Source organism: Hylobates moloch, unplaced genomic scaffold (assembly GCF_009828535.3).
Source record: "Hylobates moloch isolate HMO894 unplaced genomic scaffold, HMol_V3 SCAFFOLD_3, whole genome shotgun sequence".
Lineage (NCBI taxonomy): Eukaryota > Metazoa > Chordata > Mammalia > Primates > Hylobatidae > Hylobates > Hylobates moloch.
The window spans coordinates 9,344,005-9,486,570 of NW_026652278.1; the positions used below are offsets into that span (position 1 = coordinate 9,344,005).

General features: G+C 49.3%; 1 protein-coding gene and 1 pseudogene across 6 annotated transcripts; one reads left to right on the forward strand and one right to left on the reverse strand.

Annotated features, from left to right (window-relative positions):
• Window positions 1-25,620: 25,620 nt before the first annotated feature.
• CHST15 (carbohydrate sulfotransferase 15) lies at window positions 25,621-111,113 on the forward strand. Of its 6 annotated transcripts, XM_058435920.1 has the most exons (9): window positions 26,695-26,901; window positions 34,920-35,419; window positions 72,665-73,722; window positions 74,462-74,801; window positions 77,133-77,279; window positions 80,939-81,095; window positions 97,092-97,248; window positions 106,286-106,433; window positions 108,433-111,072. In XM_058435920.1, the coding sequence occupies exons 3-9, from the start codon at window positions 73,177-73,179 to the stop codon at window positions 108,621-108,623; spliced, it is 1,686 nt and encodes a 561-aa protein (XP_058291903.1). In that variant the 5' UTR covers window positions 26,695-26,901; window positions 34,920-35,419; window positions 72,665-73,176; the 3' UTR covers window positions 108,624-111,072. The 6 variants fall into 6 exon arrangements, with proteins under 6 accessions (XP_032031648.1, XP_032031655.1, XP_058291903.1 ...); XM_032175757.2 differs by lacking the exons at window positions 26,695-26,901; window positions 34,920-35,419 and adding an exon at window positions 25,621-25,750 and having other exon boundaries at window positions 108,433-111,113; XM_032175764.2 differs by lacking the exons at window positions 26,695-26,901; window positions 34,920-35,419 and adding an exon at window positions 26,117-26,526 and having other exon boundaries at window positions 108,433-111,113.
• A 14,555-nt stretch (window positions 111,114-125,668) lies between these two features.
• Window positions 125,669-126,557, reverse strand: LOC116480503 (Y-box-binding protein 2-like; annotated as a pseudogene).
• Window positions 126,558-142,566: the final 16,009 nt, after the last annotated feature.

Sequence of the window (142,566 nt, forward strand, 5' to 3'; positions counted from 1 at the left end):
TCCCTGGCCTGCCTCCCCTTCCCTCCTCCTCCCCACCTCCCATCCCTATCCTGCCTCCCCTTCCTTCCTCCTCCCCACCTCCCATCCCTGGCCTGCCTCCCCGTCCCTTCAGGCACAGCTGGTGGGTGCGGTGTGATGAGCCGGGGCTCTCCGTGTCTGGAATGAGCTTAAATGTGAATGTTTCCCTAGAAAATTGCTTATTTCACAATGTGACAAAGGAAGAGCTATCTTTCTCCAATGTATGGAGCCCTGGTCTTAATAATACCCTCCAGTGAGAAAGGGAGATGGCTCTGAGCCATCCTTCAGAGCACTGGCATACGCGGGCTGACTCACCTGCAGTTGGGAAATTAAAATGGCACAGGTGGGCAGAAGCTCCGCTTGGGCCACAGCTCTGTTACCAGGGAAATCAGGAGGTCGCCTCCCCCTCAGACCCTGCGTGCTGCTCCCAGAGCCTGGCCCAGGCAGTGCAGGGAGCTGGGGTCCTGCTCAGGCTCTGAGATCAACTCACGGTGTGACCTGGACAAATTTCTCTCCCCTCTTGGCCTCGGTTTCCCCACCAGTTCAGTGAAGCAGTTGCACAAGCTTTAAGAACATGACTAAGCCCAGCTCCAGCCCCAGAGATTCTGACTCCATTTGATTGGTGTGGGACCTGGTGATTCATGCTTTCTTTTTTTTATCCTGGGACGGAGTCTCACTCTGTCACCAGGCTGGAGTGCAGTGGTGCGATCTTGGTTCACTGAAACCTCCGGCTCCCAGGTTCAAGGGATTCTCCTGCCTCAGCCTCCCAAGTAGCTGGGATTACAGGCATGTGCCACCACACCCAGCTAATTTTTGTATTTTTAGTAGATTTGGGGTTTCACCACGTTGGCCAGGATGGTCTCGATCTCCTGACCTCATGATCTGCCCACCGCAGCCTCTCATAGTGCTGGGATTACAGGCGTCAGCCACTGTGCCCGGCCAATTAGCACTTTTAAAAATATCCCCCAGCAGATTCTATCATGCAGCCAGGGTGGAGGGCCACGGGGCCAGATGGCCGCTCTCGTGCTCCCCCAGTTCTCCTGTGGTGGGTGGGGTCTTTTTCCTGGAAGGAGACACGAGTCCATTTGAAAATCAGAACTGCTTCACCTTCCTCTGCATCTTTATTTTGTTGATCAACTCAGAGAGTTTGCAGGTAACATCATTGCATGGTTGGCTAATGCTATTGCTTCATTCTGGAGTGTGGGATGAACGGCCAGCGTGGTTAGAGTTGTGCTGTCCGACACGGTAGCTACCAGCCACATGCACCTACTCAAATTTAAATGGATAGAAATTAAATTAAAAAGCCAGTTCCTCAAGTGCTCAATACCCACAGGTGGCTAGTGACAGCTGACCTGGGCACACAGATGTACAAGTTCCCATCATTGCAGAAAGTTCTACAGCACCGTGATGATCTAGAGGTTATAGTCCAGCCTTTTCACTTTACAGGTGGGGAAACTGAGGCCTGAAGCGGCTAAGTGGCTTCCTCTCCGTCTCAAAGCTGAGTGAGGCTGGGAATCCTGGGATCTTGACATTCCGCGCCAGAATCCTTCACTCTGGGGGAGCTGGGGAAAGAGTTTGGACATGCGAGACTCAAGCCTTCCTGATCTACACCTTGTTTTTCTTCCTATCTGCCTCACCCACTAACATGTACACTCAGTGTCTGTTCCTCCCTGCCAGGGCCTGGCCCAAAGCTCAGATGTCTACTGATGGAATAAGGAAGAGCAGGAAGGTGGATGGAACCCTGCAGGGGTGTGCATGGTGTGAACAGGATGGGAAAGAGACCAAGGCAGAGAGGGAGGGTGGCCCTTCGTGACAAGCGCCGTCCAGAGGCTAAAATCACGACCAAAAGTGTGCAGGGGCCTTGAGGGCATTTCATGGCATCAGGGCTGAGGGCAAGGACCAAGGCAAAGGACCGAGTTTGGGTGAGGCCAGGTTTGCACAGCCCCTGGCTCCATGTTTGGCTGTGTTCCTATCCTTCTGGAGACTTCTGTGCTAGGGTGTGTCCCAAAGGGCTTCCACTTCCTTGCCCTGGATCCCCGTCAGCTGAGGCCGGCAGAGCACTGGCCTATGAAGGGAGCTGGTTACCTGAAGAGCTGCCTTCCCTGGCAGCTCCCTTTCCTGCCACACCGGGTGCAGAAGAAAGTGGATGTTCCTCCAAGGTCCCTCGGCTCTCAACCCCAGAACCTGGAGCTTCAAAGCCTCTTGACAAAAGCGTGTTGATTTGATCAAGCATGGCTCAGAGCCAAGTCTGTTATCTCAAGAGAGGCCTCAGCTGGGCTGCTCTTAGCCCACGGCACCTGGAAACAGCCTCCCGCTGCGGCCTCCTCCTCCTGCAGGCCAGGCCCAGGCTGTCCCCTGGAGCCCCCGCAGCCATGTCTTCACACTGAAATGAAATCTCAAATGGAAGGTGTTTTTAGAATAACATTGAGTGATTTTTTAAAAGTACAATTTCATTTCCTTTTCTTTTTTCATATTCTCAGTGGAACATATAACTATTAGTATTTTGGGGTTTTTCTTAGTATTCAGGGGGCTGAGCCATGGCAATCAGAACAGTCACTTTAAAAATTCCACCCCAATGCTCTACAGTGGTGTGCTAATGGTGATCAAATTATAAGTGTTAGCAGGCTTCCTACTGGAAGGAGGAAAAGAAGGGAGCAGCTTTGCGAGTTTGTGTTCTGGTTTGCGAGTTGGGAGCAAAGAAATAACAGTGGCAGGAAGGTGCCCTCGCCCCTGCAACACAGTTGAGATGTTACAAGCCAGCAACACAAAGATGTGTGCTGGCATCCTTCACATCCCCAGTGCTAGGTGGGAAGGGGGTTCTGACCAGCACTTGAGAAGCAAGGCTGCTCCGTCCTTAGGGAAACCACACAGTGTGCGCAGTGGATGGGCTGAGGTCGGATGGCTGGCTTCCCTGGTTAAGTTGCCGAGTTCAGCTGAAAGCTGGAGTCATTTGGTGTCAGGCCACATCCATATAGACTCTAGTGGGGATGGCATTAGGTTTAAGAGGCCAAAGAAGAGACCCAGAGCCAGTGAATGAGACATGGGGATTTATTGGGGGCTACATACAGAGGAGAGAGTCCAGGACCAGTGGGCTGGACAGGAGAACTACAACCACTTGCAAAAAGCATGCACTTCTGTAGCATTTTCACTTAGCACCCTCCCCCTAACCACCTCCACCTGGCAACCTTCATGCAACCCAAAACAAAGGGCCTCAATCCCCACGGGACAGGCCAGAGACTCAGATGTTCCTCATAGGTGAGGAATGAGCCTCTGGGTTGGGCATTCCCGATTCCTTAGCCCAAACTCTGAACTGCATTCAGGTGCATCTTCCATACAGGGTCATTCTCAGGGGATGCACAAATTATTGCTGTCAGGTGCATTTACCATACGCTGGGGAGGTCTCTCAGCCAATAAAGGTGAAGCTAGGATTTGAACCCGGATTTGGGACTCTAAGTCATGCAGGGTTTTGCCTCAATGCACTGCAAAAAAAACATCCTTTGGGAAGGCTTCCTCCTCTTTGTGCCTCAGTTTTTCTACCAGTAAATGGGTTTATTGGATAGACTAGACGAATAGTTTGTAAACGAGGTAGGATCACTGCCTCGAAGCAGGGTGGGGGTTCCATGTGTGGAAGGGGTACTGGGGAGTGGTTAAGAGCCTGGCACTGGAGTCAGACTGCCTGGGCACATGTCCAGATCTGAGGCCCCCTCTGTGGCTGGGAGCAAATTACTTAACCTCCCCAGCCATGTCCATGTGACTGGAGAATGGTACTAATTCTCCCTTATTATCTTGTTAGAATTAAAAAGGACAATCTATGCACAGGGCTTAGAACAGGGCCTGCCGTGTGTAAACATGTGAGTAGTCCCTGCAGCACTATTTGTCAGAAGCTCCAGGAAGGTGAGTGATTTGAAAAGTACCCCAAAGTGTTTTCTTCTAAAGGGACCATAGGAGCCTAGAGGGGGTTGCCATCCATCCACCCCTCCACCTATCCATGATCTCCTCACCTGATTGTGCTTAGGGGAATGTTGGCCTCATAGAAAAGCCCAGTAAATACTTGAGTGAAGATTTGCCCAAACCAGAGCCACAGCTGGTATTTGAACAACCACCCCCTGCCTTGGTTTCTTCCAATCCAACAATCCATTGACCCATCAGGAGATTCTGTCCCGTGGTCCTGCCATCTTCTCACTGTCCCCCACTCCATCCTCACCCGGCTTGAATTCCCTGGGCTGTCATTATGACCACTGCCTCACATCCTCCTCCACACCCCAGCCCCTTTTGCTTTTTTGTGCTTTCTGGGTAAACCACACCCCTCTTAAATCTACCTTTCTGCCACCTACCCTGGCCTGCACTCTGGAAGCCAAATGTGGCTGGAGGAAGACACAGCCACAGTGCCTGGTCTGCCTTGGGATGCTGGACCAGGACCACACACAGCTGGCCATATGTCCACTCTCCTGTCCCTGCAAACCCCAGCACCTCTGCCCCATCTCCGCTCAACACTGAAGGCCTTGTACCTACTTTAAGGAGAAAATTTAAGCAACCCAAGAATGTCCGTAAGCGCCCCACCCACCTGCCTGTTGGCCCTCATGATCTTCTCTCCTCTTACTGTGGACAAACCATCTCTGTGTCCAGCTAAGGTCAATCCCTGGTGCCAGATCCCATCTTCTCTTTCCTGCTCTAAAGGACACTGTTCTAGAAAATTCCCCGTCCTCCTCCTGCAAGGAGGTTTCTTTCTTCATGGGTTCATTCCCATCAAAACCCAAACATGCCATACTTTCTCCTTGTAAATGTAAACCCCTCCCATGACCCCATCTGCCTGCCAACTCCAACCCACTCAGTTCCTTCCCTTCACAGCTAAACTCTTGGAGAACCTGGTCTCTACTCACCATCTCCAATTTCTGTCCTCTTATCCTTTTATTTCTCCTTCCCTGATGTACGTTTTCTCTTTACATTTTTTTGCCACTGAAGTGCTACACATTTTACTTATTCGTCTCGTCACCTGCCTCCCTACTAGAAGCCAATCTCTCTAAGGGCAAGGATTCAGTCTGGTTTACTCCTGACTGTAACCTTTGTACCCAGAACAGTGCTGATGTACTAGGGCTAAATATATATATATATATATGGAGAGAGAGAGAGAGAGAGAGAGAGAGAGATGGAGTTTTGCTCTTGTCACCCAGGCTAGAATGCAATGGTGCAATCTCGGCTCACTGCAACCTCCGACTCTCGGGTTCAAGCGATTCTCCTCCTTCAGCCTCCCGAGTAGCTGGGATTACAGGCATGCACCACCACGCTTGGCTAATTTTTGTATTATTAATAGAGATGGGGTTTCACCATGTTGGCCAGGCTGGTCTTGAACTCCTAACCTCAGGTGACTCACCTGCCCCGGCCTCCCAAAGTGCTGGGATTACAGGCGTGAGCCACTGCACCCTGACAATAAACATTTTTAAATGAATGAGTAGATGCATTCATAGATTACAGAATGCTTTCATGTACAGCAATCAGTTATTTCATTGGATTTTCACAAATGAGGTGGTTCCCAGTGGGTCTCACTTTGCAGCCAAGGGTACAGAGACATAGGGGGTCATATGGGGTAGGATGAGGGTAGGATGAGGGTGGAGGCAGCCTCGGATGCACATCTCTGACTCCTAGTTCAGTGCTCCATCCTTTGCCCACAGCTCGCTCCCGCAAAGTGCCCCCATCTCTGTTTTCTAGGCTCCTGATGGGAGGGGCTTCCTGCCCGCCAACTTTGTTGATGGCCAAGAATGAGCAGGAGGTGCTGCACTGAGTCCACTGCCCGTAGCTTTAGTGCTCCCCTGCCCCCGCCCAGGACTGCACTGCCGTCGCCTTCCGAACCTGCCTAGTTCGGCAAAGCATCGATTGTGTGGTGCATTGGTTAAGATATTACATGTGGGGGTGTCATTAATTCAAAGGCAATTAGGTGTTCGATATTTCTTATTCTGCCTGCCAGTAGGAATTAATAGAAAACCTTTCAATCAGCAACAACTGCAAAACAACTTCTGGCCCCAAAGATAATCAATATTAGCCAGCAGAGCCTTCTTCCATCTTCAGGAGGCTATTCATTTCCGGTACTTTCAAAACCAGAAAGGGACATTTCCATTTCCATCTTCTTCAGAAGCCCCTGCCCGCACAGTTCTTTAGACACAGTCTTTAAAAAGACACAGTCATCTATACGGCTCTCTCGGGCCCCCCTCCCCATGTCATGTTCCCAGTGCTAGGAGTATTCATAGAATAGCCTGCCCAGTGGGAAGCAGGCGGATGATGTTCAAGTTCTTAGGAACATTGGTGGCCACCTTCCCCTGAGCATCCCAACCAGAGTTGCTGGGGCCCATGATGGGAACCTAAGGATATAAGACGCTAATCTTGCCACTAGCTAGTATGTCCTGGAAGTCCTCCAGAGCCAACGAACCTGACATCATCCAAGGAGCCCCTCTGGAGCACTTGATGGTGTCTTCCCTTCCCTCTGCTCTGCAGGCCCAGTCCCAGGACTGACCTCTGCCTCAGTTTCCCTGCTCGGCAAGGTGCCTGACATCCTGTCCAGCTCTTGCCAGCCCTTTCCCCTGCATGGGGCTGAGAGGAGGCTGTGTAGAAGGTTTATTGTTGAATTCTACTCCCTCTGTCTTGTATCCCCCGACTTTTCCTGCGCTCACACCAATGTTCTGCTCTTAAGCCTGCAGGAATTATGAGACAGACTCTTGAATAATGTCCATCAGTGGCCTGGGAAGGTTTTTCCTCTGCTATTAAGGACAGTCGATCTCAGACCCCCATATATACAACAGGATAAGGGGGACTCTAGGTCAATCAGGTCACAGAGGAGATGCAGAGAATTATCTAGAACAGAGGCATCTTTTGTACCAGCTTCTCAGATATGTGGATCCATTGAAATCGACATCATTTATGTACTTTCTGGCTTTTCCATCCTCTTGTGGAAACTCCACAGGGTGAATGCCCAATACTTTGGGTTCATCCTAATGCTGGCCACATAGGCTGCTGTCTTGGAGACACCATGGGAGTTTTGAAAGCTGATGGAAAAATGACCACATAAACACCTCTGCTGAAGCTCCTCACCTCCCCACTCCTTCCCTGACCCTTACATGAGGGCAGGGGGACATACGGGGCTTAAAGAGTGTGAAGTCAGAGGTGAACCATGAGGGTGTCCCTGGCCAGCTGAACCTGACGGTGCTGGTGAAATTGGAGGAAGCCTGTGAATCCATCAGGGCGCTGACAATTTTGGTTTGTGATAAGGTGGATTAGGGAGGGGTGTGGCTCAGCAAATGCTTCACTGGACTTTCACAACTGAGGTAGGCCTTGGTGGGTCTCATTTTGCAGATGACTGAGAAATAACCCGTTTAAGTGGAACCCAACAATGTAATATTGAATCTATGGCAGAGAATAACATTTTAGGAGGCTAAAAATCATGGTGAGAAAACATGAAAAAGCCAGCCCTTCTGTCACCTACACATTACACCCTCCCTCCCTCCCAACTTAACTACCTGCTTTCAATTCCTCCAAGGAGCCCAGCTACTCTGCTCTCCCTGACATGGACCTAACCCTTACAGAAAAAAGCCCCCCTCAAACCACCATGTTACACTTGCTGAGGAGGGACCACCTCAAGATCATCCAGGCGGGAAATGACAGAGCCGTGACATAAGCCCAGCCAAGTGTGATTCCCCGTGCCTGCCCCAACAGGGTCTCCCACGGCATTTCAGATGAACGCCACACCAATGTCCCGTAAGCACCCTGAGCATCTGTTGTCCATGACCCAATAGTTAATGAGCATTTAGGATACACAAGGTGGCTGCCTCGGGCAGGGTGGCTTATCAGAGTAGCAAGCATGTAGGAGAGTAAATCCTCTAATTTTGTGATCTGTTTTCTTCTCCCAAGTACCCACACTGACATTTCTTGGGCTTTAGGTCTGAGATTTACTTCTTCGTTTATTAAAGGGAATAGGAGGTGATGGCTGTGATTATGTGGTTGTGTTGTCAATGAAACATGCTTTTTAACGACTGTGTGTTGACACAGTCAGACACACAGACACTCCGTTTGTCTCTGTGGATGGAGAGACAATGCATGTTGTGCCTCTGCAGAGTTTTACTCGTGTCGGCATGACAACAACAGTGGGAGCCCTGTTGCACTGGATGCCTGATGTCCTTCTAGGTCATGGTGCCATCTCAGCGGCTGGATAGGCTGACTGCTCCATGCGGGGGCTTCCCATCTCTGGTGAACATTCTTTGCAAAGGTGGGGCTGACATGGACTGGTAGGCCCCTAACTCCTACTAGATTCCAATCCTTCCTGCTTCTGGCTCCTGAAGCCTCCTCCTGACAATCAATTTCCTTTATAGCAGCCTCATGTTTTTTGACCAGGGAGTGACCATCATCCATCCATCCATCCATCCATCCACCCACCCACCCACCCATCCATCGATCCATCCATCCATTGATCCATTCATCCATCCATAGATCCATCCATTGATCCATTCATCTGTCGATCCATCCATCCATCCATCCATCCACCAGCATTCATTATCTATTCTCCATTGCCCCAGGATAAGACCCAGAATCCCAAAAACATCCTTAGGATGATGTTGTTATAAGCAATAGAAGGTCTCAACTCAAACTAGTCTAAGACTTAAGGACATTTGTCTTCTCACAGCCCAGAAACCCTGGCAGGGCATGCTCCAGACAGGATGTCAATGCTCTGACTTCGCTTCTCCTGGATCCCATGAGCTCTGCCCATTGGCTGCATCTTCAGAGTGGAGGTGAGGTGCAGCTGCTCTGGGCATCACAGCCAGACGCAAACATGACAGTATCCCAAGGGAAAAGAGGGCCCCTCCCTCTCTTCCACTGTCTCCTTCCTGCAGATGGTGGAGGTGGGTGGGGCAGGAGACGGCTTTTAGCTGTGGATTTTCTAATCCCCAGGAGAAGCCGATCATGAAGAGTGAATTCAAACCCCACAGGCTGTCTCAGTGGGTCTTCAGGCAGGCCAGGCAGAGCAGAAAAAGACAAACAACTACCTTCAGCGGGTTCCCGAGGCCCCGTGGCCGGTCAATTGGGTACAGCCATGCCAACAAACCCCTGCCCACGGAAGGCAGAGTCCCTCTCTTCTGCTCAGAGCTTGGCACCATTCCACCAGTCATGGAAGGATCAACTCCAAACTGTCAGCTCGCCTTGCAGCCCTCCTCCCTCCACCCAAACCCCCTCCCAGAGCTGACCACCCACCCGCCCGCCCAACTCCTCAGGGTCTCTTAAACAGCCTTCTCACTTGTCACCTTGGCTGTGCTTTTCTTTTGCCCAGGAAGGAAGACAATTGACATAATGGCTCTTTTTGCTGGATGTGTCACCAGAGCAGAGGCTGCCAGAGCCCCTGCAAGCTCCCCTCTTCATCCTGGCTCCCAGCGCCCCACCCAGTGGCTCAGGCCCAGCTCAGGCATCTCGTCCTCCCTCCCCCAAACAGAGGTGGTGAGGGGCAGGGGCAGTCACCTGGGCGCTGCTGCCAGAGGTCCTGAGGCCAAACCACAGCCTTCAGATGATTGTCAGGGTGGAAGCAAGCGATGAGGACTGTGGCCAGCCCATCCTTCTTTGGTTTTCTTTTGAACAAAGAAGGGAAAGAAAGGCCCCATCACAAAAGTACCCTGCAACTTGAGTTGAGGGAAAATGTCTGGAGTCACCTGCCCTGGATGTACCTTCCTGGGCACAACTTGCCATTTGTCCCCAGTGCCCAATGGGAAACCCCCCACTTGCCCAGCCCCAGGCTCCACTGCATAAAAGGAAGGTCGGAAGGTGGAGCATCTTTTAGGTATTCATTCAACAAACTTCACCAGGCACCCACTGTGGGTACCCCTGTGCTAAGTGCTGGCTGTGGATACTGATGTGGAAAGCATGTGGGCTTGGATAGGCTGTCCCTCAGTAGCGGGGTGGCTAAACAAGCCACTTAACCTGTGAGAACTCAGTTTCTGGATTGGCAAAATGGGAATAGTATAGACCTCAGAGGGCGACTATTGGGATTAGATGAGATGTGTAAAGCATTTAGACAGAGCTCAGAACATGATAGGCAGTGATGGCAGCAATGACTGTATTAGTCCATTTTGCATTGCTATAAAGGAATACCTGAGGCTGGGTAATTTATAAAGAAAAGTGGTGTGATTGGCTTATGGTTCTGCATGGTTCTGCAGGCTATACGAGAAGCATGGGTCCAGGATCTGCTTCTGGTGAGGACCTCAGAGAGCTTCTACTCATGGAGGAAGGTGAAGGGGAGCTGGCATGTCACAGAGAGGGGGAGCAAGAGAGAGGGGAGGAGGTGCCAGGTTCTTTTTTTTTTTTTTTTTTTTTAACAACCAGCTCTCATGAAAGCTCGCTCGTTACTCTGGTGGATGGCACCAAGCCATTCATGAGGGATCTGCCTCCGTGACCCGAACACTTCCCACCAGTCCTCACCTCCAATATCGGGGATCACATTTCAACATGAGATTTGGAGGGGACAGACACCCAAACTCTATCAGACACAAAGCTTCTCCCCTCAGGGAGATCACAGGATACTATGGAAGCACTGCTTGGACTTGAGTTTAGCTGGGGCCTCCTAGAGGAGTGACTGAGCTGGGCTTCTCCAGGCATAGCAGTCCACGTATGCGTACTCGGCATCCAGGTGTCTTTGCAGTGACTCAGGGACCATGGCTGCTTTGCCCTTAGAGGTCCTTGGTCTCATCCCGAGGGAGACAGCACTTGGGGAGCTCTGCCTGCTCCTCTGGGCCTCAGCTGGAAATGACACTGACCATCCTGCTCTCCGTCCCTGGATCAGGACTCGCCACGTGGCCCTGCATCACTGCAGAGGGGCTGGGAAATGCAGGGAAGCACATGGATACTCGACCAGCAGTAAATGTGCACCACTCAGAGGGTGGGGCCAGGGGGCTTCCAGGCTTGGGGAGCTGGGACAAGAGGCAGAAGGGCGTCTGGGAGCCGTCAGTGCTCCGGGTGCCTGCAGGGTGACGGCAAGGAAGGCGGGTGGGGGCTGCTTGGTGGCAAGGATGAGACGGTGGGTCGGGCTGGGCTGGGCCGGGCTGGAGAGCTCTGGCTACAATGAAATGAAGGCAGTGGAGTGTATAGGACACGGAGACCTTTTGGGAGGCTGTTGCAGAGATCTACACATGGGGGATGGACTCCTGAACTGGGGCTATGGCAACGCAGCAGGGGAGGAAGAGGCAGGGCCTTGAGCTATCAACAGTGGAATCCAGCTGGGGACAGGGCAATTCCCAGACTCCTCATTTGGGCGACTGTCATTCACTGAGCTTGCAATCAGGGAGGCTAGGGCAGCTTTGGGGAAAGGTGACGGGCTTGTTGATGGATTGCCCCAACAGGCAGCAGCATACAGCATTAGAGGGCTCAGAGAGACCTGGGCCAGAGTCATCAACCTGCTGAACACCAGGTGCCCTGGCCACCTCCCCTCACACCCTGCAAAGCACCCACTGCCCTTCTGCCTCTGACCCCTGCTGGGCACTGCTCAGCAGCCAGTCCCCAAAGAACAAAGGGGAGCCTGACAGATTAAAAAGCCCCGTGTGTTATCCTGGCAACTGAAGCTTGGAAGCCAGTGATCAATTCCCAGTCTGAACATAAGTAATCCCAGGACAGGCAGGGGTGGGACGGGGGGGCAGACATGAAGGTGCTCGTTATGGCAAGTGGAAGGATGCTTTTAACACAGAGATGGCCAGGGCACATCACATAAGTATCATGCTTTGCAATTGTGGAGGTAATTGAAACATGATTAACCCCCTTGGTCTTTGGTCGTTGGGATTTGGAATCCAATATATTATGAACACTCTGTTCTGAAACTGGCTCTGTCAGCCTCTCCTCTGCAGACAGGAGCTGTTCTCACAAGCATCATAAAAAGCTTCGTGCATTATTGAACAGTGGAGGTAGTTTTCCTGTGCCCTGAAGTCCTTTGCCATTTTCTCTGTTGCATTCTGGCATTTATTTCAAAGGCTGCTTTCAAGTCAAAACAGACCCACCCATTCAGCCTCCAGGAAGGAGCCCCCTCAGCCCCAAACACAAGCCCTCGCCTCTCACTTCTGGGAAGAATCAGGTTATCTGGAGGTGAATCAGAGGTGAGCTCTTTACAAATCAATCAGCATCTACATTACACTCTAGCCATTTCACAGATGGGTAAATGGAAGTGCAGAGGAGTTAAGTCATTTGCCTAGTTCACCAAGCAAAACCAAAATAGGGTGAAAATGGAAACTGAAAAGCCTGTTCTGACTTAGGTAAATCATGGCCGCACCCTGTGCTCTGCAGAGGGAAAACACAAGCTCTACTGGACAATGAGGATGAAGCTACCCCTCAGCAATCCCAGCGGAAAGTGGCAGGCTTGGGAAATAGAGTCATGCTCGCTGCAGCCTCTCTGCCCCGCCGAGAGGCCTGAGTGCCTTTTATTAAACAGAGGACTATTCAACAATAAATATTTCTCACGCAAGGCCAGAGAAGTTACCACGCTTGGCTCCCTCCCAGCCTGGCTGAGTCAGCAGGGAATTTGCCAAGGTGCGGAAACCTTGTGTTCTGTGGTTTTGGTGTGTTGATATTTTTTAAATACTGAGCTGGAAAGCCTGAGGACTGCAGAACACACATGGATGCACTACCCCCCTGGGTTCTGATCCTGAGAAACATGGGTTAGGCTCCTAGGGTGCTGGGAAGCTGCAGGGGGGAATGGGTGGGTGGATGGATGCTACAGGGGATTTGGGAAGGGGTCAAAGCCAATGTTCTCTCTCAAAGACAAGTTTCCTCTTCTATAGAATGGGTCGAATAAGGTGTAGACCCAGGGATGCTGTGAGATTGAGATTTTCGAAGTGCAGGGGCTTTAGCAGGGAGAGCGCTGGACTTGGATTTCAATCCTTCCTGATACAGTTATGACTTATCGGCTGTGAGTCCCTGGGTAAGAGGTTTCCCCTTTCTGAGCTTATTGTTTCATTTATAAAATGGGGCATTAATATTTCCTACATGAACCTTTAAGAGATAGGTACCAGGGCCCAAAGAACTGGATGAATATAAATGCGTTTGCACAGAGATACTTACGGCATGATTATTTTTGGTGTGTTGCTACTGCAGCGCTTTGCCTGGGGCAGGTCCTGTTCAGCCTCGGGACCTTGTTTATTTGTATTAGGCTTTTTGATGAGACTAGGGAGAGCTCCTTCGCTGGGACTTCACAGAAGAGAACTCGTCTGTCAGTCCCTTCACATAATATTCCAAATAAGAATTACACAGCCATTTCTATTAATATTTGATTCGTTGCCTCTTCAACTATCAGCTCAGTTTTCTGACTGAGTTGAAAGAAGAAATAATTGTTTTTACAGCCACTCCTACCGAGGAGGCAGCTGTAGACCCTGATCGCAGCCAGGGAAGTAACAACTTTGTTTGGTTGGCCTGAGGACAAGAGTTGGGATGCCTGTGTTAGCCTCAGTGGTTCCTGCAGGGAGAGAGAAGCCCCCCTCGGCTGCTTTTGAGGCAGATCCTGAAGGAATCGGCTTCTGAGTTCTGAGTGCCTTGGAGGCATGGGGAAGGCCTGCTAGAAGGCTGGTTCAGATGTGCTCCCTGCTGGGAAGAGATTGGTCCACCACTCCCGGGACTTACAGAGGCCCAGCCTGGGGGAGGCAGATAATTAGCAGATGGGGCCAGAGGGTGACTCTCGGCTTCGTCTCCAACACAGCCCCTGTTGGGTACCTGCAGGAGGCAGACAAGGACCTGGCTTGGAGGACGACTGGGCACGGCCTCCTCATCTTGGTAAAGACGATGGAGCTTCCCACTCTGGAAGGACAGAAGCCAGCCCTACACATGGTGCAGGGCCTGGGGGCCTCTGTGGTCCAGGAGATGTCCTTCTCCACTCCTTCACTTCTCAGATGCTGGGCTCCTGCCTCCTGGAATTGCCCCCACCCAGGGCCCAACCAGAGGCCAGATATCCGCAGAGGCATGGGGATAGTGAGGGGGTAGCACCTGATCAGAGTCTCTACCTGGACTGGATTCTTAGAATGTTATGTTGCCCCAGCATCCATTTTGAATATAAATTTAACTTTCTCAGACCACAGGTAGAGCTTAGACCCGCCTGACAGTTTCCACTTCTCTGGCTCCTCCCAGTTCCTCAATGTGTTTGATCCAGACATCTGCCCTATACCAGGCCTCCTGGTGACCATGTCCCCCACCACCTATGGGACAGCTGGGTGCAGCCTACTCGATTCACCCCACTGACGTCCAGAATGCATGGACTGAGCAGATAAGCGGCAGCCACTGCCTCTCGGCCACAGCAACCCCATGGAACGTGTGCCTGCTTGCTCTAAACCCACCAGCTAGAACTCCCATGGGAAACCTGCTTAGGTAAGGCCCTGGACCCCAGTGAAGGCTCTGGCCCATGGGTCCCCCCAGCCCTGTTCCCGACATGCTGGTGGAGCCTGCGTGCCCCACACAGCTCCCTGCTGCCCGCTGGCCCTGAGGCATGCTGCCCCCTTCTCTCTGGGACCTGTAAGTAATAACATCTGGTTCTGTTATTTCATGTGTTTTGCTGAGTTGCCTCCTCCGTGTCTCACTTGACTGACACACCCAAATCTACCTACCCTCTTGCTCAGTGCTGTCCTAGAGAGTGGCTGTCCTGGTAGGAATAAACTGGACACAAGTCAGGCAAGAGTCACAAGGGCACCTGCCAGCACAAAGGACAGGGACACCTGGTCATGGGTCAGACACTTGGGCCTTAATCAGGCCGTTCCCCCAGGGCAAAGAAGCATCCCATGAAAGGTACACAACCACCCCCCCTGCAGCGCTGTCAGGGCAGGGCTAGAGCTTATAGCTGCTCTCCTAGGAGAGATCTGAAGGCCACATTAGGGGACAATATAACATCAGCCTTGGAGCCTTTGCAAATTCTGTTCCAAATTGAGAAGTCATTGTGATGCCATGTTTAGAGGCAGGTGGCCCCAGGCAGCAGGGTCACCGTCAAAGGTGGTGTCCATCATGAGTTGTGCCCCATCTGTAGGCCCTGCTCCTCCTCTGTTTTGTCCTGGTCTCAGCTCCATCACCCCTCTACCCCCTCCCATGATAGAGCCTGGCCTGGCTTGGGAATAAAAGGAGAAAACAGGAAATAGCAAACTGCCCCAAGGATTGTAATTGTGACATTATCATCTGAAAATGTTTGCAGTCCTTGTTGGCATATGCTGCTGGAGCAAAAACATGCAAATCTGGAGCAAGGTGACAGGTGGCCCTCAGGATCCTGGAGGAGACCCCTGGGTTCCAGTTTGGTTCTAGTCTGCTAGGGTGGGATTCTCAGACAGCATCTGGCCCAGAGTACCATTTCTGGGTTGGATGATACTCTGAACAGGGCACTGATTCAAGGGCCAATGAGTCCCATCCCAACCCTGCAAAGCTGTGTGCATTTTGCCAACTGCATGAGCTTATAGACGGGGCAGTGTCCTCTTAGCCTTACTCAAATGCTTGCAGGCTCAGCTTAGCTGGAGCACCTGGAAGCGATTGGTGCAGAGCTGCAGACTCAGCCGCTGGTGTTTATCACCCCAGAGGTTGCAAAGTGATGGCCTGTGGGACTCTCCTGCAATCTGACAGCATTGGTTGTCACTATGTTGTACAATTATTTTTTCTGATTTAGTTGCTCATCCAAGATTTATTTTTTAAATTGAGCTATTTCACAATAATGTTCAAATTTCAGACTCCCATGCTCCATCCAGTGGGAGCTGAGACATAGCTGCTTCCTTGGATGGGCATGTGTGCTCCACCGTGCTGAAGACCCATTCTCTGTTGGCCACCTCAGGTCCTCTCATTCATTTCCCAGCACCCCTGGCCTGGGTGGGTCAGGACTGCCCAACCATGCTCTACACCATCTAAGAGAAGCCAGAACAGGGCAGGTGGCAGGCTGCGGTGTCTTTGCCTGAGCTAACAGGCATGCCCTAGCATAGTGCCGGGCACAAGGTCGGTGTGGGATGAGCATCCCCCTGCCCTGTCCCTTGCAGTGAGGTCAGGAGAACACTCACTACCCCTAGACCCTGTGCTCTTTGAGCGGGATCAGCTTCTACTCCCATCCTTCCCCTGTGGCTTCAGCACAGCCAGTAGTTTTCTGTATCCTTGCTCAGCCCATGTCCTTGGAGACTGGGGTGGGCTGGAGACCTGGACTCAGAGAGGCCAAGAGGCCGGGAGGCCTGGCCTCACCAGGGACCAGAAGGCCCAAAGCCCAATTCTGGATGGAGGGACCAGCCGTGAAGCTGGCCTTCCTCAGGGTTTCGGGGATGTGGCCCACAGGTGTAGGCCCCCGAGCTGTGCCTGGGCTGAGAACACGACATCTCAACCTCCTCAAATGCTCAGGACATAAGAGGCTTAGCAGACAACAAAGTATTCCCCTCTTAGACCTGGGGATGGCGGGAGGGGCGGGGTTTTCATTGGATGCTGAAACCAGGGTATGGACGGCCCTTGGGACCTTTCCCAGAGCAAGCTTGGGGCAGAGGGTGGGGAGCATGAACAGTGCCCTTGAGTCTTAAGGGCAGGGGGATTGCAAGTGAGACTCAGAGAAGAAGGTCGGGTCCTGAGGTGGAGGAGGGGCCTCGGAGGCCATCGCTGAGCCCGAGCTTCCCTTGCCGGAGTAGATCCTCCCTGGCTGCTTCTGGTGCTCTCTCCATCCTCTGGCCCCCTCCCACCTGCATTCCTCTTCCCACTGCACACATGCAGTGTGTCCAGACAGGGCTCACCCAGACCACAGGGGATCCTAGGTGATGCAAACATCCAGCACTAAAGACAGCAGGGCCAGCCGGGCGCGGTGGCTCACGCCTGTAATCCCAGCACTTTGGGAGGCTGAGGGGGGCGGATCACGAGGTCAGGAGATCGAGACCATCCTGGGTAACACGGTGAAACCCCGTCTCTATTAAAAACACACAAAAAATTAGCCGGGCGTGGTGGCGGGCTCCTGTAGTCCCAGCTACGCGGGAGGCTGAGGCAGGAGAATGGCGTGAACCCCGGGGGGCGGAGCCTGCAGTGAGCCGAGATCGCGCCATTGCACTCCAGCCTGCCAGCCTGGGTGACAGAGCAAGACTCTTTCTCAAAAAAAAAAAAAAAGACAGCAGGGCCACAGACTAAGAAGGGCATTTGGTTATCAGCTTTCTTAAAATCAGAAAGATACAATAAAACTGATGCATCTTTTTAAAAACTGATCCCTGTGAGAAAGCCTGCTGGACCCTGGGCCCTAAACTATGGCACTCACTCATATTCCTGTTAACAAGGAGAAAGGACTCATTAGTACCTAGCTGGAGATAAGTAACTTTGTTTTCTTTTCATTGTATTTACTTAGTGATTTTTTTAAATAGTAAATGATGGTGGTTTTTCCTTTGTGATGAAGACAAAAATTGTCATTTAAAATGCATTTTTAAAACCCTTTTTAAATGAATATTTCCAAATATAGACCAGAAATAGGGATGAATGCCAGCATGCCACCCGCCAGCCTCAATGACCCTGGCTGGTCTCATTTTTTGACACCCCCAGCTCATCCCACAGCCCATTATTGAAGCAACTCCCAGCCACCATAGAACTCCACCTGTGTATATTTCAGTGTCAACTGCTTCTGTGTGACTATATCAAAAGAACATGGTGAGTCAGTCATTGAGCAGGGAGTCTGTGTGTAAAGAAAATCCCTGAGCATGGCTTGGAGTGATGTGGCTGGGAACAGTTGCCTGGGCTGGCTTCTCACTGAGTGCACAAGAACTTGCACCTGATGGGGGGCAGCCACCTGCCCCAGCCCTGACGTGGGCATGGCACCTGGTTCTTCCCTGTCTGTAGCCTTTCAGACCGTGGGCCTCCCAAGGGTAGGGTGGGAGTCCTGAAGGCTCATGTGTGATGTCCCTGGAGCCTGCTCAGAAAATATTTGCTGAAGAAGTGGGACAAGCTAGCTGGTTGGCACTCCTAACACAAAGGGTGAGGTAGGCCAAATTTTAAATGACCCCGGGATGGTTAATTTTATGTGTCAACTTGGCTGGGCCATGGGGTGCCCAGATATCTGGTCAAACATTTTTTTCTGTGCCTGTCTGTTGGGGTATGTATTAGTCCATTCTCACGCTGCTAATAAAGACATTACCAGAGACTGGGTAATCTAAAAAGAAAAAAGGTTTGATTGACTCACATTTCAGCATGGCTAGGGAGGCCTCAGGAAACTTACAATCATGGTGGAAGGGGAAGCAAACATGCCCTCTTCCCATTGCAACAAAAAGGAGAAACATTGAGTGAAGGCTGGGGGAAAGCCCCTTATAAAACCATCAGATTTCATGAGAACTCACTCACTATCATGAGAACGGCACGGGGGTAACGGCCCCTGTGATTCAATCACCTCCTACCAGGTTCCTCCCACAACACATGGGGGTTATAGAAACTACAATTCAAGATGAGCTTTGTGTAGGGACACAGCCAAACCACATCAGAGTGTTTTGGGATGAAATTAATATTTGCATTGGTAGACGGAGCAAAGCAGACTGCCCTCCCCAGGGAGGGCGGGTCTCCTCTAATTCAATAAGGGCCTTAATAGAACATAGGACTGAGTAAGAAAGAGTCCTCTCTCTCTCTGCCCCACTGTCTTTCACCTTGGATGCCAGCCCCCTCCTGCCTTCAGAGTCAGACTCAGGCTGAGACTTGTGGGCCAGGACTCCTTAGCTTCCATGACCATGTGAGCCAGTTTCTTACGGTGCACAAATACATACATGCATGCATACAGACATACATCCTATTGGTTCTGTTTCTCTGGGGAATTATGACCTTTACCCCCATCACCTTTACCTGTGCCCTGGTGTCATGCTCATGAATATGTCGGGTTACATAAGAAATGAGACTCTACAAAAGTAATTAAGGTTACTAATCAGTTGACTTTAGCAGAGGGGGTTATTTTGAATTATCCTCAGTGGGCTTCATGGAATCACATGAGCCCTTAAAAGCTGGCAGAAAAGGAGGGCAGAGGGGTTTGAAGAGTGAGAAAGACTTGCAATGCTGTTGCTCTTTGGTAGGTGGAGAGGGCCACATAGAAGGAATGTGGGTGGCCTCCAAGCATAGAGAGTGCACCCACGTTGGCACCCAGCAAGGAAATGGGGGCCTTAGTTTTATCAACAGCTAAGACTTGGATCCCTCCCCAGGACCTGTAGGTTCGAGCCTAGCCTGACCGACACCTTCCCTTCATTCTTGTGAAACCCAGAGCAGAGACCCCACGAGAATTCTGGTCTACAGGCTGTGAGATTTAAAAAAAAAAAAAAAAAATGGATGCTGCTTTAAGTCATGAAGTTCTGGTAATTTCTTATTCAGCAACAGAAGATCGATTCAGAGAGTGAGGAAATCCCTTTCTGTTCACTTCTCGCAATGAGTGATACCGATTTTGGATGACCCTGGACAGGGGACAGTCCCAGAAGAGAATTCTGTTCCACATTTCATGTCACAGGGAGGGATGTGAGGCTCAGAGGGGGTCACAGCAAAGGAGGAGTGGAGCTGAGGTCAGAGCTGGAGTCTGGGTGCTTGCAGCCCATGTACAAAGTGCTCAGGTGAGCCTAGCACGGGTCTGGTGGGGGTGGGGCGCACCCCTGAACAGGTGCTCACACCGCTCCCTGCCCCCAGCTCTCACCCACATCCACAGCCATATGCACAGCAGGCTTCAATTTTGTCTAAGTAACTCCTAAGAGCCAACCCCCATCTAAAAGCAGAGTCCCTGGAAGTAGACACCAGTGTTCCGTGGTGACATTGTCACAGGACTCATCTTTTCAGAACCACTCTGTCTATTGCCCCTGAGCCACTTTGGGAAGCCATGTGGATGGAGCTGATGGGTGTCCAGGAGCCAAGGAGGGAGATGGGCCCAGGAAAGAGTCAGGACCACAGCTGCGCGGCCTGGCAATGTGGACTTGGACCTCGCTAACCTTGTTGGTGCAGGGGAGGCGCTAAGCATGGGCATCAAAGGTGTTTAGTCATGGGGCTGACAGGATCAGATCTGTGTTTTGGAAAGACCCTGGCTGTGTAAGTAGAAAGAACCAGTTAGCAGACGTCGGGAGAGGATGCAGGGAAAGTAGCAGGAGGAGGCTATTGTGACAGCCCCAAGGGAGACATGAGACCGGTCCAAACCAGCAGCTGTCAAAGGTCAATGCGCGCTGAGGGAGCTTGTTAAATCCACAGGTGCCCAGGTGCCACCTCAGACACTCTGATTCAGATGACTGGCCCCACCCCACTGTAATAGAATCTCTGGTACCGGGGCCTAGGAATCTGCATTTTGAAAACTGTCCAGGTACTTCCAAGACGAGCCAGGCTTGGGAAGAGGACGGTGGCTCACTGAACTGGGGTAAAGGAGCAGCAGTAAAGATGTCATGGAGACTTCTCCCACAGGCACCACCTGAGAAGGTGCACAGTGGACATTCACAGAGCCCGGGGTGGTGGGGGTGAAGCAGGTCTGTGTTGGAGCTGGCAGGAAAGCTGGGCTGGGGAGGAGTGCCCATCGTGATGCACTGCTAGCTGCGTCTGCCTATGCTTGTTCATTTCTATTATCCCGCTAAACACCGCTTGTAACATTTCACTGCATTAAATGCTCAACCAGGAAAATGAAATTTATTTAGAAGGCTGAGGTATTTCACATCTAGGGCAGGCGATGCTGCTCTAAATTTACCAAGTCAACAGCTCATTTTTGCTGTTGAATGGGTTGTAGATCTTATGACAGAAGCAAGTAAGTGAGAACGCTACCAGCTGTAAACTTTATCTTATTGGCGAAATGTCTGTTATGCAGCTAAAAACATCTACTTAATAGGTGCTGTCCTTCAACAGTTGATAGCAACAGAGTCTTAGGTGATGATAACAATGACATTATGTCTCTTTTATCACCTGTAGGTTCTTTGTATTGTCAGTTACTGGCTGCACATTCCTTCCGGCCTCAGCTGCTGTAGGATAAACAGGTTGCACCATTCTGATGATGTGGTCATCACTGGAGGCACTGGGGGTCTGCATCTGATTTTCCTTCAGAGGCTTCTGCCTGTATTTTAGGATCCCCAGTCTTCATCAGGACATAGTGAAAATCATATGAAACTAACAAAGTCTGATGGATGAGTAAGTGCTCATCAAGCCAGGTGATTCCAAGCGGGTCATTCATAAACACTTACAGGCTCTGAGCTAGGGGAGGGGCATGCAGAGATATACAGGACTCCATTCCTCTGGAATAGAGTTCTGAAATCTTAAAGCTGCAGCAGCACTTTTGGAACAAGTGAACCGCCCCTCAGGGGGACCCTTTAAGAGCAGACGGTGCTCGTGAATATACAAGTCTGGACATTGGTTTAAAACAAGCCCCATTCCTTTTTTCACTGAAGGATTGATGCAGAGCCGAAGTCTGCTGATCTAAGGAACCACTAGTTGTTATTGTCCTAAATCCGGTAGAGGTTTTGGATGGGGTGTAGGAAATTTTCACAAGAACCCAAATTTCATGTCGATTTGTGATGAATTAGCATACCAAAATGGGCTTAAAGTGCACTTAATGGATGCATTACTGCAGAAGGCAGCCGCCTAACCAGAGCATTGCTAAATTTATGAAATTGAAATGCACTTCAGGTTACTGAGCAGTCTAAATTCGTCAAAGTCACAGAGTGGGAGGCAGGTCATTACTGGTGGCAGAGGTGGCAGAAATCTGAAGCCAGGGCTGCCAAAATGAACTTGAAGGCCTCCGCAATGACCCCAAGGGCTCCCTCACACCCAGGTGCAGCCCTTTTCAGTGGAAGGAGCAGGACCTGGGGCTCCTGAGCCTCAGTGTTTACTTAGCCCCTCCTAGCACGCAGGAGGCAGAGAGTGACAAGGTGTGTCCATTCTTTGCCCTGCCCCACGGCGCTTCCCTAATGGGTCTGCCCACTATGGACTTAAATTTGTCGGCACTGGTGCACACTCATGGAATAGGCATGGCCTTTTGTCTTTGAGTGTTTGGTATGTAAGCCTCAGTCTCCTGGCCTGAAAAATGGAGATAAGTAATACTGGCCTCATAGGCATGGGAAAGTGCTCAGCACAATGCTTGTCACAAGGTGGGACTTTGAAAGTCCCTTTCTTCAGGAAGGGGCTGAGTCTTAGTGACCTTAGTGGTTCCAACATTCAGTCCTGTGAGGGGCACACAGCAGGTGTTCAGAGAGTGTCTGCTGAATAAATGAATTAATGAACGAATGAGTGAGTGAGTGAATGTGATTTTAAGGATTGTGGCAGGTCCCTGACATTTCAGGTTGCTGGTGTCCTTGTAGCATCTCTTACAGAATCTTTATTCAAGTTATACTTATTCATGGATTCAATTCACTACATAATTGCATGTTAACAAACATGCAATTATGTGACTATCATGGGTAAAACTACTTGCAATAATAATGATTACTAATAAGAACTATTTTCAACTCTTACTGTGTCCCAGGAATTGTGCTGAGTATTTTTAAAATACTTTGTCTTCAGTCTTGACACCAGCCCACTGAGGCCATGTATCAGCCAGCTACAGCCACAACAATGCTGTGTAACAAAACACTTTGCAACATTCAGTGGCTTGCAACAATAAGCATTTTCCCTGCCTTGCTCATGTTCTGTAGGTTGCCTAAAGCAGCTCTGAGTCCTGCTGTGTGTGGAGTGACATGTCTCCAGAGAGCAAGTCAAGTTCAGGTTTCTTCCTTGTGTGTTCCTTCTGAAGCCTCTCTGGAAGAGGCAGCAACACGTTCATCTCATGGTGGACCACCAGAGCAGAGGAAAGCAGGTCTGGCCCTGCAAGCACGTTCCAAGCCTCTGATCCAGTTATATTCCCCATTATCTCATTGTCTAAAGCAAGTCCAAAGTCAAGGAATGGGGAAGTACAGTCCCTGCACTGGAAGGCTGTAACAAGGATGCAGATGCGTAATAACCACCACAGGAGAACGAGGAGTTGGGATCAACAGCTCAATTGACTGCTCGTGGGTGCTATCAGAAGCCTCAAACTGAGGCATGGAAAGAAGTGACTTGCCCAGGGTTGCTCAGCTAGTGGGTGGCAGAAGTAGAATTTGAACCCAGGCAATTTAAATCCACAGTTGTGGGGGCCTAGAGTGCACACACGGGAAGCGGGGATTTATTTTCTGAAAGTATTTGCATTTTTTTCTTTCTTTTTTCTCTTTTTTCTTTTTTTTTTTTTTTCGAGAGGGAGTCTCACTCTGTTGCCCAGGCTGGGGTGCTGTGGTGTGATCTTGGCTCACTGCAACCTCTGCCTCCCAGGTTCCAGGGATTCTCTTTGAATCTACAGGCATGCGCCACCACGCCTAGCTAATTTTTATATTTTTAGTAGAGACGGGGTTTCACCATGTTGGCCAGGCTTGTCTCGAACTCCTGACCTTAAGTGATCCACCCACCTCGGCCTCCCAAAGTGTTGTGATTACAGTTGTGAGCTACCGTGCTTGGCCAGTATCTGCATTTTTTTCAGCTGTGACTTGCTAATTCCATGTTGGTACCAACCTCTCTTGCAGTTACACATTTATTTGTCTATCCTTCCACCCATCCACAGGGACCTGGCATTTGGGTGTTCTTTCAATTCGCTGCAATAACAGGCCCAAGTGCAATTCTTGGGTAATTTTTTGAAATTAAGGTTGAAAGGAAAAAATCACCCTCTAGTTAATCTCAGGCATGTGTATAAATACCTTTGGAAAGTCCCTGGTGGAATTCGTATCAAAGCGGCACCGTGATTTTTACTTAAAAACAATTTGCTCCATGTCAACTGTGGTTTCTGACACCTGAATTTGAAAGTGATCTGGGTGGGCCCAGCGCCATCTCCATAACGGAGTTATGTGTTTACTTGGAGGGAGGAGAGGAAAGGCATTATTCCCTGGCAGTATGTGTGGCCCTGGAATAATGTTCCACACACCCTTACAGGAGGGGATTTCCTCCTCGCTGTTTCCACAGACCCTTCCCTGTGTTTGTTTAAACCCGTTGCACACTGGTCTGACAGCTGCCTGGCCCAGGGCCTTCCTTGCAGACGCATGTACAACCAACCCTCTTTAACAGCAACCTGCTCTGTGTCCCCTGATGCAATTACTCGAGTATATAAACCTCACTGAAAGGCAGGCTTTTCTTGGGAGCTAATAAATAAGCCCCAAAGCCACAACGTGTGTGAGACCTTGAAAAATGGCATCATCATCTATTGGGAATTGTGAACCCTGCAAAAAGCAGTTCATTGTATTTTCAGAAATAGGTTTTTGTTTAAAAAAATAATAAAGAACAAAAATCACCAAGTGGAGTCTATATGGAAAAAGCAATCTAGTCTGAGATTCTAAGGCAAGTCTCTTTGCTGCATTCATCTTTCTTCGCAGATTTTATGTAAGAGGCATTATTTGCAGGAAAACAAGACAGGATTTTAAAGAACTCCCCTCTCATCCCGGTTTCCCATCTGCAGTTATAATCCTCTGATGGTGACCTCTGCATTAGTAGCCATGGATGCTGAGCAGAAGTTTATGACCTCAGGGTGGACTGTAGCTTCAGGGGGGTGAGATGAAGTCTCCAGCAATAAAGAGATAATGGGGAGAAGGCACTGTCAGGAATGACCCTTCGGTGGCATGCAGTCTATAGTAAACGGAGCACTTTCATTTCCACTTCTGGTTGCTTTGAGGAAGAGGGTGCTGGACTCTGGCTACGGGAACACAGGCCGGCAAAAGACTGCAGATTCTTTTTGTCTCTTGGACCTCAGTTTCCTGAGAGGCTGGGCTTGGTGCTCCAAGCGCCCTCTGAGCGAATCTGCCAGAATTTCATGTGTCTTTTCTTTAACTGATGGCATCTTTGGCCCAGTCAGTGGAGTCGGCCACTGGTGCAGCTTTCTTGCCCTCGGGCTGTCCAGGTGGTTCCCTGGGGCAGCCGACTCCAGGCCACTGCGGCAGGCAGTGGCGATCGGGGTCCTGCAGAGCTTTACCTCCCCGCGGAAGCAAACACGCCGGGCCAAAGAGTCGGGCCAGCCTTCCCGGGATGCAAAAATACAACAGAGGGCGCCGAACTCACCAGCGCTGTGGCCTTGAATGTTAATGTATGGGCTGGCTCCAGACCGCCAAGTTCCTTAAAGATGTCTCTGGCGGCCGGGCGCGGTGGCTCACGCCTGTAATCCCAGCACTTTGGGTGGCAGAGGCGGACGGATCATCTGAGGTCGGGAGTTCGAGAGAAGCCTGACCAACATGGAGAAACCCTGTCTGTACTAAAAATACAAAATTAGCCTATTTTGCGTGGTGGCGCATGCCTGTAATCTCGGCTACTCGGGAGGCTGAGGCAGGAGAATCCCTTGAACCCGGGAGGCGGAAGTTGCAGTGAGCCGAGATCGCGCCATTGCATTCCAGCCTGGGCAACAAGAGCGAAACTCCGTCTTTAAAAAAAAAAAAGTATCTGGCAAGGTGTCACTGCCAGACTTCAGGGGTTTGATGTGCTTTTATTTGGAATCACCGCAACGCACAAGCAGTGTTGACTCGGAGGGGGAGGGGGCAAGGGCCAAACCCACCGCTCGGCGCACACGCCTTGATCTGGCATTCCAGACTCGAGCTGATGTGTGTCAGCGCGACATGGGGCGGGGGGAGGGTTCTCTTCGGATGTTTCATTCGCCGTCTGCACGTCACTCCCAAACTTTTCCTCCCAGCGCTCCGGGAGTCAGGTTGACGCGCCCTGGATGCGGGGCTAGAGGCTCAGGGCTGGGCGCGCTCCCGCGGAGCCGGAGCCGCAGAGGCTCCTGGGCTGGACTCAGGCTCCTCAGGTACAAGTTAGGTGCCAGACGCCGAGTTGGGGCGGCAAGGAGCGGCGGTAGGAGGTCTGGCCCTGGGCTCGGGGTTCCGGCGCCCCTCCGCGGGTTCGGGCCAGGCAGCGCCGGCGGCGGCCGGGGCTGAGCGTAGGGAGTCCGGGCCGGCGGAGGCGGCGCGCAGCCTCACTCCCCGCGGCGCTCCCGGCGCGGTGGTGGCGGTGGCGGTGGCGGTGGCGGTGGCGGTGGCGGTGGCGGCCCAGGCAGACAATGAACTTGCGAGCGCGGGGAGCCGAGGCAGGTTTGGGCCCGGCGCTCCTCCGCCCGGCCTCCCCGAGGCTTCAGCGATTCCCAGCGGGAGGCGTCCCTTCGCCATTGGCCCTGGCCGCGCTCCGGGCGCCCTGCGCGCTTGAGGGCCCCGCGGGAAGGGTTACCCAGCGGCGACGCACGCCCCCTCCCTCGCAGACAGGACGCGGCCGGAGCGAGGGGACAGGGGACCGAGCAGTGGCGTGGTGGCGCCGTGGATAGCCGGAGGCCGGCGGGGGGCGCACGCCGCGTGGAACGCACCGGCGGGCTGTCCGGGAGAAGGAGCCCAGTAGTCGGAATCGGGGCGCCCCTGCACCGCCCAGCTCTGGGAGCCGCAGGCGGGGGACCGACCGACGGATAGACCAGTGCTTTCGCGGTGTGAGCGCGCGTCGTTTGGTGGTAGGGGGCGGGGGTTCCCCCCAGCCTTGCGCTCCGCCCCCACACCCCTATCGCACTTTGGGGAAGTTTCCAGGCGCGGCCTGGGGCAGGTAAGTGGGCATCCGCCACTCTCTCCCCCGTCTCGAGCTCGGATGCGCTTCCAGAACCCTGGCTCCAGCCTTGCGGCCGTTCCGGGCGGGGAGCCCAGAGCTCGCCGGCGCCTAAGCCCGTGGGACCCGGTTCAGGGAAGGGGGATGGCGGGGGCGGGCCTGGGAAGAGGTGGGGGCGCGGCTGAGCCCCAAGCGGTGTGAACTTTTGCTCCCCGCCCCCTCCTCCTTCCTTCTCCCCGCCCCTCCCCCACTGCCGTCCCCTCCCTGCGCCCCGCCGCGTCTCGGGAGGCGGCGTGACTCGGGAGTTGCCGGCGCTTCCCGGCGGTGGTGGCGGCGTCCCTGGCCCGCCTGGGTGCGGCCAGCCGAGCGAGGCAGGTCTGAGCTGCGCGGTCGGGCCAGAGGCGGGGAGCCGGGGCTGCGGGGCGGCGAAGCTGGGGAGCCCGGTGGCAGCGGCCAGGGCGCGGAGGCGACGCTGGCGGTGGAGATGGAATGCGAGTCTGTTGGGTTGTGTGTGCCGGGATATAGGACGCGGTGGCCGTGGGTGGCTGGGTGGCGGGCTGTGGCGCAATTGGCCCCCTGGGATGGCAGGATGGAGGCGCCGGGGCGAAGGGAACCTTGCCTTTGGGAGAATGAATGAATGAAGAGCCGTGGAAGCACCTTCCCGACTTCTCCAGGCAACCGATTGGCCGGCGTGCGCGCGAGTGTGTGCGTGTTGAGGCTTCGGAGCCGCTCGGTTCCTGGGCACAGCTGCTTGACCGCCCCGTCGCGGTCCGGGTGCCCACGTTGCCCGCCCGCCCTGCGCCCGGGGCCGGCCGGCGCGGCTGGGACAGCGGGTGTAGAGGAGGAAGGCTGTGGCTGGGTTGCCGGCTGCTGACGGCTGGAGGTCCGCGCCCAGTGTAGGGAAGTCCGCGAAAGAGGCTGCCAGGCTGGGGGCTGGGACCAGCTGCTGGGGGCGGGGGCCCTTCTTCGTCTGCCGGCGTGCGCGGAGCCGCTGTGACAGCTGGGCGCCTTCGCCTTGTTCACGTTGGGTAAGTTAATGGTACCGAGTTCTCGGGAATGAAGTGTGGCTCCGGGGTGCCCCGCAGAGGGATGTGACAAGCCGGTCAGTGAGGCTGAGCAAAGGGGCTCACCTTGCCTCTGGGCGCCCTAGCAGTGCCCCCAGCCCCTCTTTATCAGCTGCAATTCCTGAGTGTTGTGGGATGCCTCGGTGGGTTAGGGCAGCCACCCAGTGTTGGGGCAGAAAGGCCTCGGAGAGCATCTGCACCCCCCTGAGGGGCCCTGAAGTAAACTGAGGCCTAGAGATTTGCCCGGCGTTTCTCCTGGACCCTCCTTGGACCTTCCTGGATCATTATCCATCCCCCGCTTTCCTGCTCCTCCTCCCACGACCGGCAACCTTGCAAAATCAGGAACCCTCCCTTCCAGAACATGGCACTTACTAATTTTACAAACTGAATATTGAACTAGGATCTCTTGATTGATACATAAAGACATACATAGATCATATATGATTTTATTCAAAGTAGTATAGGAATAAAAATGCCTTCTAAGTAGTAGGTTTTTCCAAACAAGTTTTTCCCCCCCAAATTCCTGAGAAACTGTCAGAAGATTTTCTTTCTTGCCACCTCCTAGATGGGCACACTGAGCTGGCGAGGTCAAGTGGCTTGTTATGGCCTTCCTGTGGGCACATAGGTGAGCTGCAGGTGGAGCTGCAGGTCTGGGCTTCCCTCCAAAGTCCAGCTCCTGAGGAGAGCCAGCTCAGAGGCCCTCTGCAGAAGTCCAACCCTGTCTTTGCAGCTCTCTCCTCTGGGCATTGGATGATTGCAGTGAGCTGGCTTGTAGGTGAAACATGCAGGGGCAATTCATCCAGGAGATTGTCCAGGGGGGTGGCAGGCAGGTCGGCCCACAGTGGTCACATGTGTGCCTTGCTTTTCGCGGATGATCAAAGCTCGCCATGTCTGAGCCACTGTCCTGGCCAGGGACCCAGCACGGTCATCGTGGCTGCCATGAGGGCTGCAGTTTCCTTCCACGCCTTTGTCATCCCTGGTTGCTGCTGCCCCTGGCCAGGAAAGGTGAGATATCAGAAGCATTTGATTTTTCACATACCTGGAAGAGAGAAGATTAATTCCTGCATCAAGAAGTGTTTGGGGAAAGGTTGGTAAAATGGGAAGCGGATTCTACTTATTTGGTGTCTTGAGAAACAGCAGACAAGAAACTCCAAGTTAACTAGCTGGGCCCCAGGAGTCTGCAGTAGGGGAAGCTGTAGATTAGTGCTGGATTGTGGTAGTCCAAGCCATTTCGAGTTCGGCTGGAAGGTCCCCTGCTAGTGGAGGGGGCTGGGGAGAAGAGGGAGACCCCAGGGCTGTCCTGAACAGGTGAGCACATGCCCAACTACAGGGGACAGACTCGACTCAGCTCCAGCCAGTTCGGGGGGAAACAGAGTCGACAGGTCTTGTGACTTTTCGAGAGGATTCTCCAGCCTGGGTATTTAAATATGGGCTCAAATTCTAGAAGTATGGTAGAGGGTTAGGGGTGAGTGCCCTTCCAGGAGGCTGAAGCTTGCCATCTGGCCCGGTGCTTATCTATTGGGAAGGGTGTCACTGCATCAGAGAGCAGGGCACAAGAGCCACACCCATTGTGGGCCCAGGGACTAAGAACTGATGGCTGCCCATCATGCCTGCGGCCAGGTCCCTAGGCTGGAGGTGAGGCGGGCAGAGCTCCCTCATGTACTCGTGTGCCATGTGTTCATTCAGCAGCTGTTGAATGAATTCCCATAATGTAGAAAGTCATCTGCGTGAACCTTTTCATATAATTCCTTTCACCAAATAGATCCTACAGCTGAGCCTCTGGGATGATTTGGCGGGGCTAGGACAGACAGGGTCCCAGCCCTCATGGGATGGGGACAAGCGGAATTGGCTGTGTAGACAGACAAATGGTCCAGAAGCTGCCATAATAGCCCAGAAGGGTGGTGATGCAAAGCAAGGCTTGGGAGCAGGGGTGGGGGAGTGGAGGGTGGACTCGGGGGAGTGTGAGGAGTCTCCCTTTCCAGGTGTGGACATTGAGTTTCAGAGCAGTGGGTGGGAGGCACCCATCCCCTGAGCAGGGGATGCTCAGCTATGATATTAAGTTGGGAGTGACTTGCCCAAGGTCACATAGCCAGTAAGTGGAAAGTCAGGGGGTCTCTGATCTCCAGCTCTTGGCCAGCTCCTTCATCTCCACTGTACTGGGCTGAGGCCTCTTAGAAACTCCCAGAGGAGTGGACACTCCCTGTAATTGGCAGCTCTCATTTTTCCCATCTACACGTTCAGGCCCTGTCCCCGTTCCTAGGGCCTCAGCAGGCCCAGGATTGCAGAGATGCTGTTTAGAGTGCATTTGTATGAAAGAAGAGTCGTCTAAATTCTAAAAGCAGAGACTGTTTTTAAAAGTGGTGGCTGACTTGGGAGTGTCACTGATCTGAGCAATCAGCCAGCGGACGTCTCTTTAGCAGCTTGTGATTTGAAGTGACTCAGTCACTGGTGAGAATCACACAGCCTCCCTCCCCTTCTGGTCTGTAAAGGGGATGCTCAGGTATGAGATTAAGTACTTCAAAGGGTCACTCTGTTCCTGTGCTGTGAATGAGGAGATCATGTTTGCACTTAGCTGGCTAAGTGTTGGGAGACTGAGTGTTTCCACTGCTCGAGGCATTTCTTTATTGGCCTCCAGTATGACGGTCTGATTTCTTTACTGAGATAGTTTCTCCTTTCAAATAAAGCCCTGGGACAAAATGATTTATGTGTAGACCTGTGTCTCCACAGCAGGAGATGGAGCATAAAGGGAACAGTTATCTAATTAGTGTGTCCAGTCTAGGTGTCTAGTTAGGAGTGTCCAGGAAGAAGGAGAAAGGTTTTGTGTCCATTTGGGCCAACATAGATTTTTTAAATTGTAAGTATGGGAGTTGGGGAGGAAGACAGTTCATCGCAGGACCTATCACGTGCTGCATCCCCATAGGTTGAAGCTGGCCCTCTGCTAGGCAGGTCACACAGGTGTATCCCTTTGTGTCCTTTAGAGGGCTGGGAAGCTGTTGGAGATGACACACACCAAGCTCTCAGCCATCCGGATGTGCAGGAGGAGGGATTGGGAATGACAGTGGAGGCAGGAGGGAAATAAGGGGGTGAGGGGAGAAGAACAACTGTGGCTCCAGAAGGAGGAGGCGGCGTGAATCAGCAAGTGGTTAAGTTGTGGGGAGGTGGCAAGTGGGAAGCAGTTTCTCATCTTCGCTGGTTTCCAAAGGGATGGAGAGGAAAGGAGACTGTCTGCAGCAGGACTTGCAGCGTTTCTGCCCTGCAACCCTGGGCCAGGTGCATGGGGGCAGAGAGTCAGAGCTCAGCACAGAGCACAGCTCTCAGATCAGTGGGCGAGGTGGAGCTTGTGCAAGTCAGAGTTATATAACGCCGTTGACAGGCACCTTAAGGGGCTTGGCAAAGTGCAGCGGGAGCCCGGGGTAGCGACTTTGAGATTGGAGTGTTCTGGGAAGACTTCGCCCCCTGGCTTGAGGGCGGGTGTCTTTTCTAAGAGTTAATACCTGGCAGTGCTTGGCACAGTGCCTGGCATCCAGTAAGTGCTCAGTAAACACTGGCTCGGGTGGTATTCTTCAGCCCCAGAGCTCCTAACCCTGCATGTCTCCATATTTGATTCCAGTATATTCTACCTCAAAGGGTATAGATAGGCAGGGGCTCCTGCAAGCCTTGGCTCCAGCTGTTTCTTTAGGGTGGTGGCTTCACTCTCTGGACTCTGTCTCCTCATCTGTGTGAGGAGAACACTGGTAAACAGCTACCCTTCAAGACCCTTCAGCTGACCTTGCAGCCAGGCTGTGGAGCAGCTCGGCTGTGCCCATATTTGATGCAATTAACCAGAGAGAGGAGACCGCGCGGCTCTAGATGGGACTGTGCTGGTGCAGCTCGCTTGTGAATGTTACATCTCGCCCCACTCTCAGCTTAAAAGAGCCCAGAGGGGGTCTGAGGGGGGCCTCCTGGCTTCGGCAGGCTCTCCCCGAAGCCTATTTTACATTTCTAGAACTCATCGTGGCCCAGGCCTTTTAGATCTCTGAAGAAAGTAAGGCTGGCAGATCCTCAAAAGCAGAGGGTATCATTATAATGGAAACTTGGACACTTTCCAGAATTGCATTTGTGGTAAAAATATTGAAACAGACAGCCCAGGCACCCAGGTGCCTGGAAAATACCCCAACATGGGCAAATAATTAGATACAGGCCAGGCACAATTATGTTTTTCTGACAATAGGCTGGAACTTGGTGGCTTAGCATTTTCTCTTGAAATGGAATACGCCCCTGCCGGACCCTTTTGCTCCCTGTGGTCAAAAAGATAGTGGTGTGGCCACCAAGGGGGAGGGCATACAAGGAGAAGTGGCGATCCCATCCCTCCCAGGGTGGCCCTGGATCTATCTCAGGGAGGTTCTGTCCTGCTTTTGCTTTTCTGTGTCCCTGTAGGTAGCTGTCCTGAGGGACTGGGCCCATGGCACCTTTGCTAGGAGGCCAGAGCCTGCATTTCAGAGTCTAAGAGGTCGAGAGAGGTGTAAGCTGTATTATCTTACCCTTCCACGAAAGTGGTCTGGGCAGCTGTGTTCCCTTTTGTAACCCCTGGCAGCTCACTCACGCTGATGGCGGTAAGTTCACCTGTACCTTCACGTTTCTTGTCAGCCAAATGTTTGGTGCAAGTGACATGGACGCTCTTTTAGCCCAGGTGTTAGATCCCATAGGCACTGGGTAGGGCAGGGCAGGTAGTGGGTTGAGCCTGGGATCCACGCTGACTCAGGTTCAAGTTCATGCAGTGCTGCTTCGTCCCATTACTGTGACTCTGGACAAGCGGCTTAACTTGCATCTCGGTTTCCCCATCTGTAAAATGGGGTTAATGATCTCTACCTGGTTGGGTGGCTTGAGTATTTGAAATAGTACAATTTAGGGTTCAGGGGAGCTCCCCACATGGAACCACTTTTTTCTGGGCGAGGTCTAAACCTCTGCAGAGATAGAGGAGGAGGAGGAGGAAGGCAGGTGGAAATCCGCATGTGATGGCCGTTCCCGACTGCAGCTGTTGTTGGAGAATGTGGCTGAACCAGTGGGCAAGGAAGTGGGGAACAGGGGCAGTCAGGCAGACCCACCTACCCCATCGCCTGTGGAGCTGGAGGAGCCTCTCCCAGCAGGGCGAAGGGCCTCCTTGCCATGAGGAAAGGCAGGGCTGGGCTGTCACGTCCAGGCCCTCTTTCCATATTCCTGGGATGGTAGACACCACCAGGTATAGACAACAGGAAAGTTACACAGCGGGAGCTTCCATCTCACGGAAGGAAACATCTGGAGTGGTGGAGAAGAGTCACCTCGTGGCAAGGAATATGATGTGCTGGGCTCCGTGCCTGGCCAACGGTTGGGGGTGGTCAATGGCATCTGTTAGGTACGTACTTGGTAGAGGTGGCCACAGTGTGTCAAATAGGTATAGTTGTCTGCTTTAGGAAATAATGTGGCTTTAAATTCAAGAACATCTCTTTCCTACTTGTTGGCAGAGCATGATTGAGATAATGGTGAGCCATGGATCTCAAGGTCGCATTCTAACTTGAATGCAATTCACAGGGAGCTGAGGTTGTGCTTGACTCCTAGCCTGGACCTGGACAAGTTTCTCTGCCTCCTCTCTCTTGGTCCCAGCCCCTGACAGGGCCTGTGCTTCTACCAGACCTGGCTTTGTCTTCGCAATGAGACGCCTGGCCAGCCGGGCCTGGACCTGGCTGCACTTGGGTCCCCCGGCCACTGGAGAGGGGGAGCCCCCACATCTGCCTACTTCATCATCGAGCGCCCCCACCCCCACCCCCACTGCCTTCAGGAAGCGTTTGCCAGTCATTCTTGCTATCTCCTCCCGGTACCTCCCTCCCCCATCCAGGTGGAGCCTTCCTCCTCTGAGCTTCTGCAGTTTTCCTCTATTGTATTTCTCAACCTTGACCCTGTCCCACACTGTGCTGGGCTCCAGTTTCCTGGGTACACTCTGCTCTCCCAGCCTGACAAGGCTCTCTTCAGGAGGAGGGTGTCTGGGGCTCACGGCACGTCCATGTAGCTAGACTCTCACTTAGTGACCAGTGACTGCCATGTGTTGCATTAATGCATCAATTAAAAATGATTCTTCCAAAGGCTAGTTTCTCCTGGAGATTTTCTGTGAACCCTAAGTTTGATAGTGTGGCACAGGAGAGCTCACACTTGTCACTCAATTTCCCAAGGAGTCGAGAGTCTAATGGAATAACCTTGGATTTCCTGGCATTAGATTTTGGGGCTATTAAAACATAGTAACCACAGTTTTTTGTGTCTTGAGAGCCTTAGGGGAAAATGTTATGGAAATGTGGTTGTTGTTTCAGGAATATAAGCGGAGCCATCCACTCAGGCGAGAAATGTGGAGGCTGCTGGTGTTTCTTATAGCTGGTATAAATAGCTTGGCTTCAAGTTCCATGCTCCTTTGTTTGGAATGTAAATATTTGCATTAAAAATATAAAGTATGTCCTGGCATGTATTTTTAGGGACCATAATTTCCAAACCCCAAATCAGACTATGGGTCTACTGAGGATTAATTTTTTCTGCTTTGTGAACCTGTGTATGTAAAGAGTCTTCCAAATGTACACACCAAACCCTGTTTGCTTTGTGCCTGGAAGGGACCGCCAGGATTACAAGAAAGCAGGGTTGCCCCGGGGAGTGTGGGCCGAGGGCTTGCGTTTCTCTCCACACAATTCTGATGGTTCTGCCTGGTAGCTGCAGCAGCCCAGGGCGGTGGGGTGGAGGAGTTTTGGCCAAGATCTTGTGGGTCATCAGGGGCCTGGCTTCTCTGTCCTTGGTTTCCTGGACATCCAGGCGGGGATTTGGCTGCAGCTGGCTGACCTCTGTGTCATGTAACCAGACGCTTGACTTTGGAGTTGCTGTTGCTCTAGGAAGGTGTTCGGGAGTTTGAGTGCCCTTTCTGTGGTCTGGTGGAGGGAGCAGGAAGTTCTCATGTACACTTCAGAGGGGAACTGTGAGGCCCTCTGTGCGGTGTCTTCTTCCACTGGATTCCTGGGGGCTGTTTAGCTTTAATTTTTCTATGAAGGATAACCCAGATGATTTGTTAATCCCTTACTGTGGGTGGGATGTCATCTCTGGCCTGGCCTCGGCCTGTTCTCAGTAGTGGGGGGCTTGGTGGGGCAGCAGGAGCTGGGCAGGCCATTTGCCCCTGGTATGGGGGAGCTTGTTCCTAAGGCTCTCTGGGTGGCCTTCAATGGACACCTTCTGGCTCAGAGGCTCAAACGGAGAAGGTTGGGCCGTGGAGGTCAGCTAGCCTGCAGGGAAGAGCCGAATGCAGGTGGGCCCCCAACTGGCAACCTCCCTCTTGTCTCATCACAGGATGAAGGGCAGATGAGAAGACAGCCAGGAGGGTCCTGGGCCCTCAGCTGTGACTCCCCGAGAGGCAGGTACCAAGGGCTTCCTTTGTCCTTGTTTCCCAGCCAGCGCATGGCCCCTGCCCTTGAGAGAGTCAGCTCCTCCTCTGTCCCACTGAACACTGTGATGCCTCAGGACTGGACTCCCTGGGGCAGCAGGGACCCTTCCGTCTTTCCTTCCCTAGCTCTGCCTTGCAAAGGTGCAGCCTCCTGAGCCTCAGAGTGTCTGACGTCTCTCTGCCTGGGGACCCTCTCTGAAACATTGTGTGGGCTTAGAAACCGTGAGCCTTGGGAAGGACCATCTTCCTCCGAGCCTTGGGTGTGTTGAACTGCGGAGGCTTACCACTTCCTCGCCTGTGGTCATCTCCAGCCTGACCCAGGGTGGCGTGATCCTCTCTCATCATCCGTCACAGTTTTTAATAAAGAAAATATGTTCCAGAAAGGCTGAGTCCCATGCCGCATCAGGTCAGTGATCCAAGTGCATTATAGTGAAAGTCAGAGGAAATAGCTGCTTTTAGGACACGCTGAACTTGCCTAAGAAAGTTATTAGTGGGAATAAATGAGGGGGAAGAAAGCATGCTCCGACTAACGAGAACAGTATCAGCCTGACATTTTGTGTCGTCCTAACTTTGAAAAGCTATTTATACCCACTTGATAGCAGTTTCTATGAGAAATTAGATATGAGGAGATGTGCAGAAGAGAAGAGTGGGAGCTGGGTGACTGTGAGCTTCTCCTCAGAAACATCTTCCAGGCAAAAAAAGAAAAAAAAAAAAGAAAAAATCATTTGCTCACCTATCAACAATTGAAAATCCAGGGATCTTTTGCATTGTATAAAATTTGGCTCAGAGAAGAAAAATGATGTATTGAAAAAAAGATGAAGCTTCAGTTGCCATTTGAGTGGTAGAAAATAAATTCGCTTTTTGCCGTTAAAATGGAAACAAGTCAATAGAAAAATGCAGGCCTGCCCCCTTTTGAGTCAGCAGTATTTTTGGTTTATGGAAGAGTGAGAAGACTTGCTCACCTCAAATCACCCATTGGATCACTTAGGAAGCTGCAGAAGTGTTGAAGGGCATGCATGTGTATCTTTCAAAGTTCTCAACTGATTTATTAAAAAAAATCACAAAGCAGACTTTTGAAAAACCTGTTAAATCTATTCTTCTTTAACAGCTTTACTGAAATATAATTCACACACCGTAAAATTCACCCAAAGTATACAATTCCATGTTTTTTAGTATATTGACAGATATGTGCAACCACTACCACAGCTAATTTTAGACCTTTTTTTATCTCAAAAAGAAATCTTGTACCCCTTTATCTCCCCATTCCCCTACATGTACCCTTCAGCCTTGAGCAACCACAAATCTACTTCCTGTCTCTGTCCAATCCAATTCCTCTATTGTGGACTTTCGTATGAGCAGAATCACACAGGATGAGGTCTGTTGTGACTGGCTTCTTTCACTCTGTGTAACTTTCATGGTTCGTCCATGCTGTGGCATGCATCAGCGCTTCATTCCTTTTCGTGGCTGAATAATATTCCATTGCATGGATAGACCACAGTTTCATGGATCCATTTGTCCATTGATAGACACTTGGGTGGTCTCCACCTTTGGCTCTTATGAATGAGGTGGCCATAAATGTTTGTGTGCAAGCTTCTTTGGGTGTGGACGTATGTTTCCGTTTTATGAGATATTTTCACTTTCTTCTAATAATAAGATTCATTTTTTAAACAACGCTCTTTCCCTGGCCCTAGAAAAGGCTTTGTTCTTAGATGAGATCCCGATACCCCTGTCAGTGATCCTGGCTGAGATACTGAATTGTCTGAATTTTAGAGCTGGAAAGGCCTTCAGCCCCTTTTTGTAGCTGGGGAAGCTGAGGGCCAGAGAGGCCATGCATAAAGAGACAGGATTGAATACAGGTTTTTGGAGTTACAATCCAATTACTCCAAATGTGCTCCCTAAACTCTTACTAAAACCCCAGGTTGCCTTCTTGACTGGCCTGGGGCAGCAGATTAAGGTGGGTTGGGTGAACAGATGGTGGTTAGCTTGCCCTCTTTTATGTGATTATGGGTCAAGGTTTTCAGTTATCCAATGTACTCTCGCCTGTTTTCCTTTCACCCATCTGTCTGTCCATCCAATGTCCATCTGATGTCCAAGGCCCAGAACATCTTCCCATCCACCAGTGGCCAAATGAGAACTGCAACTTGTGGCGCCAGCATCTTTCTAGTTCTTTCTCCCCTGCAGTGATGGGCGGCCCGGCTGCTTATCCAGGGAATAATTAAATTAGGAACCAATTCAGAGAATGAAATTTTATCTGATCTGGCCAAGCCCATAAGCAAGGGGCTGTAATTGTGACTCCAGGGTACATTAGGAAGTTGTTTTTTCAAGCGTACATTGGGTGAAAGCATTGAAAGAAATATGTGGAGGCCAGGCCGGGAGACCTCCCTGGGCCAGGTTTCTTGCCTGGCCTGGGGGTGTGGTCCCACGGGGCAGCTGTGTCCTCAGGCTGGTCCTTCCAGCGTTTATGTTTCCAGGCACCATTTAGCTCTGATGAGGTAGATAAAAGTGTTTTGTGGCTGGAGTGTTCTCTGTGCTTAGGAGAGTTCTGTTAAAATCCTAATGGATATATATCTGATCGTTACCACTGATATTCTAACGCACCTTTACAGCTGTAATAAGAGGTAAACTTGGCAGAAACTCTGTGGCTGTAAATCAGGGGCGCCGCTTTGCAACCCCCACGGAGCTTATTGAAAGAAATGCACATACTTTGGTCCTACATCAGCTCTGTTACATCATGTCTCCGGGGATGGATGCTGGGCATTTGTGTGTGTGTGCACGCATGTGTGTGTGTGCATGCATGCATGTGTGTGCATTCATGGACCTGGATTCGTTAAGCTCTTTCGCTAAGAAACACTGAGGGAACTTAGCGGTGATTGTAATCATTCTCCTAATGAGAATTTCCAGTTCTCCTATGGCAAAGATAAGGGACAGATAATTAGCACAGTGGTCTCAGGAATGAGCCTTATTTGTCCTCAATCTGTGACGAGACTTTGTGACTGTCTTTGAGTTTCATGTTCAGATTCCCTGATTGTAACTAACGCACATTGTTCAGCACTCGGTAGCAGTGGTGGAATTTTAGATCTGTTTTTCTCTTGGGGAAGGACCCCATTCTCATCCCCACAGTGGCCCGGGCTGGAGACCCAGGAGTCTCCTTTGACTGATAGCTGGTCTGTGCAGAATTGCCTCCTTTCTGTTTCTGCCACTGGAAGGTTATCTGTCCCTTCAGAACAGGAAATGTGTTTTATTCAAGGTGGCATCCCCAGGGCCTAGTCCGTGGGAAAGAATGATTGGACCGATGGCCAGACAGATGAGTGAAAGGAAAACAGGCAAGAGTATAGTGAATAATTGAAAACTTTGACCCATAGTGCAGGGATGGTGAGCATCTTTCAGATCGTCTGTTTATAGCTGGGGAAACAGAGGCCTGCAGAAGTCAGTGACTTGCCCCAGTCCTTCAGCTTTGATCAAGAAGATCAAAGAAGATTTGGGAGCCTGGCCCTTCGATGTCTTCAACTCTTCTGACTCAGGCTCTGCACATCCTGTTGAGAGTCACCCTCCAATGAAAAGAACTCCTTATTGAGGCCTTGCTGTGTACCCCATGCTGTCCTAGGAGCTGGGGATCTAGCAGTGAGTTAGACACACATGGTCCCCGTGCTCACAGAGGGCATATCCTCATGGAGAGGGCATATCCTCATGGAAAGAGACAGGCCGCAGACAAGGTTGCAAATATCAGAGAACAGACAGGCATAAGGGCCATGTGCTGGAGTGACCAGCTGGTGGGCGGGAAAGGCCTTTCCACGAAGGCGACATCTCCATTGATTCTTGAATGGTCAGAGGGTGCTGCTGTCTGATGCTTGGAAGGAGGGTACAGTCAGTGCCAGGACCCCAAAGGGAGAACCTGTTGATGGGATGGGATTCATTTATGCTCGGGAGAAAGAGACTTCGTTTATTGGACGCCTGGGTTGATTTTCTTCTCTTCTGCATCCTCTGCACTGACATTTGCAGCTCTGCCTTCTCCCTGTCCCGTCTCCGAGTAAAGAACACCTGTCCGATGCTCGCTGGCCTGCAGCTGCTGCAGAGTTTCAGAAAACAGGGCTAGCAAAAAACAAAGCAAAACCCTAACGTCCCTGTCCTCTCACTAAGGGCTTGGCTGGGGAGGCAGAGTTATTTTTATGTAAGCACATGCTTGAGGGGGGACGTCTTGGGGTGGGCAGCTGAAACCACACTCATAAAAACAAGACCGAAATAGGACTGTGAATTCCCAAAGGTGAACACAGGCCGTTAACTTGAATTTGGTGACAGTCCCGTGCAGCCTAGGTCCTGGAGCTGGAACCCTTTGGAGGCGGATGAGGCATGGAAAACTGTTTGCTGGATTGGCGTCTTCTTTAAGCATTGCTTTCCGGCCCTGGCTGTGACAGAGACCAGGCCCTTGCTCAGGATGTGAGCCCACTCAAGGGGAAGTTCTTCCTCCCTCCTGGTGCTGCCTCCAGCTGTTTCTGTCCCCTCGTCAGTAAGAACCTCTGTTTCTTGAGGGCCTTGCTGTTTGTTGTCCTCTTGTTGCAGCCACCTCCCTACCTGCGAGGGAGTGGGCCCCAGGCTGCCTCTCCATCCCAGGTCCTGCTGTTAACCTGGGTAACCGTGGTCTCCACGGGGCAGCACTCTGGCCTCCCAGGTCCTGCATCAGGACACTCTGAACCTTGTCTACTCCCGGACTGCTCCATACCACGTGGAGTCCATCCTTGTTAATGACGTGTTAATGCCGGGCTTTCTTGTGGAAACCACACCCAAGACACCAGCTGGTCAACCTGACACACAGTAAGGCCTCAACGGATTGTGTCTATCGTTATTTTCATCAACTTTAAATCTCTTTCTGGTCTCCCCAGACATCCTTAAGAGTGATCCTTTGTCACATTGCAAAGTTTTCCCAATAAATATTGATCAGTAGTTGTGACAGTAATATACATCTCCATTTTATGTTGTTGACTAATTTTTAAATGGTGGACAAAACATAAATTTTTCTGTATTTTAATAAATGGAAAGATAAAAGAAATATTTTTTTCTGAGTAGTTTGGTTTAGAATCATTCCAGTTGTTCATTCAGCATCTCTTCCCAAGTCACGTGAGACCCACACCAGGAAGCTGTGGCTGTACTGACATTCTGAACGCTTGTTCAGAGTCCCCATAATCTGTTGGCACTCCTATATGCTGCTTCATACTTTTATTTTAACTTTTTATTTTGAAATAATTTCAGACTCACAAGAAGTTGCAAAAATAGTACAGAGTCCCTGTGTACCCTTCACCCAGCTTCCCACAGGGAGAATATCTTATGCAACCCTCAGACATGATCAAAGCCAGGAAACTGACACTGGTACATTACCATTAACTGAGCTGCAGATCTTATTTTTCTTATTAAACCTAGGGATCTACAGATTTTAGAAGCATTTTAGAATTTCATAAGCTTTAGCATTGTTGTTTGTCTTTTAGAGGATGTTTCAATCCCTTCCAATTGACAATCAATTAAAATTCGTTCCATAAGTTCAACAAATACTGGAGGATGAATTTCACAGGTTCCACGGGTCCACATGGTGCTGTATGGGTGCATCATCTCTGAGGTGTGCACACAGGTGACCTTCTACTGCAGATCTGAGAGATTCTCAGAGATAAAGAACCTTAGACAGTAGTTTGGTTCATAGGACAGACCAGGGGAGCTGGAGTTCTGATAATGGAAACCAAGCTGCATTGAGTACTTAGTATGCTTTAGGTTTTATCTACTTTATTTCATTTCATACACTCAGCAACCCTTGAGGTAGATACAGTTAACATCCCCATTTTACAGATGTAAAAACTGAGTTCGGAGGAGTTCACCCTGCCCACATTCCTGCAGCTGGATGGTAGAGTTGGGTCTGTAATATAGGCAGCGTGAAGTCAGAGACTGCTTGTTCTTACCTTGCCGGGCTCCCTCCTTGGCTCAGGCCTACACAGTGACTGCTGTGTGCCCTGGGGCTGTCCTGACTTCTCTGAGTCTCTGTTTCTTTACCTGCAGTGCAAGAGGCTTGTGTGACATCTGTCGTGTCCCTTCCATTTCTGAGTGCAGGTGGTTTTATTGGTGAAAACAATTCTACCTGTAGAGCTAGAAACGCCCAAGCAACATCCAAACGAAATTTGTACCTTGCCTCTTGTAGGTGCTTTTAAGGTTGGTAAAATTTCTGCAGCCTAGTTTGGTTTGATGGGAGCCTCAATTCCAATTGAATTATACTCTGGTGTATTTTAATTAAACCATCTACAAGCTGATTTTATAAAGAGGCAGAATCCCCATGTAGTGAGCTGTGCCTGCCTCCCTCTGCGCTCAACTCTGGAGCCGAGTGAGGCTCATAATAACCAGAGGACTATGTGAGCTGCTCACGTTCGGCCTCATGGGCAGCATTAATTGTGAGATGCCACCGGAACGAGATGCGAGGGCATTATCAGCATATACTTAATTGATTTTGCATTCTCCACAAAGGAAGGTTAAAGTTAAGCTTGTTTGTAAATGGTGTTTAAACTGCACAGGCTTGGGGGGATGAGTTGCAGAAACTAACAGAGCAGGGCACTGGTTGGAGGGCCTAATTTTCTCTTTAGGTGGTGGACAGAGCACGTCACTCAAATAAGATAAAGATCCTCCCATTTAAAGGGGCTGAAAGAGTGTAAGCCTCGGCTCCTAAATTTGACAGACAAGGCCTCCGATTGAGTGCCTCAGGGATGGTCTGGACTCTGGGGATGAATGTGTAATCACATTAGCGTGATGAATTAAAGGGCCCCATATTTTTAAATCATCAGGCAGAGCTGCATTAGAGAAGATAGTGTTTGAGATCAGACTTAAGATAAACAGGCTCCTGGAAACAGCCTTTGCTATCCTCATTCCTGGTACAGAATCTAAGATTCTGATTGTCATTCTGACATGTTCCAGGAAGGGTCTCTGCTCAAACCCAGATGAGCTTTAAACCTGAGGTGGAATGCCATTCTCTAAGTATCTGTTCTTTGGCTCTAACATATACCAGGAATGAGAACAGCATCTGGGTGTGTTCTCATTCTCTTTTAATCCTGATAAGAAAACTTTTTAGGTGTCTCCAGGACCGTCTATATAATTTGCAAGACATAGTGCAACATAAAATGCATATTAAAAATTATTAAGAATTGGCCAGGTGCAGTGGCTCACGCCTGTAATCCCAGCACTTTGGGAGGCTGAGGCAGGCAGATCATGAGGTCAGGAGACTGAGACCATCCTGGCTAACACGGTGAAACTCCGTCTCTACTAAAAATACGAAAAATTAGCCGGGCGTGGTGGCGGGCGCCTGTAGTCCCAGCTCCTCGGGAGGCTGAGGCAGCAGAATGGTGTGAACCCGGGAGGCGGAGCTTGCAGCGAGCCGAGATCGCACCCCTGCACTCCAGCCTGGGCGACAGAGCGAGACTCCGTCTCAAAAAAAAAAAAAAATTAAGAATTTAAAAATAGGGAAAGCAGAGCAATACATCCTGTATAGGGTGTTTCTGAGCAAAGGGCCTTGTGTGATTGACCATGGGTCCACACCCTTGGAGTTGGCTCTGGGATCTTGTAGGATGCTGATCCTAGATCATTGTGATTTATAGCAACTTGTGTGAATTGTGAACCTCCCTGGGGGCATGGGCTGCAGCTGAATCACCTTGGTGTGCTGGGAGGGGTCTAGCTGGAGGCCTGACCCAAGCACACGCTTAGGAAATGCCCGCTGAGCTGAATCAACTAACTCATGGAGCCATCAGCCTGGTTTGCTGGGGAAATTTTATGTGGCTTTCTCGGTCTCCACGCATCGGGAATCTGGGACAGTCTACCGCTAGGCTCTTCAGAACAGACAGGGACAAGGACCAACATTCTCTAATGAAACTCACTGACTTGACAGCTCAGCTTTGAGAAGAGAAAACCTGAATACAAAACCCATCTACATTATGTGTGTGTATAAGACTCAAGTCCTGGTGATTTTTCACTGTAAAATGGAAAAGATTGACACACAGTGGCTCTCCAGTACCTCTGTGTGGTTAACGTGTGTGTCTCTTAACGTGACTCTGTCGCTCAGTCTCAATAGAGGGGCAGCCCATGTCCCCTGGCTTTTCATCCCTGATGTCCTCTCTGTGAGCTCTGCCCCTCCCAGTGGAGTAAAAAGCTCCTGGAGACAGTCTAGGATTTTAGGGGCCACTGTAGGTCATTCTTGTCATTCTGGATCCTGGAGAATGCCACCTTGCAAAGTTGAGAGGGGCATAGTGCATCTTGGTAAGGAAATAAAATCCTGCCCAGGAAGCATCTCTCCCTGGAGCAAGAGGCTTGGAAGGGCCCGGGACTCCTTTGTGCTGACTCTTTGTTCCCTCCCTGCAGGCTGGCCCAGACTCAGAGCGGCCCTTCCCCCTTTGCCAGTGGAGAGGGAGAGAGGAGCATCCAGGGCCGGCTGCCAAAGACAGGGGAGGTTCTAGCCAAGGAGAGCCCCGACTTTTCAGGTTTTAAATTGGAAGAGGGGTTCTTGAATGAGCATTAAAGTTACTTTTTTATTAGAAGGGAGTGTGGGGGGTGGATGCTGTGCTCAGAATGCATCAGGAGAGAGCTGCCCAAGTCAGATCTCTTCTGAGCAGCGTCTTGGGGGAGTGACTGTGTACCGCCGCTGGATTTTCCTCCCTTTGTCCTCGGTTTGTACAGAGGTCACTGGAGATGTGAGCTCAAAGGGAGCCGGGACGCTGTGCTCTCCTCTCATTGTCACAAGTCGATGGGCCTGAATAGGCTGTGACACTTGAAGAAAGAAAGAAACCATCCTTTATACCTCCTGGCTGGGGAGAGAGAGCAGGGCAGGAAGCCTGTAGTGCTGGAGGCCAAAGCTGCTCCCGTGGAGCCCCAGATGTGTGGAGGGAGGTCTGTGCAGTTCCTGGGTGTCTGGGATTGCACCCTCCCCGCCATGGGGATGCACAGCCTGTTCTTAACTTATTCAGCAAATAACAAACATAGCACCTCCATGTTCAAGCAAAAGCTGGCTTTATTTATTTTCCCCATTAAGCTATCCACAGTCATTGTTTTCACTTTCAAAAGCAAAATAATAGGAAAAAACTTCACAATATTTGTATTACCTGATGTGGGAGTCTGAGAGAACTTGAATAATAAGTCTGGTTTAAAAGTATTAGGGGAAAAATCTTGATACACAAAAGAGAAACAGAAACATGAAAAGAGGAATGTGCTGAAACAGTCCTCCCTGCAAAACATCATTAACTCCGCGGGGGCTGGGAGCCTGTCTGTCTTGTCCACACACTGCACCCCCCTGCCTAGCACAGCCGCATTCAAAAGGAAAGTCAGCCCTGGCTGCTGGGAGGCAGTGGCGAGTGAGACATGCCCAGGTCCTGTCCTCATGGAGGTTAGAGTCTAGGAGGTGAATGAGGTGGAACCACTTAGGCAAAGGATCATTTAATTTCAGTTGTGATGAGCTGGGGACAGGAACGGGAAGTGGTCTATGAGCGAGTTTGCTGATGCCGTGAGCCCAGTCTAGCAGAGGCGCGGGGTGCATTGGAGAACTCCAGGTCATAATGGAGGAAGCTCTGTGGGGAGGGAGAGGAGGCAGAGACTGCAGACGTGGCGAAGGTGTTGGGCGTGCAGGGGGAAGTTACGTAAGTCCCCAGTGAGGTGCCTGGACCCAGAGTTCTCATTTTAAGGCTTAGAATGTGCTAGAATCCTTGTTTCTAGAGACTGGATTCATGATCACAACTGGGCGATGCTCCCACCCAGGCCCCTGCCCCTACCTGCCACCCGAATTGTGCCTTCTGCAGTCGGGTGGCACACTGTTTACTGTCTCCTGCTTACAGCCTCCAGGGTTCCAGGGACTTGCTGATTTTCTGTCTGTACTGAGAGATTTGAGAAATTCTTGAAGCAACTTGCCAAGTAGAAACTGTCTAATGACATCAGTGCAAGGATTTGGTGTCTTTCCCAGCCGGGGGGCACTGGCCCTGCAGAGATGAAGTGGAAAGATCCTGGGAGGGAGAGCAAGCCACCTTCCCTGGGGGTGCAGCAGGAGTGACTTGAGCTTGCGCTGATCACACCCACTTCTGCCCTGAGAAAGTCTTCTATGCAAAGAGGCTAAAAAGACTATGTGGAAAACATCTCTTTTAAAGCCCCACCTGAGACCTCTCCCCTGCCCTGTGTGTGCCTAGCCCGTAGGTGGCTGCCAAGCTGAGCAGGCCCGGGATGAGGCTGGGGAGGATCTACAGCCTCCTGGCCGAGTCCACCCGGGAGGAGCCATTTAAGACCCTGGAAACCCATCAAACCTGGCAACTGGAGGTCATTAGCCGTCTGACTGAGAGGCGGGTCGTAAAATAAGCCCCAAGTGGTTACGAGCTCTGTTAACCATTTTAAAATGCACGAACAGAGGAGCTTTGGTTTGGCGCCTCTGAAAGGAAATGGGCGTCGTCTGATGGGAGAACATTCGCCTTCGTGGTCAAGGTGCAAGGACCAGCCTGCATTGATTCATTCATGCGTCTGTTGAATGGCTGCTGTGCCCTTTGCCTCTTCCTTGGTTTCTGATGGGGCAGAAACTTACCACCATGTATCTAGCTTTCTTTTTTGGTGAACTTTTAAGGAATTGGAGTATAACCTTCATGCATTAAAGAGCATCTATCCTAAGTGTGCTGCTTGATGGATTTTCACAAACAGAACTCACCTATGCAACCAGTACCTAGATCAGGTATACAGACAGCACCCCAGGACCCCTGGGCTCTGTTCTGGTCACTACCTCTCAGCCCCCATGCAAGGGAAACTGCTATCCTGACTTCTGCAGCCTGGGTTTTTGGCCTGTTTTGTGCTGCCTCTAACTGGAATCGTGTGTGGTTCTCCTTTGTATCTGGGTTCTTTTGCTCAGTACTACGTCTGTGAGATTCTTCCCTGGTGTAGCTTGTCCATTTTCGCAGCTGAATTGTATTTATCCGTTCTACTGTGGGTAGACACTGTGTAATTTCCAGTTTTTGGCCCTGCAAATAGTACAATGAGCGTTCTAGTTCATGTCTTTTGATCAGCATATGGATGCCTTTCTGTTGGGCATGTAACTAGGAGTGGAATTGTGGTCTTTGGGAATGAGTATGCCCAGCTTCAGTAGATAATGCCAGTGTTCCAAGCAATTGTACTCATTTACCATTCCCATCAGCAGCGTATGAGTCTCTGGAAAGATGAAATAAGAGCCTGGAAAAAATGTAAGGTGAGACTGACTCCCTTTTGTCCTCTGCCCAAGTTCCCAAAAAGAAAAGACCCTGGGGGATAACAGCTGGCCCTTTTTGCATTGAATGGGTGCACTGGAAGAGAGAAGGCTTCTGGGATGCCCCAGAAAGATGCCCCTGTCCTTCCTGGGGTTCTGCCCACGTGGTCACATTTCACTGGAAGCCAGTCTGTTTCTGAACTTGGGGATGGGGATGGGGTTGGGTGGTCTCTGAGAAGAGCCACGAATTCAGCATTTTAGTCTCCATGCTTTGGGTGTCTGCATGCAATGAAGCAAAGCCTCCAGGCTCATGTTTGAGATGCAAGTGGCTGGCCTGGTAGCTAGCCTGGGTTTTCTCTTGGGAGGGCTTGAGAGCTGCCACTATTTAATGGCTCAGTCAAGAAAGGTTTTTATTTGTAGATCAGTCTAGTCTCAGAACCAACTGGTTCTGCACCCACCCCCTGGACTTCCAACCCGGTGTTCTAGATGGAGAAAGAGCTTTCCTTGTGCCAAAAGCTGTTGTTTGGTGTGATGAGGGGTCCAGAGCAGTGGGAAGAGGCAGGTGACATTTACTGAGCCTCCTGCGGGCTCACGAGAACTCTGAATGCAGGTGTGCTGGTCTCCCCAACCACACAGGAAGTGGAAGAAGAGAGGACGCTGCACTGTCGCTCAGCAGCAGAGCCCCAGCTGGGGTGTGTGTCCTGCCCTGGCTCTGTCAAATTTGTAACTCACAACAGGGGCAGTGGCTGGATACAGGAGACTTGGAAGGAAGGAAAACCTGTGGCCGGGTTATTGCCCGGCTGTCTTCCCTACCCCAAGTAGATTCAGTAAATCTGGGGCAGGGCTTGGAAGCTGTTTGTAACAAATGGCTTCGGTGAGTTTTACTCGATTTGGGGAAACAGTGACTTCCCCAGGGCCTTTTGATGGGAGGCTGGGTAAGGAGAGGAATGAAGGAAATAAGAAACAGATCTTGCGCTCCAGGAGCTCCTGGCCTGAGCAGCCTGGTGCAGGAAGCTCTCTGAGGAGCTGGACAAGCTCTGTGTCTGCTGCTCCACAGGGTCATGCTTGAAATGTGACTAGGATGGCCGAAGAATGGAAATTTTACATCTCATTTAATTTTAACTAATTTAAATTTAAAAGCAGATACTTAATTCAGTTATCAGAAAACTTTGAAGAATGTTTGGAGCAGCTTGGGTCCATAACTCCTTTTCCAACTCTAAGTCTTATGAAATCTAGATACAGCCCAGGTACTTCAGATGAAAATGTAGCATCCAAATTGAGATGGACCCAAGGGTAAAATACACACTGGAATTTGAAGACTTAGTATGAAAAAAATGCAAATTTTTAATTAATAACTTTCATACTGACTACATGTTGAAGTGGTTATTTTGGGTCTATTCGAGTTGAACTACATGAAAATTAACTTCACCTGGAACATTTAACCTAGGTATGGGCTCACATTCTGTTTTTATCAGGCAGTGCTGCTCTGAGGCACTTTCTTGCTGGAATTCGACTCAGAGTGCCAGGGAGTTGGAGGAGAGGAGAGAAGCCCCTGCTGTGGCCCCTTGTTTGGCTCACGTGGGAGCAGGGTTTCAGGCTGATGGCACACCTGGCCCTACAGATGGCCACAAGGCCACCTGTGATGGGTCCGTTGGGCTCTGGCTGGCCTGTCCATCTCCTTGGGTACCTTGCCCGAAGAGGGAAACCACCAGTTCCCTCCAGGTAGTGCCTTTAGAAAATGAGAATCTTCTCTAATGCTCTAGGCTAGGAAGAGAGAGCTGAGCATGTCTCACCCTGGGCTGCACTGCATCTCACACAAGCGGGACATGGCCTGCTGCTGGTCAGGGTGAGAACTCTGCCTTTAAATTAGAATCAAATCAAATCAAATTGAATCAAATTGAATTCTCTACCCCAGTGGGGTAGAGAGCACCGCCAAATACTAAGCTACAGGAATGTGGCCCAGAAAGCAAATTAGGTTTTATTTCTGCCTCCTGCCTTTGCCCCGCTGTTTCTGGAGGAGACCCCGCAGACAGTGCCGTGAAGGGCAGCCTACAGAGGCTGTGGAAGGCAGGGACTCGCAGGTGAGCCGGGTAGTGGGTCGGCAGGTTCTCATCCATGGCGCTCAGCCCGTCTGAGGTCGCCTGCCCTCTTCTTCATTGGATTCTGGAAGCCTCCCCACCAGCCTGCGAGATGCAGCTGAACAGGGACTTGTTTTGTTTACTGCTGCATCCCAGGGCTCTACACTTAGGCCTGACACAGAGTAGGGCTTTAATAATCTTTATTGAGGGCAAGGCACAGTGGCTCACTCCTGTAATCCCAGCATTTTGGGAGGCCCCGGGCAGGCAGATCACAAGGTCAAGAGATCAAGACCATCCTGGCCAACATGGTGAAACCCCGTTTCTACTTAAAAAAAAAAATTAGCTGGGCATGGTGGCGTGCACCTTTAGTCCCAGCCACTTAGGTGGCTGAGGCAGGAGAATCTCTTGAACCCGGGAGGCGGAGGTTGCAGTGAGCCGAAATCGAGCCACTGCACTCCAGCCTGGTGACAGAGCAACACTCAGTGTCAAAACAAAAAGAGAACAAAACAAAAAACACTTTATTGAATGGGTTCATTTGGAGCATGCCCCCTAAATCTGATGGTCAAATATGGCCTTCATGTTGACCTTTCTGAAGTGACATCCTCATAGGTGGGCATATGCATTTCCCTTGGGAGAGATTCCCAGAGGAGCCTCTGGCTTGGGACTGGCTAGGAACCTCAGACCTACACTGCGTTTTTACTCTAGATCTGTAAGTGCAGATTTTTCTTTTTTTTCCAGAAACTGTTTCTTGGACAACACTGCAACTACTTTCCATTGCAAAGAAAAATCCTGTCCCAAAGCACTCACACCGCCAGGCTATATCATTTGTTCCTGACAACACGCTGGGGGGGACATCACCATTTTCTGCATGTCCCCAGGAAATGGGCGAGACCACTCGTCCAAAGTCCTACGGCTAAAGGGAGGCACAGTTGCACCTTAGATTCAGGGGAACTCCCATCTCGGGGTGACTTCTTTGCCCTCATTATATTCCACATGTCATGGAACCTAATGGATAAACCTGGTTTGGTCAGGCCTGGAGCGCAAAAATGTTAAAGGTGGGCAATGAGAGAGAAATCTGCGCCCTTCCTCGAGGGATGAGCTGGCTGACCGGGAAGGTCCAGGCTCAGGCTGGCCTCTGCCCAGGTGCCCTATGGCAGGGGCTCATGGAGGGGCACTATTCCTGTTTTCTGGGTCCCCTGCTCTGCCTCACCTGTTTAAAGTCAGTGACTCAAATTTTTAAAACTGTGAAACCGTAAACTGTCCATCCCTGTTCAGCCTTCCCCAGGCCACGGGCCCTGCACACGGCACTGCTTGTTCGTGGTTCTCCTCTGTGACTCCTTTGAGGCTCACTCATCTTGATGACTCAGAGACTTGCCAGAGATCCTGGACTCCCTGTCCCAAATTCCCCGAGCCTGGCCCCGATGATCCTTGCAATGTTACTCTCCTCATGGTGCCTCTGCCCCATTTCCATCTGTGCCATATCACCAATGGTGGGGGGATCCCCCAAACAACAGGGACTAACTTGAACTTTGCAAGACTCTTGAATTTCCTGGCGATATTTATGGTCTGTATGGCACTGATTTGTACTAGAGCTGAGCCTGCAGAAGTCAGTTGAACCCATCCTCTGTATATTCAGGAGGACTACAGGATGTAGGAACTCAAACTGGATGTTGATCTGTGGGAGTTTGCAACTTTGCCTAGCAGCACAGACCTGCCTCCTTGGGAGAGGCCTCTGGGGAGGGATGCTAAGCCGATGGATGTCTGTGCAGAGACAAGGGACTGTCCTCTTCACCTGAGAAGCCGTTCTCATCCTGCCTAGTCCTGTCTGATTCACATCTGACCCCAGCTTAGCCCAGACAGAGGCATGCTAAAGCATGTTCTGATACTTTCTAGCTTGGGTTATCTCCTTGTATGCTTTCTTTGTATACTTAGGGCCCAAAATACCATAAGGCGGAACATTCTAAAGTAAAAATGTTCCCCTTTTTATTGTTTGAAAATTTGTGTTTCTTATTAAAATAGAACACTTTACAGTTATTCTCGAGATAAGGTCTTTAAAAATAACTGTTTTCCTCTGTCTTTCTGACTTCCCTTTTTAATTCAAGAACAGGGATATTAAGGCAGGTGATGAAAGCAGAATTTTTAATAAGAGCATAGTGATGATTTTCACAATGGACTTAGAAGACATTAAAATATATGTGTTTTGATCTTTTTCTGGATTTGAATATGAAGGACTAGTTATTGGAACAGACAGCAAAGTAATTCATTTTGGATGCATTTCAGCAAGCCAGGCCTCTAGGAGACGCTGGAATAAAATGTGGAAGTGTGTGACACAGACCAGACCAGACATGTACCCAGCCCATCAGCTAAAAAGCCAAAGAGCAGGTGGAAACAGGAATAATAGTGACAATGGTGGTTACCATGATGAAGAGCACTGCCAACGATTCCAGCACTTCCCAGGTGCCCTGTCCTTGCTTGGTGCTTCCCATGGATTATCTCAGTCCTCCCTGTGGCTCCATTAGACTACATATGGTCACATCATCCCCATTTTTCAGATAAGGAACTGAGGTGGGCTAAGTGTCAGGCCATGGAGCCAGGATGAGAACCCCAGCTGTCTAGACAACTCATGTCCTGGTAACCGCCACTCTGCCCCCGAGTGGTCAGCACGTAAACCACTGCAACGTGGGGACTGGCTTCACCATCCCCTTGGCTCTGCCTCTGACCCCCGGAGCAGGTGGGAGCTTGAGCCAGCTATTCCCGGAATTAGCCATATGCTCATTTTTTGCTTCAGTTGTTTCACTAATTAAGGCAAAGGTTCTGGTAGTTTGACATTATCTGGATAATTGCCTCAATGTATCATTTTCACTTTGCACCCTCAGACACAACCTTTAATGAAACTTGAAAACCCAACTCTACTTGGGGGAAATGATATTCACTTCTGTTTCTAGGCCAGGCACGGTGGCTCATGCCTGTAATCCCAGCACTTTGGAAGGCCGAGGCCAGCAGATCACAAGGTCAGCTGTTCGAGACTAGCCTGGCCAAAATGGTGAAACCCCATCTCTACTAAAAATACAAAAATTAACCGGGCATGGTGGTGGGCGCCTGTAATCCCAGCTATTCAGGAGGCTGAGGCAGGAGAATTGCTTGAACCCAGGAGGTGGAGGTTGCAGTGAGCTGAGGTCACGCCACTACACACCAGGCTGGGTGACAGAGCAACACTCCATCTCAAAAAAACAAAAACTGTCTGTTTCTAAATCTATTTCTGAAAGAAGTTGAGGGCTCAGACTTCCAGTTGTAAGCTTAATTGCCCAACATGCAGAAGAAGTCTCCAACTTCCCTGTTTATCAGACTTGAAAGTCAGCCTTGGTTTGGGGCAGGTGGCCTGCTCCTGGTCCTTATCTGGGAGATGAGAGGTTTTGACAGCGTGATCTCTCAGGTGCCTCAGTTTGGATCTGAGCTTCTATTCTAGCGGCTTCCATGCCCAACTGGATTGTACATTTTAGGAAGCAGGAAAGAAGTGCACCCGCACTGATTACTGAGCAAATTGGTCTGAATAAGTGCAGTAGATGCCAGAGATTTCCACAAATGATGTGCATGTGAATCATTGGCCAGAAAATATCCATGGACAATAAATATCTGGGCTTCATGCTCTGAAAATGTTCCTAATCTCTTCTTTGTGATCCCCAAAGAAATTTTTAAGGGAGTTTGGAAGTATGCCACTTGCAGAAGTCCTGGTATTCACAACATTAAGTGCAGGATGTGGAGTCTGGGGTGCGATTGTCTTGTTACTCAGATGGGGGGCTGCATGCCCGGCACAGTGCTAAGTGCAGCCAGTTACTCTGGAATGTGCAAATGGCCCCTCTGCCCCAGCTGCAGAGCCCCTTGGGGGTGGCTTAGGTCCTAGTGGGGGTAGGAAGAATGGGACAAAGGGAGGAGGCTAAGCCCAAGGCATGTGCTGTCACCAAAAGTCCTGGCTTTGTCTCAGAAAGCTGTGGCTGTGTTGGGCTTGGTTGGTCAGGGGACAGGGAGACGCAGCCCAGGAAATGAGCTGTGGCTGGGCTGGAGCCCACCTCCCCAGGAGGGAGGTGCATGGCAGCCCAGGTGGGGGTGCCCCCATCCTGAGATGAAAGGTCTCTACCTCTTGCTTAAATTGTAAGGTGAACACTTTTGGCCATTTCTAAGGAAAAGCACCTTTGGGATTTGTTCATCATCCTTCATTTTTGCTCAAGGTTTTGGGTGTGAAAACCTCAGAAAAACTAAGTCAACCAAAGACTTTCCAGCAATGTCATTGACTGTGTTGTCATCCAAAGGAGAAAATAATCCCAGCTTATGAATATTTAGAAAGAAGATAATTGCAAATTGCTTTGTGACCGTATAAACTAGTTTTTTTTTTTTTTTTTCCCCAGCCAGTTACATAAGAGGAGGTGTGGGTCAGTCCCAGAAATAGATGCAGAAGCAGTGACAGAACACGTCTTGGCGGTGGTGGAGAGAGACAGCCCTGGGTTCGAGTCCCAGACTCGCAGTGTGTTAGCTAAAGAAGTTTGAGAAACATCTGTCTCTTTCTTTCCATTTCAGCCTCCTCCCCCTTCCCCTAGCTGGTCGACACTCAAAGCTCTCCTAGCTCAACACTCTGTAACTTGATGAATAATTTTTTAACCCCCTAAATCTAGTCCTCCCATAAAACCCAGTGAATCTCTCAAATTGGCTAAATGGAGGCACTCATTTAATTAGATAGGTAGCTGGTATTTTTCTTTTCTGAAGGGTAGAAGAGGGGAAAAAGTGACTGAGGGGACCAGATAAGAAAAAAAGACAAAAAGACAGAAGAATTTGGGTTTTTAGTTGATTCCGAATACTCGATGCTTTTGAAACGTTTCCAAGTTTCCTTTACGGGAAAGGAATGAAAATGATCCAAAAGGGAGGAGGGATTTTTTTTCCCCTTCTTTTGTCCTGAGCTTAGTACCTGGGATTTTGTGGAATGTGCTGAAAAATTGTATCTTCTGGGTGCAGAAATTTGCCTGAAAGGGTTATACGAAACTGAGAATGGGTCAAAACAAAACAAAACGGAAAAAACAAGACTTCTGGCCACAGATAAGAATCATATAATTTACTGAGACATATCATTTTGGCATGTTTTGTTAAGGGCGAAAGCTAATTTGGAAGAGGCAGGAAGGGGCTCTTGAGGTTGGTGGGAATGAGATGCCGTAATGGGGCCTGCAGAATCACCCTTGTGTCTGCTCCCAGCAGGACTGAGGGGGGAGGGGCAGGGAGTAGCTCTCTGTGGGTGTCGGGAACCCCAGGGCCAGTGAAGCCTGGGGCCAACCCCCAGCAGTCCCACAGCAGGGTTGGGTGACAACAATTTGCCTGAAAGTCATGGAGAAACAGGTTTTCAGTGATAGAGAGACTAAGCCTAGAGGCAGAATTGTAAAACCTACCAAGTTTTATTATTTATTTAGTTTTTTCTTCTTTTTGAGATACGGTCTTGCTCTGTCACCCAGGCTGCAGTGCAAGTGGCATGATCATGGCTCACTGCAGCCTGGGTCTCCTGGTTCAAGAGATCCCCCCACCTCAGCCTCCCAAGTAGCTGGGACTATAGGCGCCACCACTCTTCCTGGCTAATTTTTAAATTTTTTGTAGAGATGGGATTTTGCCATGTTGCCCAGGCTGGTCTTGAACTCCTGGGCTCAAGTCATCCTCCCACCTCGGCCTCCCAACGTGTTGGAATTACAGGCAAGAGCCACGGCGCTCAGCCCAAATTTTAAATTCAACCCCCGCCCCCAACATGTATTGGGCATTCTCTCTTTATGACTGGGCTATGTTTTTATATGTGTTGCCTGCCTACCTTTATAATTTTCTTCAGGACTTTTTTTGTAAAAGTGAACAAAAGAAGAGACTCTTGCCTTCACGGAGCTGATAAGACTATCAGCTGGTTAAGGCAGATGCTAGTCAGACAAGCACACACAAAAAAGGGAAGTGGGAAGGGTTGGAGGATCAGGGCAGGGCCAGTGTGGTCTGGGGTTTCAGGGAAGGGGTCCTTGCCTGAGATCTGAAGGGTGAGCAAGAGTGAATGCGTCTAGCAGGGCCAGTGGTGTTGGGGAAAAGGGGATCTGGCTAAGGAGACTGGGGGAGGCAGAGATGGACACACAGAGACAGCGAGATAAAGGCAGCCAGCAGGGGTGGGAGGTCAGGGGTGGGGTTGGGGGGATGCAGTGCTGCAAGGGGGATTGAATGTTCCCAGGTACAGCCCAGCGACGAAGGAGGGGCTCAGAGGTTGAGGGACCCGCCCAAAGTCACAGAGTAGGTGTGGTTGTTTCATGATCTCGTGGTGTCTGTCTCCTGGGCTGCAAGCCCCACAACGCCAGGGCTGTGCCTACGCTGCGCACCCTGAATCCCCATGGACTCCACGTCAGGGGCTTGCGTTCTGCTCCGTGGCCACTGCTGTACCTTTGCAAGGATGGGGAAGGCCTCGGGGATGGGGAGGCCATCATACAGGCACTCTGATTGCATCGAGCAAAATTCTTACTTATTCTGAAATGACTTCAGGTCTGAACAACTGCGTGCTTTGATCAAATATTTATTTTTCTGAAACAGAAACCAGAGCAGTTCTTGATTGTACCAGTCAGCTTGAACCAGTCCGCTACAATGACTTTTCGTAAGTCCATTTTTTTTTTTTTTTGAGACTTCGTTTTAGCCCAGGAGGAAATCTGCTATCTGCAACAAAGTCCTGGCCTTCATAATGAGGCCTGAATGCTTTCCAGATCTTTATGAGAAGGATTCCACTCTTCTGTGATTAATTCAGAGAGGTTACTAGTTTCTCATACCATAGATCATTTGCTTTGTGGGAGATGACTGTGCCTCAGCCAAGATCCACTTATTATTTTTTGAACAAGTTTTTTTTATTATCATGTTTACATAGCACTGAGGACACAAAACAACGCTCGAAGCTCAGCTGTCTGATTCATACGCTGTATCGCTGCCTCTCACTTCTCACTTCCCCTCTCTGCTCTATCTCTCTGCAAAAGAAGCTTTCCTTCCAGAGCTGGCAGTTGCCCCTGTTTCTTGACAGGATGAGCAAGACAGCGGCGGTTTAAGCAAGGTCTTCGCTGTGCTCTGGAGAGACGTGGGTATTCTGGGGGAACATGCCTTTGTTATAATATTTATTGAATGTTCACTTTTCCAGCTCTGAATACTGAAACATAGTGAGATTTTTTTTTCAAGCCATGCCCCATCAACACTTTCAGGTTGTCTCTAATGGAAAAGAGAAAAGAAAAAGATTCCTTTTTGATAGACTGGGCATATCCAAGTTCAGTGTCTTGGGTGATAGGTCTATAAATAAATACTTGTTTGACCTATTTTACAGAGGTTAGAAATCTAGATTCTAGATCTGAGTGGAGTTATCAGAAACTAGGTCTGTTATCTAAAAAGCTAGAGGAAGTTGACAAGGAGAAGGAGGGTCTGAAATGACCTTTTTTTTTTTTTGAGACGGAGTGTCGCTCTGTCCCCCAGGCTGGAGTGCAATGGTGCGATCTCAGCTCACTGCAACCTCCACCTCCTGAGTTCAAGCGATACTCCTGCCTCGGCCTCCTGAGTAGCTGGGATTACAGGCGCCTGCCACCACGCCCAGCTAATTTTTGTATTTTTAGTAGAGACGGGGTTTCACCATGTTGGCCAGGCTGGTCTCAAACTGCTGATCTCAGGTGATCCACTCGCCTCGGCCTCCTGAAGTCCTGGGATTACAGGCGTGAGCCACTGCGCCCAGGCTGAAATGACCATTTTTAAATTAGTTTCTTCTCTGGCTCTCTCTCTCTTTGCCTCCTGGTGTCTTGGTGGGACCAGCGTTTTCATGGCCACATCAGGGTGGAGAAGGGCTCTCTCCCAGACTCTCCAAAGCAGTTTTGTTTAGACATTGCTGGTCTGCATGCAGCTTTAGCCAAACCCCCCAACTCTTGAAAATGGGAAACTGCTTGATGAGTGAATGTGAAAATACATGTCCCCATCCTCCACGAGGTGAGAGGGCTACAGCTTGCGTTTAAGTCCAGCTCTGCCTCTTACTTGCAGTGTGATTTAGGGCAAGCCACTTCACTGTCAGAGCCTCGGGCTCCCTTCATCCTTTTTAAAAGTATTCGGCCACTGATTCCGGCTGGGCTGGGTCTTTATACACCAGGCCAAAGTCCTTACTGTTGGAGCTGAGATCCTGTTTGCAGAAACGGGAGGGAGGAAAGAAAAAGAAATGAGGCTGGTGGTGGTGGTGGTGGTGGTTGCCGTTTGTTGAGCAGTTGGAGTTGGCAGTTTCCATGGGCATATTTTTGTGGGGATTCTCCCATCTAATCTCCACACCTGTCCATGGGGTTGGTACTGCTGTTAATTTCCCTGCTACAGATCAGCGAAGGGAGGCACCGAAGTGCAAAGCAGTTTGCCTGAGGGCACACAGCAAGTAAGGGGTTGATACAAACCAGATGGCATATGTGGATGTTTACCTGCCTCTGCGTTTTGGATTTTCATCTTTCTTCCCCGCGACGTTTCTCTTTCCACAAGGGTATGTGCCCGTTCCTACGTGCCCAGTAGCTGTGTGGGATGAGATCCTAGGCTGCCTCTGTCGAACGCTCTTTGGGCATTGGTGAACATTCATAAAACAGCATCCTCTGGGGTCACATTGTCCCTTTTGCTCTTGGAGCTGGAGTTCCTTTGGTCCGTGCGTGTGTGTGAAGATGCACGCCCACTCCAGGGAATTCTGTGGTCTGCTTGGGGTTTTCCACTGCAGTGGCAGAGAAGACAAGGGGAAATGTCCTTCCCGGCTGCACTCCCAGGTCTGTCATTTGGAGTTGAATGGTAATAGAAGGTTTTTTTTTATGATTTATAGTATGTCTGGAGGAAAGATGTTATTAATTCACAGATAACTTGAGAAAGGAGGGGACACAGTGCAGCCTGGACAGAGCTTCCCACTGGTGCTTTGCGCGAAGTCTTTAGCCCACCTCTGCCTTGCCTTGTGTGGCCCTGTGGCCTCATTTCAATTCCCTATTTCGCCTGATCTGATGAGGGAGGCAAGGAGTGCGTGCATTTTCAACAGATAAAGAAACTGAGGCTCAGAGACGTGTCTCACTAGATGTGAACTCACGTCCTGGAGGCCTAGGCCCAGTCCGTTTTCTATTTCCCACACCATTTTTTTGTGCATTTATTATTTCTTCTTTATTATCTTTGTAGTTACAAAAGTGATGCTTGCTCTATGTAAGTAAAATTGGAAGCAAGATGGAACGTGTAAATAGAAAGCAAAGCCCCCAAATGCTACCCACAATCAACAATGGGAAACTGTGTGGGAAGTGTATTAGTCCGTTTTCATGCTGCTGATAAAGACATGCCCAAGACTGGGAAGAGTAAGAGGTTTAATTAGACTTATAATTCCACCTGGCTGGGGAGGCCCCAGAATCACGGTGGGAGGCAAAAGGCACTTCTTACATGGCCGCGGCAAGAGAAGATGAGACAGAAGCAAAAGCGGAAACCCCCGATAAACCCATCAGATCTCGTGCTTATTTACTATCACGAGAATAGCACAGGAAAAACCGGCCCCCATGAGTCAATTACCTCCTCCTGGGTCCCTCCCACAGCATGTGGGAATTCTGGGAGCTACGATTCAAGTTGAGATTTAGGTGGGGACACAGCCAAACCATATCAGGGAGTGAATGTGAATGTGCATGTCCCATCCTCCATGAAGTGAGAGGCAGTTTGGGCTTCATCTTGTGTTTAAATCCAGTTCTGCCATTTACTTACAATGTGATTTAGGGCAAGCCACTTCACCCCACCCAGAGCCACCATTTTCTTATCTGCACAATGGAGCGATTACACTTACCTTTAGTGTTGTCTAAAAGTCAGAAAGAGATGAGAGGAAGCAGGTTCCCAGCTTAATGCCTGCCATAAAACAGCAGCTCATCCTGGTTCCTTTCCCTTTCTCTCTACACCAGTGCTTCTCAAACTTTCCTCTTCAGTACTCAAAGGTGAAAGACAGTGAGAGCTCCCTGGGGCTCCCCAGGCTGGCTCCGACAGCTTGCAGCCAGCAAGGCGAGTTGGATCTCTGCAAATTTTCTGTCAGTTAGTAATATACGTGGATATAACTTCATTTGAAAACAATGTTTTCAATGTTGGAAATTTCAAATATTTTCAACATGGAAGCTTCAGTTTGTCTTGCGGCTTCATACAGCTCCTGGCTAACCTCTGCACACTGGAGGCAGAGGGGCTGGCACACCTCCACATGCCCACATGCCCCTGGAAGAGGCACACCTTTGCACACTCCTGGTGGGGCTGGCACACCTCCCCATACCCCTGGGGGTCTGGCACAACTCCACACATCCCTGGGGGCCTGGCACACCTCCACACACCCCTGGGGAGCTGACACACCTCCACACACCTCTGGTGGGGCTGGCCCACCTTTGCACACTCCTGGTGGGGCTGGCACACCTCCACACACTGCTGGGCGGCCTGGCACACCTCCACATACCCCTGGTGGGGCTGGCACACCTTTGCACACTCGGGGGGACACACCTTTACAGACTCCTGGAGGAGCCTGGCACAACACACATTTCTGGGGGGGGCAGACGCACCTCTGCACACTCACTCCTGGGGGAGGTACATATCTGCACACTCCTGGGGGCGGAGCTGGCATATCATACACTCCTGGGGAGGACCAGCACACACTGGGGGGGTTGGAACACCTGTGCACACACTGCATGGGGGCTGGCATACCTGTGCACACACTGCATGGGGGCTGGCACACCTGTGCACACTCCTGAGGTCCCTGCAGCCAAGCTGGGTTGGTACTGGAGCTGTTCTCCTCACCTCTTGTCAGGCTTAGTAAGGGCTGGGTCCGTCTGGGGGCAGACAGTGAATGTCAGCTGACTTCAGGTGACGCCCTGGAGAAACTCCACTGGCCTGGCTGTAAAACCCTCCAGAGGACCTCGTCATTTATTTGGGTTGCTTGGTCTTTCCATCAGAAAGAAATAAATTCCAATGAAGGGTTTTCAGGCAGTTCTTCTCATTGAAGGGTTAACCAGATTCTTATTTTGCTCATCTTTGGAAATAAAACAATGTTTAGAACTACCCGGATCAGCAAGGCCATCTGGTGGGGAGTGTGCAGCTGCTCCCCTTTCAATCGCGCCGCCTGTAATGGATTCATTCTAGGGTGCATCGTGCATCTGCAGAATCATGATTTGCAGTTGGTTTTGAACGTGTGAGCTATGTGTCCATGTGAGACCTTTCTCCTCTGCCCGTCCTGAAGGACATCTGGGCTGGGCATCTTCTACTGTCCTGAAACCTTTTCACTCTTCATGAAGTCAGGTCAAAGTGGGCAGGGGGAGTCTGGGGACCTGAGGATGGACAGAGTCACCCTGCTCCTTCTGTCCTTAATCTGTAGTCTCTGTGCATTATACTCTGGGCTGCTGCTTTTCATTCATTTCTCTATTTGTGTCAAGGAAAAATTGTTGGACAGCAACTAGAATGTACCACTCATCTTTGTAGTCGAAATACACCACAGCCAGAATGACCCCAGTCTGAAAATGGGTCACTTTTTCCTGGTAATTAAGGTTTGATGTTGCAGATGTTCGAACCCTGAAAACGTGCAAAAAGAATAATTATAATGTGTATTAAACATCCTGGGCTCCTGAGATCACTGCACCCATGTAACAATGCTGAGCCTTCCACATTGACTTTGAGATGAAGAGAATGAGGGTCTAAATGGTGAAGGGGTTTGCCTACGGTCATGTGGCTGGTTAAACCCTGTGGCTGGTGTTCAGCCTAGGCCTTGGGTCTCCAGCTCATCCCTAGGCCAGCTTGCTGTCCTGTATTCTGTAAATCATTTGGGGGAGGAAGTGTGTAGCATTAAATTCTCTGGGCCACAGTTTCCCCATCTGTAAAATGTAAGTAGTAATTGTACTTTCCTCTTAGATTATGACATTTAAATAGAATAATCCATATCAACCCCAGCCTGGTGTCTGGACACAAGAAAGCCCTCAACACATGTTAGCTGTCGTCACTGTTGTTGTGACTCAGCAATAAGAACTCTGTTCTGAATCCCAACACTTTGGGAGGCCGAGGCGGGCGGATCACGAGGTCAGGAGATCGAGACCACGGTGAAACCCCGTCTCTACTAAAAAATACAAAAAATTAGCCGGGCGTGGTGGCGGGTGCCTGTAGTCCCAGCTACTCGGAGAGGCTGAGGCAGGAGAATGTCGTGAACCCGGGAGGCGGAGCTTGCAGTGAGCCGAGATTGCGCCACTGCACTCCAGCCTGGGCAACAGAGCGAGACTCCGTCTCAAAAAAAAAAAAAAAAGAACTCTGTTCTGGATATTTGCTGGATATTTGCCATGCTTTCTGGAGCTTGTTCCCTGACTCTTTAATTTAAAAGTATGTATTGAGCACTTACTCTGTGCTATTCAGGGTTGAGCACCAGTGACCCTGGCCTTTTGTGGAGCTTGTAGTCCAGCCTCACCTCCTTACAAGGGAGACGGGTGGCTGGTGGGCTGAGTGACGGCTGACCGTGCTCCACTGTGAGCCTTGAGTTTTGAGCATATTCCCCTACAGCTGCCAATAACAGCTTCGTTCACCTGCTGCAGGAGAAAGGTCACAGGCTTTGCAGCCACACAGACCAGCGGTTGGATTTTGGCCCCACCGCTGGTGAGCCCTGTGACTCAGGGTTATGTGTTGAACCCTGCTGTGCCTCAGTTTCCCACACATGACTTGGGGAATCTCAGTGCTGACCTCAGAGAGTGCCTTCAAGAAGGGACCTAGCATGATCCTTTTCAAGTGGCAGACACTGGACTATCAGGCATTTCCTTCTTCTTTTGCCGCCAACCCTGGGGTCACTTAAAACCCTAAACTGACTCTGTGTGCTGCTGAAATGCTTTGCAGCTATATGACTGTCCTCGCTTTGTTCCCTAGAGCCATTTTGGTAGACGCGCTTCTCGGCATACCCTGTAAGCTCCTCTTGAGTGGCCTCTGCCTTATTGGAAAACCGGAGTCAGTAGATATACAAGCATGAGAAAATCTAGTCCCTACACTGGTGTGATTTACTACTGGAAATAATAAAATGAGCGCTCTGAAATAGCTTTTCTCTCCACTTGGTTTCAGAAAAAATTATTGATTGTGTCACAAAGACCTTTAGAGTCTTTTGTGCACATTGAAATCATTGGGGGAGAACTGCAGCATGAATATATTTGAAGTCTCTGGTCCACTCTGCCCCTTTGCTGAGAAAACCTGATTATTTTGTGCATTTCAGAGAGACTGGGACATCTGCTGTGTTTGGCCCATATCTCGGGTGGTTGCACAAGGGAGCTGGAGCTGATTACCCTATTAGAGAGCAAGCTATCACAGAATAGGAAAAAGACCCCATTCTCCCTCCTGCCTGCCACGGCCAGAGGCCCTGGTTCACTGAATCACTGCTGTTGTTACCATGCTTGTTTGGCTTGCTGGAGCAGAGCTAGTTCTTCTGCAGATTCTCTGGGGCTGGGTGGGCTTCACGGCTGTCCTTGAAATGGGATATACAGTCCCGAATGTGGCCATTTTTCTGGAGCCTCTGGAGTCTTTGTTCTGGAGTTAGATGGGATGTTCCCAGAGGACCCAGGCTGTTCATTTTTTTGTCTGTACGACCCGACACGCTGCAGCCCAGGCCTGTATGACTGGACATGCTGCAGTCTTTGTCTTTGGAGCCCCAACAAATGCAAGCCCTGCACATAGTAGGTGTTTAAATAAACATGTGCAAAAGTGTGTGGGCCGCTAATCTGGAGAAAACCCTGTGTCTCTGTTGGATTAATTATCTGGCTAATAAAGCAAGCGCCGTGCTGGCTAGTCAACGCTCACTGCGAAATCACTGGCCTCTGAGCAGCCCTAAAAGACATAATGAATGAAGATAATGAGTTTTTATTAAGGAGAAATTAACTTCAAATCATCCACCCATGAGTGTTATGGCCAAAAGGGGTAGTCCCAAATCCATATCTTATATACGGAGAAACAGAGGCCCTGAGAGATGAAGTGACACTCAGCGTGACCAGCCAGGTCAGTGATAGGACACCAAGCAGCTCCCTGCCTTGCTGGGAAGGTATCTCCTTTGCTGCTCTGAAGTTTTAAAATGCAAATTATCATGGAAGCCACCACCTGGGCCGCAGAGTGTCCGTTCGCACAGGCCTGGGTTGCTGTGTGTCCGGTCATACAGGCCTGGGCCCCAGAGTGTCCGGTCGTACAGGCAGGCCTGGGTCAAAGCGTGTCCGGTAGTACAGGCCTAGGCCTGAGAATGTCCGGTCGTCCAGGCCTGGGCCGCAGCGCGTCCGGTCGTACAGGCCTGGGCCACAGAGTGTCCAACTCTACACAGCCCAGGCTTCGTTGATGTGCAGGGACAAAATAGGAGTCGGGGGCTGCGCACTGGGGCCTGCCTCCTGTGCATGGGGCCAGTTCCATTCCTGTCCATTGTCTCAGCTGCAAAGGTAACTGACAAGGGACAGCCCCACCTCTCCCTCTTCCCCTGCCCCTGCCCGCCTTGCTTTCTGTCCTTCCTTCCCCTGTCCCCACACTTGGTACCAGGCCAGCCTCTACACATCTCCGTTCCCCCATCCCTTGTCTCTGTCCTGGGGCTGTACCCGTCTCCTAGCACACTTCCCCGGCTGCAGGAGACAAGCCTGAGTGATGAATAGAGTCTGAATTGAGACAGTTTAAGATTCAATGCCCCAGGCCGACAAGGTGCTCAAAGGAGATTGAAGGAGGTAGGGGAGTTTCATCCCATCAGCTACCTCCTGGGATGCTTCCCTCACCTTCCTGTCCTGTGTCTCTGAGTGAGACTGCAAATCTGTTTTCTCAGAAGGGATTCCTCAAAAGATTGGAAGGGGGAAGGGCACCAGGGGCCTAGAGAAGCCGCTGGACTGTCTGAGGCCAGGCCTGGGTGGTAGGGGTAGAGGTTAGGATGGGCTTCCTCTTGAGGGATGGTGGAAGACTGAGTGTCAGGCTCCTGAGGCCTCTTGCCCCATCTTTCTATAACGGGCTGCATGTCCTTGGGGAAGTACAGACCACACTGGCCTCGGTTTCTCCTCTATAAAAGGCAGGCTGGATGCAGGTACCCGCAGGTTTATACTGGCAAGTTGATGATTCGCTGGAGCCCACCTGGGTTTTGCCCTGGGTCTGAGTGTACCCAGCATCATTGTTGAGGGGTTCCGGGTGTTTCTTACTGTGAATGACTGCAGTAGAATCCTCAGGGATCCCAGGAGCTTCACTGTCTTGGATTTCCCATCTGTACAGCAGTGGCTGGTTTACCCTGGATCTTTGGGGATGGGCGCGTTTCTGGAAAGTTGGCCCTTGCTGTTGAGCACTGAAACAAGTTCTGGATGGGCATGGTCGTTTGGAGGGGGGTGAGCTTTTCCAGAATTTTCCCCACAGCTGTGCCTGGCTCGCAAGAGCTACGGGCCCTGGTGACAGGGGTGCCCGAATGATCCTGGCCAGCTCAGCTTTTTAGTACCTTGTTCTACTATAGAACTTGGGTGTTACTTCCTGCATCTGTGTGGCCACCTGCCTCTTCCAGTGCTTCACCTCCGACGAGTGGCAGACAGGAAAATGGGACACCGGTGTCTGGAATTATAATATATGCACACTGAAAGCAAGTAACCCTAGAGTGAAGACCCAAGGGTCTCTCCAGTAATAATGCAAGGAATCCGGGTCATTTACCAAGATGCAGGGGAGCCAGAGATCACCTCCAACCCCCTCCTCGTGAGCTCTTATGCAGGCTCCTCAACTGCATCCAGAAGCCCCCTCGACACCAGGCAGACAAACAAAAGGAAAGCAAACACACTTTGTTAGTTTTCCATGGACCTGGGAATCTTCACAAGAGAGTGAAGTTTGAAGGAGTGGCCAAGTCAAGATGTTTTTAGACCTTTTAGACAAAGAACAATCAATTTCAGAAGAGACGGAACAGAAGGGACCTGCTGGAGCAACATACACTTCTAGGGGAGTCTCTGGGAGATATATGGGGTGTGTAACACCAGTGGAAGAGAAGGGTTACTTTGTGAAGTGTATTTATCCTGATCCATTGCAGCCCCCAGTTCCCAGGCTGTGCTGAGGAGGGCCATTTTCTTGGCCTGGCAGGGGAAGGGTACTCCTCCCAGAGGAGTCTATGGCTTGGAGTATGCAGGAAGAGACAGGTCAGCTGGCCCTTTCTGAAACTATAATTTCTCCAATGTTTTTGACTCAAAATAATCAACACATCAATTTGGCATGTTTTGGGATGGCTCATCCTTCCAAGGTGTGCAGGGTACTAGACTCTGGGTTAAGCATTTTGTGTACATGACCTCATTTCTTCCTCACATCCACACTAGGAGACTGAGATCATTTTATTCCCATTTTACAGATGAGGAAACCTAGTCACAGAATGGTTAAATTCATTGCCTGAGATCATAGAGCAGTTACAGACTTGATTCGGGTTGAAATGCAGGTCTGCCCAACTCCCAAGCCTGGCATAATGTCTTATTTTTGACTGCTTGGAAACCATTTTTCCTACATCCCATCTTTCTACCAAGTTGAGAATCAGTGAACTCAGGACGCAGGGGAGGCGCTGGCTGCATATTGTAGAGATCGGATCTTGGGGAAATGCCTGTTTATTATGGATATGGCTTATGGACTAAAACAATAGCATTGAATGTACTTTGTATGCATGTAAGGTAGTTGTGATTAACCAAAACCAACGTTGATGATGAACTTAACAGAGAGTCAAGTGTGCTTTAAAAATAAGCTTAAAAAACTGCCTGGGTTTTGTATGCACAGATTTTGGGCCAGCCAGGAAGATCCCCCAGGTTGTGGTTTGAGAATACCTGTTTTAGACAAAGCACGGGTGACGTGTCCCAGTCATCAGGAAAGAAAAAATCTGGCAAGGAAACCATACGGATCAGATTACAGGAAGGGCTTGCTCAGGGAGAGGAAGGAAGCAAGGAAGAAATTAGTAACTGAAAAGAGGCAAAGAGGAAGGCCTCTTCATCAGGAGGTGGGGGAGTGTGGGGCAGTTGTTCGGATAACTAAAACAAAACAGCTGTGGTTGTCATAAACACACATTTTGTCAGTGTTGTTTTCCGATGTTTCAGCCATTGTGTCTTAACTCCGGAACAGCTCCCTTCCGAGTTTCTTTTTGTTTGTTTGTTTGTTTGTTTTTGAGAGAGGGTCTCACTCTGTTGCACAGGCTGGAGTGCAGTGGTGTGATCACGACTCACTGCAGCCTCAATCTCCCCAGGCTCAAGCAATCCTCCCACCTCAGCCTCCCGAGTAGCTGGGACTACAGGTGTGCACCACCACACCCAGCTAATTTTTGTATTTTTTTGTGGAGATAAGGTTTTGCCATGTTGCCCAAGCTGGTCTAGAACCCCTGGGCTTGAGTCATCCGCCTAGTGCTGCAATGACAGGTGTGAGCCACTGCACCCAGCCTCCCCTCTGAGTTTCCATCATCACATTGGCATAGCTGCTGCTGGTGGTAGCCAGCCTCCGGGAGGCAGAGGTTGCAGTGAGTTGAGATCACACCACTGCACTCCAGCCTGGGTGACAGAGGTGACAGAGTGAGACTCTGTCTGGAAAAAAAAAAAAAAAGAAAAGAAAAATCAACCCTTTATTATGTTTATGGTGTCTTTAGGAATTGGCTGGGATCCAGTGGGTATTGGTTGCTCTGGGTGGGCTCAGCCAGGTGGCCCTGCTCCACCTGTCTCCCCCTCTTCCTGGCCAAGCAAGGGTGCAAGAGGACAAATGAGTACACAGGACATGTCTTAGTGCCTGGCACGTGCCAGCCTTAAGCCCACTTCTGCCTTATTCTGCTGGCCAAAGTGAGCCACCCAACTCAAACCGAAGGGTGGAGAAATACGTCACTCCTGTAGCTGAAGGCCCTCCAAAGTGGCAAAGAATGTGAACATGGGAAGAAGAAAAAATTGAGACTAATAATGCAATCTATGGTAAAGAGTAATAAATGACTATCGAATTCCCACTGTGGGCCAGGACTGTGCATCTGTAATACCAGCTAACATTTATTGAGCACTGACTATGGGCCAGAGACTCTTTTTTTTTTTTTTTTTTGGCAGACTCTTGCTCTGTTGCCCAAGCTGGAGTACAGTGGTGCCATCTTGGCTCACTGCAACCTCTGCCTCCTGGATTCAAATGATTCTCCTGCCTCAGCCTCCTGAGTAGTGTGGATTACAGGCGTGCGCCACCACTCCTGGCAAATTTTTTATTTTTAGTAGCGATGGGGTTTCATTACGTTGGTCAGGCTGGTGTCGAACTCCTGACCTTGTGATTTGCCTGCCTCAGACTCCCAAAGTGCTGGGATTACAGGGATGAGCCACCACGCCTGGCCGGGCCAGACACTCTTTTAAGCACCTTACATGAATGAGTTCACTGAATGCTTACGGCACTGCCGTGATACAGGTCCTGTGATTATTCCTAAGTCATATCCAAAGAAATGGGGAGAAGAGACGTTTAATATCTTGTTCAAGATCAAACCTGGGCAACCTGGCTCCAGCACTCAGGCTCTTAATTCCAATGCTGTATGTGATCTGTTGCTAGCAGGGACTTCTTTTGAAAAATACAGAGGCCAAGAAACCTTAAGTGATTTGTCCAAGGCCACTGGGTGGACATGGACTTGGAATCCTAACCCATGTGACTGCTGTGTCCTCTCTGCTATGCTATGGGCCAGTGAATGTTGATGGAGTGGTGTGGCTTTATTCTGCTTATTGACTGGGATGTGATCAAAACTGTCAAAGTCCAGGTAGAAGAGTGAATCTGATTATTTATAATTTGTACAGAACTCTTCAGTCTTGTTGGCTTTCTTCTCAGTCTCAGCAACAACCTTCTGTCTTTGAGCTACATGTGAAAAATGTTCCTTCTCCTACTTGTTGATTAATATTCCTTGAAAAAATATATTTCCATATATATAGCCTAAAGAGAAATGTCAGCAGTTAGACATACTAATCAGAAGAAGGCTTTGTGTTTTAGTAAAGGTTAATTAAGACCCATTGAATTTTTTTCCTTAAAACATAAAAGTAAAATAATGTAATTAGCTATTTTTTTCCCTTTCTGTCCCCAGAGGGCAAATGTAAATGGTCTACCTAAATGAAGCTATTTATTTAAATCCATCCAGTTTTCTTCTGAAGTTTCATACATCTTTCTTCTGCTATATCAGCTTATAGCTATAATAATTTAATAAGTTTTTCCTAGGGTGAAATTGGATGCCCTTTATCGATCTTACACTGAGGGGGCATTCAATTACTTAATCTAAAGTGGTATTTCTGGGTCTCTCAATTACAATTTTGTTATAAATGGCTTGCTAATGATGCTTGGGTGCATAGGTTAATAGGGGGTGTCCAAGCAAGGGCTGGGTAATTGAACACTTTCTATTTTGGGACCCGTTATCTGATTTCTCTCCTGGTGCCAGGTTCCCACAGTGATGGTCTGCATCCATCAGGCTCAGAATTGAGCCCAGGTGGGAAGCAATCGCACTGAAATGTATACCTGAATCCTTTGGTTTAATACATGAACGGAAGTGCCAAGGGCCCCGTCTCGTCTGAGTCGACCGGCACCAAATGTGGACATTCCAGACAGGTGAAGTGCAGGGGGCACACATGACTCCTTTCTGAAGGAAGAACCACTTGAGTGTTAGGTTTCTGAATGACTGTTCTTGGGATAATTTGTGGCCTGTGGAAAAGGCCAGATACAGAACATAACAGCAATCCATTTTCCTTTCAATACCACCCCATTAATTGGATTTTTCTTCCCTGAGTTGTGTTCTTTGATAGTTATACATAGTGTAAAAATTCTTTTGAGTCCAGGCGTGGTGCCTCATGCCTGTAATCCCAGCACTTTGGGAGGCCAAGGCGGGCTGGATCACTTGAGGCCAAGAGTTCGAGACTAGCCTGGCCAACATGGTGAAACTCCGTCTCTACTAAAAATGCAAAAATTAGCCGGGTGCGGTGATGCGTGCCTGTAATCTCAGTACTCGGGAGGCTGAGACAGGAGAATTGCTTGAATCCGGGAGGCAGAGGTTGCAGTGAGCCAAAATCGTGCCGCTACACTCCAGCCTGGGCCACAGAGTGAGACTCCATCTCAAAAAAAAAAAAAAAGAATATGTAGTATGCCTCCCTTTTTGCACTTGAGCAAATCCCACCCCTGACTTTGGCCTTCAAGACTCTACAGAGCCTGGTCCCTGCCTCCTCTCCCATCGGGTTTCCACCCCCACCAGCCTCTGCCCCAGGGCCTACCCTGCCAGTAGCCCTCATGGGCTGGGACTCCCCACAGCGTCTCTCTACGGGGCCTTTGCTTCCCCTGGTCTCCACGTGACTGGCTTCCTTCTTGTTCAGGTTTCTCCTCCAACGTCCCCTCTGAAATCAGGTCTTCCCTGTCACCCTGTGTATCATACCTCCCACTTCTCTAAGGCAGTAGCTCCAACCCAGCAGTGATTATGCACCCCAGGGGACATTGACAATGCCTGGAGATGTTTTTGGTTGTGACATCTCAGGGGAAGGGGTGCTATAGCATCCAGTGGGTGGAGGCCAGGGTGCTGCTAAGCATCCTACAGTGCGCAGGACAGCCCTGAGAACAAAGAATGGGCCAGTCCTAGGACGGCACAAAGGATTCCAAAACCCTGTTCCAATGGTTTTATTGTTCTCTCCCCCTTTTCTTTATTCTTTTCTGCATAGCCTTTATCTAGCAGCGTCTGTGATTATCTTATTCATTTGGGACTTCTTTATAGCCTGTGCCCTGCAGCCCCTACTCCTGGTGGGACAGAAGCTCCACTTGGGAACAGGCCTCCTCTCTGGGTCAGCCCTGCACCACTCACGCCTGTCAGGGGAGGTCTTGTCTAGAAGCCTCCAGGCTCTAGGGCCTTCACTTACAAGGGACTCACCTGGGCTTCAGATTGCTTGTCCATCTTACTGAGTATTTGACATACTATACAGTGGCTATCGATTTTGGTGAAAACTTGTAAATGTAAGACAGCTTTATGTTTTTTTCTCAGAGAGGACCCCCCCCACACCCACCCCAGCCCAGAGGTATTTTCCAACACCAGCAAATCCTCCAACTCCAGAACCTAACTGATTATCCTACCATTCAATTCAAGTCTGTCCCTACCAGAGGCAGCCTCAGACTCTACAGGTTTGAGGGCTTGGTCTCACCAGACTGCCCCACTTCAGACGCCAGTCCCAAGTATTGGGTCCCCAGGTTACCCACACTTCTGTCCAAATTGGCTACAAAGGCAAGAGAGTCCCACAACCTCCTCGGGTTCAGTAATTCACTAGAATGACTCACAGAACTCAGGAGAGTGCTTGACTCATCATCAGTCTATTATAGCATACAATGCAGAAACAGCCAGCAGATGAGACGCATGGGGCGAGGTATGGTGGAGGAGGGTGTGTGGGGCTTCCACACCGTCTCCCTCCACTCCACCCTCCCAGCACCTCGAAGGATCCACCAACCTGGAAGCTGCCTGAGCCCTGTGGTTTAAGGGTTTTGATGGCAGTTCCATTACAAAGGCATGATTGGTTAAATCATTGGCCACTGGTGATTGACTTAATCTGCAGCTCTTCTTCCCTACCCGGAGTTTGAGGGGTTTGCTGAAAGCTGCTCATTGAGGCTTGGTCTTTCTGGTGACCAGCCCCCATCCTGGAGCTAGCCTGGCCCGCAAAGGGTCACCGCATCAGGATACACTCAGGTATGGCTGAAAGGGGCTTGTCATGAATGACGAAAGGTGCTTCTCTCACCCCATCACTCAGAAAAATTCCAAGGATTTTAGCACCTGTGTACCAGTACCCGAGGATAGAGACCAAATACTCATCTCTTATTTCCACATCACATCCCTCATCTTGTATTGGCTTTTGGTCTCCCCCTATCTGGACATGCGCAACACTCAGCTGTTCTTCAAAAGGTATTTGTTGAATAAATGAATGAATGAATGAAAGAATGCTAGGAGCTGAGAAAACACTGTATCTGAGTGTTTTGCTAAGGCTCTTGCAGCATCTCAAATTGCCTCCTCAGGTCTTTCTGTTTAGGAAGCAGGACTTGCAGAGGCTGGGCTGGTTGGTGGGGGCGGCTGCCCCGCAGACATGCTCTGTGGACCCGGTCCGGGCACCCCATCTTCCCTCCTGTCTGTTGAGACTGTCGGCTGCTCATGTTTTTACTTTGCTTGAAATGAGCTGCCCCTGCCCTTGTTTAGGAATGTTTTGCCCGTTCCTTTGGGTCCAGATTATGTACATTCCTATCTTGGAGCTTCAAAGTCCGTGTTTTGTTTGCTTTTTAAAGAATCTAATTCGATTTTCTGCAGCAGAAAGACAGGAGGGTGCGAATTCCCTCCCCGCTGAGCTGCTGGTTGGAGTCTCATTTTTAACCCCGGCTTGGCCCTGTCTTGGACATGTGAAAAAATGTTTTCTTGGCTTTAATGATGGAGTTTCCAAGTAGGGGATCTTGCCCTTTTGTTTCTTTAGTTTGGAAGAATTGTTTGTAGCAAGCAATGGGTCAGGGGTGGTTGAGCAAGTTTGAAGCAGAGGTTGATCCTTGAGGTTTCTGACATGTCCCTTCAGCTGCCCTCATGTCCCTCCAGCTGCCCTCATGTCCCTCCAGCTGCCTTCAGGGATAAGAGATGGGTGTAGGGCCTGAGATGTCTGGCCTGGCTTCCCAGAACTGGCCCCTTCCGCATCCCCACCCCGGCGCCTCTGCAGGACTCAGGTCTCAGCCTCTACTGACCAGCCGTTCTCAAACTGGCTCCTTGATACCCTAGTGAGATTCCTTGGCCAATTATGTACTTCCAACTTTGTGTATTATATTCCTCTCTTGTGGATTCACAGGGCTTATTAGCATATCAAAGGCCCTGAAAAGTTCAGCTGTAAAGAATTCTGTGTAATTTTGTCCATTCCACATTTTCTCCAAATAATTTAAGCACAGAACACTCACCAACGGCAAGCAGAACATTTTGTGGGAGGAAGACGTTTTGGGAAACACAGCTTGGCTATTTCTTGGTCACCATATTTTGAGAAAACATGAGGTTTTCAGTCCAAGGGGCATGAACATTTCTTCTGTTGAGTTCTGATTGTTTAATCCTTCAGCCAGTACATGGAGATCTTGATGCGGGGTTAGTTAATGCCGCCTCTATGGAGACAGTGAGGGTTGTTTGAGGGGTGGCGTGTGTAGAGTTGGAGTCTACCACTCTTGGGTAATTTTCAATTGCTAAAGAATAATCATGTGGTATAGGATCTCTCATCTTTGATTCCATTTCAAATGTTTTTGGCATTCACTGACAATGAAAAATCATAATAATAATAGTTGATGATGCTGTTATTATCAATGCTATCCACCTTTTATGGTATGCTAAATATGTGTCAGGCATTATTCAAACTGTTTACATGTAGTAGCTAATTTAGTACCTGTTAAGGTGTCCTTATTATCCTAATTTTACTATTGAGGAAACCAAAGCTCAGAGAGGTTATGTGGCTTGCTTAGGGTCACACAGCCAATTAGTGCTGATCTACCACTGCTGGAAACTAAGTAGGTCTCCTTTTTTGCTTATCCATGGCTCTTTTTATGACATCTACAAAGAAGTGTCATTTGGGCAACAATATATTTTATAACCACAGGATTCTATTAATGGGTTTTTAAGAATCATATCTTGCTCAAGATGATGAAAGTGAAAAATTATGTCAGGGTCTGAAGCTCTGTGTCGCTCGAGGGAATACTATACATTGGATTTAATTGCTTAATAACATAAAGTCAAGTGGTTTTTTAAATGATACATTCTATTGAAGGAGAGACTCATTTCATTGTTTCTAAATTTCCATTAACTTTTGCTTCCTAATCTGATAATAAAGGTTAACTCTAAGAAAGAGTCTGCTGATGCCAGCGAGAGGGAAAAAACACATTTTCTCTGCCCGCTCCCTTTCTAATCATCCTCCTTAGTATTCTTGAGATTTTTCATTGACTGAAAAGCACTGATATTTCAATTCATCCCACAAATTTGTAGTCATTGACTGTGCATGAATCTGAGAATGGTCACAACATCCTGGGATTCAGAGATCCTGTAACTGAGATGTATCAAGGCAGAGGGATTAGGGGAGATGTGGACTATGCACAATGTGAGATGTTTGATGTGGCGCTGGTGGTGCTAGGATTGGGGCCATGTTTGGTGGCAGAAATTGAGCCCCAAAGCCAACTGCAAGGACCTGAAACCTCTTCCTTTATCCTCACGATTTTCTATGACTTGCTTAGAACCAGGCTGGCTTGGCTGGACTTAGAGGTGGAAAAGAGAGTGAGCATCTGTCTCTCCTTGGAGGACGAGCTTTGGGTTATTGCTATTACCACACAATGTAATAAAGCTTCTTGTCTTTCTGTGTAGGAAATCTGGCATTTTTTAAAGTTTGCGCCCCACAAAGAGGAAATATTCCAAAGGTACTCAGGATGTAAAAGCGGAGATCTTCACAGATGCCTCCGTGGATGGCATGGCAATCCATCCATCAGTGAGAAGACCATGATTTCTTTTAATTTTGTGTGTGTTTCCACATTCCCCAGTGAGAATTCTTCCACCTTTTTTTGTGCCATGGGAAAAACCTGAAGGGCAGGCAGAGCTGCTCCCGAACTTGTGACCTTCTCTGAGGTTGCAGCGGCTCTTGTAGAACATGACTCTGGGACATCACCTCCTTTTGTTTTCTTTTGGAGCTGAACCAAAGAACGTGCATCCTCTTTCTCTAGTGCTGTGGTGTCTGCTTATTTTTGTATTTGTGCTTTCCATCCATTTTCTGTAATCACAAGGCATTCTTAAGGTTTTCCAGCACGACTTGCGGACATCCAGACTCCTGGGGGGCCCACCCATGGCTCGGTAAGCCAGCAGCCCAGGGCACTGGTACTACCATGAGGCACTGCATTAATTGCTGCATACAGCTGTTACCCGACGGCGCACACAAGCAGCAGGTCAACTGCCAAGGGGGCCCCCATCACGGTCACCAGGCGTGCCCCACGTGCAAAGGAGAAAACAAAATTCTGTTTCGTGTGGACAGTAAGCAGATGAACTTGCTTGCTGTTCTTGAAGTGAGGACTGAAGGGAACGAAAACTGGGGTGGGTTTTTGCGCTTCAAAAAGGGGAAGCGATGTAGCCTCGTTTTTGGACTGATAATAATGACCTTGGTAATGGCTTCTTACATCCTTTCTGGGGCCCACCAAGAGCTTCTGATCTCATCACCTTTCCATTACGGAGGCTTCCCCAGCAACCCCAGCTTGATGGACAGCGAAAACCCAAGTGACACAAAAGAGCATCACCAGCAATCCTCTGTAAATAATATTTCATACATGAAGGACTATCCAAGCATTAAATTAATTATCAACAGGATCACAACTAGGATTGAGTTCACGACCAGACAGCTCCCAGACTTAGAAGACCTTAAGAAGCAGGAGTTGCATGTGAGTAGCTTTGTGCTAATCTTGACTGATTGGTTGATTTTTAGAAATGAGTGCTTTTCTTTCTATCACCATCTTTGGGAACACAGAAGGAAAATGACTAAAAAATGTCTTAGATGCAGCAAGGATCATTTGACAGCCTTATGGATTTGAATGCACTGAGAGATTGCTGTTTGCTTACGCTATGGAGTGCCAGGAAGGGAATCTGCTGTCCTGAACGCTGGGCTAGGCATGTTCAAGGGCCGCTGGCTCTCATTATCGCATTCCAGGACTTCTTGCTTGACATGTGGTCGTGGTAGTTAAAAGTTGCTTTTGCAGATCACCATCATTTGGGATTTTAAAGTTGCGTTAAATTTGATTTTCTGCTTCTATTCTACATTTTAATCTCTAACGGCAATTTAAACATACAACTAGTAAAAAGATTCTGTTTAATTACCGTGTGTGCGTGTGTGTTGTGTAAGTGTCAGAAAGGTAAATTATGGTAGAATGGTTTTAATTAAACTTTTATCTTTATTCTCTCCAAGTTTTTTTTTTTTTTTTTTTTTTGGGGGGGGGGGGCGGGGGTGAGGAAAGCACAGTCATTGACCGTCTACCAAGTTTTGCTTTATTTGGTAATCACTGTCAAACATTAGCTCAAATTTGAACACGGTCGTCAGTCTCAGGGCATGTTCCCATTGCGGTTAGATTGTGTCTTTGCTCATTTTCCCCTCCTCTGTGTCTCTCCTCCTCTGTTTCCTTGCAGATGTTTTCAGTCATCCCCAACAAATTCCTTCCAAACAGTAAGAGCCCCTGTTGGTACGAGGAGTTCTCGGGGCGGAACACCACCGACCCCTACCTCACCAACTCCTACGTGCTCTACTCCAAGCGCTTCCGCTCCACCTTCGACGCGCTGCGCAAGGCCTTCTGGGGCCACCTGGCGCACGCGCACGGGAAGCACTTCCGCCTGCGCTGCCTGCCGCACTTCTACATCATAGGGCAGCCCAAGTGCGGGACCACAGACCTCTATGACCGCCTGCGGCTGCACCCTGAGGTCAAGTTCTCCGCCATCAAGGAGCCACACTGGTGGACCCGGAAGCGGTTTGGTGAGTGCCGGGTCCCAGGGCTCCTGTCTGGTCTCGTTCCTTCATTCGTTCATTCCTCCCTCAACGTTAGTGCTGGGGTTGGGGGGCGGGGGCGGCAGAAAGAGATTGCACAATTCCCTTGTTAGGAGGCTGTTCCCAGGCAAAGACCCAGCAGGGTCTGGAACCCGGTTCCCAGCCATGCAGTGAGCATTGATTGCCAGCTGTGTGCAGGACACGGGGACGAGTCAGAACTGGCAGCTCTTCTTGTTCCGAAAGCCCGGGCACATGACCCGAGCAGTCAGCGGTAAGTGCCAGTGGCCAGTAAGGGCCAGCAAGGGCCAGTAAGGGCCAGCAAGAAGGGCGTGATCCGGACTCTTGGCTCCCAGCTCTGTGCCGCTCCCAAGCTCTGTGCCGCTCCCAAGCTCTGTGCCGCTCCCAAGCTCTGTGCCGTTCCCCTGCTCTGTGCCGTTCCCAAACTCTGTGCCGTTCCCCTGCTCTGTGCCGTTCCCAAACTCTGTGCCGTTCTCTGCTCTGTGCCGTTCCTCTGCTCTGTGCCGTTCCCTGCTCTGTGCCGTTCCCTGCTCTGTGCCGTTCCTCTGCTCTGTGCCGTTCCCCTGCTCTGTGCCGTTCCCCTGCTCTGTGCCGTTCCCTGCTCTGTGCTGTTCCTCCGCTGTGTGCTGTTCCCCCGCTCTGTGCTGTTCCCCTGCTCTGTACTGTACCTCTGCTCTGTGCTGTTCCCTGCTCTGTGCCGTTCCCTGCTCTGTGCCGTTCCTCCGCTCTGTGCCGTTCCCCTACCCTGTGCCGTTCCTCTGCTCTGTGCCGTTCCCCTGCTCTGTGCTGTACCTCTGCTCTGTGCTGTTCCCTGCTCTGTGCTGTTCCTCTGCTCTGTGCTGTTCCTCTGCTCTGTGCTGTTCCTAGCTCTGTGCTGTTCCCAGCTATGTGCAGTTCCAGCTGCAGTCACTGCACCTGGGGGAGACTGAGTTGCTTCAGGCCTCAGCTTCTCTGACCTGCCCCGTCTGCCTTACGGGTTCCATATGATAACCACATGGAGATCATTCTGGAGGCCTTGCTCTCAGCCCTTTGCCACAGGCTTACCATGACCACTGCCCATCCCTCTCTGCTCCAGCTTAGCCCCATGCACCCTGCGGTCCTCAGATCACTGTTTCCTCTCTGTAACCTTTTCCTTGTGCCAGGAGAGGTTTGGTCACTGGAGCTGAGGGGTGATAGGTGCCTATTGTCAGCCAGAGTCCTGGCAGGCCACGAGGGTGTTTTCCAGTAATGGACTCAGGTTGACTAGAAGGGAATCTTCAAAGTTTTCCCTAGACCAACTCTTAATGTGTTTCCTGACAAACGTTTGCTTTCATCCTTTTGATGTTCGTCCTACAGTGAGCTAAAGTGTAAATGTTTCTTTTGTGGTTTAGCAGCGGCCGCTGTAGGAGCCAGGGTTTCACATCCCTATGCATTTGCTGGACGTGTCTGAACACACTCCCTTGCTGTAGGGTGTTCCCCCGAGGCTCACAGTGATTTCCCCTTAATGAAAACCAGCTTTCTACTGGCAGGAAAGGAGGAAGAATAGAGGCGGGCCTCTGGAATCTAGTCTTCAATGTCACCTTGAACCTCTTGTTGCTTTGGCCACGGATGTTCTCTTTCCAATTTCCATTGACTTCAGGAGTTGTGGTGTTGGGAAGTGGATTTTTAAATGTTTGCAAGTGAAATTTATTTATTTTTCAGGCAGGGGGTGAATTTAAGCTGTATGTGGCTGATGCTAGAATCCACGTCTGTCTAGAGTATGATCAGTTCCCCTTATTGTTTGGACAAAGGGCAGGGTATTTGATTGAACGGGGAGGAGAGAGAACATCAGGCAGGTGCTGGCTGGGCCCCATGAGGAAGGCATCATGGAGTTTATAGGATACTGCCCTCCTCTCTCCTGTGGGCTGCCCTCGGTCCTCTCTCCCTGTTTGACACAACGCATGCATCCTGGGTGTCATCGCTGCCCAGCCACTTAAGAGTCCCACCTGTGCACAAGTTAACCAGCCCCAGACTCTGTCCCTCCAAGCAGACGTGTTTCTAGCTCTTGAATAGGTGTTCCAGCCTTTAATCTGCCACTGTCTAGCTTAGTGGTGGTATCTTCCAGCCCTTGAGGCATGCATGGATTGAAGTGGGTAGCCAGGCCGCATAGACCCCCACCCCCATCCCCAGCAGCCCTTTCTGAAGCTTACCTGGGCTGAGCCTCTTGCCGCTGTAGCCAGGCCCTTTAGGCCTTTCCATCTCTCTTTGGTTGCTGTCTGGGAGGCCATCGCTCCAGCAGTAGCAACTTTGTCCTCAGTATCTCCTGCTTCTTGGTTCTCATAGGAATCGTCCGTCTAAGAGATGGGCTGCGAGACCGCTATCCCGTGGAAGATTATCTGGACCTCTTTGACCTGGCTGCACACCAGATCCATCAAGGACTGCAGGCCAGCTCTGCAAAGGAGCAGAACAAGATGAATACAATCATTATTGGTAAGGCTTCTGTGTCACTCTGACAGGGCTAACACCCTCCCTGGGGTCCTGGCTCAGGCTCCAGGCCTAGCCCAGCTCTGCTTCACCTCCAGAACATTTGCATGGTGGCAGCAGACTTCTTTTGAGCCTCCACTTCTCCACCTGGCTGTCACTCTTACCACTACGTAAAATGTTCACATCACTTGAACAGTTACTATAAAGTGGAAATGTTGACTTTCTAATTCTATGGAGACTTAAGGACGGCTGATGGCTTTCTTGAGAAGTTGCCATTTCTTTGTTTTTAAGAAATTAAGCAGAGATATTGACTTCTTTTCCTGATGTACTGATCCGATAAGTTTGGATGGGGAATATAAATGCAGTTAACTGGTTAGTCATCGATTTGCTGCTTGGGGCTTTTGTAATCCCTGGCCACTGGGACCATATAAGACGGAGGCAGCTTCTCCTGAAATAGACTCAGCTCTGACACATCGCCTATAACTAATTGCTGTTTAAAAAGCCTAGCCCCTGTCAACCTAATGCCTTTGGGCTTTCAAAGTGAGGTTGATTAATAATAATTTGTTTTAAATATTCACAAGAATATTTTATAAGTAAACATATTTACTCTTTTTAAAATTTATTTTTTATTGTATAATTTAAGGTGTACAGCATACTGTGATGTTTTGATGGAAATAGAGACAGTGAAATGATTACTACGGTAAAGCAAATTAACATAGCCATTTTTTTTTTCACAGTTACCTTTGTGTGTGGGGAGGGGGGCGTGTGTGTGGTAAAAGCATCTGAAATATACTGTCCTGGAAAATTTCCAGCATGCAATACAGGATTAATAGGATTAATAATACAGTACACATGCTCTACCTTAGATCTCTAGACTTGTTATTTGTCTGACATAATTCTTTTTATTGGATTCAGCTTAGAAGGTGTTTATCCACTGATGCCTTCTAAAAGAGAAATTGAGTCACGTTTTGCTTAAATTGTTTACCTTAGTGATCTATTTTTTAATTTTCCTAGATCTGTTATATTTGCAATCTCCAAATTAAATAAATCTATTAGCTACTAAGAGGAATTGTAATCAGCCCTTTGAAAGATGACTTTTTAACTTAAGACTCTCTTGTCCAAGGGGACAGGCTTATGTGCCTAAGTCCTGACTTAGTTACTCTTTTTTTTCTTTTAAGCTCAAAGAAATTAAGTCACTGGGAGTCACCTCCAGTATGATTTGGCTGTTAGCTAGTTTTTTGCAAACTTGGGGCTCCAAACTCCCCAAATCTCAAGTCTGACTTACATTTCATTGTGACTCCTGTACCATATGCCTCTGGGAAAATCACATGTTCTTATGAAAGAGCTGAAAATATGTATTCTCGGGCCAGGAAACGGAGACTAAGATACTGAATGAAAAAGGAAAGCCTTAGTTTGGTCTCCTAATTTTGCTTGCTCCAAGATTTTAAAAAGAACAAAAAATAAAATCACTGTGCTGATATTTACTTAAAGCAGAGTTTGGTGAATTCTATGGTAGTCTTGTGGTGTGACAAGTTTCTAGCCCTGCTTGGGCCAGCGGCCAGCTCTGTGCCTTGTGGCCGGTCATTTTTCCTGTTCCTGGACTCTGTCTACACCTCTGCAAAGTGGGATTGTTGGACCAGGTCAGTTCTAGACTCCTTCCAGCTCTGAAATGTGACTCAGCTCTGCCCCAGCTCTTCCTCTTTGTTAGATTCCAGGCAGAAACAGCAGGATCTTTCATCATCTTGGGCCACTAGGTCAGAGAGGACCTTTCTTCTGCTGTCTTTTTGACAGCTAGCATCACACAAGAGGTTCAGGATGCAGGTGGCCTGAATGTGATGGCTGAAATTGGGGCCAGAGCTTTAGACACATTGAAAGGCTCCTGCCTCTACTCCCAGGTACCCCACGTGGTACTCTTCGTTTCTTGAATTGCCATCGTCCCCCTTATGTCTTAAGGTCCGAGAGAGGAGGGGCCGTGCTTTCCTCCCCTGATCTGTCCCTGGTGCCAAGCACAATGCTGAGCACAGATTAGACACCAAATGAATGCTTCCTGTATGGACAAAGGATGGATGGTGGCTGGATGGAAGGAAGACAGTCAGGTGGATGGACAAATGCCTCCATGGCTCTAAAACCAGTTCATTTTTGAGATCTGACAATTTGTGCCAATTTAGCTAGAGAGTTCACTTGTCCTTTATATTCTTACTCATTGCGAGGAGAATTTTCAAGGGACTTCTGATTGACTTGTTTTTTCTGTATCCTAGGGTATTGTCTCTTTAAAAAAAGAAAGAACAAAAGACCAGAACAGAGCTGTTCACCTGGATGTGATTACGCATCCGACAGAACTGATAGGGGCCTGTAGGGATTTGATACACTTGTCACTGACCAAAGAGACTCAGTCCTCTGGCTCAGTCTTTCCCTGGATAAGTAACTTTCAGATGTGTCCTGTAGTCCTTGGCAAACTGTCAGGAAATCAATTGAGTGCAGAGCTGATTGATGGATTTGCCTTCTTTTTTAAATCTCTGAAGACTTTCCTAAACACACACGCGCACGCACGCGCGCGCACACACACACACACACACACACTGTCTCTCCTCAAACCCTCAGGAAATTTGGCTTCATCCTCTGAGAGAGTCTGTGCTGTTGGAATGCCTGCCTGTGTCTTGGCATCACCTCTGTGCTGGGACGTGTGTTTGCCATTTACATCCTTCACTTGTGAGGACCATGATGAAATGTGAAACTGGCTGGGACCCAGTTCCCGTTCACCCAGTCTGCACTGAGTAGGCGCCAGCTGCGTGCAGAGCAATGGCCTCGCAGGAGACAGGGCGTGTGAGCCCTGTGGCAAAGCGCCTCTCTCTTTTAGTCTTAGAGTATGCCCTATGATGACAGTTACAGCTTCAAGGAAGGAAATCGCACTCAAATTCCTCATAAGGGTTAGTGTTCCCACCCTCCTCCTTTCTCCTGATGCTTTGGAAGGAAATCATCTAGTACCAGCTCCAGGCTCCTGGTCTGCTAGACCAGTTCTCGGCTCCTCCCAGCTGTGAAACGTGGCTCAGCTCTGCCCCAGCTCTTTCTCTTTGTTAGATCCTGGGCAGAAATGGCAAGGCCTTTCATCATCTTGGGCCCCCAGTTCAGAGAGAACTCCATCTATTATTACTAGAACCATCTACTGTATAGAACATATACTGGAAAACTATACAGGAAAACCATTTTCAAAACCACCTATAATTTCCCACCAAGATACCTGCTGTTTATGTTTTGGTGTGTTTTTCTCACAGACTGCATTCTCAGTGGGCCCTTAAAATGCCACAGAGCTGTGCACCATGAGCAAAGTTAAATACTGTGAAACTGGGGGTCCAGGTGCTAGTGAAGGTTTTCATTCTTGCTCCCCTTGGAAAGAGGAGCTCAGGGTTGGGGACACTCAGTGTTGCATGGATCGCCTGGACTTCCAGACAGAGGTTTTTGGGGTGGAGGTGGGGTGTGGCTGTGGCAGGGGTGGGCATCCATCCTTCTCTCTTTGGAGTCCCAAATGCCCGCAAAGGCTGACAGCTTGGCCTGTCCTGCTGCTTAAGAGGAAGGCATCGGGGCCAGGTTTGGCCTCTGGCACCTAGAGCCACTCCGTGGGAGCCCGAATCCCACCCCAGCTCACTTGGAGTGTTTTCTGTTTCCAGGGGAGGCCAGTGCCTCCACGATGTGGGATAACAATGCCTGGACGTTCTTCTACGACAACAGCACGGACGGCGAGCCACCGTTTCTGACCCAGGACTTCATCCACGCCTTTCAGCCGAATGCCAAACTGATTGTCATGCTCAGGGACCCTGTGGAGAGGTGAGCAGTTTCTGTGTGTTGCATTTGGGGTGAGAAGAAGAGGAACTTTTGAAGAACGGTGTTCCCCTCTCATCACAAATAAGATTTTGTCTCCTTTAGAAAAAATTAAACAGGCTGGGTACGGTGGCTCATGCCTGTAATCCCAGCACTTTGGGAGGCCGGGGTGGGTGGATCACCTGAGGTCAGGAGTTCAAGACCAGCCTGGCCAACATGGTGAAACCCCATCTCTACTAAAAATACAAAAATTACCAGGCGTGGTGGCACACTCCTGTAGTCCCAGCTACTTGAGAGGCTGAGGCAGGAGAATGGCTTGAATCCAGGAGGTGGAGGCTGCAGTGGGCCAAGATGGCGCAACTGTACTCCAGCCTGGGCAACAGAGCAAGACTCTATCTCAAAAAAATAAATAAATAAATAAAAACAAACAAAAATAAACGGAACTTGCAATGTTACTGCTGTTTCTTACGTAAGTGTTATTCTTGAGGCTGTCCCCACTGAGTTGACACACGTTGCAGATTGTTTTCTTAACCATTCTGATCCTGGTCTGTGTGACTTCAGCCCCAGCAGGCCTGACCAGGGACACGGGACGGTTCCTTGGTACTGTCAAGGCGGAGGAAACACCCTTAGAATCAGGGGTGTAAGCTTCTTCACATGGTTTAACTCCTAGAATTCTGTGTCTCTCGATGTGGTCGATGCTTTTATCCTTGTCTGCATTGAATGTACAGTTTCCAGCTTTCCTTGAGAGACCAAAAGGAAGAACGATGAGCAGAGCAGCTTTGCTTTAAGATCAAGCGTTGCCCAGTGTGGGTGAGGCCAGGGTAGTGGGATACTGAACAGCCACTATGGGGCGGCCCGGCTGGCACTGGGCGCTGCTTGCGTCATTGATGCCTGTGTGAATGCAGAATCTCAGGGCTGCCAGGACCTTAAAATTATTTAGTCCAACGCTCCCTCCAGTACCACCACATCAGAGCTAAGGGGGCCCCTGTCTAATCCGAGGCCCTCTGAGTCAGGGAATTCTCCACGCAAGATGGCCAGTGTAGCTTAGGACAGCTGTGTTCCTATGTTGAGACCAGGTCCGCTTTTGGGGAACATCCACTCATTGGTCCTGTTTCTTCTCCATACAGTCAGACAGACCAAGTGTAATCCTTCCAAAACAGGAGAGGCTGGGGATATTTAAAGACAGGGACCACAGCCCTTTGTGTCTTATTTTCCTTTGGGCCAACTACATCTTCTTATGGATTGAATTATGCCCCCCAAAAAGATATGCCGAAGTCGTCTCCTCCAGTGTGTGTGACTGTGATCTTATTTGGAAATAGGATCTTTGCAGATGCACTCCGGTTAAAATGAGGTCATGCTGGATCAGGGTAGACCCTCACCCACCCTAAGACACAGGGAGCATGCCTCGTGACGAGGCTGGAGTGATGCTGCCACCAGCCAAGGGGTGCCAAGGAGTGCCGGCAGCCACCAGGAGCCAGGAGAGGTGTGGAACAGATTCTCCCCTGGCACCCCAGAGGAACCACCCCTGCCCCACACCTGGGCTTCAGACTCCAGCTTCCAGGGCACTGAGGGAAGAAAGTGCTGTCATTATGCACCACCTGTTTGTGGTGATTTGTCCTGGCAGCCCTGGGAAACTGACCCCTGGGATCCCTTCCTCAGGTGGCATACCTTCCTGGCCCCACGTATTTGCCAATTATAACAATAAGGCGTGTTTGTTGTGGAAATTTTAGAACATATATTGTTAAACTGTTTTCAAACTATAATTTCTCACCTAGATAACTACTATTTATGTTTTGGTATATTTTCTTCCAGACTTTTCTATGCAAATAAGTGTGTGTGTGTGTGTGTGTGCACATGGGTGTGATGGGACAGTCTTATGTCCTGCTTCTTTGCATTGTTGCCCCCCAAAAACATGCTTTAAAGTCTGCCCTGGTCACACTCCTGAGCTGATGTCCCTCTTGTGGAGTCTGCATGGCTCCCACCGCTCTGAGTATGACCTGGTCAGGGGGAGGGTGGATCTGCCATCCCTCAGCCCCGGCTCCCTGAGCCTGAGCTCTCGGTGGCTGTCCCGGTGCCATGCCTTCTGGCAGGTGCCAGGTGTGGTTTCTCTCCCTGCTCTCTGCATCTCCCAGCCCAGGACTTCGTCCACTCTGTTCTGAGGCAGCCACTGACTTGCTGTCCCTTGTCATGTCCCACCTGCTGGTTCCCGTGTTTTGGAGGCAGAAATTGGCCCCGCTGAGTGGTCTCCCTCCTTCCAGCAGGGCTGATGCACACTAGCCGAGCTCTCATGGTGACATAACTGTCACCTCGAGCTGACCCCTCGCCGCCCCCGGAGGTGTTTTCATAGCTACTCTGCCTCCCTCCCCCACACGACCTCCAGCTGAAGGGCGCAAGTGCTGGGTGTGCTCATCAAATGGTTTCCTGTCGCTGCTGCTTAGTTCCTCATTCTGAGAAAGGTCAGACCACGCCTTAACCTCAGGGGTCGAGAGTGCACACAGCAGCCTTGTGTACTGTCTGGGCACAGAGAGGTGTGGGCCCATCTGTTGGGACTGGGTTTGGTGTGTGTCAGCCCTGCTCTGGGCCCTGGGAGACTGGAGCTCCCAGTGGGGACGTGGGCATGGCTGTGGTTGGCTGCAGTTCTGCAGAGTAGGAGGTGGGGAGAGTGGGGCTCCTGAGTAGGGAGATCCAGAAGGAATTGACCTGAAGAAAATTGATGCCAGACTGGGTTTTGAAGGATGAATAAGAGTTTGCTGTGTAAACAAGGCAGGAAGGTGGGTTAAGATGAAGAAGCCTTCCAGGCAGAGAGAAGGACAAGTGCAAAGGAAAACACCACATGTTCTCCTGTTTGGGGTGGAGCCAGGGTCCCTGTTAGGGGGTGGAGCCAGGGTCCCTGTTAGGGGTGGAGCCAGGGTTAGGGGGTGGAGCCAGGGTCCCTGTTAGGGGTGGAGCCAGGGTCCCTGTTAGGGGTGGAGCCAGGGTCCCTGAGTGTGTTTCTTTCTTCCTGGAGTTCTGGTCCCACTTCTGAGGACACCAACACCACAAAGGTGAGCGTTGGAACAGAAGACAGCAGCACCGTGCAGGTGCAAGCAGCTCAGCTAGGAGCAAGACCTGCCAAACTCCTCTCTTACCCCAGCCTGAGTCTGTCAGCTAGAAGGAGGTTCACAGTTCACAGCATGGTCCCCTCAAGTAGCCACCATGTTTTCTTCTTTTAATAACAAATACTCTATATATCCTAGGAACTGAATGTGAAAGCTTCTTGCCTCCCTGGTCCTCAGCCTAACAGAAATAGTTGGTCAATTCAAACACATATTCAGCCCCTGCCACAGGCTGGGTCCTGTGCTGGGCACTGAGCATACGTGCCCTGGTGAACAACAGTGGCGACCCAGTGCCTACCCCTTGGGAGCTGGTGCTTTATCAGAGAAGTGGGTGGCGGCTTCGTCATGGTGCATGTCCTGGTGCTGAGGAGAAGGGCAGGATGCCGGGGCAGCAGCAGTGTTAGGATGCTGACCCAGGCCTTGCATTGCCTGCTGTACTAGTTATGTACTGCTGCGGAACAAGTTTGCCAAAACTTAGCAGCTTCAAACAGTTTCTGGGGGTCAGGAACCTGGTTGCAGCTTTACTGGGTCCTCTACTTAAGGTCTGTCATGAGGCTGTGACCCAGCTGTCATCAGGCTGGGGCTCTTCAATATGCTTGACTGCAGAAGGACCTGCTCCCAAGCGCACATGGTTGTGGGCAGAATTTAGCACCTCAAGAGCTGTTGGAATGAGGGCTTCAGATCTTTGCTGGCTTTTGGCGAGAGACTACTCTCAATACCTCGCCACAGGGCCTCTCCGGTATGGCTGCAGGCTTTATCCAGGCCAGCAAGCTAGAGCATCTGCTAGCAGATTAGAAGTCACGATTTTTTCTAACCTAGTCATGGGTGTGAAATCCCATCATCATTGCCATATTCTGTTGGTTAAAAGCGAGTCATGAGGTCTAGCCACACTCAACGGGATGAGACTACAGGGTGTGAATACCAAGAACCGGGGATCACTGAGGACCATCCTAGGAGTCAGCCACCTCCCATTCTGCACCTGATCCTCAGGAAACTGGGGCCTGGGCTTTGCAGCCAGGAGAGTAGCTTCCAGCTTGATCCCAGCTCTAGTGGCAGAGGAAGTGTGTTTATGTGCATACTTTCTGTGTAAGTTACTGACATAGCAGCTGTTTCATTTCTTCCTAAACATTTATAAAAATAAGTAACAATAGGAATTTCTTCTTTTTCGAAGCCCATGACTCATGGCCTATCTGAAATGGCTGGCGCGTTTCCCATCTCAGCCAGAAAGGATGATAAATACTGCGTGTTTAGGTCACTCTTGAAGAAACAAACACTCTGAGCCCAAGTTCCATTAGTCTAACGGGATCCTGGGCCATTAGCCCTGTGCTGTGACCTTGCACTTCTGTAAGCAGGAGATTTTGGGGGTTGCTGGCTGCAAGTTGGATTGGTCCAAGTTGTTCTTTTCCTTCTATAAATTGGCTTGGAGAGGGGAAATACCACTTTTATTTTTAGTTTTAGGTTCACATTCAGCCTTTACTTCTATAATTGATCCAAAGTAGAGGGTTTGAAAATGTTGGAATTTTAAGCAAAGTCAAATCACTTTTAAATTTCCAGAGAAGGATTCAAGTGGCAAGTCCATTTTTTTTTTTTTTTTTTTTTTCTGGAGGAGAACAGAGGAATAATGGAAAGAAGTGGACCGGATGGTTCATATGGCCAAAGAAGCCAGCCAAGAATTCATGTTCCAGTTTCCTCTCTGTAAGAGATCATGACAATTTAAAACTAGCTTGATGCATTCCTATGCTAAATTGGCCCAGTTAATTAAAAAGAAGCCACCAATTGCAAGCAGAATTTTTCTTTGTTTAATCCCATTCGTAAGTGGTAAAGACTATTCTTTTCAAACACATCTCACATTAGCCTCCTGCCTCTTCATTTGTGAGACAGTTGATAGTGTTTGTCTCTTAATTCAGAGGCAGTTATAGCCTCCATTAAGTGTGAAAAATGCGTGGAAGGTGCTGGCACCTCCAACCTAGTTGGATTCCTCATTTATTCAAGGGACATTTGGAGTGGGGTCATGCACCATCTGTTAAGGATTTTACAGTGTCTATGTCTGGGGTTTGGTTCTGTGTGTAGTCTTAATGCAATGCCCAGAAACAACCCACCACAGGAATGGTTCATTTTCCCATTCTGTGATGATGAGTCCAAAGGGAAGGAGAACTCAGCTCGGTGAAGAATTCAAACTCGATTTTGACCCAAACCCCTGGAGTCTGGGAACCTAGCTAGTTCTTTTCTTCATCTGCTTATATAAACTGATTTTTTAAACAACCCCTTGGACTGGTCAAATGATTCAGTTATGATGATAAACTAGGAAAGGAAGCAGGCTTTTAATGAAATGGATTCTGTTATAGGCAGTCACTCATGGGGACACAGAGGAATAGCGGGGCTGAACATTCGGGCAGGAACCCTGGTTTCGTCAGCCTCACTCTGTCTGCAGAGGGTGTGAGGGGGCCTGAGGGTGGTGCACAGCTTTCACCCGCTGAGTGTCTGGGAGGTATACTGGAGTCATGGTGACAGGGACACAGGCATTGGAACCCCAGCCCTGTCACTTACTGCTCTGTAAACTGGGACAAGAAACTTAACCTCTCTGTGCCTCATTTTCTCATCGGTAAAATGGGGGAAGATAGTCCTACCTCCAGGGTAGTGAGAGTTAAATGACTTAATATTTGTAGTAACGTGTTTAAACAGTGCTTGACAAATGGAAAATATGTAATCATTATTATTATTAGGTATCAGTTATTACTACTAATAACAATAAACTGATCACTCATTTACTCACTCCCCAAATAGAGTTGCAAACCACATAACCAAGTTTTGGTCAACAATGGACCCCATATATGATGGTGGCCCCATAAAGTTATAATCCTGTGTTTTCATTGTGCCTTTTCTATGCTTCAATACATAAATTCTAACTCTTCTGTTACAACTGCTTACAGGATTCCTGTGGTACAGGCTGACAGCATAGGAGCAGTAGGCTGTACCTCACTGCCTAGGTGTGTAGGGGGCTGTGCCATCTGGGTTTGTGTGAGCACTCTATGACATTCACATGACATCACCTACTGACGCATTTCTTAGAACATACATATCCTTGCTGTTAAGTGACGCCTGGCTGTATTTATTGAACACCCTTGATGTGCTAGATGCAAGCTGTACATAGGAGAGGAAAATCCATCCCGTTTGCTCTCACGGAGCCTCTGTCTAGTTGAGGGAGTGGGGCCAGGCTTCATGTAAATGATTGAGCTGGGGCAGCCCCTCTGCCCCAGAGCTATCTCTGGGTGAGGCTTCTGCCATCCATCCATTGTTGGACAGGACCACCTGTGGAGGCTTAGCCTTGGGTGCCGCTGGTGGCCTCTTCAGCTGAGGCTCGTTCCCAGGAGGGACTGGGCTGTGAGTTACTAGCAGGATGGCTCCCCAGTTTTGCAAAGCTCTGTAAATAGGAAGGACCCGGTCTTTGCGGATGCCTAAGCCTGGACGCACCTCATTCACCTACTTCCACATCAGAGGGGGCAGGATGCCCACCCTAGGGCAAAAGCCAGCACACACGGAAGGGAGCTGAGCCGGATTCATGCCTTTGAACCGCAGCGGAACTTTGACTTGAGAATCTCTCTTGCTATTCAGGCAGCACCGGAAGCCCTTCTCCAAACAGCTCAACTTCCCCCAGCCCCTAGAAGCACTGATTGAAAGCCCTGGATGTGTTCTCAATCAGAAGAGAGCCTGGCACTGGGAATGTCATGCGATGTTTCTCTGGAACAGATTTGCACAAGGATTAAAATGCAGGCTGTTCCTAGCACTGAGGGATTCATTATTGATTTAAACCATCTCAAAGGGAAATTAAGAGAACGCCTCTGTGGAGAAGAGACGGAATGAGGAGAAAGCTGTGGGGGTGTAGAGGTTGCAGCAATAGCCATGGATCGATTTCTCTTTCTCGCCTCTCCCTCCAGCTCTCACTCTTTCCTTTTCTCTAAGATTTTGGAAGATTAAGAATTACAAGGGTCCTTGTGAGGACTGCTGTAGTGCGGTGTCTTTATTGAAGCTGCCTGTTGATTCCTGGTGGGTTCAGGCATTTTGCTTCCCAGAAGCTGCCTGTTGACACATCTTGATATGGGCCCTGGAAGCGGCGTGAGGTCGCTTTAATAGGACTGAGCTGTTGAGCCACCCGAGGTCAAGGGGATTGGCCTAGATCACAGAGCGGGGAGGGAGAGCTGGCAGCGCCCAAGCCAGAAGGACAGCTCGGGTCTTTGTGAAGGGGTTCTCTGAAGACTGTTCAGGAGGGACTGCCTGGTGAGGCACCACATCTTGTTATTGGTGGGAGAAAAACCACCAAGCTGAAAACTCCCAAGTGTTGAACACTGTTTATGTTTTGGGGGAATGTTTGTGAAGTCCTTGGCAGTCCTGTGTATTCCCACACGATTGTTTGGAGAGGATGGTTCCCAGCAGGAGGAACACCCTAGGGAAAAGGAGCCCCGTTGTGTCTATCTGCGAGATCCTAAGGTGAGATGTGTGCCCGCTGGGCTGGGATCAGGGAGGGCACTTAGAAACGACCCTGGGGCAGCCAGAGTTCAGGGACCTGTCTCACCCAGAGTTCTGGGCTGCTTAGTGAGGTTGACGCTGTTGAAGGAGGGGATGGCAGCACATGTCACATACTGGCCCCGCCCTGGTGGGCAGTGGCCATTGCCCTGCAGTGAGGGGCCCACACCCTGGGCCTGGCTTTGTAACCAGGGGTAGCCCACCAATCCTCAGTGCACCCTAGTTTTCTTGCCTGTAGAAACATCTGCCATGAGAGTCACTGGTGAATCACGAGAAGGTGCTTTGTAAACCACGCCAGGCTCAGAGATGTCAGGGATGCTTGGTGTTGCCTCTGAGAAGTGCTGCCTCCCAGTCTGTGAACAGTTACTAGGTCCCTGTGATTGGATGCTTTGGAAGGAACAAAGAGGGGCTGGGAACCCCACTTGTGCACAAGGAACCTAGGGCCTGGTAGGAAATAGAATGGCCCCAACAAACAGGACACCTGTCATTCATTTGGGCGTTTTTAGGACCAAACATGGATGTTCTTAGCTGGCAGAGAATGAGCCTCACCAATGTCACCCCTGTGTTCAGTCTAAGGTGACCTTAGACATTCCCTCCAGATCAGCTGGCCTGGCCAGTCCTGTCTCATCCAGCCTCCTGATGAGACAGTCACAGTTTGTGATTCAGTGGAACAAAAGGGCTCCATCTCAGCTACATTAAATGGCCTTTTTTTCCTGGTAGGAAAAAAATATATAATCATTATTGATGGCACCATATCACAGGCTGGGAATTATTGATCAGTGATTTAAATTCGGATGCCAGCAAATGGAGAATAACGAGGCCAGGTGCTCTGGCTGCCTCTCATTACAACCCTCACGTGGCCACAGTACTGCAAGATGTTGTTGAGGGTGAATTGGAGGACATGAGTGTGTCCCCATCTCGGGTCCTCCTGCCTGAGGAAATGTGACCGTTGCCGTAACTGTCACTGAGGAGCCAGTGTTTGAGGAGCACGGGGAGGTGGGGCCAGTGTCACTGGGGTGAGCCAGCCCAGGGATGGTCACCTGCTCCCAGCCGCCTGCAGCTGCAGCTCCAGCTTGGGGTCTTTCCTCAAAGGTGGCCCTCTGAGAAGTCCCACACGTGGAGCAGTAACCGGAGGAGATGTCAGAGCTCCAGGCCACCGAGCGCCTGCCCTTGTCTGAGCTGAAACTGAGATTGAAGCTTGCGCGTTTGGGTGCCTTTTGAGCTGGATGATCTTAGTGACTTCTGACATGAGTCCCTTTGGGAACTGCTGTGTTAGAACCAGCAGTCGCTCATCAGGGTGATGAAAACATCTTGGGACTGGGGAGTGGTGGTGTTCACACAGCTGTGTGGTGTATACTAAAAACTGGTGAATTGTTCACATTAAATGGGTGAATGCTACGGTACGTGGATCATTTCTCAATATAAAAATGATATGAACAAAAATACTGCACAAGGAGGAGGAACCCACTGTGGAGAGAGGTTTTCCCAGACTAGTGGCATTGGAGCCGGGACCTGCAGAGCTCTCCACATAGAGGCCAGGCCGATGAACAACCACATCATCACTTAGGAACTGGAACTGTCAAACACTAATGAGCTATTGCGATCACTGAGGAGTATTAGCTTTTCCAAGAGATACAAGATCCTGCAGTGTGTTCCGGCTTCATGATAGATGCCTGAATTCCCTTTTGCTGTTGCTGTCACTTTTCTAGATGCCTCGATGTGATGTTCTGTAAACACATTTGCTGTTCCTGACCGTGGCACTGGAGTTCCTCACGTTTATCCTAAGTGTTTATTTGCCACTCTATTACATTTGTAATTGTTTATCAGTCTCCTGTGACTTATTAAGTAGTTCTGGAGTAGAATTGACTTTTTCTTCCAAATCACTGTGCACCTAAAATAATAAAAACACCTAAACAAACAAAACCCGAAAACTATCAGTGCAGACGGCCAGCACCCACTCTAGTCAGCCGTGGATTCGTCTCCTTGCCTAAGCTCGGAGGGCAGGGGCCACGTCCTGCTGGGTGAGGGGCTTTGGGGTCAGGCAGGCCTGGGTTGGTTTGGGTCCCAGCCCTGCCCTGGAGCTTCCTGGGCTGCGTGACCATGGCCAAACTCCTTAACCTCTCTAGTGTCAGCCTTCTCCCCCATAAAATGGGGTGGCCCACATCTCATTGTGGGGTTGTGAAGATAGACGCAGAGCATGCATGCAGCACCCTGTACAGGGCGTGGTGGTGGTGGCCCTCCCTGCCCCCCAGCATCCACATCAGGAGTGGAAACCGAGAACATTGCAGGTGCTAAACCCGGAAAGCAATCACACAGAGCCCTGCCAGGAGGAGCAGCAGCAGCTCCTGCTTTAATAGTGATCAGCTCACCGACTTCTGCTCGCTGGCTCAGAACAGCACCCTGTAAGTGTCCCTGAATGAATTCAGCAGTGGTCTTGGGTAATCATCCAGATTTTACATAGTAGGGCCTTGCCCACTGCTGGCCTCTCCTTTGTCGCTTGGGGAGAGAAATGGTCACTTTCAGAGGCACTGGATTGATAGAGCCCTATGCCCCCTAACATACATTTCCCATCCCACCGCTTCTCCAGGAGTCCCAGGACCCCTGCGCTCCACAGGAAAGGGGCTGAGCAGTACCCCATGAGCACAGGCCCAGTGTGAGGGGCCGCGCCGGCAGCCTTCTAAAATAACCGCAGCACAGAAGGCCTGGAATGCATTTGGACTTATATTTGGAATTGTCGTTGGAAACAGTCCTGGCCAAATGTAATACCCATCTGTTCAGGATGGTTTGAGAGTAAGAAAATGAGGTGGCTCAGCTGGAGGGGGCTGGGCAGCCCTGAAACTCAGGGCTGGGAGGGTATCAGGTCCCCTGGCCCCCACGCTATCCTAGAGCCCTCCTTCCCTCCAGCCTAGGCTGCTCCTGCCTCCTAGGACCATTCCCTCGTGTTGGCCTGCCCTGACTGGAGGTATTTCCCCTTGCCTGCAACCAGGCTTTCTTCCTGAACCTTCTGCCCGCTGGTCATCCTTCAGGAGTTCGGGACTGGGCTCCTTCCTGCTGAGTTTTTGCATCTTCAGGGAGAGCAGACAGGTTTGGTGCCCAGCACTGAAAGCAAGCGTCCACTGAGGCCGTGAGCTGCCCGTCACCTGGCTCCACCCTCCCACATTCCTCATGCCGTGCCTCTGTTAATGCATCTTGGGGTTGCATCCGTGCCCCTGCAGTTCTGTGATGATTCATCGTGAGCTGTGTGTTTTCCATTCCATTGGTCTCCTTCCCCCACTTCCTCATGGGATAGTGGATTTTGAAGACTAAAAGGTAGACATTTCAGTTTGTTTCTGTACGTTTCATCTTGTTCCACGGTGTGCCTGTCCGGCCTTTTGACGTCCAGTGGATACTTATTCTTGATATGTTTGCTGTTCTCAATATTTTCTGAGTGGCTTTAACCCATCCGAGTGGCTTTCTCTCACCCAAGATTATTAACTCACTCTTTTCCCCTGGAGAGTAGTCAAGGGGGAAATGATAGCTTTGTTACTTGAAGACAGTCTTAGGAAGCATTCACTTAATTCTTGGGGAGAACCCAAACAGTGCTCCCCTGTCTCAGTGCTCCCCTGAAGGGAAGTGCTCCTGTCTGCATTTGCCTTCCTTCATGCTTCCTTGTGGGAAACCTGGCCACATGGTCCCAGTCCTCTGCTACTCTCAGGGCCACTGTTCCAGGGTCTCAGGGTGTCAGAGAGGTGTCGGCAGAAATAACTCCTTGGAGTTATTGGTCTTCCTTAGAATTGGGGTTTAAAATCTGTATTGGTTTCCTAGGACAGTCATAATAAATCACCACAAACTTGGCTTCTTAAAACAACGGAAATGTATTCTCTTATGATTCTGGAGGCCAGAAGTCCTAAATCAAGATGTCTGCAGGATTGGTTCCCTCTGGTGGCCCTAAGGGATAAAAGCTGTCCCCTGCTACCAGCACTTGGTGGCCTCCAGCAGTCCTTGGCGTTCCTTGGCTCATAGATGCCGCACTCCAGGCTCTGCTTCCATCTTTCTGTGGTGCTCTCTGTCCTCTCCTCTTTTTATAAGGACACCTGCCATTGGATTTGGGACCACCCTAAATCCAGGAGGATCTCATCTTAAGATCCTGCACTTAATGACATCTGCAAAGACCCTATTTCCAAGAAAGGTCACATTCACAGGGGCTGGGCTTAAGACTTGGACATAATTCTTTGGTGTCCACTATCCATCTAACTATGGAATCCAGACAGTGGCCATAGCTTGTGGTGAATCTAGTCCCTGTTCAGATGTCTGTGACACAGCAGGATGCCAGGGACCCAGCGTAGGTTCTCGCAGTGGGGTTTGAGGGGCTCCCAAAGCCCACTGCCAAGTCTCTGAGCAGATCCAAAGTACCCAGAGGTGACTGAGAGGCCAAAGGAGTCTCTTTTCATCCAGCCCAGGAAGGAGCGTGGCCTGGCTCTCAAGGGCTGTACAAGTGACTCACAGGAAGTGAGGTAGTGAGTTCACTTTAACCCACCCCAAACAGATGAAAATCAGCCGTTTCACCTGCTGGGGGTGGGCTTGCCTGGTTGGAACAGTAGGTGTGTCCCAGTTTTTCCCAGGGATGACTTCTTGATCTCTGAAGAATTGTATGGAATCAGCAGATTCCTTATGAAGTGACTTTGTATTTAAAATCAAGACGGGCTTAGGTGCTTTTGTTTTATTTACGAGCCAAATATCTGCAAGAATTGTTATTACCACAAAGAAAATTCTCAGTATGGAAACCTTCAGCCAATGTTTGGGTTTGTGTGAGGTAATTTATGTGATGGAATTCCAGTTCCACCAAACAATTTGGGTAGTTCTGTGGGCATCTTTGGTAAAAACTGGGCTTCGAATTCTTATTTAACATGGGATTTTATGACAGTTTCAGAAGCATCTGTTACTTTTCATTGACGTAGTTTCTTGGGCTGAACCATAATATTGACAGGACTCGTAGGAAATGTGTGAGCCAGGAAGGGTACTCCTCAGACCAATCGCCACCTGGCACCCCTCAGTGCACACAGCCAAACCTTGTTTGAAGGTTCACGCGTATCTGATTTTGGCACTTATTGACCAGCCATTTAGGTCATAGTAACTATGAGCGACGCTATGGCGACAGATGCCGTGTTTCAGTTTTGATGTATCTTCTAATTCTGAAGAAGGAAAACAGCACAGGTGATGTTGGGGACACCAGTAATAAGCTGATGTGGTGTTGTCTTGGGGACTATTCTCAGGCGAGTGTGGATCTGGGGAAATCTACTCAGTGGCCACCGAGCACCTTTGCTGGCTGTCACTTTGGACAGTTTGGCTGGCCAGGCTGTGGTAGATGGAACACTGCTGTTCCGGTGGGTGTTTTGATTCTGGGAACTCTGTGGGTAGATCTCAAACTGCTGAAGACTTCCAAGAGGTGTCCTCTGTGAACATGGGCCGTGGATGAATTCTAGAGGGCTGTGTCAGAGGCACCCCATGTGCCAAGGCGGGCTACAGAGGTGGATAGCTTCTGGGCCTGTCCCTAAGAAATGCTGCTCCTCATATCATGACCTCAGTTAGAGGGGAGGGCAGTGGAGAAGGCACATTTGCAACAGACCCTGCTATAAGGGAGCACAGTTTTTGCAGGATAGTGTGTGGCTGAAGGTCTGGTGTGTTTGGAAGTATGGATGGCCGCTGGGCGTGGTGGCTCACGCCTGTAATCCCAGCACTTTGGGAGGCCGAGGCGGGTGGATCACCTGAGGTCTGGAGTTCGAGACTAGCCTGGCCAACATAGTGAAACCCTGTCTCTACTAAAAATACAAAAAATCAGCTGGGCCTGGTGGCGGGCACCTGTAATTTCAGCTGCTCAGGAGGCTGAAGCAGGAGAATTGCTTGAACCTGGGAGGCAGAGGTTGCAGTGAGCCGAGATTACATCATTGCACTCCAACCTGGGCAACAAAAGCGAAACTCCGCTTCAAAAAAAAAAAAAGAGAAGGAAGTATGGATGTCAGATACCTGGATGCATGGGTGCAGAATGAGAGTCACAGAATTGCCTTCCCTGGAAAGAGGGGAAGCCAGGTTGGAGAAGTTGAAGGAATAGAAAGTACAGAGCTTCGAGGAGAGAGAAGTGTGACCCTGTAGAGCCACATAGGCCACGTTTTTCATAAGCCCAGTTTCACCCTTGGCCCAGAGATGCAGGTGTGTGCAAGAAGAGAGTAGGACATATGGCAGGAAGGTTGAAAACAGACAAAAAGGGCTGTAAGGAGAGATAGAGGAGAAAAAAGAGTAGGAAACTCACACCCTGAAAGTTCTGTTGAAGATAAAAACACCTCTTTTTTTTTTTTTTTTTTTTTTTTTGAGACAGGTTCTCACTCCCATTGCCCAGGCTGGAGTGCAATGGCACGATCACGGCTCACTGCAGCCTCAACTTCCTGGGCTCAGGTGATTCTCCCACCCCAGTCTCCAGAATAGCTGGACTACAGGCACGCACCACCACGCCTGGCCAATTTTTTGTATTTTTAGTAGAGACGAGGTTTCACTATGTTGCCTGGGCTGGACTTGAACTCCTATGTTCAAGTGATCCTCCCACCTTGGCCTCCTAAAGCGCTGGGATTACAGGCATGAGCCACTGTGCCTGGCCCTGACATTTGTCACAATGGCAATGCAGGCCTTCTTCAGGACCATTGTAGTAGGTATAGGGACTGCCATGACAGTTTTCCAGTAGAGGAGAGAGACTCCGAATACAACTAGGAAAAGTAGGGATTTTAAAGCCGAGGCGGGTGGATCAGTTGAGGTCAGGAGTTCAGGACCCACCTGGCCAACATGGTGAAACTCCATCTCTACAAAAAATACAAAAAAATTACCCAGGTTTGGTGAGCAGGCACCTGTAGTCCCAACTACTCAGGAGGCTGAAGCAGGAGAATCACTTGAACCCAGGAGGTGGAGGTTGCAGTGAGCTGAGATCACGCCACTGTACTCCAGCCTGGGGGACAGAGCGAAACTCCGTCTCAAAAGAAAAAAAAAAAAAAAAAAAGCCAAGGAGCAGGGTGAGGGGGTTGGTGGCTGGAAAATTACTAAGGGGAAACATCAAGGGGGAAGGGGTGGGGATTCTGGCTAAACCAACCCAATGGGATTCTTGCTGGAGACAGGCCAGGTGGCCAGGCATCTCCTGGGGGTGGTGGACCAGGAATCTGATCAGATAAGAAGGGTGGTCAGTTAACCAAGGGTGGGGGATTCTGGCTAAACCAGCATAGCAGTGTCAACAAACAATATTTTGACAAATTTAGTTTGGAGATCTCACTGGTGTTTATTAGCACGGTCCTGTAATATGAAGGTACTCCTGTGGGCCCAGCCACGTTCTGGCTTTATAGGCAGAAACGGGCTGAAGAAGCAAAAACAGGGAACAGAGAATGGATTGTTCATTTCAAAGTGACTTTCCTTCTAGGGTTAAAGCAAAGGGGACGTCTGACTGGTTGCTGTGTATCCCCTGGTTTTTTGGAAACTGGCCCGTTCTGAGTTCAGTTCAATTACGTGGCACCTAGCACAGATGACTCTGTTCTGGCGTGTGGGGGCCTAGTGCAGAAGCTCAGTCCAGAACAGTAGCCTCTCATACATTTTATTTAACAGCAGGATTCTTGCTAAAATAGGGTGATGCAGAGATGGACCTGGAGGTAAAAAAGTTGAGGTCTAGTTGGGAGGAGGATACAGAGGAGCCTGAAGTGGGTCAAGGAAGACGATCAATTCCCGTGCAGCAGCATTGTGCCATACGTGTGCGTGGTGTCTATGAACAGATCTGTGTCCACGGGTAAACGTGTAAGTCTGCAGGTATTCACGTGCATATGTGGGGGTGCTTTTACATCGTGTTAAAAATGAGGTCCCTGCCAACCTAGAAAGATACATCTCATCATTTTTTTTTTCAGTGTCAGGAATGCATATGGAAAGGACTGGGAATTTCAGTGGAATTGTAATATTGTGAGAGCAACAGATGCTCTTATTGTTCCCTTCAGTAGAGGAGAGAGGAATGAGAAGGTGCATACAATTTTCATGGCTTCTCTTTGCTAGTGTACCATTTTTGTAATCTGGTATTGTTTGAAGCTCCCTGTTACTGGGAAAACAGAGGCTGCCGGAGATGATAGAACAAGCAACAACATAAAAGCAGCTGGTGGTTTGTGTGCAGCCAGTATAGACATGTCTGGGTCTGGAAGAGCTTAGGTGGCCACGAGAAGGGTGGGAGCTCGGAGGGATGAGGGAGGTGGCTCATCTGCAAGGGAAGGAAGAAGGGTGGTTGTTTCAATCAGGAAAACTAGATAATGTAATTGTACACTGATTTTCATTGTTGCCCAAATGGTGTGACTGCACGTTCATGGGTGGTAAAAATATACATTTATTTTATTCACAGGTTGTACTCAGACTACCTCTACTTTGCAAGTTCGAATAAATCCGCAGACGACTTCCATGAGAAAGTGACAGAAGCACTGCAGCTGTTTGAAAATTGCATGTTTGATTATTCACTGCGCGCCTGCGTCTACAACAACACCCTCAACAACGCCATGCCTGTGCGTATCCCCCGAGCTGGCCCCTGGCAGAAGGAGCTGGTTTGTTGTTATTATGCAAGCGGCATTGTGGGTTTGGGTTTTAGCATAGGAACAGAGAGAAGCGTTTTATTGTGCAAATGCTGTTCCCCATTATTCATGGATGTAAAAGCTGAAAACTGATGGGCTCTTAGTCTGGCTCCCTGCCTTCTTCCCTGCTGGTCACCTGCCACCTCCCCCTCCTCCCTCAGCAGGAGGATGAGGGTGCGTTTAGGAAGATTACCATTTAGCAAGACACCCGGCAATTAGAATCAGCAGACACGAGGACACCCGACTCTCAGATTGTCTTAAGAGCATTCTCTTGAGCGGTGGATTGTTTTGTTGGTTGACAAAATTACCCATCAATGATTTTCAATGCTTCTTTGACAGAGTCTCAATTGAAAAATATTTTCTGTTGATTCCTCAATCGTATCTCTTGTTCTTCCTTCAGAACTATGTCTGTAAATTTCTAGCCTTTTTGAATGCAAAAAGCTGTTATTGGTGAATTCATCACCTTTTAGCCCCAGAATAGTTTTCCATGCTGGTCTCCCTGGGCTGGCTGTGTGCTTCAACAGCAGGGCTTATGCAGCGAGGCTAATGCCGCTGCCTGTTCCGCTTGCTCTGCTCAGCGTCTCACGTGGCAAGGCACGAACAGGCCTGCTGTGGAGTCTTGGAAGCCCCCAGGTGGTGGGGCTTCAGGCCAAGAGGCTCTGCCCCCTCTTTCTTATTACAGAGGCCATGGGATCTGGGAGGCAGCATGCAGGGGCAGCAGGTGGGATTCCAGGCTGCCCTGTTGGACTTTGTAGTTCGGCAAGGAAGATGCCACAGGGACACAGGTAACCCCAGAGCCTGCTCTGGTGCCAGGTAGGAGGAGTGCACTTTGGAACCAGCCATTGGTATGGGTCAGGTTTCCAGCTTGGCCGTTTGCTGGCTGTGTGACTCTAGGCAGTTGTCTCAGCCTCTCTGAGACTCAGTTGCTTTGTCATACAATGGGGTAACAATACTGCTTTACCAGGCTGTTGTGATGGGTCTGTCTTGCATTCCTGCGTTCATTCTTGCCAGTATGTCCCCTGCATGGCACTGGGTCCTGGGGCCACAGCAGTGCCAGGACAGATGTGGTCCTTGCCTTCCTGTGCAGCTGCAGGGGATAGAAGATGGAGGCTGGGCAGGGAGCTCTGGCCACCAGAGAACCACCTGAGAACAGGGCATCAGACAGGTTCTTAGGAGAGGGAATGTCTGTGCTGAGGCCTGAAGGAGAGTTGGCCAAGGAAGTGAGAGCAGTGTGTGCAGAGGCCCAGTGGTCAGCACCACTTGCCATGCAGAACACAGCCAGCCACGTGGTGTGGGAGATGGGGGGCACTGAGGGAGGGGGCTTGGGTGCGTGGCGCATGGGACCGCACCACCGGGTCTAGCCTCAGAAGTCTAGACTTCACCCTGAGACAGATGGGACCCCTCAGAGGGTTTTAAGCAGGGGATAGTGTAGGAGTGGAAAAGGAATATCTCACTACTGTGTTCGTGGCTGAGGCACCTATAATAAAACACTAACGTGAGAAAGCACATATACTTGTTTAATGTAAGTTTCATGTAACCAAGGGAGGGAGCCTTCATAAGGAAACAGAGACCTGGAGAAACGGGAAACCTGTGCGTGTTTGTGCTTGGGTTTGATGAAGAGAGCAGTCAGGGAGAGGGCTATGATTGTCAAAGGGGGAATGACCCAGTGGCTCTGTGGCCACCGTCACAGGGGACACAGGGTCTCGGAGAAACTCTATTTGTGTGTGGCTTGACCAGCACAGCTTGTCGACCTGGCTTCGTGACCCAGAACCGCTCTCAGCTGTGACTCTTGGCCCTGGACCCCTATGGAGTGAGTCTGAGAGAACAGGCAGGGCAGCCCACCCGATCTTCAAGGCGGCTCCCTGAGGGCAGTCTCAGGGCTGGGGCTGGCAGGAGGAAAGGGGTGCTGGCGTGACGCCTCAAGGTGGGGTTGTGGTTTCTTCCAGCACTGATCATAATGCTGAGCAGAGAGGGGTACCCAGTGTGTGCTGACAGACACGAATCAAGTTGCAGCTGTGACTCAGGCCAGGCCCATTTTGTGCCACATCTACACTTTCCTGCTGCAGGTGGCTGTTCCATCCTGCAGGCCCCGCATAGAGGACCTTCAGTCCTGGCATAAACAGTAATAGCAGCAGCTAAGAGCCAGGGCTATTATGGGTCAAATGCCGAGGTTGGCACGCAAATCGGGGAACGTGCTCTCGGACTGGGTTTCCCCGTCATCCTACCATGCCTGATTCAATCCACCCACGAGTCCTTCTCCCTCTTTTTCCCAGTATTTCTAGAGAGCTCCACTGTTCTACCCTCTGCTATTGCCCTGATTCAGCCACTGGCCCTTTCATTGCAACCCCCACCTGCACAACTTCCCTCTCTCTGGGAGACAGCCCCTCCCCAGACCCCTTCTCAGCTTGATCCGTTGCACCAGCCATCTTTCTTTTTTTGGGACAGAGTCTCGCTCTGTTGCCCAGGCTGGAGTGCAGTGGCGCAATCTCAGCTCACTGCAAGCTCTGCCTCCTGGGTTCACGCCATTCTCCTGCCTCAGCCTCCTGAGTAGCTGGGACTACAGGCGCCCACCACCACGCCCGGCTAATTTTTTTTTGTATTTTTAGTAGAGACAGGGTTTCACTGTGTTAGCCAGGATGGTCTCAATCTCCTGACCTTGTGATCTGCCCGCCTCTGCCTCCCAAAGTGCTGGGATTACAGGTGTGAGCCACCACGCCCAGCTGCACCAGCCATCTTTCTAAGATGCCGAACTGCCATCACTATTGATGGGGTTCAGGGCACACTGCCCCCAAATATAACAGCTTGGCATTTGAGAAAACAGCAGAAGCAGGAAGGCCATTCTTGCCTCCCTGTCCCCTCCTCCTCTGAAGCTGGCCGTAAAACACTCAGAGCAGAGGTGCCCTCCCTGTACATCCTCATCTCTGAAGAACTGGGGGCACAGAGGCGAATCTGAACAGACAGGCCTGGCTGTGTCTCCCCCAGTGCATGACCACGAGATAATTCCCCCTTACAGGGATTCGTGGCTCTGAGCTCACTTCTTTGGCTGGCACTCATGCTCTCACTTAATCAGCCAATATTTATAAATGCAAAGCAAAGAGAGGAAATTCCCCAGCATTATTAAATGATATAATTTGAAATCCTAAACAACTGTAATTACAAACAAAATGTGTGACATCGTCAGGAGACTGTCTCCAGGTTAATTTAAATCATGGCTGGGGGATTCGCCTACTTTAGTGTGGGAAGCGAGGGTGCACCTTTGTCCCCCGAGGGTCAGGGGGTGCAGGACCCCTCCAGGAATGAATCTTGAGGGAAAAATCCAAGGAAAATCCAAGAGGAACCAAATAGGAGTGTTGTCCCGTCTTTGATCGGGGCCTCCTTTCAGGGAAGGAAGAGCTTGGTGCACAACCTTCAAGGCTTGTCTGAGGCCAGCACCCTGACTGAGGGAGGGATGAGAAGGAGGAAGGCATTGGTGGTTCCCGGCCCCAGCTGGCCAGGTGACCTGGTTTGCCTGGCCCCCTTCTCTGCCCAAGTGCCTCCTGGTAGACAAGAGCCACCAGGTGGAGCCTGCTGAGGAGGCTGTGTGTGCTGGTCAGAGTATGGATGGGAAATGATGGATTCAGCCAGTGTAGACTCAGCACCAGCCTGGCACTACACCTTAACACAGGCCCTCCCATGCCTGGGGCTTCCTACTGGGAAAACTGAGGCTCAGGGAGGCAGCCTTCCTCTGGAGTCACAGCCAGTAAGCAGAGGATCTAGGACCCAAATCTAGGCCTTTTAACCCAGCTTCCCCTAGACGTGTGTTTGGTCTCAACATTTCCCCAACAGTCTGATCTTCAGTGATTGCTACTCTGCACTCATGGCGTGGCAGGCCTTGGTCCAAGAGAGAAGGTGCAGGACGGTGCTGTGACCAGTTGTGTGCTTGGAATGAGGCATGTGTCCCCACCTTGGCGTTTCTACCACATTGTGCCTTTTGAAACTTTCTCCTGTTCTTGATCCTGCGTGGCTCTCAAAACAAACCCGATAGGTGGGTGGGAAGACAGGAGTCAGTCAATGTCACTGTCAGCAGATGAGGACAGCGAGGGGCAAGGTATCCAGCTAATGTGGTCACAGAAGGGGCCAGAGCCCTCCCCTGCAGGCCCTGGGACCACTGAGTTCTCTCTGCAGGAGACTGCCTGAAAAGGACTGGGAAAAGTGGGGCAGGTGTGGGCTTTGCACTGGGGACTCCTAGGAGGAAGCTGCTTAAGCTGGGCTGGGTTTAGATGGGCAGGGAGAGGCAGGGCAGGGGGAACTCCTGACCCAAGGCACAGTTTATTTTAATAGCTTAGATAGTGTTTCTTGCTGCAGAAGAGCTAATATCTAATATGCACGTGCAGTCTGCATGCTGCTGGGCACTTTGTACCATGCAGAGTGTGCTGACTCCCATCCAGTGCCCTGGGGCCAAGCCCTTGGATACTTTCTCCCACACAGAAGGGAGGGTGTGCCCCTGCCCTCCTGCTCCGGGTCAGCACTCCGACCGTGAACTGGAGAGCACTGCTGAAACTGAGCCGTAAGTTCATGGGCACCATCGTGATCCTCCCTGTGTTGTATATGCTTGAGTCTTTGTGATAAAAGGTTTCTAAAACTCCAGCTGTGAGAGGTGAAAGGGATCTAACCTTTGTTCATTACTGCCAGCCCCTGTCCCAAGCCCTTTCAATGCATCATCTCATTAGAGATCCCCTGAAATCATCCCTGTTTTACAGATGGGAACACCGAGGCTCACAGAGGTTAATTCTCCCACCCATAGCTGGTATCAGGCAGGCTCAAGGTTCAATCCCGGGTCTGCTGGCCTTTGACACTCAGGGATTTTTTGCCTTTCCTAGCTGGCTCCTAAAAGCAAAGGATTTTGCTGGCAGGAGGCCCGGATTTTATGTTCAATTTTGCGTTTTGCTGAGGATGACAAGACAGTAGCTTAGCGGGTGCCTCTGGTCAGAGGAGATCCCCAGGGGCAGGCCCAGTGGACAGGAGGGATGCGGCAGTAACAGATTGTCCCTTAATCTTCTCTTCAGTCCCTGGAGAGCTCACACACCAGACAAAGAGCCAGGCAATCAGAAACCCTCTTCATAAAGGTGAATTTTCATTTCTGGGAGGAGAAGCCAGTTTCCCTCCAGCTGTGAATCCCAGCGTGGCCACAGCCCTGGGAGGGCAGCTTTGTAAGGCACCCCGAGCCCCGGCACACCCTCCTGGAGTCATTCACCGCCTTCCTGTGGCACCCGGACGCAGGGGCAGCACAGACCCCGCTGCCTCTGGCCAGCCCCCGCCACCGTTCTGCAGCACACCTTACCCTGGGGAGTGCTCAGAGGGGCCGGTGAGCCTGCCTCAGAGCAGGGTCCCCAGAAGCCTGGTGCCTGGATGAGCAGCAGCCACAGCCCCTGGGAACTTGTCAAAAATGCAAACGCTCTGCCAGTCCCAGACCTCCTGAATCAGAAACTCTGGGGACGGGGCCATGGTCTGTTTCTCAGGCCCTCCAGGTGGGTGTTTGTGGGCTCCGGTTGGAGAGCCACCAGGGCTCTTGTCACCACTCCCTCCTTTGTGCCCTCTGGGGTGGGGCAGACTTGCTCTGACTGTCTTCTCTCTCCACCCACTCCTTTTCTCCACTGTGTGCATCACAAGGTGATCGCTGAAGTCTGTTTCTTTACCAGTTGAGCTCTGTCTCCATGAGACTGCAGCTTCCCTGAGGCCAGGGCCGCTTCTGTTAGCAGCAAATCACCATTGCCTAGCAGCGTGCCTGGCACATGGTGGCACGAGCTCAGCTTATTTGCCAAATGAATGAATGGGGACAAGTGGGGAGGCTGGCTGGGGACTCCCAACTGAAATCCCTAGTAGGGGACGGAGAGGCTCGGCCAGGTACCTGTCTGGGGAGAAGGGGGGACTGGGACTGTGCTCAGCTCAGCCTCGGCTCTCGGTGGGGATTGCTCTTCTCTGGGGCCCTGCATGGGGAACAAGCTCCACATGCACAGGTGACCTGGCTTCAGGTCCTGGCTCCAGGGGTATTGGCCACTGACCCTGAGTAGCCCCCTGCCCTGCCCTGCACCTCCGTGTTTTTATCGGTGAATCAGCTGGCACAGTTAACTTCAAAGGCTTCTCGCAGCTCTGATGTTTTCTAATTTTAAGCACATTGGGCACTTGCCCTAAATACCCTTTTTATTTTTGTTCTATTTTGATTCTCTGTCCTATACTGGGAAAAGGTGAGGGGAAAAAAAATCTGCTGGGGGCTATCTTTGTCCTGTCTTCATGGTGCATATGGTTGCAGTACTGATACTGCCTGCACCAGAAACTGTCACTTCAGGTGACCACACTCCCCCTGCCTGGCAAGGGGGCTGGGGCTTGGGGTGGGAATTGAGGGGTCTTTGGGGTAGATAGATCAGAGGGAAGGCACAAAGTGGGAGGGGAGCTAGCCCCGGGAGAAGCAGCCGAGCGCCAGGAGGCCTTCCCCGCCTGCAGCCCCTGCGGTTTCCTCTTTTCCTCCCCTTCTTGGCTCAGCCCTGCCTGCTGAGGAGGACCACGCTGTGGTGCAGGCCTGTGTCCACCTGAGACAGCGCAGGGGGCTCTCATGAGGATGGGCACAAACAGGGTTTCAGAGAACTATCCGTCAGGTGCAGGTGCCCAGCCAGGTGCTCGGACAGACCACAGCTGCTCTAAAACACCGCAGCCTGCCACAAACACCTGGCTGCTTTCCCTCTGGAAAGTTCTCCTGTTGAAAGGCACATTCTCTGGAAAAGAAAAACCTCATCAGACTGGTCTCCCCTACGAGGGACGGCCTACAAGCCTGCCAGGGAGAGAATTGAAAAGCCCCGGGAGGCCGGTGACTTAACAGCGAGTTGGTCTCGTCATGATTCGTCCGCGTTGGAGGCGACACGCATGTTTATTTCTGAGACTGGCATGTTCTCATTTTCTCTTTAGTTTCGGCCCAGCTTGAGATCTTTTTTCTGAGCTGGCATGTGAGGTAGCAACAAAGTGTGGGTTGAAAACAGCTAATGAATTTTGAAGGCAACTTATCCACTCTAATTGCTTTTCTTCCTCCTCATCCTCCTCCATGGTTAGAAAAATAATGAAATGGGAAAAGAATAGTTAGCATCTGTACATATTTTGCCCAGTCTTTCATTGTCTTATTGTTAACACTGTATTCAGCAATTGCACCTGAGAACCATGTTGAGGGCCAGAGTGCAGGCTTTGCAAGGATGGGATGGTGGAGAAGCCACAGTCCCTGCCCTCAAGGTCAAGGTCCAGGTCAAGTTGGGCAGGAAAGGAAATGTGACAGGAGAGTGTCTGCCTAAAAAATGGGAACTCCAGAGAGGAGCCTGGGGAGCCGGGAAGTGCTGCATATATGAGAGGATGAGCTGGAAGTTTAAGCCAGGCCCAGGACTTTCTACACATAGAAAGCCGTGAAGGCTGTAAGCAGGGCTGGCTATGGCTAGATCGCTGCTTTGGAAAGCCCATGCTGGTGGCAGGGTGCAGATGAGAGTGCAGAGACCAGGGGAAGGAGAAACAGCCAGGAGGCTGTATCAGCTTCAGGTAGGTGTAGATGGGGCATAAACAAAGGCAGTGGTGTGAACTGGGGAGAGGTGGGAGATGAGAAGTTCTGGGCAGACACAGATAGGCAGAGCAGAGTCCCTGGGCACTTGGAGAAGGGGCAAGGGGAGAAGCCCTGGAGAAGGGAGCCTCACAGCAAAAGGGGAAGAGGCTGTTTTTTTCTGGAAGCTTTGCTAAGAGTTTAGGGTGAACTGTGGAGTTAGAGGAAACTGTTCCCAAGACTGCTCTCACTTCTGACACCAGTTGCAAGTTCAGGAGAGAGATTCTCCAACCCACCTTCAGGTTCAGTAATTTTCCAGAAGGATTATCAGAACACACTGGAGGCTATTCCGCTCTTGGTTATGATTTATTACAGGGAAAGGATGAAGATTAAAATCAGCCAAGGGAGAGGAAGTGGAGGGGGCAGACTCCAGGAGGGGCCCAAATGCGGAGCTCTGAGTCTTCCTCTCCCCGTGGAGTCATGGACGGTGTTAGTGCCACTGGCCATGGTATGTGACAATCCTCGTGGAGTATTGCCAGGCCAAGCCTTGGGGGTCCAGACCTTTTACTAGGGCTCCGTCACATGCAGCTCCTGTGGCTGACCTTTAGTCTCCAGTCCTACCAGTCAGAACCGATACCATGTGGCCCAAGGCCCCATCATCAATCTCAGTGTTAGCCTGCCCATGACCAAAGCCCTCAGGCCAACCAAGACACTTCTGTCAGGTAGGACGTCCAGGGGCCCAGAGATCACCCCCCAGGAGCCGAGGGAAAGGCCCGAGTTCTCTTTGAGTAGAGTTAAATCTTCACCACATGGCTTGCAGTAAGGCACGAGAGAAGGAACAGAAGGGTGAAGACCTGGGAAATGGGTACTGGAAAGTAGAAGGGACTTAAATAGGAACATTCTCCTGTGTACTTGGTTCAGTGCTGATTAGATGCTGATTTACACACACCCTCACAGTCAAGGATGTTCCTCTGGCATCAGGCATTTGGCTCTTCACTCATCTAGGTTGTCTTTGGGGTGTCTGTGGTTGATTTTTCACAGCCAGTTGTGTGCTGGGCATAGAGGTCACAGTGGAAACAGAGAAACAGCCAGGATATTGTGCAAAGAACATGTGCACCATTGGTGGCCACAACCTTGACCTCTTCCCTGCACTTCAGTCCTTACCTGTGAAATGGAGGCATGGAGCTGCCCACAGGGTGTTGTGAGGATTAAATGCAACCCCTAATATAGGAATTCTTTGCACATGTAGCACAAAACCCCCCATAAAGAAGCAAGAACACCTTGTGTAAATCCAGCTTCTGAAAGTAACTTTGCTAGGATAACTCTTTTGTGGTATAGTGAAATGCCATACCACTTTGGAAAAGTGCCCTATGGTGTTGGGGCAGCTGCTCCTGAAATAATGCCCTTCTTCTGTGGTCCTAGGTGAGGCTCCAGGTCGGGCTGTATGCTGTGTACCTTCTGGACTGGCTCAGTGTTTTTGACAAGCAACAGTTTCTCATTCTTCGCCTGGAAGATCATGCATCCAACGTTAAGTACACCATGCACAAGGTCTTCCAGTTTCTGAACCTAGGTATGAGTGTGGTGCTTAGACTGACGGGGCAAAGCATGAGCTCCGTGGACTTGTTGTGGGAGTCCTCTGGGGCAAATGCAGACCTGGTCAGCTGGGTGGGAATGGGCTGAGCTGGGAGGCCTGGGAATGTCCTCCAGGAGGCCTGTTAAGTACCATTTATTGAGCGCTAGCTGTACACAGGTCATTGTGCATAGTTTGGTGAGGGATTCTCTGGAGAGGAGGAAATGGTTTCCCTTCTGGGAACTTATGGTCTAGTGAAGGGAGAGGAGGAAGCCGTAGCTCACCTAACTGAATGACAGGGTGCCATGGGGAAGGTCAGCACTGTCACGCAAGGTACGTGCTGATGGTTTGGGATCCCAGCTACTGCAGGGATGAAGAAGGCTTCATAGAAGGAAAGGGCCTGAGAGCTGAGCTTTGTAGGACCAACAGGATGTCACTGGGGGGCTGGAGCAGAGGACATGGGGCTTGGAGGTGGGAACAGACAGATCATTGCATCATCTTGGGTATTCTTGGAAATTCCTGGAGTCAGAGCCGTGTGGCTGAGTTTTGGCTGCTGGTCATGGATGCTGGGCCCCTGGGGCATGAGCGCCTGCCCTCAGCCTGTGGATACCACCCCCCCCCCCCCCCCGCCGCAGGGGCCTGAGAGTCACTTTGTGGTGACAGGCCACACTGCTGACTATGGTGATGGCTGGCAGAGGCATGTGCTGGCGGAGCGAGTGCTGCCCATGTGGATGGGGCACCCAGGGATGGCTTGAAAGGCTGAGCAAGCTCGAACAAGCCGTCCTCCTTCCCAGAACACCTCCTGCAGCCCTGACTAATGGTCTTGCCTGGGAACTTGGTTAATTGAGTATTTCTGGAAATATATCTGCCTGCCACTGGGACTTGGGCCTCTTTGATCATTTGATTTTGTTTCTCCTTTTTTTGGAATTTGATGAGTTCTTTCCCTTCCAAGGCTTAGAATCATCTTTCTTTGATTTGACCACATGTTGACTCTGTCCCATTAATGAGCTTGTCTTTTGTCCCCAGGATGGATAGTAAGGCCAATTCTGTATCTCATATGGCCCTAGGATGCTGGGACATTCTTTTTCTGTATATGGGCTAAGGACTTTGGCCAGATCCCAGGAGCCCCCGGTTGAGGCTTGAGCAGTGATGGGTTACACCAAGAAGCTGTGGCCCAGAGGGTGGGGCGTGGGGGTGGCAGCCCCTGCTGTTTTGTTTCAGGGCCTCTCACTCCAGAGGACGGGGTGTGTGGGTGACTGACAGCCCCTGCCGGCCTGTCCAGGGCCTCTCCTCACTCCAGAGGGTGGGGCATGGTGGTGACTGACAACCTCTGCCAGCCTGTTCCAGGGCCTCTCTTCACTCCAGAGGGCGGGGCGTGGGGGTGACTGACAGTCCTTGCCGGCAGGCCTCTTCTCACTGATCTCCTTGCTGCACATGGAGGTTCAGCCAGTGGGGGCTCTGGGCACAGGTGGCCTCCTCCCAGCCCTCTTCCCTATGGCCACTTCACAGCAAGACGCACAGGGTGAAACTGTGCAGGCCCAGGGCCCTTGGCGTGAGCAGCCTGAAGTAGAAACGATGATGGTAGAATTCCAGAGGGCTGCTGAGCAGGAAAACCGAAACCCATGGGCTGTGCCCGGCAGGCCGCATGTTCCTCCAAGGATGGGCTGACACTCATGGAGAGCAGCCCACCAAGGGCAATTGGAAGGGAATCCTTGAGGTCAGCCTCAGACGCTGTATCATCATTAAATGCCAGCTGGGCTCCCCCGAGGATGGGCATCCTGCATCCGCCGCAGAATTTCTTTGCAATTTCCTAATGGTGTTTCCACCTTCCTCCCTCAGTGCTTCCAAAATGGATCCAGCCAAAGAATTTTAATCCCTAAATACATTCTCTTAAAGGAAACTCCCGTCTGAATACGAAGCATAGCTGGGATTTTTGCAAAGTCCCTTTTAGTTCCTGCCATGCCTCCTGCCTTACGGAGCTCGTCTTCTTTTATTCTAGGGCCTTTAAGTGAGAAGCAGGAGGCTTTGATGACCAAGAGCCCTGCATCCAATGCACGGCGTCCCGAGGACCGGAACCTGGGGCCCATGTGGCCCATCACACAGAAGATTCTGCGGGATTTCTACAGGCCCTTCAACGCTAGGCTGGCTCAGGTCCTCGCCGATGAGGCGTTTGCGTGGAAGACGACGTGAGAGCTGAACTGTTGCTGCACGTGGTGGGCCCGCCAATGCCGTCATCATCAGGATTTTACAAATCTCTTTGCGGGGAACTGTTTCACTCATGGTGTGGAAAACCCCAGGACTCTGCCACTCCAGGCACACATGAATTATAAGCATTTTGGAATTTCCTTTGTGATGTTCAAGAGCTCAGCAATGGACCCCTCACAGAGCTCCTCTGTCCGAGGCCATTGGAGACCCCAGTTTCTCAAGAATTCAGCTCTGCTCTGAGCGTCCTGGAGCTTGGGGATGCAGCCAGCTGGCCTGCCCTGGCTGTGGAGAGAACACCTAGGAGGGCAGCCCGGCCCTGCCCGCCTCTGCCTTCTGGAGAGCCTGAGTCTGGGTTCTGAGTTAGCAGGCCAGAAGTCATGCCACAGGCCTGGCTGGAACTTAGACTTCATGTTCCCTTTGCTCCCCCTAGAGATGGGGTCTCGCCGTGTTGCACAGACTGTCTGTATTCAGTGGCTGTCTTCACAGGTGTGATCGTACCACATTCACTTCTGAAACACTCTTGGTGAGATGGCTAACCTCACTGGGACAGAGAACCGCAGTCTTTCAGGAATGGAGGCTCTTCATTTATTTTTTTCCTTTACTCCAAACTCAGCCCTCCAGTTTCTTCAGATGTAAACCCTGTTAACATCACTGTTTCCAAAAGGAAAAAAATAAGTCAGTTTTTGGCAGCACCTTCATCTTTCTGACCTCCTCCTCTTCTGTCCTTGTGGACTTACGTTTAACATAGAAAATGAATGCGTTCAAAACAAAACCACTTTCTGCATTTAACCAGTCCTGGCTGTCTCTCTGCTGCCTCTTTATACGTTTTCTCAAGAAATTCAGTTTATAATTGGAAGGGAAATTTTTGCTGTTAATGCCAGAATGAGCAACCTGAAGGAATTGAACACTTCATGGAAAATCTAGGTAATTCAAGCCCTCATCAGGTTTATAAGATCATCAGAGAAACAGAGGATTTTAATTTTTAGTTCTGGCCAGCTACAGGCTCCATTTCTCTGCGTTCCCATTGGAAATAGTTTATTTCCACATTCTCCACTACGTGTGGTCAAAGTTCCTCACCCAGCAAGGGACTATAGATACTTGTGTCCCAATTCCAAAACAATGCACAAGCTGAACTTGGGCTGATCGTGGCGTGTTGAGATTTGGAATGAGGTTTCTAAGAGCCGTGTTCTTCATGGAATTTTCCAGGCTACTTGGCAGCTTGGTTTACCAATGGATGGGCTAGAGATCTTGTCATTTCTTGGAAGTCACAGGGAAGATTGAAGAGAACCCTTGAGCATCCTTGGCAACAGCGCAGGTGGGACCTGGATGAAGCTTTACACTCAAGTGTTGTCAAGGGAAGCGTCCTGTGAACCAAAGTTCTCAGGCCAAGGTCTCGCCCACCAAAGCCAGAAAGTGCAAGCACCTGTCTACCCAGCTCTAACTTGTACGTGTGAGACAGACCAGGCTTCAGGGGTAGGAGAATCTGCAATCGCTCAGCCATCCCCTCCTGGTGCTGTTGTCTTTCTGTCATCAGAGAAGGGACACACAGCCCGTTTGAAGGTGTGCAGAGGGCTCTGAGCGCCAGGATGGCCAGGGCTGTTTTTGCTACTGAAGGAGCATGCGTCCTGAACTCCCACTTGCAGTGACAGTCCCCACCGTCTCTATAGCCGGCACTGGGAGCAGCCGCCAGCAGGAAAATCTGGCCTGAACACAAGGATGCTTTAGGGAGAGATCACTTCAGTGTGTGTGTATATTTATTTGCAGTACAGTGCGTGTGTGTGTGTGTGTGTGTGTGTGTGTACGCGCACGTGTGGGTGAGTGCGTCTTCTGAGTGGGTTCTGTTCAGTTGCTAATGAGGCTCCTCCGCTCTGGACACAACCCTTTTATAGATTAATTTCTCTGCCAATTAACTTGTCATTTTCAGTACATATTTCACTATTCCACACCAACCATAATTACAACAAGGGATTTTTCTTATGCACTCCTATGCATGTGAATAACATGTGGTGTAATTCTGCTTCTTACAGAAGTATTACTGAAGGTATTATTTCCAATATTATTTGGTTTATTATGCGGATCTTTTTTATATATGCAGTCCCATCCCTTCTGTGCCAATCAATGCCATCCAGACATGGTTTTTCCCTCCAGGGGCCTTTCTCCAGAGGGCACTTCTGCTGCCTCTGCTTCCTCTCGTTCCAGGCCCGGCTCTTGCTGACAGACTAGGTTCCGTTCTGGGCGGTGGTTCTCGAGCCTGCCATTCAAAACCAAAGCGAATTGGAGCATTTCTCACAACATGGTATTGAAGTTCCTTTTTGTTCTCAAAAGCTGTGACTGTGTTAAATTGTACTCCCTTAGTCCTGTAAGGTATGTTAAGTGAATCGCAGTTACGCTGTACTTTTATTAATATTTAACAAAATTAAAGATGGACCCATATGAGTGACGCCTGTGGAGCGCGTGCTCTTCCTCTGCAGCCAAGCTCTTCCTGGTGCATGAGTGCATCGCAGTGGTTTAGTGTGGGACCTGCAGGCTCTGTGTAAAGGGGAGTTACAGCTGTGCTGGCTGCTGAGAGACGAGGTGTGATTGTGCGAGCAACAGGCAGAAGAAAACTCAAGACCAGAGAGAAAAGGATTTAGATGTTAGCAGGGACTTCCTGTGTGAGTCGTTGTTGGGGTGTGAGTCAGGGTGGGAGATCTGGCCCAGCCCACAGTCAGGCCTAGCATTGTCTTCAGACCTTCAAATTTGAAGGTTAAGTGACCACAGGCCTCATTCCGGTGGCCTGCCTGGGCCCTGGCAGCTGTGAGTTTGAGACCCCTGGTGTCTCTGGCATATGTCCTTATCGCTGAGGTTAAGCCTGCAGAAGGAGGTGGTGTGTGCTCAGGTGGGGCAGCCAGGACAAAAGACCACAAACAACAGAAACTGATTTTCTCAGTCTGGAGGCCAGAGGCCCGAGATCAAGGCGCCGCAGGGCTGGTTTCTCTGGGGGTCTCTCTCCTTGGCTCGCTGATGGCTGATTGTCTCTGTGTGTTCATGTGGCCACACACATGCCCCTGCCGCCTCTTCCTCTCCTTATAAGGACACCAGTCGGAGTGGATGAAGGCGCGCTCTGACAGCCTCATCTTAACCTCATCACCTCTTTAAAAAACTTTATCTGCAAATGCAGTCACATTCTGAGGTACTCAAGATTGGGACTTCAGCATATGAATTTGGGGCACACTTTTCAGCCCATACAGAGGGGACATCTCAGGCTTAGGGCTCTGAAAGCTGGGCCATCGTGAGCACAGCGTGGACCATGGTGGGTCCCCCAGTTCTGGGCAGACCTTCCTGGGGGAGCCTTTCTCCCCAGCACCACCTCCCACAGTGGCGTGTTGAGGTTGGAGGCAGGTGTGTCCAGGCTGGAAATAGGGAAGACCCCATCTTTTCCTGCCAGGGTCAGGAATGGCTTTACCCAGCAGGGAATGGAGGATGGGTGGGAGTCAGGAGCAGGACGACTGGGGTGCATCTTTGAGGGCTGAGGGCACGACCTCCCTCCCTTTCAGATCTCCCCTGAAAGCCTCTCCCGTGAGGCCACCCACTCCCCATGGAGAAACCAGCCCTCGGGAAGGATCCTGATAAGCATGCCTCTTCCCCACAAAATGACCCTATTTGGGAACTGAGGCAAAGGCTGTGCTCCAGGTGGAGGAACTCCAAGGATCCCTGAGTGTGGAGACAGGGATTCTGTGGGTGGCTGTTTTCCTGTTACTCCAGAAATCTCGCCCTGTAGGCAGCTGTGCTGCCTATGGTGAGGTGGAGCCCATGGGGACTGATAGGAAAACATCACTCTGATGAATCGGGTTTTCCCAGTACTTCACCGGGCAAGGTTCCCTGCGGAGCAGCAGAGACAGAATAGGTCCCGTGGGGCAGAAGCTGCATCGGCGGGAGCGGCTGTCGGCCTGGGAGCTTTGTGACTTTATGTTGCTGTAAAGGAGTACCTGAGGCTGGAAGTGTATAAAGGAAAAAAGGCTTGTTTGGCTCATGATTCTGCTGGCTAAGGATTCAGCATCAGGCTGCTTCACTCCTGGTGGAAGGTGAAGAGGGCTGGGTGCGCAGAGGTCACAGGGGACGGCAGGGCTGGGGGAGGGAGGTGCCAGGCTCTTTTTAACAACCTGCTTTTGCGGGAACAAATAGAGCAACAACTCACTACCCCCAGGACGGCACCAAGCTGTTCTTGAGAGCTCTGCCCCCATGACCCCAACGCTGGGGATCAGATTTCAACATGAGGTTTGGGGTACAGACATCCAAACTACAGCAGCTACTATAAATCACCCCAAACTTAGTGACTCAAAGCAACAGAAGTTTATGATCTTAGAGTGCTGGAGGCCGGAAGTCTGAAATGGATCTCACTGGCCTAAATTCAAGCGATGAGCAGGACTGGTTCCTTCGGGGGCTCAAAGGGAGTCTGCTTTCCTACCTTTTCCAGCTTTGAGAGGCCGCCTACACTCACGCCTCCTGGTTCTTTCCTCCATGGTCAAAAGCACGGCATCTTCAAGTCTAACTCTCTCCCTCTGCTTCAGAGATCACATGGCCTTCTCTGACCCTCGTGCTCCTGGTGTCGTAAGGACGCTCGCAATGACACTGGGCCCACCAGATACTCTGGGATCATCTCCCCATCTCCGGATCACATCTGCAAAGCCTCTTTGGCCATAGAAGGGAGCATATTTGTAGGCTCTAGGGATTATGACGTGGACGTCTTCAAAGGCCCTTATTCAGCCAACCACAGGAGGGTGGTGTGGAGAGCTGGCCAGTCAGGCGAGCGTGGGATGGAGGAGGTTCCCCGGCTGGTTCCCTGTGCTTTACTGTACAGCCCAAGCAGTTCTGAGTGGGGAGGGGGCTGCCCTCAGCAGAAGCCGAGCTTCTGGATGCGTCTATTCCAGGACAGCGCATCTTCCCGTCCAGGCAAGGCCCTGTGACTGGGGTAGTGGAGTAGGTGAGACAGGGCAACGCGAGGGGTCAGGCCACAGACCCACCTCCTCCTGAATTCACATCACAGTGTTTTTCCCATGGAAGGTCACCTGCTTTCCAAGAGTCAGCCTTGTCCCCCACAATGGAGACAGGACAATTTCTCCAGCTCTTGGTAGAAGTAGTTTTTGAGTGCTTACTAGTTATTTACCTTTTTACTTTAAAAAAAAATTTTGTGAAGTTACTTTGTGAGTTTTCCAGGATGTGTGTAAACTACACACATCAGCCACCTGGGTAGTTTTGAGTTGCTGAAGTTCAGCTGTTGTTGACTTCAAAGGCAGCAGCTTATGAAAGTTACAGAAATAGAACATTTTCCAGTCCCTGTTCAGGGGTTGGTGACCTCCGTGGTCCCCAGCCTCGCAGCTTTGGGCTTTGGAAGGCTGGTGTCCGGTCTCACTGATGACTACAGGCTGGACTCACCCCCACCATCTCTGTCCTCACCAACCCTGTCCCCAGCCACCTGGCTCATCCCCAGTATCCTCTGCAAACCTGCTCCTACTCGGGTCTGGGGCAGGAGGCTGAGCACTGTGGGCCGTCCTGGGAGCCTCGGGCTGCACAGGTTGCTGACCCTGGACTGTAAGGGCTGAGTACGAAGGCAGAAGGTGGGGATTCTCAGGCAACGCAGCAGGCCTGTGACAGAGGCTGGGGAGGAGCAACAGGGCTCTCTCAATTGCCACCTGCAAGTGGCTGCGTCCTCCTGCCATGGGGCACCCAGGACCCAGCTCACGCTTGCACCTGGGTTCTTCATTGTTGAACCTGTGGCAAAGCAAGGAGGAGACTTGGTCTACTCCCTGCTGGGCAGCCTCTGCTGACTGCCCTATAGGTGCTGGGCACTGTGTCTGGGGCACAGAGACTGTGAAAGGCCTCCTCTCCCATGGCGGAGAGCTGCCAGCAGCATGAGGAGGCTGGGTTCCCACAGGGTCCTTGGCAGGCCTGAGGGCCAGTGGGGATCCTGGGGGCTTTCTGGGGTGTACCCTCAGCTCTGCATGCTTTGAAAGGCCCCTTTAAAGTCAGGTCCTGGTCAGATCTAGAAGCGGGCAAGTCTCAGCTGAGGCTGAAACCTTGGCCTCCCTGAGCCTTGTGACTTGCCCAGGGTTGGAGGCCCCCCACTCCCTGAGGAATTCTCTTCCTGGCAGGGCAGAGAAAGGCGGGGTCTAGGGAATCAGGGTGGGGAAATCCCAGCTGCCTCTCCCTACACCCTGGCCCATCTTCCCCAGGTCATGAGCCACCCCCCATCGACTGTCGTTCCACCATAAGGGACGATGATTTGCATCTGCCAAACTCTGCCCCTGACAGGGACAGTGTGGAAAGAGGGTAAGCCCTGAGTTTGGAGCCAGATGAGCTGGATTCAAAGCCCAATTCCGCAGCAGAGGGCCTGGGACAGCCATCTCATAACCTCATAACCTTGGGTACACCACAGGCCCTTTCTGTACCCACAGGTCTGTCTTGCTCATGAGTGGGTCTCAGAGTTTTACAAATCTAGACTGAGGATCAGAGAGGCTGCACGCCTGCCTGAGGTCACACAGCTCAGATCCCCAGAAAGAGAGCAGAATGGCAGCTCAGACATTTCGAGTCAGTGCTTTTAACCATAGTGCTGCATTGTATACCCTTAGCACCAACCCCAGGCTTCCATCCTCAGCAGCCTGTCTACATTTCGAGGGTTAGTTCTCCTTCCCCTCCATTTCAAATGCCCCCCTTTCAAGTTCCCTCAGGGAAGGCCAGTGGTTTCTGGGGTCACCTGGGCCAGGGATTTCTGCAGCTCAACCCATCAAGGGTCTAGGTGATGACTGGGATTTCTAGGGGGAAACAAGGGAAATAAACATGACTTTTTCTGCCAAAAGACTCTCTCAGCCGAGACTTGCTGGCATGGATATTCCCCCTGCCCTGGGCTGGCTTGCGTGAGTTGTCTGCGCCTCCCTGAAGGCAGACTTCAGGGGCTGGCTGTGATGGACTAGCTGTGGTGAGGAGTCCCCTGAGCCCTGAGTCACATCAGAAGCAGATTGCTCCACCCCAGGGCTTGGCCTTGCCCAGGGCCTCAAAGGCACCAAACGTACACACCTGAGCTAGAAAGTGTAAAAAAGCCAAAATTTAATTTTCTCAGCAAATATTTTCTGAACATCTACTATGCACGAGTCATTGGGCCAGGCACTGTGGTGAGGGTGCGACGTTGTTCATTTGCTCATTCATTGATTCCTTCACTGGTTCTTCCAACAAATATTGAGGGAGCACCAGCCATGTCCTTGGTATTAGAGGCACCTGGGAGAGCAGAGCTGGTCCCTGCCTGCATGCAATGCAGCAGACAGATATTGATCAGAAACAGACAAGACATTGATCACAGCATTGCCTAAAGCATTTCAGAACTGCAACGGGCATGAGGGGCGATACTGGGGACAGTGACATATTTCTGGTGAGATACCCTCACTCCTCCTCAGCTACTCCACTCTCTATGACCTCCCCATCTGCCTCAGAGACCAAGCCCCAAGAGGAGGCTGGGCTGGAACTGACCCCCCAGCTTTCCCCAGGCCACACGAAGACCACTCCCAGAATGTTTCAGGCCTACCAGAGCCTCCACCTACCAGGTCACCCCCAAGGCTGCCATGCCTTGATCCTCAGGAAGCCACTGTACCTTGCATTGGGTCCTATGTGTCCCATGGCCCCTCATCCATTCTCAAAATGCCTCCTCCACTTTCATGCTCTGGCTCAAGATGACCAAAGCGTTTCCATAAAGGGCCAGATGGTAAATATATTAGACTTTGTGGGCCCAAGAGGAAAAATAGAGATATTAGGTACTAATGGAACAGAGAGAAAAGAGGTTCCACAAATATTTAGAGATGGAATTCAAAATACAATAGTTGAGTACAATTTTTTGGTAATACAGCTCTGCTTATGAGAAGCAAGGGGTTCTTTTGGGAGTGGGTAACATGCTGCTTCATTGAGGGTCAAGTTGAGTACACCCTGTCAGGCCCTCTGCAGATGCTCGTCTGGAGACGCCATTCCTAATCCAATCTCCTGGCCCTGTTAACTTTGTTGGCAGCTCCTCCTAAAACTCTCGCTTGGTCTCCAGGACAACGGATTCCTCGCTGGTCCTCATCCTGCCTCCATGGCTGCACCTGCTCTTCTTTCTGGCCATGAATGTCAGCGTGCCCAGCGGCTCAGTCCTTAGCCCTCTCCCATAACTGTTCTTATCCAGTCCGTGGCCTCAGACGCCGTATCTATGCTGATGACTCCCAGACCTCAGCCCTGAGCGCAGGCTGGTGCACCCACTGCGTGACAGGTGGCACCCCCAGCATTAATGACTCAGAGCTCTTGGGTCTGTCCCTCCACTTAAGCCACCTCCCCAGCAGGGTTCCAGCAGTGACCAGCCCATGCAGGCCACATCGCTGAGCTCCACCCGGGCACTGCTCGCCCACATCCACCCTGGAACCCATCTCGCCAGCTGTCCTGCTCCTGCCATCTCTTCTGCGGGAAGGCTCTGCCCCCAGCTTCCTCCTTCAGGCTGACCACAATCTCCCAGTCAACCTGACCACCTTAACCAAAAAGCCACCCCACCCCTTCCCAAGCCACTCTCTCACTGTCCTGTCTTCCCCCTGCCTCATAGGATCCACCATTCTCCCGGCTCTGCCCCCTCATCTTGACCACTCTTGTATTAGTTTGGTTGATTATTTTCTGTATTTTATGATCGCCTGACATCTTGCTGACCTGGGAAGGACTGCCCTCTCGGGACTAGCTAACCCCTAGATATAGCAGCCCTTGGAGCACACCTTTTGTATGCAAAACAGCCAATCCCAGCCCACCCCGGCCATCTCCCTTCCTGAGCTTTTACAGTGGGCAAGTCCCCAGTTGCCTCGCCGGCCAGGGGCCAGAAACTTGGAAGCCTAGACACCCTGAGCCCCATAAAATTATTCAAACTCAGTTCTAGCCCTGCATAGCCTGGTTGCTGTTTGTCCATTTCTTCCTATGAAAACCACAGCAAAGGCTCTGGCTCACCATTTCCCTGGGGCTCTCTCTGCCCCCTCACCCCGGTGCTTTCCAGTGGCCCCACATAGCCCGCTGTGTCTCTTCCTCTTGGGAATTGTGTGTAACAAACCATTGTGTCAAAGGCAATCTTTTTTTTTTTTTTTTTTTTTTTTTGAGACAGGGTCTCACTCCGATGCCCAGGCTGGAGTGCAGCGGTGCCATCTCGGCTCACTGCAGCCTCAACCTCCAGGGCTCAGGTGATACTCCCACTTCAGCCTCCTGAGTAGCTGGGACTACAGGCACCTGCTATCATGCCCAGCTAACTTTGTCTATTTTTTTGTAGAGATAGGGTTTCACTATGTTGCCCAGGGTGGTCTTGAACTCCTGGGCTCAAGCAATCCACCCACCTCAGTTCCTCAAAGTGCTGGGATTACAGGCATGAGCCACTGAGCCCAGCCAAAGACAATCTTCTGAGCTGTTGGTCTCACTTTACCTGAATAACAGTGAAACCTATGATTCAACACCCGCCACCCCCACACCACTCCCGCATGGTGGTGAGAGCTGGGGCCAAGGCCCCCCTGGCGCCTCCACTGTCACTTTTCCCCTGCAGTCCTTCAAACCATGTCACTCTCTTCCTTGAAACCCTCCCCAACCCCCCCCAACACACCTGGGATAAAAGGCCAAGACCTGTTCATGGCCCTCGAGGCCCTCCCTGACCCTGCCCTGCTGACCTCTGAGACCTCAGCTGCCCACACTCACCTCAGCCTTGGCCGTGCTGACCTCACCGCCATGCTCAGCACACCAAGCCATTCCCTGTACTGGCCTGTGACCCTGGGGTGCCCTGCCTGGCACACCCTTCCCTGACCTTGGCCAGGCCAGCACCTTTGCCTCACTATGGTCCCTTCCCTGACTCTGACCAGGCTGGCGCCTTCGCCTCACTACAGTCCCTTCCCTGACCCTGGCCAGGCTGGCGCCTTCGCCTCACTATTGTCCCTTCCCTGACCCTGGCCAGGCTGGCACCTTCGCCTCACTACAGTCCCTTCCCCAGCCCTGGGCAGGCCGGTGCCTTTGCCTCACTGTGGTCCCTTCCCTGGCCACTTACACAAAATAATACCTCTCCTGCATGTGCCAGCCTCCCTGCTTGATTTGATCACAGCTGTCACCTGAGACTGGACCATCTGTGTGTCTGCTGCTGCTTCAGCAGCCCTCTGCCCATCAGGGACCTCCGCTCCTTGAGGTGGGAACCCTGTTCATGGCTGCGGCCTCAGAGCCTGGATCAGTGACTGCACATAATACTCACTCAACAAACTTAGATGGAGCAAAGGCATGTGTGATGATGCTGTAGAGCAGGCAACCCCCCAGCCCTCGGGCATGGGCCAGTAGCAGTCCCGGGCTGCACAGCCGGAGGTGAGAAGGAAAGCTTCATCTCTATTTACAGCCACTCCCCATCGCTCGCATTCCCGCCTGAGCTCCACCTCCTAGTGGTAACACTGGATTCTCATAGGAGCTCCAACCCTATTGTGAATTGTGCATGTGAGGGATCTAGGTGGCGTGTTCCTTATGAGAATCTAAGATCTGTTGCTGTCTCCCATCACCCCCAGATGGGACCATCTAGTTGCAGGAAAACAAGTTCAGAGCTCCCACTCATTCTACATGATGGTGAGTTGTAGAATTATTTCATTATATATTTCAGTGTAGTAATAATAGAAATGAAGTGCACAATACATGTAATGAGCTTGAATCACCCCAAACCATCCCCCTGTCCCAACTGTGGAAAAACTGTCTTCCATGAAACTGGTCCCTGGTGCCAAAAAGGTTGGGGCCCGCTGCTCTGGAGTGTGAAGCAGGGAAACAGGACGTCACTGTAGGGGCCAGGCTCACTTTCCTAAGGAAGGAACAAGGAGAGCCTAGGAGAATGCAGGCCCTGTGCAAATGTCAGAACCTCCAGCAGAGGAGAGGTCTGCAGGGTGCATGGGGGCTGTGACCCTGATGGCATCAGGAAACAGGTGGCATTTAAGCTGAGCCCCAAAGACTGGCAGGATCTAGAAAGGTGGGCAGGCATGCCGAGAGGAGGCGCTGGGAGCAGGGAAGGCACAAGAGCAGGGAAGGTCTCAGTGCCTCCAGAAAGAAGCATACGAACATTCTGGGCTTTGGAGTCAGGGAGACCTGGGCTACAATCCTGGCTCTGGCACTGTCCTCTGTGTGACCTTAGGCAGAGGACCTGGTACTACTGAGCCTCTGTTTTCTTATCTGCAGAATGGAGATGCACTCACACTCACGCCCTTATGGCGATATTCAGGGGTTCACGCATGTAATACCCTCCACATGGCATCTGAACCCTGGAGGTTGGGGCAGGTCACCTCAGCAATGGTCCTCAGGCACGATTGTTGTAGCAGTAGGAGGTGAAGCCACCCAGGTAAGTGGGCACCAGGTCAAAGAGGGTTTGGGTCTCAGGGTAAATGCCTTTGGTTGAACTAGTGGTGTATTGAGCTTCCCACACTGATATTTTCTGCGCAGAATTATTACTTGGTTAGAGCAGGGATTTAGGTCATTAATTTGGAGCAGGTAGAAGTGCCTGGAAATGGAAAGACCAAGGCTGAGGCTTTTATGGTCCAAGTGAGTGATCACAGGGGCTGGGAGTAGGAAGCACGGCTGAAGGGCCATCTCAAGGGCACTGTACCAGTGGGATGGTGACATCACTACTGACGGCACCCACAGGGGTAGGGTATATGCATGCTTATGCGTAACTTCCCATTTTCCAGAAAAGGAAGCTGGGGATCAGGGAGGTTAGGTGACTGCTCTAAGGACACACACTTAGTACTGGGCCCAGTGCAGGGACCCACCAAATCTGACCCATCTTGTGCTTGTGACTAACTGAAGGATATGGCAGGCAATGGAGGCAAGGTCAAAGGCAAAGTCAAGCCCCAAATGGTCAAAGGCAAGGATTAGACTTGGAGCTGGTGTCCAGCCTGAGGGTGGAGGGGTGGGGGCATTTACCACGGCAGGGGAAGGCTGGGTCGAGTCAACGTTCTTGCAGCACCCGTAATTGCAGCGTTAGCCGGGCAAGTTAGATGGGTGGGGAAGTCCTACTTAACCACACAGACATTTCTTAAACATTTTATTTTTACTTAAAATATGTAAAGTACAGCACATCTATTTGTCTGCCTTTTGGTACGGAGCCAAAACCTTTTCTCTGAGCATGAGCCCACTGATTGGAGCTCTGGGTCATCTCTGTGGCAGAAACCGCAGCGCAGTGAATCAGCACTGATTTCTGGTTTCAGTGTTTCGAAAGGGACATGAGAACTGGAAGGCGCTTGCAAGGCAATCTCGAGGCAGAGTCCTTCATTATTTGTGTGATTATCTTCCCCAAATCCTTACCCTCATCTGTGCTGGGACTTTCCAAAGCTTCCAGCCTGGCGTTCAGGGAGCAGCTCCCTTTCTGCATTAGTATTTCATCAGCTTCCGTCAGTGGCTCTCCGAGAGTGGCCCAGGGACCACTTGCGACCCTTTCAGGGAATCCAAAGTCCAAACTCTTTTCATGGTCAAACTAAGATATTGTTTGCCCTTGATGCTCTCATTTTCTCCAGAAGGTACAAATAAAGATTTTCAGAGACCCCAGCCCTGCCCTCTGACAGCCGATGGAATGCGTGCTTGTGTGTTCCTGCGCTTTGAAAGTCTCTCATCTTTAATTTCGAATATGGTAAATATCAATCAATGCAAACCACAGAAACAAAAGCTATTTGGGATCTTCAGTGGTTTTTAAGAGTATAAAGGAATCTTTAAACAGTTTGAAGCTGGGCACGGTGGCTCACACCTTTAATCCCAGCATTTTGGTAGGCCGAGGCAGGAGGATTCCTTGACCCCAGGAGTTTGAGACCAGCCTGGGCAAGATGGTGAGACCCTGTCTCTACAAAGTAAGTAAGTAAGTAAATAAATAGATAGATAAATAAATAAATAAAAATTAGCAGAATGTGGTGGCACACATCTGTGGTCCCAGCTACTTGGGAGGCTGAGGTGGGAGGATCATTTAAGCCCCAAAATTTGAAGCAGCAGTGAGCTGTGATCATGCCACGGCACTCCAGCCTGGGGGACAGAGCAAGACCCCACCTCTAAAAACAAACAAACAAACCCAACTAGTCTGAAAACTTGCTAGCTTATATGATATTTAATTAACCCGTGCATTCATAATATCAAGAACAGCTGGCATGAAAAAGGCTTGAGGGCAAACACAATTGACTTGTGGTAAATACAAATCAGCTGGAGGGTGTTTTGCCAAACGGCTGAAAGCCAGGAGAGCTGAGCACGCCCAGTACATCTAGGAGACATGGACACACTTGTCACGTGCAAAGGCCGGATGAGAGGCCATCCACAGTAAAGGGGATGAAAACGGTCATAACAGGGCCAGCTGTGATTGAACACACGGTAAGCACCAGGCCCTGTGCTGGGGCGTCTCCTCCTGTCTCATTAGATTCTCACTGCAACCCCAGGGGGAGGTTTTATCTTTATTCTGGTTCTGCCATTATAAAGGTGGGAGAATTGGGGCTCAGACGGGCTCAGGCCCCTCAGCTAGTAAGGAGAAGAGCTGGTCCTTGATCTCAGGTCTGCTGGTCCCCAGAGCTCGAGTCCCAGCCTCAGCTTCTCAACTCTGAGTCTCTGAAAAGGGTTTCCAAGGAGGCGGTGGAACCGTGTGGACTCAATGCCTTCGGACATGGTCTGGGGCTGGGAGACCAGACCGAGCTGCTGCAGGTAGGGAGGGCTGAGTTCAGGGTTGGGTGCCATCTTCAGGTTGTGGAAGCAACAGCAATGCCAGGACAGCAGGGCCTCCTCCTCCCCTGCGCCCCACTGTGTGCCCAGACTCCCAGGGGCAGAAACTCCGTCCTGGGCTCCACCGGTGCCTTCACTGCATCCCCTCCCTGTCCCACATCCCCCTGCAGGCCGGAGCCGAGCTGAGTGTGCTGCTGGCCCTGGGAGGAGCCCCACGGCTTCGCAGGCGCCCTTGAGCAGATGGGACCGGCTTGTGCCCTGGGCCCTTCCACCTCACAGGCTGACGCTTGCTCAGAGCCCAGGAACCTCGGGCCTCCCCAGACACGGCCAATTCTAAGGTCAATACGGGGCCCCGGTGACCAGGAGCTCCAGCAGCTGAAGGTTCGAGTCACGGCGGAGGAATGGGGCGTGGCCGCTCTCTTCCCCAGGGTTGGGCTCCCGGCCGCGGAGGGGCAGCTGGCCCGTGCCCCAGTGGCGGGGGAGACCATTTGCTTACTCCCACCTCCACATGAGATAATCGGGAGGTCTCCTGCCATACTCTGCGCTTTCAGCATAATGGAATTCAGGAAAATTCCTGGGCCGAGCCACCCCGCAATTCTAAAGGCAGAGACCCGGGCAGCCTGCAAGGACCTCGGGATATGGGTACACTTCCTATCCCCGCTATCTTCCTGCTTCTCCTGAGAAACCACCTGCCTCCCGGGGCCCCAGGCGTCTGCCTCCTGCCTTTGCCCACGCGGTGACTCCACCAGGAGTGCCCACCCCCACATTGTTCAACCGAGTCCGCCTCTTACCCCACCCCAAGGCCAAGTTCAAATGCTGCTGCTTCCTCCATGATGGCTGCCTGGATTCCTCCATCCCTATCCCCAGATGTACAGCAGTGGAGCGATGTTCCTGAGGCGGAGGCAGTGGATGTCTGGAGAGAGAACCGAACTGGGGGGCCAGAGAAAGAGCTGGACGATCTTACGCAAGCGATTTAACCTCTCTGAGCCTCAGTTTCCCCAGCCTCTGAACGGGGTGGGAATACGGAGGATTTCAAGGGGCCATTTCAGATCTGCCTCTTTATTGCCTTTTGAAAACTCGCCACTTTCCCCAAGCTGCTTAAATTCCTAAGGCGTTTTGCAGAGAAGCTGCGCGAAGGGTGTGGAAGGGGGCGGGGGCCGGGAGTGGCAGCCCCGTCCCCACGCGCCTGGGGTTCTGCCGATCAGCTCGCTGGAGACCAGGAGGCGCCAAAAGGCAGCCCTGCGCTGCCCCCTGGTGGCCAGTGTGGACACTGCAGCCAGGAAGCCTTTCCCTCCCGGCCTTCCGGAGAGAGGCTGCCCGCTAGACACTCCCCTCGCTTCGTGGCTCACCTCTCACCTGGCTAGGGAGCTCCCGACACCAAGGGGAACCCCAGGATGAGGGCGTTGGAGGGTGAAAGACTGGGTCTCAGCTCAGCCAATCAAGAGCGTGGTTCTGAAGGCGCCCAGTTGCGGGAAAGGAGTGGATGTGGCAGCTCCCAGAGGTGCGCCCACCTGCTCCTCAGTCTGTGGGCTTTTCCCACGGCCCTCTCAGGAGCGCCGCCCAGCAGCTCCGCTGGAAGTGGTAGGTGCGCAGACACCTCCTCCCCACCCTTCTGCCCTCCTAGTCCTTCCATCCTGGGACAGTTGCCCCTTCCCAACCCTCTCTCCTGAACCCTTACAAAACCCTGTCCTGAGCCAGTTATACTTTGGCCTCAAGCCCCCTCCTAGGACTGTGGATGGTTGAGGAGGGCCTCGGAAGGAGCCACCACTGTCCCCAGGGAGGCCTTGGAAGTGGGTGTGATAGTGATGAGGAGTTCCTGGAGCAGGATCAGGGGCCTGTCTGCAAACACACCAGGGCTCCTGTCCTTTTTCACCATCGCCTGCCTCTGCCTTCTCCACTTCTCCCCAGCATTTTGTCTTCCTTGTCCTCTCCTGTCTCCTCTCTGCGTCTCTTCTCTCCTTAAGCCTTGCGTCTGTGTCCTCGCAGTTCTATGCAGACAGGCTCTTCTTATCCCTGTTCTCCGAACCATTCTGTTCCTAGATGGAAGAGGGTGGAACAGGTCCAGGGGCTGCTGGGCTTTGACACCCCTGGCCCTATTCCCAGGGCCTCCCTGCGTTATCTGAGCACCTTTCCAGCCTTAGTTCAACACGCTGAGGTCTGGGATTTCCATCTTGGACCCAGGTGCTCATCTTGCTTGGCCCTGACCTTCCCCTTCCCTGTCCACTTTGCCTTTGAGTCCTTTCTGCTCCTTCCTCTCCTTTACTCACTTTCTCTCTCCTCCTCTCCATTTGCCCTTGCCCCTCTGGCGGTGAAGGAGATTTGCTGGGCTGGGCTAGGGCCGGGGTTGGGGTTCCGAGGGACAGAGGGTCTGGAGAAGAAGCCGCTACTGTGCAGGCTTAGGAGTGTCCACAGTCTCGATTAAAAGCCGAGATAACACAGGTAAATCCACGTGCCCTGCTCTGCCTAAAAGACACACTTAGAAGATCCAATCTGTGACCCTTGGCTGCGCTTTTTTTAAAAATTTTACTTTAAGTTCTGGGATACATGTGCAGAACACGAAGGTTTGTTACATAGGTATACATGTGCCATGGTGGTTTGCTGCACGTATCAAACTGTCATCTAGGTTTTCAGCTCCGCATGCATTAGGTATTTGTACTAATGCTGTCCCTCCCCTAGACCCCACCCTCCGACAGGCCCCGTGTGTGATGTTCCCCTCCCTGTGTCCATGTGTTCTCATTGTTCAGCTCCAACTTATGAATGAGAACATGCTGTGTTTGGTTTTCTGTTCCTGTGTTAAGTTTGCTGAGAATGATGGCTTCCAGCTTCATCCATATCCCTGCAAAGGACATGAACTCATCCTTTTTTATGGCTATATAGTATTCCATGGTGTATATGCCCCACATTTTCTTTATCCAGTCTATAACTGATGGGCATTTGGGTTGGTTCCAAGTCTTTGCTATTGTAAATAGTGCTGCAGTAAACATATGTGTGCATACGTCTTTATAGAAGAATGATTTATAATCTTCTGGGTATATACACAGTAATAGGATTGCTGGGTCAAATGGTATTTCTGGTTCTAGATCCTTGAGGAATCACCACACTATCTCCCACAATGGTTGAACTAATTTACACTATCACCAACAGTGTAAAAGCGTTCCTATTTCTCCACAGCCTTGCCAGCATCTGTTATTTCCTTATTTTTTAATGATTGCCATTCTAACTGGCATGAGATGGTATCTCATTGTGGTTTTGATTTGCATTTCTCTAATGATCAGTGATAATGAGCTTTTTTTCATGTTTGTTGGCCGCATAAATGTCTTCATTCTTTTTTATTATTTTTAATTTTTTTTAAAAATAATTTCCTTGGCTGGGCTTGGTCTCACCATCCCCGCCTTCCATGGTATGCTCCTGGGGTGGCCTGGGGCAGAAAGGCCTTAGGTACCTGGGCCGGAATCTGGGCCGGGGGACGCGCTCATCTCCCTGCTGTTGGTGCCCCTCCAATGGGGCTGTGTCTTTGGGTTCTACTAGTCAGTGCCCTCTATAGGCTGCTGCTGGTAGGGGGGCGGGGGCCTCGCACAAACTGCCATCGGTAGAAGAGGGGAGGGGGGCGCCCTCCGTGGGTGGTGGGGCAACTGAGCGAGGCCGAGGATGAATTGGCGGAACCTACGTCTGTTGGGGTAATAACGGTGACCTTCACGGGCACCCTCCCCCCTAACCCCGGGCCTAGTTACATTAGCAGCTTCTGTGCCCTTCTCTCCTTCCGCGACGTCAAATTCCACAGTCTCCCCATCTCCAAAGCTGTGCAGAAACTTCCTGGGGTTGTTTCTTTTAACAGCTGTCTAGTGAACAAAGACATCTTCCTTGGTGTCATTCCTGTTGGTGAATCCATAACCACTACGGACGTTGAACCGTTTGACAGTGCCCAGGACTCGGGTTGCCAGCACCGGCTTGTCTGCTTGACTCCGGGCCAGGGGGCGGGGGTTCCCGAGGCCGCCGTCGCCCGGCTGCCAGGGGTGCGGGGCCCGGCGCCGAGGGGGTCCCAGCAGCGGGGCTCAAGGCGGCTCCGTCCCCGCCGCAGCCGCCCGCCCCGCCGCCTGCTTTCTGCGGCTCCCCTGCGGGCACCGGTACCACCACCGCTACCACCCCTGCCGCCGTCGCGGGCACCGTCGCCGCGGGGACCGCTGTCGCCTCCACCTCGTTCATCCCGCCGGGTCCAGTACCGGCCCCCGCCACCGCCGCCGCCGCCGCCACCACTGCCACCGCCACCGCCCCGGCCCCTCCCCCGGCTCGCGAACCCGCTGCCCTGCTCGATCCTCGCGCTCCGAGCCTCGCCCGCACGCCCAGAGTCTTCACTCTTAATTGCTGCACTTTCTTTTTTTTTTGAGATGGAGTCTCGCTCTGTCGCCCAGGCTGGAGTGAAATGGCTGATCTTGGCACACTGCAACCTTCACCTCTCGGATTCAAGTGATTCTCTTGCCTCAGCCTCCCAAGTAGCTGAGATTACAGGCGTGCGCCACAACGCCCGGCTAATTTTTGTATTTTTAGTAGGATGAGGTTTCACCATGTTGGTCAGGCTGGTCTCGAACTCCTCACCTCAAATGATCCTCCCGTCTTGGCCTCCCAAAGTGCTGAGATTACAGGCATGAGCCATCATGCCCAGCCTGCACTTCTTAATTGCTCCCTTTCCCCAGTCCCTCAAGCCCATGCTTGTTCAGGTATCACAGCCCCTCACCAACCAGTGACTGTGCCTCCTGGAACACAGGGCCCTCTCAGCCCATGCACCAGAAGAGGGAACTACCATTGCCTTAGCTGAGAAGTGACCCATTTAAGTCCACTCACATTTCAGTTGCCAGAACTCGATCTGTGTTCCCATCCAGCTGTGAGACAGCCAGTCTGCCTTGGCCTGGATGGAGAGATGCTGTCAGGAAGTATTTGTGCTGTCTTGTATTTCACTGAGGACTCCTATGAGACTCTGCAAGGACAAAAACCATGTGATCATCTCAATCAACGTCAACAAAAGGATTTGACTAAAGGTAACATCCCTTCATTATGAAAACCATCAAATTAGGTATAAAAAGGAACATATCTCAACACAATAAAGGACGTATATGACAAACCCACAGCTAATATCATATTGAATAAAAAAAAGTCAAAAGCTTTTCCTCTGAAATCTGGAATAAGACAAGGATGCCCACTTTCACCACTTGTATTCAACATAGTACTGGAAGTCCCTGCCACAGCGGTTAGGTAAGAGAAAGAAAGAAAGAGCATCCAAATTGGAAATAAAGAAGTCAAATTGTCTCTGTCTGCTGATGACATGATCTTCTAAAGGCTCCACCAAAAAAACTGACTTAATAAATTTGGTAAAGTTGCATGGTACCAAATCAACCTACAGAAATTAGTACTGTTTCCATACACCAATAGCAAACTATCTGAAAAAGAAATCAAGAAAGCAATCCCTGGGCTGGACATGGTGGCTCACGCCTATAATCCCAGCACTTTGGGAGGCTGAGGCAGGAGGATTGCCTGAGGTCAGGAGTTTAAGATCAGCCTGGCCACATGGTGAAACCCCTTCTCTACTAAAAATACCAAAACTAGCTGGGCTGGTGGTGCACCCCTGTAATCTAGCTACTTGGGGGGCTGAGGCAGGAGAATTGCTTGACTGCGGGAGGTAGAGTTTGCAGCAAGGTGAGATAGTGCCTCTCCCCTCCAGCCTGGGCAATAGAGTGAGACTGTGTCTCAAAAACAACTACAACAACAAACCAAGAATAAATTGAATCGAAGTAGTGAAAGATCTCTACAATGAAAACTATAAAATATCAATGAAACAAACTGAAGAGGACACAAATAAATGGAAAGATATTTTATGTTCATGGGTTAGAAGAATTAATATTGTTAAAATGTTCATATTGCACAAAGTGATCTAGAATTTCAATGCAATCCCTATCAAAAAAATTAACATTCTTCACAAAAATAGAAAAAACAATCCTAAAATATGTACCAAACCATAAAAAAACCCAAATAACCGAAGCAATCTTAAGAAAAAGAACAAAGCTGGAGGCATTAAACTACCTAACTTCAAGATATACTACAAAGCTATAGTAACTAAAACAACATGATATTAGCATAAAAACAAGACATATAGACGAATGTGAGAGAATGGAGAACCCAGAAATAAATGCATGCAGTTATAGCCAACTGGTTTTTTTGACAAAGGTGTCGAGAACACACACTGGGAGGAAGGACAGCCTTTTTAGTAAATGGTGCTGAGAAAACTAGATATTGACATTCAGAAGAATAAAACTCTACCACTTTCTTTCAGCATATTAAAAAAAAAGTCAACTCAAAATGGATTGAAGAGTTAAATGTAAGACCTGAAACTATAAAACTACTAGAAGAAAACATAGGGGAAATGTTTTAGGACATAGGCCTGGGCAAGGATTTTTTGTTGCCTATGCTTAAAAGTATAGGCAACAAAAGCAAAAATAGACAAATGATATTATAGCAAACTAAAAAGCATTTGTACAACAAAGGAAACAATCAACAGAGCGAAGAGACAATCTACAGAATAGGAGAAAATATTTACAAACTATGCATCTGACAAGGGGCTGATATCCAGAATATATAAAGAACTCAAACAACTCAATAGCAAAAAACCAAACAGTTGAATTTTAAAATGGGCAAAAGATCTGAACAGATATTTATCTAAAGAATACATAAACATTGACAACAGAAGTGTAAAAAAATGCTCAACATCACTAATCATGAGGGAAATGCAAAGAAAAACCATAATGAGATATTACCTCACCCCAAGTAGAATGGTTATTACCAAAAAGACAAAAAACAAAACAAATACTGGCAAAGATATGAAGAAATGGGAACCCTTATGTATTAGTCTGTTCTTGCGTGGCTAACAAAGACATACCCGAGACTGACTAATTTATAAAGGGAAGAGGTTTAATTGACTCACAGTTCCACATGGCTGTGGGGGCCTCACAATCATGGGGGAAGGTGAAAGGGAAGCAAGACATGTCTTACATGGCAGCAGGCAAGAGAGCTTGTGCAGGGGAACTGCCCTTTTATACCATCAGATCTCATGAGACTTATTCACTATTATGAGAATAGCAGGGGAAAAACCCACTCTCAAGATTCAATTACCTCCCACTGGGCCCCTCCCATGAAACATGGGCATTATTACAATTCAATATGAGATTTGGGTGGGGACACAGAGCCAAACCATATCAACTTATATACTGTTGGTGGGAATGTAAACTAGTACAGCTGTTATGGAAAACAGTATGGAGTTTCCTCAAAAAATTAAAAATAGAACTACCATATCATCCAGCAATCTCACTACTGGGTATACTGTATATATCTAAAGGAAATGAAGCCAGTATGTCAAAGAGACACCTGCACCCCCATGTTTATTTCAACACTATTCACAATAGTGAAGATATGGAAGCAACCTAAGTGTCCATTAGTGAATGAATGGATAAAGAAAATGAGGTACACATACACTATGGAATTGTATTCAGCCATAAAAAATCAAGTCTTGTTATTTTTTGCAAGATGGATGAACCTGTAGGACATTATGTTAAGTGAAATAAGCCAAGCTCAGAGGTATAAATACCACGTGATCTCGCTCATTTGTGGAATCTGAAAAAGCTGATCTCACAGAAGTACAGAGTAGAATAGAAGTTACCAGAGGGTGGAGAAGCTTAGGGGAAAGAGGGGATGAGAAGAGATTGGTCAATGGGTACAAAATTACAGGTAGATAGAAGAAATAAGTTATGGTATTCTATTGCACAGTAGGGTGACTATAGTTAACAATACAAGGGGACTTCAAAAAGTTAGGAAAAAATGGAATTAAAAGACAAAAATTTAAAGCATAAACTTTATTTCTCAACATAAGCTCCATCGACTTCAAGAAATTTTTCTAAGAGATGTGATATGGTTTGGATCTGTGTCCTCACCCAAATTTCATGTTCAGCTGTAATCCCTAGTGTTGGAGGTGGGGCCTGGTGGGAGGTGACTGGGTTACGGGGGCACATTTCTCACGAATGTTTTAGCACTATCCCCTTGATGCTGTCCTCATGAGAGTGAGTTCTCCTGATATCTGGTTGTTTAAAAGTGTGTATCACCTCCTGCCCACCCCCACTGTCCCTCCTGCTCTTGCCATGTAAGACACCTACTCTCACTTTGCCTTCTGCCATGAGTAAAACTTCCCAAGGCCTTCCCAGAAGCAGATTTGGTTTGGATCTGGGTCCCCACCCAAATCTCATGTTGAATTGTAATCTTCAATGTTGGAGGTGGGGCCTGGTGGGAGGTGATTGGATCATGGAGATGTTTCTCAAGAATGGTTTAGCACCATTCCCTTGGTGCTGTTCTCATGATAGCGAGTACATGAGTTCTCACAAGATCTGGTTGTTTAAGTGTGTAGCACTTACCCCCTCCCTCTCTCTTGCTACTGCTTTTGCCATGTGACATGCAAGTTTCCACTTTACCTTCTGCCATAATTGTAAGCTTCCAGAGGCCTCCCAGAAGCAGACTCCAGTACTGTGCTTCTTGTACAGCCTGCAGAACTGGGAGCCAATTAAATCTCTTTACTTTATAAATTAGCCAGTCTCAGGTATCTTTTTATAGCAATGTGAGAACAGCCTAATACAGGCTGTTTTTAAGTCCATGTCTTACCCTTGTTAGTTCCTCAAACTAGATCCTGCTCAGGCATATTATAATAAGTTAGTATGTGTTTATTTCTGTGCAAAAATTTTTGCAATCCATGCATAGTTTTTTTCATAATATGCACTTTCCATGAACTTCTTGAAGACCCCTCACATTGTATCATATATTTCAAAATAATTAGAAGAGAGGGTTTTGAAGGTTCTCATCACAAGGAAATGATAAATGTTTGAGGTGATGGATATGCTTAATACCATGATTTTATCATTACACCATGCATACCTGTATTAAAACATGACACTGTACTTCATAAATAGGTACAATTATTGTGTGTCAATTAAAAATAAAATATAACAACAACAAAATGAACTACTAGATTCTAGGTTGGTCCTCCTTATTCATTATTCCTCCTAATTTTAATCTTTTCAGATTTTCTCTTAATCTTAATTCCTTTTAATCCTTTTCAGATTTTCTTTCCTTTTTTTTTTTTTTTTTTTTTTTAGACAGAGTCTTGCTGTGATGCCCAGGCTGAAGTGCAGTGGCGCAATCTCAGCTTACTGCAAGCTTCCGCTTCCCAGGTTCACACCATTCTCCTGCCTCAGCCTCCCAAGTAGCTGGGACTACAGGTGCTCGCCACCAGGTCCAGCTAATTTTTTTGTATTTTTTTAGTAGAGATGGGGTTTCACCATGTAAGCCAGGATGGTCTCGATCTCCTGACCTCGTGATCCACCCTCCTCAGCCTCCCAAAGTGCTGGGATTACAGGTGTGAGCCACTGCACCTGGCTTCTTTTATTTTTTCAACTTTTATTTTAGTTTCAGAGGTACATGTGCAGGTTGATTCTAGGGATAAATTGCATGTTGTGGGGATTTGGCATACATATTATTTCATCACCCAGGTAATAGGCATAGTACCTGATAGGTAGTTTTTTGGTCCTCACCCTTCTCTCATTCCTCACCCTCAAGTCGGCCCCCAGTGTCTATTGTTCACTTCTTTGTGTCCATGTATACTCAGTGTTTAGCTTCCACTTACAAGTGAGAACACGTGATGTTTGGTGTTTTGTTCTTGCATTAATGTGCCTAGGATAATTGCCTCCAGCTCCATCCATGTCCCTGCAAAGAACAGGATCTTGTTCTTTTTAATGGCTGTGTAGTATTCCACAGTGTATATGTACCATATTTTCTTTATTCAGTCTGCAATTGATGGGCATTTAGGTTGATTTCATGTCTTTGCTATTGTGAATAGTGCTGCAATGAACACGTTTGCATGTGTCTTTATAGTAGAGTGATTTATATTCCTTTGAGTATAAACCCAATAATGGGATTGCTGGGTCAAATGGTAGTTCTGTTTTAAGTTCTTTGAGAAATCACCAAACTGCTTTTCTACAGTGGTTGAACTAATTTGCATTCTCACTAGCAGTGTATAAGTTTTCTCTTTTCTCTACAGCCTTGCTAGCATCTGTTATTTTTTGACTTTTTAGTAATAGCCATTCTGACTGGTTTGAGATGGTCATTTCATTGTGGTTTTGATTTGCATTTCTCTAATGATTAGTGATGTTGAATATTTTTTCATATGCTTGTTGATTGCATATATGTCTTCTTTTGAAAAGTGTCTGTCCATGTTCTTTGCCAACTTTTTAATAGGGTTGCTTGTTTTTTGCTTGTTAGTTATTTTAAGTTCCTTATAGTGTCTGGATATTAGACCTTTGTCAGATGCATAGTTTGCAAATTTTTTCTCCCATTTTGTGGGTTGTCTATTTACTCAGTTTTACAGTTTCTTTTGCTGTGCAGAAGCTCTTTAGTTTAATTAGGTCCTATTTGTCCATTTCAATTTTTGTTGCAATTGCTTTGGCATTTTTGTCATAAAGTCTTTTTCAGGGCCTAGCTCTAGAATGGTATTTCCTAGGTTTTCTTCAAGGCTTTTTATAGTTTTAGGTTTTACATTTACATTTTTAATTTTGAGTTGACTTTTGTATATGGTGTAAAAAAGGGGTCCAGCTTCAATCTTCTGCATATGGATAGCCACTTATCCCAGCACCATTTGTGGAACAAAGAGTCCTTTCCCCATTGCTTTTTTGTTGTTGTTGTTGATTTTGTCCAGGATCAGATGGCTGTAGCTCTGAGGCTTTATTTCTGGGCTCTCTGTCGTGTTCCATCAGTCTATGTGTCTATTTTTGTACCAATACCATGCTGTTGTGGTTACTGTAGACTTGTAGTATAGTTTGAAGTAGGGTAATGTGATGTTTCCAGCTTTGTTCTTTTTGCTTAGGATTATGGTGTCTATTTGGGCTCTTTCTTTCGTTCCATATAAATTTTAGAATAGTTTTTACTAAGTCTGTGAAGAATGTCATTGGTAGTTTGATAGGAATAGCGTTAAATCTGTAAATTATTTTGGGCAATATGGCCATTTTAACAATATTGATTCTTCCTATCCATGGACATGGAATGTTTTTTCATTTGTTTGTGTCATCTTTGATTTCTTTCAGTAGTGTTTTGTAATTCTGGTTGTAGAGATCTTTCACCTACCTGGTTAGCTGTATTCCTAGATATTTCATTCCTTTTGTGGCTGTTGTGAATGGGATTGTGTTCTTGATTTGGCTCTCAACTTGGATGATATTGATGTATAGAAATGCTGCTAATTTTTGTACATTGGTTTTGTATCTGGAAACTTGGCTAAAGTTGTTTATCAGGTCTAGGAGCTTTTGGGCAGAGGCTGGGGTTTTCTAGATATAAAATCATATTGTCTGCAAACAGAAAGTTTGACCTCCATGGATGCTTTTTATTTCTTTCTCTTTCCTGACTGCTCTGGCTAGGACTTCTTGTACTATGTTGAAAAGAAGTGGTAAGAGTGGGCATCTTTGCCTTGTTCTGGTTCTCAAAGGGAATGCTTCCAGCTTTTGCCCATTCACTATGATGTTGGCTGTGGGTTTGTCGAAAATGGCTCTTATTATTTTGAAATATGTTCCTTCAATGCCTACTTTGTTGAGGGTGTTTAACAGGAAGGGAGGCTGAATTTTATCAAAAGCCTTTTCTGCATTTATTGAGATTATCATGTGGTTTTTGTTTTTAGTTCAGTTTATGTGATGAATACATTTATTGATTTGTGTGTGTTGACCCAACTTTGTATCCCAGGGAAAGCCTACTTGATTGTTATTGATTAGCTTTTTGATGGGCTTTGGATTTTGTTTGCTAGTATTTTGTTGATGATTTTTGCATCTATGTTCATCAAGGATATTGTCCTGAAGTCTTTTCTGTTGTTGTTGTGTCTTTGCCAGGTTTTGGTACTAGAATGATGCTGGCCTCACAGAATGAGTTAGGAAGGAATCCCTCTTCCTTAATTTTTTGGAATAGTTTCAGTAGGAATGGTACCAGCTCTTCTTTGTATGTCTGGTAGAATTAAGCTGTGAATCCATCTAGTCCTGGGCTTTTCTGGTTGGCAGGATATTAATTACTCATTCAATTTCAGAACTCATTGTTGGTCTGTTTGAAGTTTGAATTTCTTCCTGGTTCAGTTTTGGGAAGTTGCATGTTTTCAGGAATTTATTCATTTCTTCTAGGTTTACTAGTTTGTGTGCATAGGGATGTTCATAATAGTCTCTGATGGTTTTTTATTTCTCTGTGAGGTCAGTGAAAATGTCCACTTTGTCATTTCTAATTGTGTTTATTTGGATCTTCTCTCTTTTTTTCATTAGTTTAGCTAGTAGCCTGTCTATCTTATGTATTTTTTCAAAGAACCAACTTATGGCTTGTTGATCTTTTGTATGGTTTTTCATGTTTCAGTTTCACTCAGTTAGCTCTTTTTCAGATTTTATACCTCTTCATATCTGCATTGTATTCTGTGAAATTCTCATACATTTATCTCCCAGTTCACCAAATCTTCCTATTTGTCTAAACCATCAATTCTATTTAAACTATTAAGTTTTTAATGACTTTTGGGGTTCATTTTTCATTTTCAGTCTGAGAACTACAATTTGGCTCATGCTCAGGTCAGGCTGTTATTATTTTTTAAATAGAATCTTGTTTTTTTCCAACATGATTTTTATCCCTTCTTTATGTGTTAATCATTTAAAATATATTTGGTATATAATTTGATTTGGGCTATTCTGTCATCACAAGTGTCTGAGGGATCTAATATGCTGTTGATTGTATCTGCTGACTTCCCGTATTGTGAATTGTTTCTTTGTGTCGTTTGTGATTTTAAAAAAATCACTGGAAGTTTTCTTCAGCTGGTGTTGCCATTGTTTTCCCCTATGGGAGTCTCATGTTGCCTGGCATTGAAGATGTCTTTAGAAAAGGATTTCTCTTTGCTTTAGTTTTGGAGCCAAGGGATCACTCTTCTGAAATTAATTATATTATATATATAGAAATATATTGTATATAATATAATTATATTTTATAAATATATCACATATACATAATTATTTTATAAAATATCTATTTATATAACTATAATTAATTATATTTTATTTATAATTATATTATATATATATTTGGTTTGGGATTTCCTTATTTTGTGGGAAGTGTAAATTAAAACTTTACATCTGATTGGGATGGGATGAGTTTGGAGTTTCCATTTCCACTGGGATATTTTTCCCCTTTGCTTTTTCTGTGCAGTCAAGCTTGGTTCTGGAGATTTTGCTTGAGTTTTTCTAGTTCCTCTTATAAGAAGAGGGCAGTCTTCCAGGGTCTCAACTCTACTCAGAGTTCTTAGTTCACCTCTGCCTCATGCAGGTCAAAGTCATATTCCGTTTCTCCTAATCAGCATCAAAACCCAGCTGTGAGCCCTTGGGACATGCTTCCCTGGGCTCCTGGTGTGTTGGCTCATGGATTACCCGCTGGCTGTAGTTTCTATTTTATTTCTGTTCAAGAAGTATCTTTTTTCCTTCCTTCAAGCTTTCCTGTGAATTAAAAAGACACTGACATATATTTGGAGGCAGAGATTGCTAGCATAGCAGAAAAGGAGATTTCCTAATTAACTTTTTGTTATTAATTTCTAGATTAATTTCACAGTGGTCAGAGGGTTAATTTCGCAGTGGTCAGAGTGATTCAAATCCCTTGAAATCTGTTGAGAATTGTTTTGTGACCCAGCATATGATTCATTTTATTAAATGTTATGTGTGCACTTAAAAAGAATGCATATTCTGTCATTGTAGGATACAGTGTTAATTAGGTCAGGCTAATTGTGCTATTACTGATTTTCTATTTGCATTTCTATCATATATTGAGAGGAGTGTGCTTGTGCCTCTGAATATTATTGTGAATTTGTCTCTTTTTCTTTTTTAGTTCTGTCTGTTTTTGCTTTATGAGTGGATTGATCCTTTTATCATTGCAAAGCAACTGCTTTATGTCTAGCAATGCTTCTTACCTTCCAGTCTACTTTTCTGATATTAGAATAATGACACCGGCTTTCTTTTGCTTAATGTTTATCTGGCATAGCTTTTTTCAACTTTTACTCTCATCCTTTTTTGCTCTTGAGGTGGGTCTCCTGTAACCAGCATATAATTGAGTTAATAAAATCGGATCTGACTATTTTGGTCTTACTTGAAGTATTTAGTCAATTTATATTTGACAGAATTATTAATATATTAGAATTTATAGTTACCATTTTACTTTTTGTGTTGTACCCATTTTATGTTGCTTTTCCATGTCTTTGGGTTTTTTTTTTTTACTTTCTTTTGGATGAATAGTTTTATTATTCTATTTTCCCTATATAAACTTGGTACTTAAGTATTTTAGTAACTACTGTAAATGTTGCAACATGTATCCTTGATTTATTATTGTCTAATATAATTTAGGAATTTTATTTCTTTTATACAATGTTGAGACCTCAGAATACTTTATTGCTCCGATTCTTTTCCTTTATTCTTGTCAATATATATTTTAAATCCCACTAGACATCATTTTTGATGTTTTGTATGGTTAATATTTATTTATATTTACATATATACTCTTTCTGTAGCTTTCAATTTCTTCATGCATTTCAATTTTTAAATCCGGGTTCTTTTTCCTTTGTCTGAAGAATTTCTATTGGCATTTATTTTAGACTGGGTTTTTCTGTTTTGGTGTCTTAAATAATATTTTCCCTTCATTTTTGAAGGATGTTTTGGAAATTGCCTTTGCAAAAATTATAACAGTGAGAAAATTATGATAGTGAAAGATCTAATCAACTCCATCTTGCTTTTAACCTCCAAACTGCCCTTGGCCATTCCTGAGCATGGCCAGACTAACTTTGGGAGACTAAAACATAATAGCTCTTCCCAAAACTAAGCCGCTTTGCAAAACTAATGAAAGGCAACCAGGTTAGGAAGATGAGAGGGACCTGAATTCTGCTAAGATGTAGGCATAGTTAAATGATTACCAACCATTATTCTGGAAGTCACAAAATTTGCAACTTCTTCAACGACTCCTATAAAGAGCATCACTATTGTAGACCCTAAGAGTGCCCTTTTAAGATATGTTTTCAGACTTTTACATTTCTGATGACTAGATGACTCCAACTGGATCAGCAACTCCTCTGTGGCTCCCACCCAGGAGTGAACTCAGCACATGAGGACCATTTACCACACCCCTATGATTGCATCACTAACTCATCAGCAGCACTCATTCCCTATCCCCCTGCTCACCAAACTATCTTTACAAAACCCTAGCCTCCAAGTTTTGGAGAGGCTAATTTGAATAGTAATAAAACTACAGGCCCTGTTAAGCTGGCTCGACATGTATTGAACTCTTTCTCTATTGCAATTCCCCATCTTGATACATTGGCTCTATCTGGGTGGGCAGTGGGCAAGATTAACCTATTGAGCTGTTACACTTTCACAGAATATAGAATTTCAGGTTAGTTTTACTACCTTCCAGCTCTTTAAACATATCATTTCTGAAAAGCCAGTCTTTAGTCTTATTGTTGCTCCATTGAAGGTAATATGTCGTTCCTCTCCTGCTGTGTTCACAATTTCCTTTTTTATCTTTTTCAGCTATACTAAAGTAAAATTTATTTTATATATACCTTGCTTAGAGTATGTAAAGATTTTAAATTCCTGGACTAATGTCTTTCCTCAGTTTTGGAAAATTGTCAGGTATTTAATTCTTCAAATATTTCCTTATCCCATTATCTCTTTCCTCTCTATCTGAGGCTGCAATTACACTTATGTTAGGCCTTTACACTGCTGTCTATGTCCTTTATGTTCTCTTTTGTATTTTCTATCTTCTTCTGTGTTTCAATCTTAATTTTTTATATTGCTGTATTTCCTAATTCACTAATCTTCTTTGCTGTTTCTAATCTATTCATAATAGATTATTAATAACAGATTACATTAATAATAAATCCACCTACTGAATTCTTAAGTTTAGTTTTTGCAATTTTTAGTTCTTAGAATTTTCATTTAGTTCCTTTCATAGCTTTTCAATTGTCTGATGAAATTCCATTTTCATCCATCTTTTTCTATATTGTCTTTACCATATTGATAAGAGTTTACTTAAGCCCTTATCAGCTAAGTCCAATATCTGAATCACCTGTGGGTTGATTTCCCTTATCTAAATATCCCCCCCGATATTTGACCATTTAGTCTTGTCTCTTGGTATGCCCTACATTTTTTATTGAATGCTGGACATTGTTCATCCTTTCCTCTGATAGGTAGATATACTGTATTAGTCTGTTCTTGCACTGCTAATAAATACATACCCAAGACTGGGTAATTTATAAAGGAAAGAGGTTTAATTGACTCACAATTCCACGTGGCTGGGGAGGCCTCACAATTGTGGCAGAAGGCAAATGAAGAGAAAAGTCACATCTTACATGGAGGCAGACAAAAAAAGAGCTTATGCAGGGGTCCCATTTATAAAACCATCAGATCTCATGAGACTTATTCACTATTACAAGAACGGCATGGGAAAGACCCATCCCCATGATTCAGTTACCTCCCATCAGGTCCCTCCCATGATATGTGGGAATTGTGGGAGCTACAATTCAAGAAGAGATTTGAGTGGAGACACAGCCAAACCATATCATATACTATGGGTTAGTCAGCTTAATTCAACCAGGGACTGAGTTAACTCAGGGCTCAGTAGCAGTATTGAACCTCTACCTACTCCTGGATCATGTTTATTCTTAGAGCATGGCTTTAGGGTTTTCTGTTGAGTGGCTGGGGTGTTCATCATGGCCCTTGCCCCGTATGTTCTAAATTCTAGTCCTAGTGTCTTCAGCACAGTAAGACTATTGAAAACTTCACTTAGCTTTTCAGAGGCTCTGTATTTGCCTACCTTGTTTACATTTTGTGTAGCTCCGGAAATTTCCCAATATCTTGAGTTAAAAACTGACTGAGAGTTTGGCTCAGTTATTTGCTCCATCTTATGGGATTCTGGATCCCCCACCCCTAAGAATTTAATTTTTGCTTTCCAGACCTGTAAGCTTCCCACATCTTTGCTAGTTTTCTTGCCCCCTCTAGTAGCTCAGGCCTGGCCTTCTGCCCAGCATTCCCAAGTTCATGAGGGAAGAGCAGCTTCAGAATATGACTCATCTTTCCATGGATTTTCCCTTTCAGGAATCTTGGCCTTTTAGGCCTGGTTGCCTCCACAGCTCTCCAATGCCTTCAGACAAATGCTTTTTGGTAAGCCGTCAGCATTCTTGTTCTCTTTAAGAAGATTGGTCCTCTACAAGCTCTCCAAGAAACAGAAGCCCCTTTCTATTGTGTTTGAACCATTGTATATTTTGGGGTCTCTTTGTTACCCCAACCCACCCTACCCTAACTAATACATATTCTATCAGCATTTTAATATATTTTTAGGAGAAAGTGGCCTGCAATAACTATTCTTCTAGGATGTTGAACCAAAGGTCTTACATTGATAAAAAAATATCAAGGAAGTAACTCTAAAGCCAGATATTGTCATTAACCACAGGATTTAGGAACACAGTCAAATACTGTGCGAAGATTTTTTTCAAATGTTGAGTCTAATTATAAAGATAATATAAAATAATATCTTTTATAAAAGATAGTCATAATTATCTTTATATAAACAAAGATATAAAAATAAAGATAATTATAAAAATTTTTGAGTTAATATAAAAATAAAAAAATTCAAAGTTCAGTATTCAGAGGCAACTGCTATTTACATATTGTCATATTTTTTCCAGTCTTATTTCTATATATTTTGCTTTAGTTGAGATCACATTATATGGAAAATCTATATGCTGCTCAAAGAAAAACACACATAAAACAAAACTTAATGTAGCATATGCTGTGTGCCCTTGGCCCCTTCAGTTAGTCTCACTGTACCTCAGCTTTCTCATCTGTAAAACAGATATTTATTACAGGGCTGTGGTGAAAGTCTAATCAGCTATTATACATGAAATTCTTAACATGATTTCAGACACATAATTGCCCAATAAATTGCGCCTATTAGAATTATTAAATGTCTTAGTCCATTTGTGTTGCTACAAAGGAACACCTGAAGCTGGATAATTTTATTTTATTTTTTTAAAAAGGAGCCTTATTTGGTGCACAGTTCTGCAGGCTGTACAAGAAGCATGGCACCAGCATCTGCTTCTGGTGAGGGCTTTAGGCTGCTTCCACTCATGGCAGAAGAGGAGGGGACACTGGCGTGTGCAGAGATCACATAGAAGGAGAGGAAGAGAGAGCAAGAAAGAGGCGAGGGAAGTGTCAATTTCTTTTTAACAGCCAGCTCTTGTGGGAACCGATAGACGGAGATCTCACTCATTACCATAAGAACTGCCCCAAGCACTTCATGAGGTATTGGCCCCCATGACCCAGACACCTCTTGCTAGGCCACATCTTCAACATCAGGGATCATATTTCAACATGAGATTTGGAGGGGTCAAATATCCGAACCATAGCATTAGGACTAGTGATATCAGTAGTATCTCCATTTTAGAATGAGACAACTGAATACGAGAGGAGTTAACTAACTTGCCCAGAGTCACGCTCCTTGTAAGTGGCAGACTGCAGGTCCACACTCTGGTCTGCCTGACACCAGGCTCCTTCCACTGTCACCTTCTGCTTTGAACTGCACATAGAACCATGCTGGGTCCTGGGACATCACAGAAACTGAGCGCTCCTTCTGGCACCTGTGTGCCAGAGCTAGAGTGAATCCATCATTAACTGCCACAATAATGCTGTGTATCAACCACACAACCTCAATGACACCCTATTATCCATGTCACACTATAAATACTGACACACAACTCTGTGGATCGGTGACTTAGGCAGGGCTCTGCCAGGCAGTTCTTCTGGTCTTGGTTGGGCTCACCCACGTGTCTGCTGGTCAGCTGCAGCTTGGCTGTTTTAGGATGAGCACACCTGGGACAACTGGGAAACTTGGCTCTGCTCCACATGACTCACCACCTGGGCTGTCTTGGCAAAGGAGAAGGAGCAAGAGTGAGGGAAAAGGGCAAGTGCTCCCCCACCCAACTCCACTCCGAGTCATGTTTGCTAACAGCCCATTGGCCAAAGCAAGTCATGTGGGGTCAAGGGGGCAGAAAGCCATGCCCACACTGAAAGTCTCATGGTACAGAAAAGGTGAAGAAGAAAGCATTGATCCATTAGGCCCATTAGAGGGAGGAGAAGACACATGAACCATCTAGTTAGCCGGAAGACAGGCAGGTCAGAGTTCACCCTGTGCCCATCCCAGCAGGATGGCATGTAAAAAAATTAATTGATGGGCTCCTTCCAGCTCCACAAAACCCTATAATTGGGTCGCTAGTTAGGTGACCACATTCCCTGGGGCTAAGTCACAAATAAAACAAAACGTAAATGTAAATAAAACAAAATGTAAAAGTGGGGTGGGGGATGAGGTGGCAGCTCCTGGATCTTAACTTCAAGAACCCTGGTCTAGGAATAAGCAAAACATTCAGAAAAATATGCCTCGTTTCTTCTTCCTTCATCAACAGTAACTTCTCTTCCTGATTAAAGCAGACCCAGATGGCAAGGGGCAGCCCTCCTCCCAGGAGTGGAGGGAGGATACTCAGCAGCAGAGCTCCAGCGGGAAACGTGAGCTCGTGAACTAAGCAGGTCAGCTTCACCCAGCGCCTAAACCAAAAGGAAACCAACAAAATCTGTGAAAGAGGACAGGGCGCAGTGCACTCAAAAGAGGCACTGTTCAGAACCTACCACAAAGCCAGAAAGAAGGGACCAGGGCCTCATTGTCCTGCACTCTCTGCAGCGACCTTGCAGTTGAAGGAGCTGGGTGGGGCTGGTACCCACAGCTACATTGGAGCTGCTCCCAAATCAGGAATTCATAAGCAATTCTGGGCTTACAAGAATCAAAAGCAGATTGATTGTACTGTATGCTGAATCCAGATACAGCCACACACAGAGTGAAGAAGACAAAATCTCTGGAGTCTCCAGGAAAGGGAAGAAACTGAAGGTGATTATTCCCCCAGGAGTCTATGCCCTGTGGGGGTTAATACAGCAGGGGTGACTGCCTGTATTAAGGGAAGCTGGGTTGGCCTTTGGGTGATCAACTTGCCCTGGTCTACCCAGAACTTTTGCGATTTCAGCGCTGAAAGTTTTGCATTCCAGAAAGC

Excerpts from the sequence above, each read along its gene's own strand:
- CHST15 (XM_032175757.2), top strand. The coding sequence starts at position 73,177 with ATGAGGCACTGCATTAATTGCTGCATACAGCTGTTACCCGACGGCGCA. Across the intron at positions 73,723-74,461 it reads TTAAGAAGCAGGAGTTGCAT|ATGTTTTCAGTCATCCCCAA; the intron begins GTGAGTAGCTTT and ends GTTTCCTTGCAG. Across the intron at positions 106,434-108,432 it reads CTTCCAGTTTCTGAACCTAG|GGCCTTTAAGTGAGAAGCAG; the intron begins GTATGAGTGTGG and ends CTTTTATTCTAG.